Consider the following 144,179-nt stretch of genomic DNA (forward strand, 5'->3'; position numbering starts at 1 on the left):
AAGCATCTCAAATTGAAAGCATAAACGCCGCGAGTTTACCAAATAAAATGAATGAGCTGCGTGAACTCAGTAATACCTATAACACTCATCTGATAGAAATATCTGAAACATGGATATCTTTTCAGTTTACGAACCAGGAGTTAGCAATACTCGGGATGTCTTTGTTTTGCGACGACAGGAAAACAGGAATGGAGAGTGGAGTAACCTTGTGCCTTCAATCTTCCTTGGAAGTGCATAAATTGCACAACCAGTAAATCCGATGAATCCGTATGGCGCTCAGTATGATTGACTACTACCTCGAGGTGTCTACTTGGAGGCATCTACAGAAAGCCCACTGCTGACATCGTGTGCTGGAAGGATTATCCTCGTCTCGGTTCACTCACATCCTGATTCTAGGGGACTTCAGTCTTCCTAAAGTCAGTTTCGTGGAACACGCGTATATTGGAGGTAAAACCCACTGAAGCTCGGTTTGTCAACCTCATTGAAGATCTGGGACTATTCGAAAACTTCAAGTCGGTAACTCGTTGGAGAAACAGTCAGATGCTGTCATGCTTAGACAAACGGAGAATTCCTAAGTGACAAACTCTCAATCTTGTCTCCCCTGGGGAAAAGCCATCATGCTGTTATAGGCTTCATTTTTATCTGCGAAACTGAGCTAAGACATCCTATCGGCAACTGGCGTTGGAATTACAAGCGGTTGGATGTGCCAGCTTTGCAGAACAATCTACAGCAGGTGAACGGGAAGTTCACCTTCAACTTGATGTGGATGCCCATTGGGAAGAAGACAGGCTTCATCACCAGATAGAGCTTATCGATAAATTTATCTCTAATTCCAAAAGCTTATTCCGTCATGCAGCCTCTTTTCGACAAGCCAAAACTGGAGTCTTCCAATGATAAGGTCATAATGGCCCGACCGAAAACGACGGTGATGCGGCTAACCTTCTGGCAGAACAATACTCTCGGACATTTCAACCGACCTACACAAACCTTACTGATGGACGCTTCATCTACAACTATACAGGAAGTGAACCTGACGGCTGACGTGATGTACCGGAAACTGTAGCACCTAAAAAAGGATATAGTTCTTTCTGCAACACTGAGGAAATAAGCTTCGAACTTGGCAACACCATTTAGTGTGATGTTCTCACATTTGCTAAGCTGAGGCATATTATCAGAAAATTAAAACCTGACTCATACAACGCCAATATTCAAAGGAGGTCGACGCAGCGAACCTTCAAGCTACCGGCCGGTAACATTTTACTCCATATACTCAAAAATTATGGAGTATCCGATATGCAAAGGTCTACAGGACTACTTAACATCCATAAATAACATTTCAGCTCTACAGTATAGTCTCGGAAAAAGTGACTCTTGTATATAGAACCTGCTGACTGTGGTGAACAGATGGACAACTATCCTTGATGGCAAGGTGAAGGTCGATGTCATATACCTTGGCTTCTCAAAAGCTTATGATAGGGTCAACCATATATGCTGTATCAGTACGCCTAACTGATTAGATTTCAAATCACCTTCAATCGACATTTAAGGATTAGGGTTAAATTCAGTTTCTCTCTGGCTATGGAATGTCCTGGTGGGGCCCCTCGGGGTTTAATACTAAGACTTCTTTACTTGATTTATATAGGGGGTCTTCCACAACAGGTATCGTGGGATTTTCTACTTTTCGTTGATGAGGTAAAACTCCGGAGAGAAGTTTGCAACGAAGAGGATTTGACTGGTCTTCGAAGTTGTTCAGATAACAACGGATATAAATTTAATATTTCAAAGTGTAGAGTAGTCTACTTGAGACATTTTTCAGACTACAGCTACAACTTAGTTAACTCCCCTCTAGAGGTACCCCAAGTTGAAAAAGCTCTAGGAGTGTTGGTAACCCACGATAACCGTGACAAAAATGCCTTTCGAGCAAGCCTTGCACTGGTAACATTGGAGCGCATTTTTGGCCAGTTCGACGGTAGAACTTTTCATACTATCTTCAACAGTTTTATTCGTCCCTATTTAGAGTACCGGGAACTCGAATTCAAACCTTATGAAGAGCGCCTCGGAGATGACCTTATGATAGCATACAGCATCCCAAATACTTATGAACATTCCCTTAAACACCTACTTATGCTTAGTTCCAACACAAATCTAAAGGGAAAAACCCAAAAACTGGAAACAAAGCACAGCTGTACGGTCTGAAGACACACCTTCTACTCCCCAAAAGCAGTCCAATGCTGGAATTTGCTGCCGGCTGAGCTGGTTCAAGTGACTTCCAGGAGTTCTTTAAGAGAAAACTTGACATATTTCTAAGGTCTATTTATGGTATCTTAATATAATTTCCCAACTTCGTTTCCTATTTCGTCGATAAAATGCCTAGGTTCCTGCGCGAAGTTATCGGTGGTTCACTGTTATCAGATACGGATGCCCATTAGGCGAAAGCTTCTTGTATCCCGTCAAAAACCATTTGAATCACTTGAACGTCAAGACAGATTCAGATTAGTGTAGTAAGGACAGAAGGCCTACGGCTTATGTTATTCCTTTTCTAGTATGCTCCTATGACTATTCAGCCTTCACTTGAATGCGCCAATTGAAGGCAAAGACACCACTACTTCGGGTAACAGGTTCCAAGAATTGATGACTTGATGTGAAAACCTATATGTCACGGGTACTTTGTTCGCTTTGGCTTTTCTACTCACCAATACTTTTTGTTCGAAAAACGCACGTATTTGTTATTAAACTCAACGTTGATTCTTTTAAGTTCTTTGGAAACTCTCTCGCGTTTGAGAACTCTCACTTATTATCCATACATAGATCTCATTGAACAAACAGCTCTCTATTTCAGCCCGTCAAGTTCGAATTGCTGACAGCGGTTGTTTTGACGTCGCGTGCGTTGTTGCTAGATGGACGTTGTTCGTAAATTAGCTAAAGCTCTAGCCTCTAATCAAGATAAAGTGAGGCGAAAGGCACAGAAGCAAGTAAAAGTACTCCTTTCAAAGAAATCATTGAATGGAAAAGGTTGGATTTATTCATTTATCACCATATTGTTCAATAAAGTGCCAAATGATTCTAGACTTATGTAATATTTATAAACTTTGTTCTGACATTACAGAACTGTCAGCAAAGACAATAGACAAAATTATGCATGTCATCGAGTCACTAATTTAATTTGTCGAAGTCCACTTTGTTGATTTATCTAGTCCTTATGGTTAAGGATCTAGTAAGATGCCTCTAATGCGCAAATACATTTTAACCTTGAAAGTTTACTCTGCGAAGTTGCTAATTTTAGCAACTACGATTATTCGTAGTCAGGGATGATCACTGGAAAACTCGGGACTTTCCACAATGAGTGGCGCTGGAGTATGAAACATTTCGGTAGAGGCACTTATCAAACAAGAATTCTGCTGACCTATGTCGTTCTTCGAAGATATTCAGCATCCTGAATATCTTTAATATTTCTTTATCATTTTGTGTTACTCCCCATGTCTTAACACTGCCAGTTTATGATAAGACCATTGCAGTTTCAGGATATATATATATATATATATATATAAAGTTGTTGCTTCATGACTGGCCTGCGTCCACACCTGATTTGATGATAGGGAGTAAAGTTGTTGGACGCGTCGACAACTTCATTTATCTTGGACTTACATCACCTATGACGAAGGCGAGATATCTGTTTGTCAATTAGGGAATGAGTATATTGCTCAACAGTTCGTTCTGTTCTACTTTACGGCTACGAAACTCGGCTATTAAGAGTAGGAGATACTCGTAATTTACTAATATTTGATCACATTAATATTGCTCTCATCTTCTGGGATCACCAGAAAAGTAATAATGAGGTTAGACACAGAGTATTAGAGAACGATGAGGTTGTGAATCTTCGACTGAAATGGTGGGGTCACTTATTATCATGCCCAACCACCGATTACCACGATATCCAATGCTGACTAGTGTTGAAGACGGATGGAAAAAGTCAAACCAAGAAGTGACATCAGTGCTTGAATTCACTAACTTCTGGTCTGAGCCATGTTGGTAGATTCAGACTACTTGGTTAGGGTCAGCACAACTATCTTAACCAATGGTTGGAGACTCTGGGTGACATGTACTATATCCTTTTTGCAATCTTTCTTTTATATATTACCACCTTTGAATTAACTACTTTTATGAATCCGGTGTCCTTGTTGTGTTAATGAGGTATAGCAACTTGGACCGATGCATATATGTGCCTGATCCTACGTTGTAGCTGACTGGGTGACATGGCTCAGAATCGGTCACATTGGGGTAGGTGTATACACTCTTTGTCTTTCCTTAAACCGTGACACTAAAATTACTTTACACCTTTCTCTCTACGAACTAATTATTTCTTCCTGTATCATATCCTCATATGCAATCTTTCTTTTATATATTACTACAATTGAAGTAACTACTTCTATGAATTTGGTGTTTATCTTGTTGTGCTAATGAGGTGTGGCAACTTGGACCGATGCATATATGTGCCTGGTCCTACGTTGTAGATGGCTGACTAACTGAACTCTTGATAAGTTCAATGCTTAGCATTCTACCTTTCAGCCTACATAAGTGACTTGATTCAGACAATCTAGATCCTGCCGAAAACGATAGTGCAATCATCAGTCAAATTGCCAATATGAGTTTATCGAAAACATCTTGCATGAAAATTCGTGGTTCATATGCAGTCAACGTTTAGATAATTCAAGAAACCTGTTAATTTCCATTCACCCTCTGGTCAGATTCTATTAAAAAAAACCAAAGTTTGGCTTTAAAATCGATATCCCATTATTTTTTTCTTACTTTACAGTTCTTGGCATTTTCTCACTTTTAATGTGCCAGCATGTATAGATACGCACTCGTACTACACTGTGCTTAAATGTCGATTTAACCAGTCATATATACCTAACGGGCGTAAAGTTGACGAGTTGGTTCCAATTCGTATTGATTGAAACTTTGCCCAGTTATCTGGAGATGTTATAGCAGTGACTTGCGATGGAAAGTTTTTGATAGGGTTCATCGACACGTGGTCGTGTTTGGAGACGAATAGTCAATACTAATCTATGTTTTCCGTAGTTTAGTTCCACTGTTATACAGCAATGTCCTCGAAACTTAATAGCTGGGTTTTTCAATTCTAATTTGACGAATAAACCTCCTACCCAAAAATAGTCAAAAGTTTTGGCTGGTCAAAAAACAATAAAACTACAAGGATCCCATAACAATCTAACCAAGATTTGGGTTCAATTGTGTTATAACGGGACAAGTATTAGAAAATTCGAACTTTCGGAACTGTTCTAACTGAAGTTATTTATATTTTTGTTCTTCATTAAGTACTTAAATTATTGCATTCCTATGTTCTCCCATCTCTAAGCCTTCGTTTGATCCATAAATCGTTGTGACTCCTTATCATTCCAGACATCATTAATTGATTACTTGCTTATCATTCTGGTCTTGGATCATTTATGATCAAGTTATATACACATTTAAAGTTTTTCTGCTTATGTTGCTGTGTGGTCAAGACATTTCATCTTCAAACCCTAATGTTTCCGATTACTGCTTATACTCTTACCACCTCTACCACTACGGGATTTGAATCGAAAACTGCATCTCTGTGCTAATGTGGTGTGGCAACTCGAACTGATGTACGTACGTACGAAGTTCTACGTTGTTACTGACTGACTGACATTATTTTGTGGTTTTAAGTCAAAATAAAATTGAGTGCAGTAGAAGACTGATCTGCCTTCTACTTTCGTCTTTTTGATTAGTCAGTCAGTCAGGAGCTTGAGGGACCAATAAGGGTCGACATCTTGGTTATTGTTCATTGGTCGATGTGTCAATCGGTAAATAGTTCACTAGTCCTACTGGCAATACAAACGAATTAATCGATAATCGGGTTAGAAACAGGCCATTGCAACTGCTCCCTTGTCGTTACGAACTGACCATACAAAACCCAATGTAATTCAACCCAAAAATCTAACCTACTGTTTTCTTCCTATTTAAATTAACAGAATTTCGGGTAATCTATGTTGTGTAGTCGATGGTTCTAACTGTTGTTGCTACCAAATAACCAATTTATGCAACAGTTTGCCATTGACTTTGGTAGTTGCAATGGGACAGGCTTCCTTTGGTATGTTTCTCAATTTCTTCCCCTAAATTATGATGACCAGAGTCGAGATGTTATCATATACTGTGATTTGGACGTAAAAGTTGGACCATAAAATATGTAGTTAAGGGAAGAAATAGTTCCTTAAGGTTTTATTTTCAGGAAAAATTAAGTGTAGTAACTATTCAGAACCTGACGACTTAGTATTTCTCAAATATTGTAATATCTAAAATTGTTTATGAGAATGCCAAACTTATGTAATTTACCTTTTGTCACGACTGATTGTATGTTATTAGATATATTAATTGTTTTCATACTAGTGGTTGTATAACTTCCTGGTTGTGAAGCTTTGAAAATGAACTTGTTCTTATGTATTACAGTTACATAAATCTACATTATTTTTTTATAACCATTGTCTTCGTTCAATCGACCATTACAGATGATTGGACTTACGAACAGTTGCTAGGCATTTGCAAAGGTCTTCACTACAGTTTATGGATGCAGGACAAGTTGCTGCTGAAGGTACTTACATTCAATTTATATTTTTTACTCAAAGGAACAAACGGTCGTCCGGTTATGTAACATATTACCCAATATTGAGGACAACACGGTCACATTGTATTATTCTTATGCTATGTTTGAAACACTAGCAAGAGAATGGGACAATTTAGATTACTGGAGGGTAGACAAATTTATGCTGGTAAGTTGAAATGCAGTTCATTCGTTGTTATCTAGCTCGGACGAGAATTTTTTACGAGAGGCCTTCAGTTTATTTCTTGCAAAAAACCTGAAATTTTACCTTCATTTGTGGAGGCCATTTTCACCAAGATATTGAACAATGACATAAATCATGCTGTTGGTCTAAAATTGCATTTCTGCACTCTAATAGGTGAAGAACTTCCGAAAAAGGTATGTGTCTTTAAGTTTTTAACTATAGAGGAATGGCAGAACGTAAAAATGTTATCTCTGCAGTTAGTCTTTCAATATCTCCTGGTTTTACTAGCTTCCCTACCGAAGTGAGATCGTTTGAATGATTTTTATTGTTATTTAGACACAACATTTACGCTCACAGTGTCCTATCTCTGATTACTCGGATAACAAAGCTTATTCGAAGACGTCCACAAGTATGCTTGGTTCCTTTATTTTTAAACATAATTTTAATTCAGTGTTGTTTGGATCGTATTATGAAATGTCTTGAGAATATTTTAAGCAAAGATTCCTCCTATAGAAACGCTTTAAAACGAGTCGACACAAAGTAATTTAACTGCCTGATTATCTAGTGGCTTTCTTTAGTCTAAAAAGAATTCTGGCAAATAGAGAAACTACATCAGTAGCAACCGATGGACAGATTCCCACGCTATGTGCAGAGTCGTCACCTGAGGTAAAAGAATGTTCCACTATGTTTACTCCGCATAGACGACAAATCTCGTTCCCAATACTTGTGAGAATATAAATAGTGAAGGTGGTTCATCAGAGCTTAAGGTGAGTATTCCTGATAAATTTGACTTGTTTCAGATCGGAAAGAAAAAAATTCCGAAGGTTTTAAAGAAGAAAAAACGGGTGACTAAAAAACGTTCATATGCTGAGACCGCTAACGTAATTCACTACTTACTTTCCAACTACTTTTAGCCCGTAAATATAGAGTTCAGCAATCAAGCTGATGATTTTGTCGAAGAATCACGTCCGAAGAGAATGAAGTCTGAAATACCCACAAAGGTAACTTATGTAATTACGTCTAATTGTAGTCTGTTGACGAATGCACAGCAGTTCCATGTGTAGTTCCTGATTCTCCATGCCCTTTTTCAGCATGTGATGATGAATCCAAACCAAACGTCGGTCAATTTATATCTCCTAATGTTTCAATAAGTGGCAACTCTGCTTCTGCAGAAAAGTGTACTTCAAACACTCCGCTTTCTTCTGAAAGACGTGTATCCTTCGGTAAGGTATTTCGTAAGAGTAGGTTTACTGCACAGTTCTCCATAATGTAAATTTTAGAATTTAACTCAGCTCGTTGTATCTCCCTAACCCCACCGGTTAGTGTTATTCCAGCCAAGGGAATTTTAAGAAGTAACAGTAAGTAGCATGCTTTTCTTATCTTTTCTGCAGAATCTATAGCTGATGACGCGAAAGCTAACGTTTCGTTCTAATTTAAGTTGTAATTTTGTACATATAAATGAAATAAACACAATGTTTATGTATCAGTCTCTTTGGAAATTATATGTTAGGTAACAGAAAAAAACTTTTTACGCCAATCTTAGTTCTCTGCGAATAGAAATTATCTGATTAAATGAATTTTCACTGATAAAAATGAATCTACGCGTTTAAAGTGGCTAACTAAATATTATTCTCTATCGATACATAAATTAATTCAGTATGTATCGTTGTTGCGAGACCGTTTTTTAAATTCTTTAGAGCAACAATGGAAAACTTTAGATCTCAGGAACATGCCATTTTCCTCTTTGGTAGAATGGTGATTTTATCTAGCGTCTGTATGTTCTGTAACATGGACACCATAAAGAGGTTGTGTGTTAGCCGGTACCTAAAATGAAGACATCAATTCTGTGGATCAACACAGTTCGTAAACGAAATACATGTGTTTGAGCAGACTCGTTGGTTAAGGGTCGAGAAAAGAAGGAGGAATCAACAGGTTATACGCTGAAAGATTCTGATTTTCGCTTTGTGATATCTTTGGGGCCAATACCCCCTTGAGCGCCCACAAATGCACTGGTACGGCCGAGGGTAGGGAGAGTCCGCTCTCTTGAAATGCTCTCACATGGCCACGCGTATACGGCCACTGCCAGGGAAGTCCTCGTGGGGGGACTGTTGTTCACGAAATTGAGAGAACGAAAAGAGAATGTTCGGCGCTTAAACCGGGTTGGTGAATATGGAGGATCCACCTATGGGAGTAGGAAAACCCTGATTCCAAACCAATGGTGCGCATGGGCTTCAGGATCCTAAGGGAAAAAATAGCGTACAAACTAGTTATTGGCCACCGACTACCATGGGACTGCATCTCCTGATGTTTCTCTACTGCCTTGTGAATTAGACTTTTAGGTCGAAGAATTCGGGTATGGCCCTCTAAGAAAACCACTTGCTTTGGTCTGGACAGTATCACACCCACACACAATCAAGTGACTTGTGTAGCGCATATGTATTCGGCGCCTCTTTGTGCTATTATTTGTGCTCAAATAAATACCTACGGCTGATTCGGTATGGCGAGCTAACCCTCAACTAATGGGCTGGTGTTACACACCCGTAGTTTTTTAACAGCAGGCTCTTTTAATCTAAATCGAAGTGAAACCCTCAGTAATTTGAGCTACACAAACAATCTACTCAGATCATGCTACTGAATGACATTTAGGAAAAGGGTGTATTCCCTACATATGAAGACGGTACGTGGAATAAATAGTCGATTTTATTACTCTATGAGGGATCCAAATAATCAACTGTATTTAAGGGGGCGTATGGTCATTTAAAGTACAACGCCTTAGGGCAAATCTTCATAGTTCATCTCATCAATATACCTTTTAATTAAGACCAATCCTATTTACCCAATGGAATTAAAAGAGCAACGAACTTTCAAAATAGATTTTATACACGATAGGCTGCTTATTGTGCAAACCAAAAATATTGGTGTGACAGTACAAAATGTCTTTATACTGTAATTGCAGAAGTGAGACTATACAATTTACGTACTGACCAATTAACATCAGGAAAGCTTAATCACAGTGCAAAAATATTTAAGTTTATGTTCTTTAGTAATCAAGATTCAAAAACAAATCCACGGCCTGTGAGGTCTTGTTTTGCTTCACTGACTAGCTTCATAAGCTCCGTGGACGCCTCTGGACAATCATTAAAACTGTATGTACGATAAAGTATAATCAAAACGGAAACTGTTACAAAAATGAATAATAGGTGAAAAGGCAACCAGTTGAGTATCATGTTTCCGCAGTCAGACTGTACAGTGATAATCCCCATTAATTTAGACATCCATATTGCGGAAATCAAAGATAAAACAAGAAGCCATTCTACTATTTTCTTCATGGTGAACGTGGACAATAAAATCAACTTAGTTACGATAGGGACGAGGTCTTCGGGAATATTTTCAGTTGATTGAAGAGTAGGCAACTTTCGTAGTAACTGAAAAATAGGAGGAATGATGAGTCAATGAAAAGCTTTGTATTTAAAAGTCAGTAGTTTAACAATTGGATTTCTGAGAAGTCTAACTGATCGCACTGTGTTGGCAGCCTTAGGAACTTCAGAACAAATACAAGGTAAAACCCGGCATAATGGACACTCAGTAGCTTACCTTAAATAAATTCGAAAATTATGGGGAAAAGCAACTCGACTATAACTTTTGACATGAAAGCGACGAGGCTAGCAGTGCACATTCACGAACAAATAAGCCGACTAGGTCTAAAAGGCCGATAACTGGTGGAAGTATAGTTGGGGATGAGGTGGTTCGCTGAAAATAAGAGACTGGAACGATGGGGCAGAATCTTTCACGGCTTTGAGTCTTATTATTGTATGTCGCCCCTGTGCAAAAGGAAAATGGAGCAATTTTATCCTCATTTTTATTTACGTACTATCTGGTGATTGCAGTGACTAACAAGTCTAACGCACTCGTCGGTAATGATCAGCAGAAACACTACCTTAACCACTTAAACTAATTTGAATACCAAATTTACTAGGGTTACTACTCATGACTCCAAAACTTTACAATTGTAAATCAAAATACTAACGATCTCTACAAGTGGCGACAGTTAATTGACGAGGACTTAGAATCAATCAGTCAAAGGGAAAGTAGAACCTAACACGCGTATACCAGTGTACGCTGCTATCCTCAAAGGTGAGATGAATTTGTAAGGGCAAATCCCAGAATAGTTAAGGCAGTGAAAACATTAGTGGTAATAGGGAAGATTAGGGATCCATGATACGATTAAAATATAAATCAGCGAGGATTCCATCAACTTAAAGGGGAGATAGACCTGGTGAACACGCGTCATTGTAAACGATGCTGAACTATGGCAGCCCTAAACATCTGTTACGATGACCATGCAGACTCTCAGCTGATAGTCCGCACCTACCTACCTAAAATGCGGCCTACAGACATTCTTTTCGATAGGTGTCACTTAATTTATTGTCTATATTTAACTGCGCTTCATGAAATCTGTGGAGTCATTACCCTTCCGATGACTCATGGGCCTAATAATTTCTACATATTATTGATCTAGAAATTGCTGATCCGAGCTCCCAATTTTGGGGAAATGGCACAAAAACCCGAAAATTTCCCCAAACGTTGGGGACTTAACCAAAATTGGGAGCTCGGGGTGTCATTCAACACACTCTCGTCCCAGGTACAAAAGGGGTTCTTGGTAGTGTCTAGCAAGCCAATATATGCATGCATTTAAAGCGTTTGGTTCTCAAGATTTGATGTTCATCTGTTGCATTCCACTGTGCTAAGCTAACTTTTCTGGCAATGTATATCTAAATATATGGAACAGGTGTTGTAGGTGCATTTATATATCCAGAGTATAAGAAAAGAGCACTCCGCGAGTGATTTTTAGAAAATGTGATGAAATAACCCGAAATCGTTTAGATTCACAGCTGACTGGAGACTAAATAGGCAAATATTCGGGGGAGACTAGTTGTAAAACACGTTGTGCCAAACAGTAGGGACAGTAAATTATGCAAGAATCCGTAGGCAACAGACGTTTTAGGGATCCCAGGATAGTAACACTAAGTGAGACATGTCTCAATGACTTACAACCTACAGCCCGTAGACTTAAGTCGTGGCGTCCATTTGGAAATACCCGCACTGTCGAGTAGTAGCATGTTCAAATGGTTGTGGACGGAATAGAAGAAGCTTTCGCTTAACAGGCTTCCGTTTCTAGTAGCAGAGGATCACCAAATCCTCCAGGCAGGAACCTAGGTATGTTAACAATAAAAGAGGAAAAGAAATTAGTAAATCATAGTGTGATACTATCCTTAGTTCTTAAGAATAGATCAAGCTGTCTCTTAAATGACTCCTGGGAATTTGCTTGAACTAGCTCGCTCGGCAGCGAATTCCAGCTTTTGACAACTCTTAAGGAGTAGAAGTTGTGTCTACAGTCCGTTCTTCTATGTTGTGTTTCAAGTTTTTGGGTGTTACCTCTTAGGTTGGTGTTGGAACTAAGCTTAAGTAGGTGTCTGAGAGGATGTCCAGAAGTGTTAAGGATACTGTAAGCCATTAATAGATCACCTCTAAAACGTCTATATTCTAATGGGTAAAGGTTAAGTGAATGGAGGCGTTCTTCGTAAGGTTTAGATTTGAGTCCTCGAACTGATTTCGTGGCTCGCCGTTGGATACGCTCCAGGGTGATCTTATCCTCTTGGAGTGAGGGGGAAATACTATGTTTCCGTACTCTAAGTGGAGACGAACAAAACTATTGATTATATGGAAAGTTCTTCGATCAAACTGGCCAAAAATGCGCTTCAACCTTACCAGTGCAAGGTTTGCTCGGAAGGCATTTTTGTCACAGTTAGAGTAAGACTAAATCCTAGGGCACCAGGACTCCTAAATCTTTTTCGATTTGGGATACTACTAGAGAGGAGGTACCTAAGTTATAACTGTAGTCTGCGACATGTCGCAGATGGACTACTTTACACTTTGAAGTGTTAAAGGTAAGTCCGTTATCGTCTGGCCAACTTTGAAGTCGAGTCAGATCCTCCTGAAGTGCCTGTATATCGTCTTGGTTGCGTATCTCTCTCCAAAGTTTCACGTCGTCGGCAAAAAGTAATAAGTCTGACGTCACCTGTTGAGGAAGATCATTTATGTAGATCAAGAAGAGAAGAGGCCCTAGTACTGAGCCCTGGTGTACCCCACTAGGACATTCCATAACCTGAGATAAAGTGAAATTAACCCTGACCTTAAAATATTGATTTTTCAGCTATCAAGTGAGCCAATCGATTAGAGGTGGTCTGATACCCAATCGTTTGAGCTTATTGATAAGACACAAATGGTTAACCTTATCAAAAGCTTTTGAGAAATCAAGGTAAATGATATCAACCTTTCCCTTGCGATCGTGGATGCTTGTCCATCTGTCCACCGCAGTCAGCAGGTTGGTAATACAAGAGTAACCCTTCCTGAAACCATGCTGTTGGGGTGAGAAGAAATTTAAGGACAGTAGATAGTCGTTTAAACCGTCTCATATCAGGGACTACATGAGTTTTGAAGGTAATAACAGAAGAGCCACCGGCCGATAACTTGAAGTTTCATTGCGTCGACCACCTTTAAAAATTGGTGTGATGTGAGCCAACTTCCAATTTTCCGGTAATTTGCCTTGGCTTAGCGAGTGTGAAAACATCACGCTAAGCGGCGTTGCCAGGATTGTGGCTGCCTCCCTCAGTATGGCAGGATGAACCATATCCGGGCCAGGAGAAGTATCTAGTCTTAAGTGCTGCAGTTTACGGAACACCAAGTCAGCGCTTAGGTTCACTTCGGAAAGTCCTGTGGAATTGCAAACGAAACTGTCATCAGTAAAGTTAATGTCGGTCGGTTGAAATGTCTGGAAGTAATGTTCAGCCAGAAGGTTAGCGGCGTCGCCATCGTTGTTGGTCGGGCCGTTAAGACCTAGCAGTTGAGAAACTCCTGTTTTGGCTTGACGAAGAGAGGCTGCATAACGGAATAGTCTTCTAGGGTTAGAGGCAAATGTGTCCATAAGCTTTGTCTGGTAATGAAGCCTGTCTTCTCTTATAGCCTTCGTGCACATGTTCCTGATATGTTTATATTGTCTATACGCTCCGTCGTTGTCAGTTCGTTTGTATTCCGCCCAACAAAGCCTTTTGCAGCTTAGCAGGCGAAGGGTACGGTTCTTGATTATTGTAGGTGGCTTGCAGCTTTTGGGAACCGTTTGAGGAACTGAATGGTTTGTAGCACATAAGAGCGTGTGCAGTAAGAAGTCCCGATGACCGTCCACATCGAGTTGAGGGTGAACATCCCAAACCACCTGTTGCAGATAGTCATGTAGAGCTGGCACATTCAGCCGTTTAAAGTTCCAACGCAAATTATTGTTGGGATACCTTAGCTTAGTTTTGATGACAAAACTGAAGGCGATGACGGCATGATCGCTCTTTCCCAGAAGAGCCAGGATTGAGAGGTTGTCGACTAGGAATTCTTCGTTTGTGAATACACAGTCTAAGCGCGATGGTGTCTGACTGTTTCTCCAACGAGTTGCCGACCTCACATTTTCATATGTTCAAGTGATTAAAATACTTAAGCAGGAAATTAAAGTTTCAATTCACCAAGCTCCCTCGTCTAATAGCGATGGATTCCAAATATCTTGAAGTAGTGATCCAGGTACATGGAATGTATAAGTACCTACTGATTTGACAACCGCGCTTTTCGATCGGGAAGTTTAGTCCTAACGTGATTTCCATTTATCAAACTTTTGATGTGTTCTTACGCAACAAAAGTACCATTTCTGTCCAAAAGATTCTATCCTGAGCTAAAAGTTCGGTTGATTACTTTTTTTTGAGTTTCACCCAGTTTAATAGTTAACTGGGGTTTTGCCTCAGCTTACTATTCGGTTTTTTTTCACTTTTTCACGTAAAGACTAGTTCAGCTTATCTCATCCGTTTTATCCATTTTTGTCCGTCTTCAGTGTGTTTTTTAGTGTATTTTTTACGGTCTTAGGCTTTTACTAGCATCTGCAATACAGTTTACGTCAATACAGTCATGAAAAATTCATGCAAACGACCTGGATTCCGTTTTGCTGTTACATCTGGCATGCAGTGCGACAACTGAAAAGGTTGGTTCCACGAAGCGTGCACAGATCTCACAGCAACTGCTTACAACAGACTCAGCAAGTTGGATCATAAGTTGGAATGTTTTACGTGGAGCACGGATGCTGCAGTCTTGCTGAGTAATATCATTGCCCTACTGACAGGTCTGCAGAGTAAGTTGTCTTCAAACTTGGGAAAAGACAGTCAAAAAATGGGTAGACAAACAAGAAAGCGCATTGAAAACGAGAATAGGAATGTCGGCAGGTTTACCAACGGCAGAGCATACAACAGCATTAATAATGACACGCTGGAACTCAGCACCATGATTACGACGACTGTACTTGACTCCATCAGCAAACTTGGGTCTCACAGCTCAAGGTCCTTGAACGCGACAGTGGTTCTCAAAAACTCTGTAGGTGATTGGATCCATGTCAAAAGAGCTAAAAAGGGCCAGGCGTCACAGTCTAAGTTGAACATCCCAGCTGATGAACGGAAGTCAACTGGTTTTTCCGCGGGAGGAATATAATCGTGCAAGCTATACCGGAAAATACGGACCCTACTCAATCAAAGACTGACATCAGGGAATGGAAATACATCAAACAGTCCTTGAGGCTCAAAAACATACTGACTCAGAATGTGACGAGACTAGCCAAGAAGAACGTTGATTCTAGACCCCGTCAAATGAAGATAACCTTCCCATCTTCCCATATGGCGACTGCAACTCTGGACGCATTTCGTGTCAATAGACGTCGACTACCACCTGTGATCCACATGCAGCCGGATAGGCCATACGAAGCTAGGACCAAATACAAAGACAAGCTGCAGCTTATCATTCCACTTGTAGACTGTCTAGACGAATATGTACGTGGTCTATCCAGATAGGATAGAATAACATTTATTTGTTGTGATAGTTAGATCCATTTTGACTACTTTGTGTGTTTGTGAAAATCCCTCCATGTATATACTTGCACTTTGTTCCTATTGATCCTCTTAGTTGTACATTGTTAACTTTTTGGCTACATTTGAACTGTTAATATTTGTATTTTATTATAGTTTTCGTTTTTACTACACCTTCACTAATTCCCCATGTTTCTTCCCGAACTGCACTTATGTTGTTTTACTTTATACTAAGTCTGGGCGGCAGCCATTTGGGTTTATCCCTGCCTTTGATTGCTTGACCTGTGTTGACTGGAATTGTGCATTTTGGTTGTGAATTGAAGCACTCTTCCAGAATTGAAAACACTCTGTGTTATAGAGCGACCAATTATTACCTTTTGAACGAATCTGTACGTGATCTATCCAGACAGGATAGAATAACATTTATTTGTGGTGATTGGTAATTTTCTTGCATCCTGTATCAACTTTCTTATTTATTGTAGTTTAGATTTGATCAATTGAACAATTATTGGTTGGATAGCTGAGTGGTTATATTTGTTTAGGTAATAATGTACACTTAAATTTATGATAAATTATAGAACCGTCATCGTACCCAATTACTTTGTTTTGGTTTCAATCGGGCGAGGGTGCGTATCTAATTCATCCAGACAGCTGTCCTTCACTCCAAACCGTAGTTTGATCTTACAGTTCTCAGTCAGTCAGTCAGTACAATGTAGAATTTCGTACGTACGTACATCAGTTCGATTTGCCACGCCCCCTTAGCACAGAGATGCAGTTGTCGATTCAAATCCCGTAGTGGTAGAGGTAGCAAGATTATAAGCAGTAATCAGGAAGATTAGGGTTTGGGGATGTTATTTAAAGAGTATAATCAAGTGAACTAAATTTGGAAAGAGGAAAAAAGGGGCATGAAAAATTCAGAAGATTGGAATTTGGGAGAACACAAAGAGTGGATGCACCTGTGCCACTGCAAACGATTTTGAGCCATGTCATTCAAGGTCTCTAACCATCGGTTGCTATCATCTCGTGGTCCCCAACCAGGTAGTCTACACCTACCAACATGACTCAGTCCACTTGTCAGTGACTTCATGGACTTGTGCCATGTTTCGGTCTGGCCGCCCCTAGCTTTCTTCCAATCTACTCCTATACCACTAAACATAGCACGTCGAGGTAGTCGGTGGTTGGGCATACGTAACACGTGTCCCAGCCATCTCAACTGATGAAATTTCACTACTTCATCAATTGATTTGCCATCCTTACCTAGTACTCGTTTCCTAACAACTGTGTTACTTACTCGATGGTCCCATGATATACGAGCAATGTTTCGAAGACACCTATGATCAAATACTAGTAACCTACGAATATCCTCTACTCTTACTGGCCATGTTTCACTGCCATAATGTAGGACGGGACGAACTGCTGCGCAGTAAACCCGCCCTTTGTTTGATAGACGGATATCTCGCCTACGCCATAAATGACGCAAGTTGGTAAAAGCTAATCGAGCCTTCTGTATCCGTGCTGAGATTTCGTCACACACCAAACCACAAGGGCTGATGAGACTTCCAAGATAAGTGAAGCGGTCGACACACTCAACTACTTCACTCTCTATCATTAGTTCGGGTGTCGATGCAGCCCAATCTTGAAGCAACATTTTGCATTTCGAGGGAGAGAATCGCATCCCGAACATGCTTGCATTGTTGCTTAGAGTGATCAGAAGACTGCATTTTGTCAGCGTCTTCACCAAATAGAACTATGTCATCGGCATATTCTAGGTCAAAAAGTGAACCTCCCGGTAGAAGTTCAACCCCTGGAACTCTAGACGAGGAAAGTGTTATCTCTAAAAGCACGTCAACGACAAAACTAAACAAGAATGGAGAGAGTGGACAGCCCTGACGAACACCACTTGAGGTAATCAATTTTGATGACAGTTCGCCATAAGCTCTCACTCTACCAGTTGTATTCGAGTAAAGAGCCTTAACAAGGTTAATATGCTTCCTTGGTACTCCTTTCAGTGACAAACACTGCCATAGAACCTTACGATCGACAGAGTCGAATGCCGCCTTAAGGTCGAGAAATACTACGATTGTGGGGCGTCTGAATGTGTGTCTATGTTCTAGGACCTGACGTAGTGTGAATATCTGGTCTATACAACCACGTCCAGGTCGAAAACCAGCCTGGTTTTCTCTAGTCTGTTCTTCATGAGCTTTGATTAGGCGTCGAAGTATTATTGAGGCTAATATTTTTAGACACTATATTAGTCAAACTGACTCCTCTGTGATTGTCACAAGAGGATTTCTGTCCTTTCTTACAGACTGGCACAATCAGTGATTGAGACCAGTCAGATGGGATTACTTCCACTTTCCGAATTCTACCTAAGACCTCAGTTAATCTCACTGCTAATACTGAACCACCATCCTTAAAAATCTCAAGAGTAAACCTGTCAGGGCCTGCTGCTCTCCCTCGTTTCAGATTTCCTATGGCTTTTCAACTTCGTAAAGGGACGGAGGACCTACATTAACTTCCCATTCAGGTTGACTAGAGATCGTGGGAAACCGAAGTGTGGCTGAAGGCCAGTTGAACTGATCCCTAAAGTGTTCTGCCCATCGATCCAATCTCCTGGATTGAGAACGTATAATATGTCCATCTTTCTCTGAGAGTGTTTCGCTAACAGTCGGTTTCCTTAACAAGTCTGAACAATTGTCTGCTAATACCTATTGCCGCTGCCTTTTCCATCTCTCTTGCTTTCGCTACCCACCACTGTTCGCGATCATTGCGTAGGCTTCTTTTCAGCTTGTGCTTAAGCTGACTCCGCTCTTCATTATGTTCAGAGCCAGGTGGAATGAGTTTCCGAGCATCTATCAGTGCGATAGATGCTGCTGAGATCCAGTGTTGCTCCCTAACCTTGTGGTTTGCCATACTAGCAGATATCACTGCTGTTTCCACAGCTTTTCGTATATCATTCCATGCTGCCTCGGGGTGGGCATCACATACACGGCTGCCTAACTGTTTTTCTAGTTGTTCCTGAAATATACTCTTAGCTTGACTATAATTAAGTAGGCCCCTAAGAGGTTTCCTGGCAGCGTCTTTCCTACGTCCAGTAAGACGCAGACAAATACGCGCTCGTACTAGAGCATGATCTGAATCTAAGCATGTGCTGCAGAATGAGCGACAGTCTTCTATCGAGCCCCTCCATCGGTGGCTGATAGCGATGTGATCTATTTGGGTCCAACGTTGGGACGAATTATGGGGTAGCCATGTCAAAAGGTGTTTTTCCTTATGCTTAAAGTTAGTATTTGCAAGGAACAGGCGGTTATCTGAGTATAGCTGCAACAGACGGTCGCCATTATCTGTTCTTTGACCAACGACACCATAAGATCCACCTAGGTGTCTTTCCCCATCGCTTGGTTTACCTACTTGATCATTAAAGTCACCAGCCACTATTACTACATCAGAGCGCCTAGCTTTTCGGAGAAGGTCGGAAAGCTTTCTGTAAAACTCATCTTTTACATCATCTGAGCTGCAGTCAGTGGGAGAATAGGCAGAGACGACGAAGAGGCAACGACGAGTGTCCCTATCTTTCCGGATTCTTACTGTTCCGTTCAGTCGGTCAGCGCACACACGACCGTTTACTGGGATCCAGTCTAAGAGAGCTAGTTCTGCCCTAGGACTCAATGCTATATCTACACCGGCCAGACCACGAGAAGCAGCGTCTAAGCTTCCAGATACATGAAGCTTGAATCGAGTCGGTTCTTTATTTTTGCATGGTGAAGTCAAATGAATGACACAACTCGGATCCTGTATGCGCGTTTCGGAGACGCAGCACACATCGATGGCGCGAGATTCTAAAGTCCTAGCTAAGGAAGCCTGTTTTCCTATTTGGCACAGTGTTCGGACGTTAAAAGCCCCTAAATGCAGTTTGGAGCGCGGTATCAGGAGACCGGGAATAACGTTCCGCATACTCGAATCGTTTGCCCTAGCGTTGCGAGATGATAAAAGGAAGTGAGAAGGGTGAGTCGTCGAGAAAGGAGGCCAAAGAAATTCTAAAACGCTAGATTTGTCAGTTGCTCAGGATCACTGTAATCAACATTTGTACTTTTGAATAAGTCCTCACAAGTTTCCCGAGCGATTACATGCGCCTGTCCGAACAACCGTTTTAGAATTTCTTTGGCCTTCTTCTAACCAGAAGAGGCTTCCAACATAACACAACCCTCAATGGCTGTTTTCGCTTTACCCTTACAATAATGTACCAAATAAAGCAAGCGTTGACCATCATCCTTGACCCTTGATTCTACATAGGTCTCAAACTCCATTAAAAACTTACAATAACCTCTCGGTTGACCGTCGACATAACTTAACTCAACCTTTGGTAACTCTGGACCTACGAAAAGCGCCGTAGGCATCACGCTTCTCGCTTGCTTCACGTCTAAACTAAGGTTTTCTATGCCATCTGCCATTATATCACAACTAGATTCACTATAATTACAATCGTCCCTATTAGAATATGAACCATGACACATAGAAGCATCAAAAGGCACTTGCCTTGATTGAGGGGATCCATCCTTTTGTTCATCTCTTTTAACATCCACGAGCCTTGGACTTAATTTCCTTCGACGATTGTTTGGCATCGCAAGCGAACGACCAAATATTCCCAGAGACAATGATTGGAATCAACGAAACGAAAGCCAAACGAATTCGACCGAAATATTTGTTTAGAACTGTAAGATCCAAACTACGGTTTGGAGTGAAGGACAGCTGTCGGGATGAATTAGATACGCACCCTCGCCCGATTGAAACCAAAACAAAGTAATTGGGTACGATGACGGTTCTATAATTTATCATAAATTTAAGTGTACATTATTACCTAAACAAATATAACCACTCAGCTATCCAACCAATAATTGTTCAATTGAACGAATCTGTACGTGGTCTATCCAGATAGGATAGAATAACATTTATTTGTTGTGATAGTTATATCCATTTTGAATACTTTGTGTGTTTGTGAAAATCCCTCCATGTATATACTTGCACTTTGTTCCTATTGATCCTCTTAGTTGTACATTGTTAACTTTTTGGCTACATTTGAACTGTTAATATTTGTATTTTATTATAGTTTTCGTTTTTACTACACCTTCACTAATTCCCCATGTTTCTTCCCGAACTGCACTTATGTTGTTTTACTTTATACTAAGTCTGGGCGGCAGCCATTTGGGTTTATCCCTGCCTTTGATTGCTTGACCTGTGTTGACTGGAATTGTGCATTTTGGTTGTGAATTGAAGCACTCTTCCAGAATTGAAAACACTCTGTGTTATAGAGCGACCAATTATTACCTTTTGAACGAATCTGTACGTGATCTATCCAGACAGGATAGAATAACATTTATTTGTGGTGATTGGTAATTTTCTTGCATCCTGTATCAACTTTCTTATTTATTGTAGTTTAGATTTGATCAATTGAACAATTATTGGTTGGATAGCTGAGTGGTTATATTTGTTTAGGTAATAATGTACACTTAAATTTATGATAAATTATAGAACCGTCATCGTACCCAATTACTTTGTTTTGGTTTCAATCGGGCGAGGGTGCGTATCTAATTCATCCCGACAGCTGTCCTTCACTCCAAACCGTAGTTTGGATCTTACAGTTCTAAACAAATATTTCGGTCGAATTCGTTTGGCTTTCGTTTCGTTGATTCCAATCATTGTCTCTGGGAATATTTGGTCGTTCGCTTGCGATGCCAAACAATCGTCGAAGGAAATTAAGTCCAAGGCTCGTGGATGTTAAAAGAGATGAACAAAAGGATGGATCCCCTCAATCAAGGCAAGTGCCTTTTGATGCTTCTATGTGTCATGGTTCATATTCTAATAGGGACGATTGTAATTATAGTGAATCTAGTTGTGATATAATGGCAGATGGCATAGAAAACCTTAGTTTAGACGTGAAGCAAGCGAGAAGCGTGATGCCTACGGCGCTTTTCGTAGGTCCAGAGTTACCAAAGGTTGAGTTAAGTTATGTCGACGGTCAACCGAGAGGTTATTGTAAGTTTTTAATGGAGTTTGAGACCTATGTAGAATCAAGGGTCAAGGATGATGGTCAACGCTTGCTTTATTTGGTACATTATTGTAAGGGTAAAGCGAAAACAGCCATTGAGGGTTGTGTTATGTTGGAAGCCTCTTCTGGTTAGAAGAAGGCCAAAGAAATTCTAAAACGGTTGTTCGGACAGGCGCATGTAATCACTCGAGAGACACTAGAAGACTTATTCAGTGCCGTGAATTTTGATTATACTGACGGAGAGCAAGAAACAAAATTGGCTATTAAAATGTAAAACTGTGCTATGATCTTGGAACAGATGAATTATGTCTCTGATCTAAATTCCTTAGTTACCTTGGAAGGAATAGTGAGACTCTTGCCTCAGCCTATGCAAACCCAGTGGGCGGACTTGGTGGACGAATTGACTGAAGATAACAGGGAACCGACCTTTGACGAGCTCACTCAGTTTATCGCATCGCGTGCGAGAGTGGCTTGTAGTAGATTTGGACGGTTAGCAAATCGTTCAAGAAAAGGACATGACGTAAAGACGAACTGTCACGTGCAATCGGAGCAAGGGAATAGTTCGACAACGAAAACTAAGTGCAGTATGTGTTCCTACGACCATGCTGTTGATAAATGTCCACAGCTCTTAGCGCATACAGTTCAAGACCGATGGTCTCACGCTAAAAGCAAGGGTATCTGTTTTGTCTGTCTTAGACAAGGACATAAGGTTAATGAATGTAAGATGACAAGGCTCTGTAACGTTGACTGTTGTGAGAAGAGACATCACGTTCTGCTGCACACTGACTCGACAAGCAACGTCGTAAATGATAAGCCATCATGCCCGGAATATAGGAAAAGAGTTGTTAACCATACCAGTAAGGTACAGACATTAGAGAACGAAATACGTGAGCTTTATGATGTAGAGTTTTCAGATGCTTATTCAAGTGATAAATCATTATTAGTAGACGACAAGGCGGCTATAAAGATTGTGGAAGGGGGCACGCGCTTCGACAACGGTCATTTTGTAGTTTCTATACCGTGGAAAAAGAATCCAAATATGAAAGTGGATAATTATGAAGTAGCAAACCGTAGATTACAAAGTTTGAAGGGTATGTTGTCGAAGGATGTCAGTCTGCACATCAGGTATATCAACAGTATTGAGAGTAAATTTACTAAGACTTATGCGGAGAGGGTCCTTGAAATATATTTGCAGCCTAATTATCGCCCTCGAGGGTATTTACCTCATCATGCAGTGTTAAACATGAAGAAACCAGAAGAATTTAGAGTGGTCCTTGATTGTGCCGCCGAGTTTGCAGGGGTTTCCATGAATGATATGATTTATCAAGAACCCGATACCACTGCTGAGTTAATGTGCATATTATTAAGTTTTTGCAAGGAGACAGTTGCAATCCCTGCAGATGTTGAAGAAATGTTCATGCAAGTGAAGTTCCCTGAGTCTGGTCGAGGAGCTTCAAGATTTCTGTGGTGGCAGGAGGGGGACATGTCGAGGGAACCATCTGAGTTTCAAATGACAACTCATGCATTTGGTGCCACATCATCGCCGTTTCGTACGAACTTTGCCTTCAATAAGACCGCACAAATATTCTCTGACGATAGTGAGTTTAGAAAAACTGCTGTGGTTAACTTGAGTAGTATAAAGTACAACATGTCACCTATTCTCTCTTATTACTCCGAGTGGTTGAAATTAGTCAGGGCCGTAGCCTGGCTTAGAAGGTTCATAGAATTCCTGATGGTACTTCGTTCCCCGAGTCATGAAGGATCCGTTCATCTAGGATGTTTAAAGGTCAAAGAGCTTGACATCGCCAAGCGTAAAATTTTATTGGTGGTTCAGAAAGAAGTGTATGGAGAAATACTTAGTGGATTTAAAAACAATGGTAAAGTAGTTAGTCACAATGATCTGAAGAGCTTATCACCGATAATGCTTGATTGGTTACTCTGCGTTGGAGGTCGACTAAGATACTCAGATTTCCCAAATGCTTTTAAACATCCAGTAATTTTACCCAGTCGACACTTAGTGACGGAAATGATAATCAGACATTGTCCTAAAGAACAAGGACACATAGGAAGATCATTAGAAAAAGGGTATGGATATGTGTTTACTTGTTTGCAAACATGGGCAGTACAGTTTGAAATGATGTGTAGTTTGATTATAATGGCCTTATTACGTTGTATTGGAAGAAGAAGGAGACCTCCGGAGATTTACAGTGACAGTGCGTCAAGCTTCGTGGGGGCATTTTCTGAGTTAAGGAAGTTTGTGCATCAGTCGAATCAGCAGAAGATAAATAGTGAATTGTCAGCGAGGCCCTCATCCAACAGCATGGGTGGGGTTTGGGGAAGAGTGATTAGGTCTATACCACAAGTGTTATTGTTGAACACCAGAGAACAAGTGAAGCAGGTCTCCTTGAAGCTTCGGATTAGTCTTTGTTGTTATTAATGTAGGTAGGTCGAGTAGGCGTACTGTTGTAAGTCCTACTCGTTCCTATAGTGTCATATGCTACATAATGAACCATGACCATAGGCATCAAGGTAGCTTGTGTGATATGGAGGGATTTTGGGGGCTGGTGTAAGATCCATTTTGAATGCTTTGTGTTTGTGAAAATCCCTCCATGTATATACTTGCACTTTGTTCCTATTGATCCTCTTAGTTGTACATTGTTAACTTTTTGGCTACATTTGAACTGTTAATATTTGTATTTTATTATAGTTTTCGTTTTTACTACACCTTCACTAATTCCCCATGTTTCTTCCCGAACTGCACTTATGTTGTTTTACTTTATACTAAGTCTGGGCGGCAGCCATTTGGGTTTATCCCTGCCTTTGATTGCTTGACCTGTGTTGACTGGAATTGTGCATTTTGGTTGTGAATTGAAGCACTCTTCCAGAATTGAAAACACTCTGTGTTATAGAGCGACCAATTATTACCTTTTGAACGAATCTGTACGTGATCTATCCAGACAGGATAGAATAACATTTATTTGTGGTGATTGGTAATTTTCTTGCATCCTGTATCAACTTTCTTATTTATTGTAGTTTAGATTTGATCAATTGAACAATTATTGGTTGGATAGCTGAGTGGTTATATTTGTTTAGGTAATAATGTACACTTAAATTTATGATAAATTATAGAACCGTCATCGTACCCAATTACTTTGTTTTGGTTTCAATCGGGCGAGGGTGCGTATCTAATTCATCCAGACAGCTGTCCTTCACTCCAAACCGTAGTTTGGATCTTACAGTTCTAAACAAATATTTCGGTCGAATTCGTTTGGCTTTCGTTTCGTTGATTCCAATCATTGTCTCTGGGAATATTTGGTTGTTCGCTTGCGATGCCAAACAATCGTCGAAGGAAATTAAGTCCAAGGCTCGTGGATGTTAAAAGAGATGAACAAAAGGATGGATCCCCTCAATCAAGGCAAGTGCCTTTTGATGCTTCTATGTGTCATGGTTCATATTCTAATAGGGACGATTGTAATTATAGTGAATCTAGTTGTGATATAATGGCAGATGGCATAGAAAACCTTAGTTTAGACGTGAAGCAAGCGAGAAGCGTGATGCCTACGGCGCTTTTCGTAGGTCCAGAGTTACCAAAGGTTGAGTTAAGTTATGTCGACGGTCAACCGAGAGGTTATTGTAAGTTTTTAATGGAGTTTGAGACCTATGTAGAATCAAGGGTCAAGGATGATGGTCAACGCTTGCTTTATTTGGTACATTATTGTAAGGGTAAAGCGAAAACAGCCATTGAGGGTTGTGTTATGTTGGAAGCCTCTTCTGGTTAGAAGAAGGCCAAAGAAATTCTAAAACGGTTGTTCGGACAGGCGCATGTAATCACTCGAGAGACACTAGAAGACTTATTCAGTGCCGTGAATTTCGATTATACTGACGGAGAGCAAGAAACAAAATTGGCTATTAAAATGTAAAACTGTGCTATGATCTTGGAACAGATGAATTATGTCTCTGATCTAAATTCCTTAGTTACCTTGGAAGGAATAGTGAGACTCTTGCCTCAGCCTATGCAAACCCAGTGGGCGGACTTGGTGGACGAATTGACTGAAGATAACAGGGAACCGACCTTTGACGAGCTCACTCAGTTTATCGCATCGCGTGCGAGAGTGGCTTGTAGTAGATTTGGACGGTTAGCAAATCGTTCAAGAAAAGGACATGACGTAAAGACGAACTGTCACGTGCAATCGGAGCAAGGGAATAGTTCGACAACGAAAACTAAGTGCAGTATGTGTTCCTACGACCATGCTGTTGATAAATGTCCACAGTTCTTAGCGCATACAGTTCAAGACCGATGGTCTCACGCTAAAAGCAAGGGTATCTGTTTTGTCTGTCTTAGACAAGGACATAAGGTTAATGAATGTAAGATGACAAGGCTCTGTAACGTTGACTGTTGTGAGAAGAGACATCACGTTCTGCTGCACACTGACTCGACAAGCAACGTCGTAAATGATAAGCCATCATGCCCGGAATATAGGAAAAGAGTTGTTAACCATACCAGTAAGGTACAGACATTAGAGAACGAAATACGTGAGCTTTACGATGTAGAGTTTTCAGATGCTTATTCAAGTGATAAATCATTATTAGTAGACGACAAGGCGGCTATAAAGATTGTGGAAGGGGGCACGCGCTTCGACAACGGTCATTTTGTAGTTTCTATACCGTGGAAAAAGAATCCAAATATGAAAGTGGATAATTATGAAGTAGCAAACCGTAGATTACAAAGTTTGAAGGGTATGTTGTCGAAGGATGTCAGTCTGCACATCAGGTATATCAACAGTATTGAGAGTAAATTTACTAAGACTTATGCGGAGAGGGTCCTTGAAATATATTTGCAGCCTAATTATCGCCCTCGAGGGTATTTACCTCATCATGCAGTGTTAAACATGAAGAAACCAGAAGAATTTAGAGTGGTCCTTGATTGTGCCGCCGAGTTTGCAGGGGTTTCCATGAATGATATGATTTATCAAGAACCCGATACCACTGCTGAGTTAATGTGCATATTATTAAGTTTTTGCAAGGAGACAGTTGCAATCCCTGCAGATGTTGAAGAAATGTTCATGCAAGTGAAGTTCCCTGAGTCTGGTCGAGGAGCTTCAAGATTTCTGTGGTGGCAGGAGGGGGACATGTCGAGGGAACCATCTGAGTTTCAAATGACAACTCATGCATTTGGTGCCACATCATCGCCGTTTCGTACGAACTTTGCCTTCAATAAGACCGCACAAATATTCTCTGACGATAGTGAGTTTAGAAAAACTGCTGTGGTTAACTTGAGTAGTATAAAGTACAACATGTCACCTATTCTCTCTTATTACTCCGAGTGGTTGAAATTAGTCAGGGCCGTAGCCTGGCTTAGAAGGTTCATAGAATTCCTGATGGTACTTCGTTCCCCGAGTCATGAAGGATCCGTTCATCTAGGATGTTTAAAGGTCAAAGAGCTTGACATCGCCAAGCGTAAAATTTTATTGGTGGTTCAGAAAGAAGTGTATGGAGAAATACTTAGTGGATTTAAAAACAATGGTAAAGTAGTTAGTCACAATGATCTGAAGAGCTTATCACCGATAATGCTTGATTGGTTACTCTGCGTTGGAGGTCGACTAAGATACTCAGATTTCCCAAATGCTTTTAAACATCCAGTAATTTTACCCAGTCGACACTTAGTGACGGAAATGATAATCAGACATTGTCCTAAAGAACAAGGACACATAGGAAGATCATTAGAAAAAGGGTATGGATATGTGTTTACTTGTTTGCAAACATGGGCAGTACAGTTTGAAATGATGTGTAGTTTGATTATAATGGCCTTATTACGTTGTATTGGAAGAAGAAGGAGACCTCCGGAGATTTACAGTGACAGTGCGTCAAGCTTCGTGGGGGCATTTTCTGAGTTAAGGAAGTTTGTGCATCAGTCGAATCAGCAGAAGATAAATAGTGAATTGTCAGCGAGGCCCTCATCCAACAGCATGGGTGGGGTTTGGGGAAGAGTGATTAGGTCTATACCACAAATGTTATTGTTGAACACCAGAGAACAAGTGAAGCAGGTCTCCTTGAAGCTTCGGATTAGTCTTTGTTGTTATTAATGTAGGTAGGTCGAGTAGGCGTACTGTTGTAAGTCCTACTCGTTCCTATAGTGTCATATGCTACATAATGAACCATGACCATAGGCATCAAGGTAGCTTGTGTGATATGGAGGGATTTTGGGGGCTGGTGTAAGATCCATTTTGAATGCTTTGTGTTTGTGAAAATCCCTCCATGTATATACTTGCACTTTGTTCCTATTGATCCTCTTAGTTGTACATTGTTAACTTTTTGGCTACATTTGAACTGTTAATATTTGTATTTTATTATAGTTTTCGTTTTTACTACACCTTCACTAATTCCCCATGTTTCTTCCCGAACTGCACTTATGTTGTTTTACTTTATACTAAGTCTGGGCGGCAGCCATTTGGGTTTATCCCTGCCTTTGATTGCTTGACCTGTGTTGACTGGAATTGTGCATTTTGGTTGTGAATTGAAGCACTCTTCCAGAATTGAAAACACTCTGTGTTATAGAGCGACCAATTATTACCTTTTGAACGAATCTGTACGTGATCTATCCAGACAGGATAGAATAACATTTATTTGTGGTGATTGGTAATTTTCTTGCATCCTGTATCAACTTTCTTATTTATTGTAGTTTAGATTTGATCAATTGAACAATTATTGGTTGGATAGCTGAGTGGTTATATTTGTTTAGGTAATAATGTACACTTAAATTTATGATAAATTATAGAACCGTCATCGTACCCAATTACTTTGTTTTGGTTTCAATCGGGCGAGGGTGCGTATCTAATTCATCCAGACAGCTGTCCTTCACTCCAAACCGTAGTTTGGATCTTACAGTTCTAAACAAATATTTCGGTCGAATTCGTTTGGCTTTCGTTTCGTTGATTCCAATCATTGTCTCTGGGAATATTTGGTTGTTCGCTTGCGATGCCAAACAATCGTCGAAGGAAATTAAGTCCAAGGCTCGTGGATGTTAAAAGAGATGAACAAAAGGATGGATCCCCTCAATCAAGGCAAGTGCCTTTTGATGCTTCTATGTGTCATGGTTCATATTCTAATAGGGACGATTGTAATTATAGTGAATCTAGTTGTGATATAATGGCAGATGGCATAGAAAACCTTAGTTTAGACGTGAAGCAAGCGAGAAGCGTGATGCCTACGGCGCTTTTCGTAGGTCCAGAGTTACCAAAGGTTGAGTTAAGTTATGTCGACGGTCAACCGAGAGGTTATTGTAAGTTTTTAATGGAGTTTGAGACCTATGTAGAATCAAGGGTCAAGGATGATGGTCAACGCTTGCTTTATTTGGTACATTATTGTAAGGGTAAAGCGAAAACAGCCATTGAGGGTTGTGTTATGTTGGAAGCCTCTTCTGGTTAGAAGAAGGCCAAAGAAATTCTAAAACGGTTGTTCGGACAGGCGCATGTAATCACTCGAGAGACACTAGAAGACTTATTCAGTGCCGTGAATTTCGATTATACTGACGGAGAGCAAGAAACAAAATTGGCTATTAAAATGTAAAACTGTGCTATGATCTTGGAACAGATGAATTATGTCTCTGATCTAAATTCCTTAGTTACCTTGGAAGGAATAGTGAGACTCTTGCCTCAGCCTATGCAAACCCAGTGGGCGGACTTGGTGGACGAATTGACTGAAGATAACAGGGAACCGACCTTTGACGAGCTCACTCAGTTTATCGCATCGCGTGCGAGAGTGGCTTGTAGTAGATTTGGACGGTTAGCAAATCGTTCAAGAAAAGGACATGACGTAAAGACGAACTGTCACGTGCAATCGGAGCAAGGGAATAGTTCGACAACGAAAACTAAGTGCAGTATGTGTTCCTACGACCATGCTGTTGATAAATGTCCACAGTTCTTAGCGCATACAGTTCAAGACCGATGGTCTCACGCTAAAAGCAAGGGTATCTGTTTTGTCTGTCTTAGACAAGGACATAAGGTTAATGAATGTAAGATGACAAGGCTCTGTAACGTTGACTGTTGTGAGAAGAGACATCACGTTCTGCTGCACACTGACTCGACAAGCAACGTCGTAAATGATAAGCCATCATGCCCGGAATATAGGAAAAGAGTTGTTAACCATACCAGTAAGGTACAGACATTAGAGAACGAAATACGTGAGCTTTATGATGTAGAGTTTTCAGATGCTTATTCAAGTGATAAATCATTATTAGTAGACGACAAGGCGGCTATAAAGATTGTGGAAGGGGGCACGCGCTTCGACAACGGTCATTTTGTAGTTTCTATACCGTGGAAAAAGAATCCAAATATGAAAGTGGATAATTATGAAGTAGCAAACCGTAGATTACAAAGTTTGAAGGGTATGTTGTCGAAGGATGTCAGTCTGCACATCAGGTATATCAACAGTATTGAGAGTAAATTTACTAAGACTTATGCGGAGAGGGTCCTTGAAATATATTTGCAGCCTAATTATCGCCCTCGAGGGTATTTACCTCATCATGCAGTGTTAAACATGAAGAAACCAGAAGAATTTAGAGTGGTCCTTGATTGTGCCGCCGAGTTTGCAGGGGTTTCCATGAATGATATGATTTATCAAGAACCCGATACCACTGCTGAGTTAATGTGCATATTATTAAGTTTTTGCAAGGAGACAGTTGCAATCCCTGCAGATGTTGAAGAAATGTTCATGCAAGTGAAGTTCCCTGAGTCTGGTCGAGGAGCTTCAAGATTTCTGTGGTGGCAGGAGGGGGACATGTCGAGGGAACCATCTGAGTTTCAAATGACAACTCATGCATTTGGTGCCACATCATCGCCGTTTCGTACGAACTTTGCCTTCAATAAGACCGCACAAATATTCTCTGACGATAGTGAGTTTAGAAAAACTGCTGTGGTTAACTTGAGTAGTATAAAGTACAACATGTCACCTATTCTCTCTTATTACTCCGAGTGGTTGAAATTAGTCAGGGCCGTAGCCTGGCTTAGAAGGTTCATAGAATTCCTGATGGTACTTCGTTCCCCGAGTCATGAAGGATCCGTTCATCTAGGATGTTTAAAGGTCAAAGAGCTTGACATCGCCAAGCGTAAAATTTTATTGGTGGTTCAGAAAGAAGTGTATGGAGAAATACTTAGTGGATTTAAAAACAATGGTAAAGTAGTTAGTCACAATGATCTGAAGAGCTTATCACCGATAATGCTTGATTGGTTACTCTGCGTTGGAGGTCGACTAAGATACTCAGATTTCCCAAATGCTTTTAAACATCCAGTAATTTTACCCAGTCGACACTTAGTGACGGAAATGATAATCAGACATTGTCCTAAAGAACAAGGACACATAGGAAGATCATTAGAAAAAGGGTATGGATATGTGTTTACTTGTTTGCAAACATGGGCAGTACAGTTTGAAATGATGTGTAGTTTGATTATAATGGCCTTATTACGTTGTATTGGAAGAAGAAGGAGACCTCCGGAGATTTACAGTGACAGTGCGTCAAGCTTCGTGGGGGCATTTTCTGAGTTAAGGAAGTTTGTGCATCAGTCGAATCAGCAGAAGATAAATAGTGAATTGTCAGCGAGGCCCTCATCCAACAGCATGGGTGGGGTTTGGGGAAGAGTGATTAGGTCTATACCACAAATGTTATTGTTGAACACCAGAGAACAAGTGAAGCAGGTCTCCTTGAAGCTTCGGATTAGTCTTTGTTGTTATTAATGTAGGTAGGTCGAGTAGGCGTACTGTTGTAAGTCCTACTCGTTCCTATAGTGTCATATGCTACATAATGAACCATGACCATAGGCATCAAGGTAGCTTGTGTGATATGGAGGGATTTTGGGGCTGGTGTAAGATCCATTTTGAATGCTTTGTGTTTGTGAAAATCCCTCCATGTATATACTTGCACTTTGTTCCTATTGATCCTCTTAGTTGTACATTGTTAACTTTTTGGCTACATTTGAACTGTTAATATTTGTATTTTATTATAGTTTTCGTTTTTACTACACCTTCACTAATTCCCCATGTTTCTTCCCGAACTGCACTTATGTTGTTTTACTTTATACTAAGTCTGGGCGGCAGCCATTTGGGTTTATCCCTGCCTTTGATTGCTTGACCTGTGTTGACTGGAATTGTGCATTTTGGTTGTGAATTGAAGCACTCTTCCAGAATTGAAAACACTCTGTGTTATAGAGCGACCAATTATTACCTTTTGAACGAATCTGTACGTGATCTATCCAGACAGGATAGAATAACATTTATTTGTGGTGATTGGTAATTTTCTTGCATCCTGTATCAACTTTCTTATTTATTGTAGTTTAGATTTGATCAATTGAACAATTATTGGTTGGATAGCTGAGTGGTTATATTTGTTTAGGTAATAATGTACACTTAAATTTATGATAAATTATAGAACCGTCATCGTACCCAATTACTTTGTTTTGGTTTCAATCGGGCGAGGGTGCGTATCTAATTCATCCAGACAGCTGTCCTTCACTCCAAACCGTAGTTTGGATCTTACAGTTCTAAACAAATATTTCGGTCGAATTCGTTTGGCTTTCGTTTCGTTGATTCCAATCATTGTCTCTGGGAATATTTGGTCGTTCGCTTGCGATGCCAAACAATCGTCGAAGGAAATTAAGTCCAAGGCTCATGGATGTTAAAAGAGATGAACAAAAGGATGGATCCCCTCAATCAAGGCAAGTGCCTTTTGATGCTTCTATGTGTCATGGTTCATATTCTAATAGGGACGATTGTAATTATAGTGAATCTAGTTGTGATATAATGGCAGATGGCATAGAAAACCTTAGTTTAGACGTGAAGCAAGCGAGAAGCGTGATGCCTACGGCGCTTTTCGTAGGTCCAGAGTTACCAAAGGTTGAGTTAAGTTATGTCGACGGTCAACCGAGAGGTTATTGTAAGTTTTTAATGGAGTTTGAGACCTATGTAGAATCAAGGGTCAAGGATGATGGTCAACGCTTGCTTTATTTGGTACATTATTGTAAGGGTAAAGCGAAAACAGCCATTGAGGGTTGTGTTATGTTGGAAGCCTCTTCTGGTTAGAAGAAGGCCAAAGAAATTCTAAAACGGTTGTTCGGACAGGCGCATGTAATCACTCGAGAGACACTAGAAGACTTATTCAGTGCCGTGAATTTCGATTATACTGACGGAGAGCAAGAAACAAAATTGGCTATTAAAATGTAAAACTGTGCTATGATCTTGGAACAGATGAATTATGTCTCTGATCTAAATTCCTTAGTTACCTTGGAAGGAATAGTGAGACTCTTGCCTCAGCCTATGCAAACCCAGTGGGCGGACTTGGTGGACGAATTGACTGAAGATAACAGGGAACCGACCTTTGACGAGCTCACTCAGTTTATCGCATCGCGTGCGAGAGTGGCTTGTAGTAGATTTGGACGGTTAGCAAATCGTTCAAGAAAAGGACATGACGTAAAGACGAACTGTCACGTGCAATCGGAGCAAGGGAATAGTTCGACAACGAAAACTAAGTGCAGTATGTGTTCCTACGACCATGCTGTTGATAAATGTCCACAGTTCTTAGCGCATACAGTTCAAGACCGATGGTCTCACGCTAAAAGCAAGGGTATCTGTTTTGTCTGTCTTAGACAAGGACATAAGGTTAATGAATGTAAGATGACAAGGCTCTGTAACGTTGACTGTTGTGAGAAGAGACATCACGTTCTGCTGCACACTGACTCGACAAGCAACGTCGTAAATGATAAGCCATCATGCCCGGAATATAGGAAAAGAGTTGTTAACCATACCAGTAAGGTACAGACATTAGAGAACGAAATACGTGAGCTTTACGATGTAGAGTTTTCAGATGCTTATTCAAGTGATAAATCATTATTAGTAGACGACAAGGCGGCTATAAAGATTGTGGAAGGGGGCACGCGCTTCGACAACGGTCATTTTGTAGTTTCTATACCGTGGAAAAAGAATCCAAATATGAAAGTGGATAATTATGAAGTAGCAAACCGTAGATTACAAAGTTTGAAGGGTATGTTGTCGAAGGATGTCAGTCTGCACATCAGGTATATCAACAGTATTGAGAGTAAATTTACTAAGACTTATGCGGAGAGGGTCCTTGAAATATATTTGCAGCCTAATTATCGCCCTCGAGGGTATTTACCTCATCATGCAGTGTTAAACATGAAGAAACCAGAAGAATTTAGAGTGGTCCTTGATTGTGCCGCCGAGTTTGCAGGGGTTTCCATGAATGATATGATTTATCAAGAACCCGATACCACTGCTGAGTTAATGTGCATATTATTAAGTTTTTGCAAGGAGACAGTTGCAATCCCTGCAGATGTTGAAGAAATGTTCATGCAAGTGAAGTTCCCTGAGTCTGGTCGAGGAGCTTCAAGATTTCTGTGGTGGCAGGAGGGGGACATGTCGAGGGAACCATCTGAGTTTCAAATGACAACTCATGCATTTGGTGCCACATCATCGCCGTTTCGTACGAACTTTGCCTTCAATAAGACCGCACAAATATTCTCTGACGATAGTGAGTTTAGAAAAACTGCTGTGGTTAACTTGAGTAGTATAAAGTACAACATGTCACCTATTCTCTCTTATTACTCCGAGTGGTTGAAATTAGTCAGGGCCGTAGCCTGGCTTAGAAGGTTCATAGAATTCCTGATGGTACTTCGTTCCCCGAGTCATGAAGGATCCGTTCATCTAGGATGTTTAAAGGTCAAAGAGCTTGACATCGCCAAGCGTAAAATTTTATTGGTGGTTCAGAAAGAAGTGTATGGAGAAATACTTAGTGGATTTAAAAACAATGGTAAAGTAGTTAGTCACAATGATCTGAAGAGCTTATCACCGATAATGCTTGATTGGTTACTCTGCGTTGGAGGTCGACTAAGATACTCAGATTTCCCAAATGCTTTTAAACATCCAGTAATTTTACCCAGTCGACACTTAGTGACGGAAATGATAATCAGACATTGTCCTAAAGAACAAGGACACATAGGAAGATCATTAGAAAAAGGGTATGGATATGTGTTTACTTGTTTGCAAACATGGGCAGTACAGTTTGAAATGATGTGTAGTTTGATTATAATGGCCTTATTACGTTGTATTGGAAGAAGAAGGAGACCTCCGGAGATTTACAGTGACAGTGCGTCAAGCTTCGTGGGGGCATTTTCTGAGTTAAGGAAGTTTGTGCATCAGTCGAATCAGCAGAAGATAAATAGTGAATTGTCAGCGAGGCCCTCATCCAACAGCATGGGTGGGGTTTGGGGAAGAGTGATTAGGTCTATACCACAAGTGTTATTGTTGAACACCAGAGAACAAGTGAAGCAGGTCTCCTTGAAGCTTCGGATTAGTCTTTGTTGTTATTAATGTAGGTAGGTCGAGTAGGCGTACTGTTGTAAGTCCTACTCGTTCCTATAGTGTCATATGCTACATAATGAACCATGACCATAGGCATCAAGGTAGCTTGTGTGATATGGAGGGATTTTGGGGGCTGGTGTAAGATCCATTTTGAATGCTTTGTGTTTGTGAAAATCCCTCCATGTATATACTTGCACTTTGTTCCTATTGATCCTCTTAGTTGTACATTGTTAACTTTTTGGCTACATTTGAACTGTTAATATTTGTATTTTATTATAGTTTTCGTTTTTACTACACCTTCACTAATTCCCCATGTTTCTTCCCGAACTGCACTTATGTTGTTTTACTTTATACTAAGTCTGGGCGGCAGCCATTTGGGTTTATCCCTGCCTTTGATTGCTTGACCTGTGTTGACTGGAATTGTGCATTTTGGTTGTGAATTGAAGCACTCTTCCAGAATTGAAAACACTCTGTGTTATAGAGCGACCAATTATTACCTTTTGAACGAATCTGTACGTGATCTATCCAGACAGGATAGAATAACATTTATTTGTGGTGATTGGTAATTTTCTTGCATCCTGTATCAACTTTCTTATTTATTGTAGTTTAGATTTGATCAATTGAACAATTATTGGTTGGATAGCTGAGTGGTTATATTTGTTTAGGTAATAATGTACACTTAAATTTATGATAAATTATAGAACCGTCATCGTACCCAATTACTTTGTTTTGGTTTCAATCGGGCGAGGGTGCGTATCTAATTCATCCAGACAGCTGTCCTTCACTCCAAACCGTAGTTTGGATCTTACAGTTCTAAACAAATATTTCGGTCGAATTCGTTTGGCTTTCGTTTCGTTGATTCCAATCATTGTCTCTGGGAATATTTGGTTGTTCGCTTGCGATGCCAAACAATCGTCGAAGGAAATTAAGTCCAAGGCTCGTGGATGTTAAAAGAGATGAACAAAAGGATGGATCCCCTCAATCAAGGCAAGTGCCTTTTGATGCTTCTATGTGTCATGGTTCATATTCTAATAGGGACGATTGTAATTATAGTGAATCTAGTTGTGATATAATGGCAGATGGCATAGAAAACCTTAGTTTAGACGTGAAGCAAGCGAGAAGCGTGATGCCTACGGCGCTTTTCGTAGGTCCAGAGTTACCAAAGGTTGAGTTAAGTTATGTCGACGGTCAACCGAGAGGTTATTGTAAGTTTTTAATGGAGTTTGAGACCTATGTAGAATCAAGGGTCAAGGATGATGGTCAACGCTTGCTTTATTTGGTACATTATTGTAAGGGTAAAGCGAAAACAGCCATTGAGGGTTGTGTTATGTTGGAAGCCTCTTCTGGTTAGAAGAAGGCCAAAGAAATTCTAAAACGGTTGTTCGGACAGGCGCATGTAATCACTCGAGAGACACTAGAAGACTTATTCAGTGCCGTGAATTTTGATTATACTGACGGAGAGCAAGAAACAAAATTGGCTATTAAAATGTAAAACTGTGCTATGATCTTGGAACAGATGAATTATGTCTCTGATCTAAATTCCTTAGTTACCTTGGAAGGAATAGTGAGACTCTTGCCTCAGCCTATGCAAACCCAGTGGGCGGACTTGGTGGACGAATTGACTGAAGATAACAGGGAACCGACCTTTGACGAGCTCACTCAGTTTATCGCATCGCGTGCGAGAGTGGCTTGTAGTAGATTTGGACGGTTAGCAAATCGTTCAAGAAAAGGACATGACGTAAAGACGAACTGTCACGTGCAATCGGAGCAAGGGAATAGTTCGACAACGAAAACTAAGTGCAGTATGTGTTCCTACGACCATGCTGTTGATAAATGTCCACAGTTCTTAGCGCATACAGTTCAAGACCGATGGTCTCACGCTAAAAGCAAGGGTATCTGTTTTGTCTGTCTTAGACAAGGACATAAGGTTAATGAATGTAAGATGACAAGGCTCTGTAACGTTGACTGTTGTGAGAAGAGACATCACGTTCTGCTGCACACTGACTCGACAAGCAACGTCGTAAATGATAAGCCATCATGCCCGGAATATAGGAAAAGAGTTGTTAACCATACCAGTAAGGTACAGACATTAGAGAACGAAATACGTGAGCTTTACGATGTAGAGTTTTCAGATGCTTATTCAAGTGATAAATCATTATTAGTAGACGACAAGGCGGCTATAAAGATTGTGGAAGGGGGCACGCGCTTCGACAACGGTCATTTTGTAGTTTCTATACCGTGGAAAAAGAATCCAAATATGAAAGTGGATAATTATGAAGTAGCAAACCGTAGATTACAAAGTTTGAAGGGTATGTTGTCGAAGGATGTCAGTCTGCACATCAGGTATATCAACAGTATTGAGAGTAAATTTACTAAGACTTATGCGGAGAGGGTCCTTGAAATATATTTGCAGCCTAATTATCGCCCTCGAGGGTATTTACCTCATCATGCAGTGTTAAACATGAAGAAACCAGAAGAATTTAGAGTGGTCCTTGATTGTGCCGCCGAGTTTGCAGGGGTTTCCATGAATGATATGATTTATCAAGAACCCGATACCACTGCTGAGTTAATGTGCATATTATTAAGTTTTTGCAAGGAGACAGTTGCAATCCCTGCAGATGTTGAAGAAATGTTCATGCAAGTGAAGTTCCCTGAGTCTGGTCGAGGAGCTTCAAGATTTCTGTGGTGGCAGGAGGGGGACATGTCGAGGGAACCATCTGAGTTTCAAATGACAACTCATGCATTTGGTGCCACATCATCGCCGTTTCGTACGAACTTTGCCTTCAATAAGACCGCACAAATATTCTCTGACGATAGTGAGTTTAGAAAAACTGCTGTGGTTAACTTGAGTAGTATAAAGTACAACATGTCACCTATTCTCTCTTATTACTCCGAGTGGTTGAAATTAGTCAGGGCCGTAGCCTGGCTTAGAAGGTTCATAGAATTCCTGATGGTACTTCGTTCCCCGAGTCATGAAGGATCCGTTCATCTAGGATGTTTAAAGGTCAAAGAGCTTGACATCGCCAAGCGTAAAATTTTATTGGTGGTTCAGAAAGAAGTGTATGGAGAAATACTTAGTGGATTTAAAAACAATGGTAAAGTAGTTAGTCACAATGATCTGAAGAGCTTATCACCGATAATGCTTGATTGGTTACTCTGCGTTGGAGGTCGACTAAGATACTCCGATTTCCCAAATGCTTTTAAACATCCAGTAATTTTACCCAGTCGACACTTAGTGACGGAAATGATAATCAGACATTGTCCTAAAGAACAAGGACACATAGGAAGATCATTAGAAAAAGGGTATGGATATGTGTTTACTTGTTTGCAAACATGGGCAGTACAGTTTGAAATGATGTGTAGTTTGATTATAATGGCCTTATTACGTTGTATTGGAAGAAGAAGGAGACCTCCGGAGATTTACAGTGACAGTGCGTCAAGCTTCGTGGGGGCATTTTCTGAGTTAAGGAAGTTTGTGCATCAGTCGAATCAGCAGAAGATAAATAGTGAATTGTCAGCGAGGCCCTCATCCAACAGCATGGGTGGGGTTTGGGGAAGAGTGATTAGGTCTATACCACAAGTGTTATTGTTGAACACCAGAGAACAAGTGAAGCAGGTCTCCTTGAAGCTTCGGATTAGTCTTTGTTGTTATTAATGTAGGTAGGTCGAGTAGGCGTACTGTTGTAAGTCCTACTCGTTCCTATAGTGTCATATGCTACATAATGAACCATGACCATAGGCATCAAGGTAGCTTGTGTGATATGGAGGGATTTTGGGGGCTGGTGTAAGATCCATTTTGAATGCTTTGTGTTTGTGAAAATCCCTCCATGTATATACTTGCACTTTGTTCCTATTGATCCTCTTAGTTGTACATTGTTAACTTTTTGGCTACATTTGAACTGTTAATATTTGTATTTTATTATAGTTTTCGTTTTTACTACACCTTCACTAATTCCCCATGTTTCTTCCCGAACTGCACTTATGTTGTTTTACTTTATACTAAGTCTGGGCGGCAGCCATTTGGGTTTATCCCTGCCTTTGATTGCTTGACCTGTGTTGACTGGAATTGTGCATTTTGGTTGTGAATTGAAGCACTCTTCCAGAATTGAAAACACTCTGTGTTATAGAGCGACCAATTATTACCTTTTGAACGAATCTGTACGTGATCTATCCAGACAGGATAGAATAACATTTATTTGTGGTGATTGGTAATTTTCTTGCATCCTGTATCAACTTTCTTATTTATTGTAGTTTAGATTTGATCAATTGAACAATTATTGGTTGGATAGCTGAGTGGTTATATTTGTTTAGGTAATAATGTACACTTAAATTTATGATAAATTATAGAACCGTCATCGTACCCAATTACTTTGTTTTGGTTTCAATCGGGCGAGGGTGCGTATCTAATTCATCCAGACAGCTGTCCTTCACTCCAAACCGTAGTTTGGATCTTACAGTTCTAAACAAATATTTCGGTCGAATTCGTTTGGCTTTCGTTTCGTTGATTCCAATCATTGTCTCTGGGAATATTTGGTTGTTCGCTTGCGATGCCAAACAATCGTCGAAGGAAATTAAGTCCAAGGCTCGTGGATGTTAAAAGAGATGAACAAAAGGATGGATCCCCTCAATCAAGGCAAGTGCCTTTTGATGCTTCTATGTGTCATGGTTCATATTCTAATAGGGACGATTGTAATTATAGTGAATCTAGTTGTGATATAATGGCAGATGGCATAGAAAACCTTAGTTTAGACGTGAAGCAAGCGAGAAGCGTGATGCCTACGGCGCTTTTCGTAGGTCCAGAGTTACCAAAGGTTGAGTTAAGTTATGTCGACGGTCAACCGAGAGGTTATTGTAAGTTTTTAATGGAGTTTGAGACCTATGTAGAATCAAGGGTCAAGGATGATGGTCAACGCTTGCTTTATTTGGTACATTATTGTAAGGGTAAAGCGAAAACAGCCATTGAGGGTTGTGTTATGTTGGAAGCCTCTTCTGGTTAGAAGAAGGCCAAAGAAATTCTAAAACGGTTGTTCGGACAGGCGCATGTAATCACTCGAGAGACACTAGAAGACTTATTCAGTGCCGTGAATTTTGATTATACTGACGGAGAGCAAGAAACAAAATTGGCTATTAAAATGTAAAACTGTGCTATGATCTTGGAACAGATGAATTATGTCTCTGATCTAAATTCCTTAGTTACCTTGGAAGGAATAGTGAGACTCTTGCCTCAGCCTATGCAAACCCAGTGGGCGGACTTGGTGGACGAATTGACTGAAGATAACAGGGAACCGACCTTTGACGAGCTCACTCAGTTTATCGCATCGCGTGCGAGAGTGGCTTGTAGTAGATTTGGACGGTTAGCAAATCGTTCAAGAAAAGGACATGACGTAAAGACGAACTGTCACGTGCAATCGGAGCAAGGGAATAGTTCGACAACGAAAACTAAGTGCAGTATGTGTTCCTACGACCATGCTGTTGATAAATGTCCACAGTTCTTAGCGCATACAGTTCAAGACCGATGGTCTCACGCTAAAAGCAAGGGTATCTGTTTTGTCTGTCTTAGACAAGGACATAAGGTTAATGAATGTAAGATGACAAGGCTCTGTAACGTTGACTGTTGTGAGAAGAGACATCACGTTCTGCTGCACACTGACTCGACAAGCAACGTCGTAAATGATAAGCCATCATGCCCGGAATATAGGAAAAGAGTTGTTAACCATACCAGTAAGGTACAGACATTAGAGAACGAAATACGTGAGCTTTACGATGTAGAGTTTTCAGATGCTTATTCAAGTGATAAATCATTATTAGTAGACGACAAGGCGGCTATAAAGATTGTGGAAGGGGGCACGCGCTTCGACAACGGTCATTTTGTAGTTTCTATACCGTGGAAAAAGAATCCAAATATGAAAGTGGATAATTATGAAGTAGCAAACCGTAGATTACAAAGTTTGAAGGGTATGTTGTCGAAGGATGTCAGTCTGCACATCAGGTATATCAACAGTATTGAGAGTAAATTTACTAAGACTTATGCGGAGAGGGTCCTTGAAATATATTTGCAGCCTAATTATCGCCCTCGAGGGTATTTACCTCATCATGCAGTGTTAAACATGAAGAAACCAGAAGAATTTAGAGTGGTCCTTGATTGTGCCGCCGAGTTTGCAGGGGTTTCCATGAATGATATGATTTATCAAGAACCCGATACCACTGCTGAGTTAATGTGCATATTATTAAGTTTTTGCAAGGAGACAGTTGCAATCCCTGCAGATGTTGAAGAAATGTTCATGCAAGTGAAGTTCCCTGAGTCTGGTCGAGGAGCTTCAAGATTTCTGTGGTGGCAGGAGGGGGACATGTCGAGGGAACCATCTGAGTTTCAAATGACAACTCATGCATTTGGTGCCACATCATCGCCGTTTCGTACGAACTTTGCCTTCAATAAGACCGCACAAATATTCTCTGACGATAGTGAGTTTAGAAAAACTGCTGTGGTTAACTTGAGTAGTATAAAGTACAACATGTCACCTATTCTCTCTTATTACTCCGAGTGGTTGAAATTAGTCAGGGCCGTAGCCTGGCTTAGAAGGTTCATAGAATTCCTGATGGTACTTCGTTCCCCGAGTCATGAAGGATCCGTTCATCTAGGATGTTTAAAGGTCAAAGAGCTTGACATCGCCAAGCGTAAAATTTTATTGGTGGTTCAGAAAGAAGTGTATGGAGAAATACTTAGTGGATTTAAAAACAATGGTAAAGTAGTTAGTCACAATGATCTGAAGAGCTTATCACCGATAATGCTTGATTGGTTACTCTGCGTTGGAGGTCGACTAAGATACTCAGATTTCCCAAATGCTTTTAAACATCCAGTAATTTTACCCAGTCGACACTTAGTGACGGAAATGATAATCAGACATTGTCCTAAAGAACAAGGACACATAGGAAGATCATTAGAAAAAGGGTATGGATATGTGTTTACTTGTTTGCAAACATGGGCAGTACAGTTTGAAATGATGTGTAGTTTGATTATAATGGCCTTATTACGTTGTATTGGAAGAAGAAGGAGACCTCCGGAGATTTACAGTGACAGTGCGTCAAGCTTCGTGGGGGCATTTTCTGAGTTAAGGAAGTTTGTGCATCAGTCGAATCAGCAGAAGATAAATAGTGAATTGTCAGCGAGGCCCTCATCCAACAGCATGGGTGGGGTTTGGGGAAGAGTGATTAGGTCTATACCACAAGTGTTATTGTTGAACACCAGAGAACAAGTGAAGCAGGTCTCCTTGAAGCTTCGGATTAGTCTTTGTTGTTATTAATGTAGGTAGGTCGAGTAGGCGTACTGTTGTAAGTCCTACTCGTTCCTATAGTGTCATATGCTACATAATGAACCATGACCATAGGCATCAAGGTAGCTTGTGTGATATGGAGGGATTTTGGGGGCTGGTGTAAGATCCATTTTGAATGCTTTGTGTTTGTGAAAATCCCTCCATGTATATACTTGCACTTTGTTCCTATTGATCCTCTTAGTTGTACATTGTTAACTTTTTGGCTACATTTGAACTGTTAATATTTGTATTTTATTATAGTTTTCGTTTTTACTACACCTTCACTAATTCCCCATGTTTCTTCCCGAACTGCACTTATGTTGTTTTACTTTATACTAAGTCTGGGCGGCAGCCATTTGGGTTTATCCCTGCCTTTGATTGCTTGACCTGTGTTGACTGGAATTGTGCATTTTGGTTGTGAATTGAAGCACTCTTCCAGAATTGAAAACACTCTGTGTTATAGAGCGACCAATTATTACCTTTTGAACGAATCTGTACGTGATCTATCCAGACAGGATAGAATAACATTTATTTGTGGTGATTGGTAATTTTCTTGCATCCTGTATCAACTTTCTTATTTATTGTAGTTTAGATTTGATCAATTGAACAATTATTGGTTGGATAGCTGAGTGGTTATATTTGTTTAGGTAATAATGTACACTTAAATTTATGATAAATTATAGAACCGTCATCGTACCCAATTACTTTGTTTTGGTTTCAATCGGGCGAGGGTGCGTATCTAATTCATCCAGACAGCTGTCCTTCACTCCAAACCGTAGTTTGGATCTTACAGTTCTAAACAAATATTTCGGTCGAATTCGTTTGGCTTTCGTTTCGTTGATTCCAATCATTGTCTCTGGGAATATTTGGTTGTTCGCTTGCGATGCCAAACAATCGTCGAAGGAAATTAAGTCCAAGGCTCGTGGATGTTAAAAGAGATGAACAAAAGGATGGATCCCCTCAATCAAGGCAAGTGCCTTTTGATGCTTCTATGTGTCATGGTTCATATTCTAATAGGGACGATTGTAATTATAGTGAATCTAGTTGTGATATAATGGCAGATGGCATAGAAAACCTTAGTTTAGACGTGAAGCAAGCGAGAAGCGTGATGCCTACGGCGCTTTTCGTAGGTCCAGAGTTACCAAAGGTTGAGTTAAGTTATGTCGACGGTCAACCGAGAGGTTATTGTAAGTTTTTAATGGAGTTTGAGACCTATGTAGAATCAAGGGTCAAGGATGATGGTCAACGCTTGCTTTATTTGGTACATTATTGTAAGGGTAAAGCGAAAACAGCCATTGAGGGTTGTGTTATGTTGGAAGCCTCTTCTGGTTAGAAGAAGGCCAAAGAAATTCTAAAACGGTTGTTCGGACAGGCGCATGTAATCACTCGAGAGACACTAGAAGACTTATTCAGTGCCGTGAATTTTGATTATACTGACGGAGAGCAAGAAACAAAATTGGCTATTAAAATGTAAAACTGTGCTATGATCTTGGAACAGATGAATTATGTCTCTGATCTAAATTCCTTAGTTACCTTGGAAGGAATAGTGAGACTCTTGCCTCAGCCTATGCAAACCCAGTGGGCGGACTTGGTGGACGAATTGACTGAAGATAACAGGGAACCGACCTTTGACGAGCTCACTCAGTTTATCGCATCGCGTGCGAGAGTGGCTTGTAGTAGATTTGGACGGTTAGCAAATCGTTCAAGAAAAGGACATGACGTAAAGACGAACTGTCACGTGCAATCGGAGCAAGGGAATAGTTCGACAACGAAAACTAAGTGCAGTATGTGTTCCTACGACCATGCTGTTGATAAATGTCCACAGTTCTTAGCGCATACAGTTCAAGACCGATGGTCTCACGCTAAAAGCAAGGGTATCTGTTTTGTCTGTCTTAGACAAGGACATAAGGTTAATGAATGTAAGATGACAAGGCTCTGTAACGTTGACTGTTGTGAGAAGAGACATCACGTTCTGCTGCACACTGACTCGACAAGCAACGTCGTAAATGATAAGCCATCATGCCCGGAATATAGGAAAAGAGTTGTTAACCATACCAGTAAGGTACAGACATTAGAGAACGAAATACGTGAGCTTTACGATGTAGAGTTTTCAGATGCTTATTCAAGTGATAAATCATTATTAGTAGACGACAAGGCGGCTATAAAGATTGTGGAAGGGGGCACGCGCTTCGACAACGGTCATTTTGTAGTTTCTATACCGTGGAAAAAGAATCCAAATATGAAAGTGGATAATTATGAAGTAGCAAACCGTAGATTACAAAGTTTGAAGGGTATGTTGTCGAAGGATGTCAGTCTGCACATCAGGTATATCAACAGTATTGAGAGTAAATTTACTAAGACTTATGCGGAGAGGGTCCTTGAAATATATTTGCAGCCTAATTATCGCCCTCGAGGGTATTTACCTCATCATGCAGTGTTAAACATGAAGAAACCAGAAGAATTTAGAGTGGTCCTTGATTGTGCCGCCGAGTTTGCAGGGGTTTCCATGAATGATATGATTTATCAAGAACCCGATACCACTGCTGAGTTAATGTGCATATTATTAAGTTTTTGCAAGGAGACAGTTGCAATCCCTGCAGATGTTGAAGAAATGTTCATGCAAGTGAAGTTCCCTGAGTCTGGTCGAGGAGCTTCAAGATTTCTGTGGTGGCAGGAGGGGGACATGTCGAGGGAACCATCTGAGTTTCAAATGACAACTCATGCATTTGGTGCCACATCATCGCCGTTTCGTACGAACTTTGCCTTCAATAAGACCGCACAAATATTCTCTGACGATAGTGAGTTTAGAAAAACTGCTGTGGTTAACTTGAGTAGTATAAAGTACAACATGTCACCTATTCTCTCTTATTACTCCGAGTGGTTGAAATTAGTCAGGGCCGTAGCCTGGCTTAGAAGGTTCATAGAATTCCTGATGGTACTTCGTTCCCCGAGTCATGAAGGATCCGTTCATCTAGGATGTTTAAAGGTCAAAGAGCTTGACATCGCCAAGCGTAAAATTTTATTGGTGGTTCAGAAAGAAGTGTATGGAGAAATACTTAGTGGATTTAAAAACAATGGTAAAGTAGTTAGTCACAATGATCTGAAGAGCTTATCACCGATAATGCTTGATTGGTTACTCTGCGTTGGAGGTCGACTAAGATACTCAGATTTCCCAAATGCTTTTAAACATCCAGTAATTTTACCCAGTCGACACTTAGTGACGGAAATGATAATCAGACATTGTCCTAAAGAACAAGGACACATAGGAAGATCATTAGAAAAAGGGTATGGATATGTGTTTACTTGTTTGCAAACATGGGCAGTACAGTTTGAAATGATGTGTAGTTTGATTATAATGGCCTTATTACGTTGTATTGGAAGAAGAAGGAGACCTCCGGAGATTTACAGTGACAGTGCGTCAAGCTTCGTGGGGGCATTTTCTGAGTTAAGGAAGTTTGTGCATCAGTCGAATCAGCAGAAGATAAATAGTGAATTGTCAGCGAGGCCCTCATCCAACAGCATGGGTGGGGTTTGGGGAAGAGTGATTAGGTCTATACCACAAGTGTTATTGTTGAACACCAGAGAACAAGTGAAGCAGGTCTCCTTGAAGCTTCGGATTAGTCTTTGTTGTTATTAATGTAGGTAGGTCGAGTAGGCGTACTGTTGTAAGTCCTACTCGTTCCTATAGTGTCATATGCTACATAATGAACCATGACCATAGGCATCAAGGTAGCTTGTGTGATATGGAGGGATTTTGGGGGCTGGTGTAAGATCCATTTTGAATGCTTTGTGTTTGTGAAAATCCCTCCATGTATATACTTGCACTTTGTTCCTATTGATCCTCTTAGTTGTACATTGTTAACTTTTTGGCTACATTTGAACTGTTAATATTTGTATTTTATTATAGTTTTCGTTTTTACTACACCTTCACTAATTCCCCATGTTTCTTCCCGAACTGCACTTATGTTGTTTTACTTTATACTAAGTCTGGGCGGCAGCCATTTGGGTTTATCCCTGCCTTTGATTGCTTGACCTGTGTTGACTGGAATTGTGCATTTTGGTTGTGAATTGAAGCACTCTTCCAGAATTGAAAACACTCTGTGTTATAGAGCGACCAATTATTACCTTTTGAACGAATCTGTACGTGATCTATCCAGACAGGATAGAATAACATTTATTTGTGGTGATTGGTAATTTTCTTGCATCCTGTATCAACTTTCTTATTTATTGTAGTTTAGATTTGATCAATTGAACAATTATTGGTTGGATAGCTGAGTGGTTATATTTGTTTAGGTAATAATGTACACTTAAATTTATGATAAATTATAGAACCGTCATCGTACCCAATTACTTTGTTTTGGTTTCAATCGGGCGAGGGTGCGTATCTAATTCATCCAGACAGCTGTCCTTCACTCCAAACCGTAGTTTGGATCTTACAGTTCTAAACAAATATTTCGGTCGAATTCGTTTGGCTTTCGTTTCGTTGATTCCAATCATTGTCTCTGGGAATATTTGGTTGTTCGCTTGCGATGCCAAACAATCGTCGAAGGAAATTAAGTCCAAGGCTCGTGGATGTTAAAAGAGATGAACAAAAGGATGGATCCCCTCAATCAAGGCAAGTGCCTTTTGATGCTTCTATGTGTCATGGTTCATATTCTAATAGGGACGATTGTAATTATAGTGAATCTAGTTGTGATATAATGGCAGATGGCATAGAAAACCTTAGTTTAGACGTGAAGCAAGCGAGAAGCGTGATGCCTACGGCGCTTTTCGTAGGTCCAGAGTTACCAAAGGTTGAGTTAAGTTATGTCGACGGTCAACCGAGAGGTTATTGTAAGTTTTTAATGGAGTTTGAGACCTATGTAGAATCAAGGGTCAAGGATGATGGTCAACGCTTGCTTTATTTGGTACATTATTGTAAGGGTAAAGCGAAAACAGCCATTGAGGGTTGTGTTATGTTGGAAGCCTCTTCTGGTTAGAAGAAGGCCAAAGAAATTCTAAAACGGTTGTTCGGACAGGCGCATGTAATCACTCGAGAGACACTAGAAGACTTATTCAGTGCCGTGAATTTTGATTATACTGACGGAGAGCAAGAAACAAAATTGGCTATTAAAATGTAAAACTGTGCTATGATCTTGGAACAGATGAATTATGTCTCTGATCTAAATTCCTTAGTTACCTTGGAAGGAATAGTGAGACTCTTGCCTCAGCCTATGCAAACCCAGTGGGCGGACTTGGTGGACGAATTGACTGAAGATAACAGGGAACCGACCTTTGACGAGCTCACTCAGTTTATCGCATCGCGTGCGAGAGTGGCTTGTAGTAGATTTGGACGGTTAGCAAATCGTTCAAGAAAAGGACATGACGTAAAGACGAACTGTCACGTGCAATCGGAGCAAGGGAATAGTTCGACAACGAAAACTAAGTGCAGTATGTGTTCCTACGACCATGCTGTTGATAAATGTCCACAGTTCTTAGCGCATACAGTTCAAGACCGATGGTCTCACGCTAAAAGCAAGGGTATCTGTTTTGTCTGTCTTAGACAAGGACATAAGGTTAATGAATGTAAGATGACAAGGCTCTGTAACGTTGACTGTTGTGAGAAGAGACATCACGTTCTGCTGCACACTGACTCGACAAGCAACGTCGTAAATGATAAGCCATCATGCCCGGAATATAGGAAAAGAGTTGTTAACCATACCAGTAAGGTACAGACATTAGAGAACGAAATACGTGAGCTTTACGATGTAGAGTTTTCAGATGCTTATTCAAGTGATAAATCATTATTAGTAGACGACAAGGCGGCTATAAAGATTGTGGAAGGGGGCACGCGCTTCGACAACGGTCATTTTGTAGTTTCTATACCGTGGAAAAAGAATCCAAATATGAAAGTGGATAATTATGAAGTAGCAAACCGTAGATTACAAAGTTTGAAGGGTATGTTGTCGAAGGATGTCAGTCTGCACATCAGGTATATCAACAGTATTGAGAGTAAATTTACTAAGACTTATGCGGAGAGGGTCCTTGAAATATATTTGCAGCCTAATTATCGCCCTCGAGGGTATTTACCTCATCATGCAGTGTTAAACATGAAGAAACCAGAAGAATTTAGAGTGGTCCTTGATTGTGCCGCCGAGTTTGCAGGGGTTTCCATGAATGATATGATTTATCAAGAACCCGATACCACTGCTGAGTTAATGTGCATATTATTAAGTTTTTGCAAGGAGACAGTTGCAATCCCTGCAGATGTTGAAGAAATGTTCATGCAAGTGAAGTTCCCTGAGTCTGGTCGAGGAGCTTCAAGATTTCTGTGGTGGCAGGAGGGGGACATGTCGAGGGAACCATCTGAGTTTCAAATGACAACTCATGCATTTGGTGCCACATCATCGCCGTTTCGTACGAACTTTGCCTTCAATAAGACCGCACAAATATTCTCTGACGATAGTGAGTTTAGAAAAACTGCTGTGGTTAACTTGAGTAGTATAAAGTACAACATGTCACCTATTCTCTCTTATTACTCCGAGTGGTTGAAATTAGTCAGGGCCGTAGCCTGGCTTAGAAGGTTCATAGAATTCCTGATGGTACTTCGTTCCCCGAGTCATGAAGGATCCGTTCATCTAGGATGTTTAAAGGTCAAAGAGCTTGACATCGCCAAGCGTAAAATTTTATTGGTGGTTCAGAAAGAAGTGTATGGAGAAATACTTAGTGGATTTAAAAACAATGGTAAAGTAGTTAGTCACAATGATCTGAAGAGCTTATCACCGATAATGCTTGATTGATTACTCTGCGTTGGAGGTCGACTAAGATACTCAGATTTCCCAAATGCTTTTAAACATCCAGTAATTTTACCCAGTCGACACTTAGTGACGGAAATGATAATCAGACATTGTCCTAAAGAACAAGGACACATAGGAAGATCATTAGAAAAAGGGTATGGATATGTGTTTACTTGTTTGCAAACATGGGCAGTACAGTTTGAAATGATGTGTAGTTTGATTATAATGGCCTTATTACGTTGTATTGGAAGAAGAAGGAGACCTCCGGAGATTTACAGTGACAGTGCGTCAAGCTTCGTGGGGGCATTTTCTGAGTTAAGGAAGTTTGTGCATCAGTCGAATCAGCAGAAGATAAATAGTGAATTGTCAGCGAGGCCCTCATCCAACAGCATGGGTGGGGTTTGGGGAAGAGTGATTAGGTCTATACCACAAGTGTTATTGTTGAACACCAGAGAACAAGTGAAGCAGGTCTCCTTGAAGCTTCGGATTAGTCTTTGTTGTTATTAATGTAGGTAGGTCGAGTAGGCGTACTGTTGTAAGTCCTACTCGTTCCTATAGTGTCATATGCTACATAATGAACCATGACCATAGGCATCAAGGTAGCTTGTGTGATATGGAGGGATTTTGGGGGCTGGTGTAAGATCCATTTTGAATGCTTTGTGTTTGTGAAAATCCCTCCATGTATATACTTGCACTTTGTTCCTATTGATCCTCTTAGTTGTACATTGTTAACTTTTTGGCTACATTTGAACTGTTAATATTTGTATTTTATTATAGTTTTCGTTTTTACTACACCTTCACTAATTCCCCATGTTTCTTCCCGAACTGCACTTATGTTGTTTTACTTTATACTAAGTCTGGGCGGCAGCCATTTGGGTTTATCCCTGCCTTTGATTGCTTGACCTGTGTTGACTGGAATTGTGCATTTTGGTTGTGAATTGAAGCACTCTTCCAGAATTGAAAACACTCTGTGTTATAGAGCGACCAATTATTACCTTTTGAACGAATCTGTACGTGATCTATCCAGACAGGATAGAATAACATTTATTTGTGGTGATTGGTAATTTTCTTGCATCCTGTATCAACTTTCTTATTTATTGTAGTTTAGATTTGATCAATTGAACAATTATTGGTTGGATAGCTGAGTGGTTATATTTGTTTAGGTAATAATGTACACTTAAATTTATGATAAATTATAGAACCGTCATCGTACCCAATTACTTTGTTTTGGTTTCAATCGGGCGAGGGTGCGTATCTAATTCATCCAGACAGCTGTCCTTCACTCCAAACCGTAGTTTGGATCTTACGTTGCGGAATCTATATGGTGCTCTGTAAGATTGTCCAGTACTTCGAGGCGTCTAGTCGAAGTCATTTACAGGAAGCGAACTGGTGATATCGAGTACGATAGTCGTATTCTGGATGGACTATCGCGCTCTAGTCGTCTCGGTTTAACACACATCCGGATGCTTGGGGACTTTAATCTCCTTAGAGTCAACTTCGCGGAGCACATGTATACTGGAGGCGACAACTCAATTAAAGCTCGGTTCTTCAACTTCATTGATGACTTGCGATTGTTCGAAAATGGGAGGTCGGCAACTCGATCATACCGTCATAGCCTTCAGTTTTGTCAGCAAAACTAAGCTAAGATACCCCACCAATGACTTGCGTTGGTATTTTAAACGGTTAAATGTGCCAGCGTTACACGACTATCTACAACAGGTGGTTTGGGATGTTCACCCCCAACTCGACGTGGACGGTCATCGGGACTTCTTACTGCACACGCTCTTATGTGCTACAAACCATTCAGTTCCTCAAACGGTTCCCAAAAGCTGCAAGCCACCTACAATAATCAAGAACCGTACCCTTCGCCTGCTAAGCTGCAAAAGGCTTTGTTGGGCGGAATACAAACGAACTGACAACGACGGAGCGTATAGACAATATAAACATATCAGGAACATGTGCACGAAGGCTATAAGAGAAGACAGGCTTCATTACCAGACAAAGCTTATGGACACATTTGCCTCTAACCCTAGAAGACTATTCCGTTATGCAGCCTCTCTTCGTCAAGCCAAAACAGGAGTTTCTCAACTGCTAGGTCTTAACGGCCCGACCAACAACGATGGCGACGCCGCTAACCTTCTGGCTGAACATTACTTCCAGACATTTCAACCGACCGACATTAACTTTACTGATGACAGTTTCGTTTGCAATTCCACAGGACTTTCCGAAGTGAACCTAAGCGCTGACTTGGTGTTCCGTAAACTGCAGCACTTAAGACTAGATACTTCTCCTGGCCCGGATATGGTTCATCCTGCCATACTGAGGGAGGCAGCCACAATCCTGGCAACGCCGCTTAGCGTGATGTTTTCACACTCGCTAAGCCAAGGCAAATTACCGGAAAATTGGAAGTTGGCTCACATCACACCAATTTTTAAAGGTGGTCGACGCAATGAAACTTCAAGTTATCGGCCGGTGGCTCTTCTGTTATTACCTTCAAAACTCATGTAGTCCCTGATATGCGACGGTTTAAACGACTATCTACTGTCCTTAAATTTCTTCTCACCCCAACAGCATGGTTTCAGGAAGGGTTACTCTTGTATTACCAACCTGCTGACTGCGGTGGACAGATGGACAAGCATCCACGATCGCAAGGGAAAGGTTGATATCATTTACCTTGATTTCTCAAAAGCTTTTGATAAGGTTAACCATTTGTGTCTTATCAATAAGCTCAAACGATTGGGTATCAGACCACCTCTAATCGATTGGCTCACTTGATAGCTGAAAAATCAATATTTTAAGGTCAGGGTTAATTTCACTTTATCTCAGGTTATGGAATGTCCTAGTGGGGTACACCAGGGCTCAGTACTAGGGCCTCTTCTCTTCTTGATCTACATAAATGATCTTCCTCAACAGGTGACGTCAGACTTATTACTTTTTGCCGACGACGTGAAACTTTGGAGAGAGATACGCAACCAAGACGATATACAGGCACTTCAGGAGGATCTGACTCGACTTCAAAGTTGGCCAGACGATAACGGACTTACCTTTAACACTTCAAAGTGTAAAGTAGTCCATCTGCGACATGTCGCAGACTACAGTTATAACTTAGGTACCTCCTCTCTAGTAGTATCCCAAATCGAAAAAGATTTAGGAGTCCTGGTGCCCTAGGATTTAGTCTTACTCTAACTGTGACAAAAATGCCTTCCGAGCAAACCTTGCACTGGTAAGGTTGAAGCGCATTTTTGGCCAGTTTGATCGAAGAACTTTCCATATAATCAATAGTTTTGTTCGTCTCCACTTAGAGTACGGAAACATAGTATTTCCCCCTCACTCCAAGAGGATAAGATCACCCTGGAGCGTATCCAACGGCGAGCCACGAAATCAGTTCGAGGACTCAAATCTAAACCTTACGAAGAACGCCTCCATTCACTTAACCTTTACCCATTAGAATATAGACGTTTTAGAGGTGATCTATTAATGGCTTACAGTATCCTTAACACTTCTGGACATCCTCTCAGACACCTACTTAAGCTTAGTTCCAACACCAACCTAAGAGGTAACACCCAAAAACTTGAAACACAACATAGAAGAACGGACTGTAGACACAACTTCTACTCCTTAAGAGTTGTCAAAAGCTGGAATTCGCTGCCGAGCGAGCTAGTTCAAGCAAATTCCCAGGAGTCATTTAAGAGACAGCTTGATCTATTCTTAAGAACTAAGGATAGTATCACACTATGATTTACTAATTTCTTTTCCTCTTTTATTGTTAACATACCTAGGTTCCTGCCTGGAGGATTTGGTGATCCTCTGCTACTAGAAACGGAAGCCTGTTAAGCGAAAGCTTCTTCTATTCCGTCCACAACCATTTGAACCATTTATTACGATGCATGGTTCCGAATCATTTAAAGTAAATAATACCGCCTGTTGAAAAACTCCGGAGTTGTTTCTCCGAGCACACTACTCGCTAACGAACTTCAGTACTTTATTGTTTACGACAAATAGGTATGCCTTCAGAGTTGTAAGTCTTCATTAATAATAGTACTCAGAGTTTGAAATCGCCTTTACACGTAACACCTTTAAAATCAAAAAATGCCAACTCAGTCAAATTTAAGTCAGAAATGAATAGGTCTGAAGATACACTTAGAAAGTTATCGATACGTCGAGAACTGTTTATTCTAAGCTGGTTAGTATTCGCAAGAGGTGCGTAGCACACATGAATTTAATAGGGGTCCTACCGAATCTAGATGAATATAGTCGAAACGAGCGTCTAGAGTTGTGAAATAGCACAAGGGAATTTGTTGTGTATGAACACTTTGGATTTCTGGCATCTTATATGGGAATGTGTCTACTCCCTCACGTCTTTATTCATACCAGATCAACAAAGTTGTTTTGCTATGAGCTGGACGGTTGCTCGAGCACCTGGTTGAAAAAGTTTATGCAATGTATTAAAGACGTTGTAGTGGTTGGTACTTAATATAATCCCTTAGCTTCATATACTGTTAGTCCTGATAACTGCACCAGATAACGCCTGAACGGTGTGTTAATCAGAAGGCGAATACGAAGTGTCGATTAAGTTTATTATTGCACCACTCGCAGATCACCAAATGTACAGGCACGCTAAGCAAGCATGCAAGTGTAGTGCCGGAAAGCAAGTGAGTGAGCATGCGAGTCAAATGAGTGAGAGTGTACAGGATTAAAATGTACACATGTATATACATAGTGAAATGAATGAATCATCGAATCAATTAAGCGACTAATAGGGTAGCAGGATGAATTTATGCATAGGTAGTAAACACTGCTCAAGCATACATATTCATACAAGTGAAACAATAATAAAGGTACAATGATATAGATAAGTTGTTATTGTACGAATGACTGTCCGTCCAATAAGTTAACAAAAGAGCCTAACCAAATTAACTGTGAACAAACTTACTTGCACGTGAGCTGCTATAACGTTTAGTGGACAATGTTTCATCACGGTTATGCGATCCCTAACTGCAGGTATGTCACACTGGGAAGTTCCCATATCTGTTTCCATTCGTTTAGTCTGTAGTTTCAGAGGTGTCAAAGATAACTCATTTTGGAGGTTAATGCCTTCATTTTGAAGCTAGGAGAGTTGAAGAAGTTCGATTCACTCGAAAATGTTCAATGTATTTTAATGTAAAATTGCAGAATCTCTTGGTAAAATATATGGACTATACATGAGATAATCTCTTTTACTATCATTTTTCCTTCACATTATGTATGATTCTTCCAATTCACAATTCTTTTCAAATTGCATTTCTGCTTTTTTTTCAAATCGACCTTCATAACCTTCTACTTCCAAAGTTTCCACTTATAATTGATGTTACATACTACTTATATCGACAGATATATATATATATATATATATATATATATATATATATATATATAGTCGTTGTTGTCCAACTTGCGTCCAACGTGTTTCACTGATCCTATGCACCTCTAGGTTGTATCTTCTCATTTCTGTAGCGATTTGGAAGGCTCTCCCGGTGTCCCACATTGTACGGACACTCAATGTACCTAAATAAATGGTCGCTCTGGTTGTCAGAAGGGGCATCGGCCTCGTAACTTCCGAAGGAATTCGGCTGTCATCATGAGGCGTCATAGTTCTTCTAAATGAAGACCTTCTGACTCCCAGGGCAGAGTTTAGAAGGTTTGAATAATTTTTTCTGGTCAGCGTCTTTTTTAGCTAGTTAGTTTTCTACGGGATGGGGACGCTAACCCCATGCCCAACCCTCCTCCTTTATCCGGGCTTGGGACCGGCAGTAGCCCCCGGAAGGACTCCAGGCGGAGTTAAAATGTAAACTAAATCAATGAAATATCAATTTCGTATTTTGTTTCATTCACTCATTCATCACTGAATTCAGTCTTTCTTCTTCCTTTTTTTTTACAAAATCAAGAAGAAAAGTGAGCTCAAACCCATTTTTCATTTCTTATTACAACTAATTGAATCAATCTAAGGTATATTTATTCATTCAGATTTCTTTTATATTTTCGATTAGATAACAACAAGTTAATTATTGTTACTATCCTTGTGTTGGATCCGTTCTTTGTTGTTGCTGTTTTTGATCTTCCCTGTGATCTGATTTATGGGAGCGTTATAAATAAGATCTGTGAGATTATGGGAAATTATTATAAAAATGGTTTTCTTTCTTCACTTATCTATATTGATAATATAAAATCGATTAACTATTTACTTACCATAATAATAAAATTTGTTTTTAATTGAGCAGAAAATACGGCAATTAGAAACTAGTTTCGGTCAAGTAAATATATATATATATATATATATATATATATATATATTTACGCGGTAAATTTAGTGATTTTTAAGCTCAGATTTAAATCATAAGTAACATCCGGTTTTTTCGAATGTTTTTTAATCCTGGAATAAATGACATATTTTTTCTAGGTTGTATTTATTACGTAACTTGATTGTTATCAGTCAGTCAGCTACAACGTAGGACCAGGCATATATGTGCATCGGTCCAGGTTGCCATACCGCGTCAGCACAACAAGATGAACACCGGATTCATAGCAGTGGTTAGGTCAAAGGTAGTAATATGTAAGAGAAAGATTGCATATAGATATATAGTACAAGAAGAAAAAATTGGTTCGTAGAAAGAAAGATATGAAGCGATTTTAATCTCTTAGTTTAAGGGAAAACAGAGAGTGTATACACCGACGCCATTGTGATCGATTCTGAGCCATGTCACCAAGAGTCTCCAACCATTGGTTACGATAGTCACGCGGACCCCAACCAAGTAGTCTGCATCTCCCAACATGGCTCAGACTAGAGGTTAGTGTCTTCAAGCACTGATGCCACGTTTTGGTTTGGCCGCCCCTAACTTTCTTCCAACCATTTCCAATACCGGATAGCATTGCACGACGTGGTAATCGGTGTTCAGGCATACGTAACACGTGGCCCAACCATCTCAGTCGATGAAGATTCATAACCTCATGAACTGATTTACGATCATTCCCTAATGCCCTGCGTCTAACCTCACTATTACTTACCCGGTGATCCCAACAGACGCCAGCAATATTTCTAAGGCATCTGTGGTCAAATACTAGTAGCTTACGAGTGTCTTCTACTCTTAATGGCCATATTTCGCTGCCGTAAATTAGAACAGAACGAACTGCTGCGCAGTATACTCGTCCTTTTATTGATAGACGGATATCTCGCCTTCGCCATAGGTGACGTAAGTTGGCAAAAGCCAATCGAACTTTTCGAATCCGTGCTGAGATTTCGTCCGATACCAACCCATTAGGGCTGATCAGACTTCCAAGATAAGTGAAGTTGTCAACGCGTTCGACTACTTCACTCCCTATCCTTAGTTCAGGTGTTAACGCAGACCAGTCCTGAAGCAACAACTTGCATTTAGAGGGAGATAAGCGCATTCCAAACATCCTGGCATTGTTGTTATACATAAACATCACAAGAATCGAGATTCACGAAAGTTGTTGATTATGTTGAATTACATTCAAATAAGCATGCATGTTGAATACGTATTGTTGCTACTTACTTTCTTTCTTACTTTCTTGCGCGTGTTATCCATCGTGGAGGAGCATAAGCCGCCCTCTAGCATTCTCTATCGGACTCTGTCCCGGGTAATTCTTTTCAGTTGTTTCCAGTTACTATTCATTCTTTTGATGTCTGCTTCCAATTCTCAATGTAGTGTGTTCTTTGGTCTTCCTATTTCTCTTTATTTTTTAGAATTTCAAGTTAGCGCTTGTCTCGTGATACAGTTTAGTGATTTTCGCATTGTATGTCATATCCACCTCCAAAGTCTCTTTTTAGTTTCTTCTTCAGATGGAAGCTAGTTTATTCTTCCCCACAGTAGACTGTTACTGATGGACGTTGAGTATCTTGCGTAAACAATTGTTTTTAGTTACTTGTAATTTTGTGATGATAGTTATAATAATCCTTCAAGTTTCAACTCCGTACAGTAGAACTGTCTTAATGTTCATATTGAAGATTTTGACTTTTATGTTCGTAGACAGTTTTTTTCAAGTTCTCTGTTTTTCAATTGTAGGAATGCTGCGTTTACTTTGCAAATCCTTGTCTTTACACCTGTATCGGATCCTCCTTGTTCATCGATTAAGCTGCCCAGGAAAGTGAATGTTTCCAACTCTTTATCAAGTATGAGTGGGTTGGTTATGTATTGTTACACGTAAATAAATAAATGAGAGGTAGTTTTCTACTTGTAGCCAAGTATTATTTTTTTTCAAAGCAATAAAACGTTCTTGGTTTAATAATAAATATAACTTTTATGATATCACAATGAGTAGAAATTTATATATCTGACATTTCGTGATGCGTTTTTTACGACTCACTTGCGTCTGTTACTCCCAACGGAGCATAGGGCGCTGACCAGCATTCTCCAACCCACACTGTCTTAAGCCATCCTTTTTAGTTCTATCCAATTGTTCTTCATTCTTCACACACCTTTCTCCATTTCTCAACGTAATGTGTTCGTTGGTCTTGTTCTTTTCCTTTGGCCTTGAGGATTCCGATTGAGGGCTTGCCTTGTGACGCAGTTAGGTGCTTTCCTCAATATGTGTCCTGTCCACTTCCGGAGCTTCTTCTTGACTTCCTATTCCGCTGGAATCTGGTTTATTCTTCAGTTATAAATAAGAACTTTCGTCTAAATTTGATCGAATAGTTTTACAGTATTTGGGCGTCGAGTTGATGTGAGAAATTAAAGAGGAAGAATGTATTTGTACAATCTCAGCCAATGAATCGGAAGTAAATCCAACGTTTCACCTGGCAATCTGGTCCAATCTCTTCCAAGGAAATATAATCAAACATCATAATTATCGAATATAAATAGGTACATGCTGACATTTTTGATTCATATCATTTATAAAAATTATATGTTTTCTTAAAATTCACCGAGCAGAGACAATATATAATGAAATAAATTTCTTCTTCTCACTAACGTATACACACAATCTGTTATCTTAACACTTTTCGTTCTACACCACATGTCTCTTACACACTAATGTAAATACCCACTTTAAACAGTATTCACGTTGATTGGATGACGTATTCAGTATACAATGAACCGGAGAACCATGTACCTATTTATATTTGATAATTTTGATGATTGTTTATATTTCCTTGAAAAAAGCTTAAACCAAATGGCTAGGCGAAACCTAAGATTTACTTCAAATTCATTGGCTGAGATTTTACAAATACATCCTCATTCTTTAATTCTTGAGTTATGTTGCTTCAATTCGTTTTTAATTCCTGATAAGAAAAATTAAAATATAAAATGCAAAATATATTTAACCGGTTGAATAATTCATGCATAGGTCAAATGATTTAGTTGAATATCATCCAAAAATTGGTTGAAATTAAAAGTTACTTTCATCAGTTTTTGTTAGTAATTGAAAATTCAAAAATAATAATAACCTATTTGATCTATTTCAGTACTGCTTAGTCTTAATGTAAAGGATGACAATGTTCAGTTATTGATATAGAATTTGATTTTTCGAAGAGAATTTCTGATCCACAGGAATAACCGACTTGTGAATGTGAATAGATGCATATCAATGACTTTAATTGTTATATATAGAGAATTAAAACAAACAGGATAATGGGAGTTATTACTCTACAGACCGATTGATTAAGTAGGATCAAACCCATCTTGGACTTTATTATAATGCTTATAGTTACTTAAGTAGTTTAATGTGCAAAAAGGTAGAAAGTTGAGATGGGGGAGAAAATTTGTAGCTCAGGTGGATGATTTTGGTGGAGTTTTGTTTTCTGAGCCTGAGCTTCTATTGTTCTTCTAAACAACATCATCAGCACAAACTTCTGGTAGAAGTGAAGTGTTTGAATTTCTTGACATATGACCAACAGCTTGTCATGTTGACCTTGATCTTGATTGGTTATAGTTGACCTTTAACCCATCTTTATCGTCCTGATTACTTTGATTTAATCTCTCTCCGATCTGATGTTTGATTCTATATTAGTTCATGATTTTTTCCGACGGTTGATAAATTAGATAGATTTTGATGTAATTATTGATCGTTGAGTGACATGAGTGTCAAGCCACTGAAGATTCTCTGATGTTCTTAAAATTCTCTCTACACAATACTTCAACACTTTTTCAGTCGAATGTGTGTCCACTTTGTCCGATGTAATGTTTTTCGCTTTTGGAGCAGTTTATTTTGTAGATGATTTTCAGTTATTTTCCCTTGTCATTTTGTCCTTTAGTATACTCAAAATTGATTGAAATGATTTTATGATCTACACCTATTACAGATCGTTTCAATACCCCCCCTTGTAAGTACTGATTTGTCTTTTATATATAGTAGGATGATTCGTTTTTCTTGGTTTCTACACTTGAGTTCGATGACAAGTTATAGTTTAATACAAAATAGTTGGTCGATACTTAGCTATCTTATTAGTTCATTGGTTGATATTCGTGTGTCGTAAAATTAGTCTCCATAATTATACTCTTTCTAGAAAAGTTCAAAGAGGGTTTAATCTGATTCGGATATGTTTTAAATTATTTTGTCATGTAAATGGAATACAGTGTAGTATTTCATAGAGTTAAGTGATACAGCGAACGACTTAGGAAAAGTAGTTCAACGACGATTTTTAATCATTTTACAAAAGTTAAAGCCTATTGTGTTTATAGGTGAATATATACAGTTAATCAGCATACATTGACTAACTGCTTCTTCATTATATATAAATTGATGCAACCAAAATTCAACTATTAAATCGCTACCTGGTTTTTGTTTTGCAAAAAAAATGTGAAACTAATGAGTTTAGTCCTTCGAAACCCGTTTGTATTAGTTTATACAAAATGTAACGAGAAGACGGACAAGAAATGTATACATAACATTAGTTGTATTCAAATGTTTCATCAGGATTTATGATCTATACACTACCCTTCTCGTTATCACAGACGTTTGGAAGAAAGAGCGAATCTTCATGCAGAAGGATTAATTATGACTTTGAAGTTAGGATCGTTAAACATATACTAAAATGGTTATAAAAATAAATAAAGTGGTGAGACTATAATTTATGGACGACCTTTCAGCGACGCTAGACTAACCTTGAGAGCGTCCACTTACTCACTAGGGCTAAATGAGGTTTATAAAGCAGTTTGAAGAATAAGAAACATGATATACAGTTGAAGTTATGATTAGGAATTAGATTTAGAGTTTTCATCACGAACTGACATCAGCTATAATGTCAAAACTCTATTTGGCCAGATAGGTGAATGAATTTCGAGCCAAAATCTAAGATATGTTATCGTGAACCTGATTGGTTCGTCCGTAAATTATAGTCTCGCTAATAAAGTCAAATAACGCAATAAGAGCAGATGACAAATAACTATTCACCTCTGTTACTAACCACATAACTAAAACAGAACATTAGATCGATCTTAACACAGTATTTGTGTTTTGGTTTAAAGGTTATTTACGCTGGTTACTTAGATATGTTTGAGGCTCGACCATTTCCTCCCCCACACTCTATATATTCAAAAACAATTTGCGCTTATATTAAATCGAACCTTGATAAAATTGATTCAACATCTAAAGTGATGGGACTTATACTGTTTTTCAGTAAACGGTATATACCTATTGTGACATAAGATTGGTTCAATAAAGGGTTCTCTTTTCGGTGAATTTATTTTCAAATCTGTACAATTACAAATATATATACTTATTTTTCAGGATGATAATAGTCACAATAACTACAATACTAGTGATAATAAACTTCTGTTAAACATGGTTTTTTATCCAAAAGAATTGAAGAACATTACCCGGCTTGGCTAAAAGGGGGCGGAAACGGCTCGATAAGAAGCTCAATAATTGAACATCTTGTGAACATAGGTCACTCAATTAAGTTAGACTCTGCGTTCTCAGTCATATACAAGGTAATTAGAAGTTTATCAAAGGCAGTTATGATGCATCTACTTAAGATTGCCGAAGCAACAGCCTGACATCTAGGAAAGCCAGAATTAAGTGTTCAAAAGAAATTGGTACAACTTCTACCATGGTCTTAATGCCTCGTAATTTTTTTCTTTTTCCTTTTTAGTCATACTTTTCTTTCTTTACAGCCACATAATTCCCCTTCTATCTTCTCTATAGACCCTCTACCCCCAAATGGTTTATTTATGTTTTTTATGATCCTCCGGATTATATTTTATCTAAATTTCAACATTTTATCTTATCATGCGGAGCCATCCATCCTCAATTATAATTTCCCTATTTATCTTCACAATGAATATTTAAGTCCCTAACAATAAAACTATTATTAGTTTCCCTGACTAAAAATTTTTTTAAAATACCTTTGTTTGTTCTATCTCACCGTTACCATGTTTAACAGAGGTTTATTACCACAATTATTGCAATTATTGTAATTACCATCATCCTCATTTTATATTATTTTCCCAATTATTGTCGTTAGTCACATCCTTCAACTTGTCAAGTTGACTATGATTATCATATATAAATATCTTTAGAAGTAAATGTTTGATAAGATTGTTTCAAAATGTAGTTCTCTAATACATCGCATGATTAAGCAAAGATGGATAGTGGCTAGCAGTGGAATTTAGGACGCGCGTTTCGTTCTATTTGGGACTTGTCAGCTGGATGTTCCTGCATCTCAGAGTTGATGTTCACTCTAGGACACGAACCCAGTATCGTTCGCTTCAAACGTCATCGCGTTATCCATCTACTTACTGAACCCTGATAGCCACTTCCTTGTACAATGGAGGTGAATTTTAAATTCACTTGATGTTGTTTACTTGAATCTTCCCATTGTTGCTTAGGACTGGCTAGCAATGAAAGCCACTATACATCTTTGCTAATGATGCATGCGACTTAAGGCAATATCGAGGCAATACACACATTATCCTCATATGCCAATAAGAGATTGAGCAACAATGGGGAGATTCAAGTAAAAAACACCAAGTGAATATCGCATGATTCTTACAAACTTAACTGTCTGATTGCATGAATTATATATTTTAAACGTTGACATACTGAATATAAGTGTTATTTCGTTATTTTCACTTTTAAATAGAGTAACTTAAAATTGAAATTTTAGAAGTCCTTTTCATTAGGTCATATTATAATAGGATCAATGAGTTGACAAAATTCAATATATAAACACAAGACATACGATCGAATATTCAAAATAAGCCATAGTATGGTATGTGTTACTTATGTTAATATAAATAGTGTATAATACCAATCAGAAATAGAATGCCTAGCAGTAGAAAGTTGAGAAGATCGAAGAGGGATGAACAGGAATAGAGACTAATTGATCTGGTAATGAAAGAACAATAAAGTCTGAGACAATTAATGAACATTTTACAAATGAAGTATTGGAAGTATGACTTTTTAAAAAGAAACCCAGCTACTTTAGTGAATTTTAATTCAATTTTATTATTATCAATATGAGGTGTATTTTTCACTGTATTATTTATTTTCTACGGTGAGTAAAGCGAATAAATTACTATATTAGTGTTAATTTCTGAATTGATAAATTTCTAATCTAAATAAATTTGTTCTTTATCTATTAATCTAAGGTCCAATTAAATCTGAATGAAAAAGCTTAATTTATTTTTCAGAGAAGGGTTTTTGTGGATATTATAGTAATTTAATAGTTGAATTCATGAGTCGATTGAAGCTAGACTACCATGGAAAACCTGGAAGCACTGGACGGCCGTTCCATTCTATTGTGAGACTCCTCAGCAGTGCACATACACGAACCCGCCTAGCAAGATTCGAACCAATGACCTATCAGTCTCGCGCGAGAGCGTTTAACCACTAGACCACTGAACTGGCTAGCATCCAACGGCGTTAATATTTAACTTCATGGATGTGCACTTTTGAAGAGCCCCATACTAGGACGAAACAGCCGTCCAGTGCTTCCAGGTTTTCCTTGGTTATCTAGCTTCGGTTGACTCGTGAATCCAACTATTAATTTAATTTATATTTATCTCAAAAGATTACTTCACTAGTAAACGGAAAATATATGACTGACAGTTGGAGTAAAATTTAGTGATTTTGATTTTCAAAATATTTACTCTTTGTATCGGTTTTGTAATTCGCATAGTTAATGAATTAAGTGCTTAGTTCTGAATATTAGACGGTTAAGAAATTTGAACAATCGAGATAGATTCATTCATGAAGAATTAAATTTGAGAAAATTAATAAAACTCAATGACAAATTTATTTAGTTAGAGAATAGTAATAATACAAATGATACTATAGTGTTATTTATTAAATGGTTGTAAATCGTTATTTCATTGTACCTTATATTCTTTTGCTTACAAACGTCGTAATCATAGATTAAATGCTTATAATGTAAGCATTTTTAGATGAAATCGGTAGTTTAATTAATGTTTAATGAAATCAGTTAAATATTACTCTCAGTAAGGAGCTTTGGAGAATGCTGAATTTCATTGAAATCAGGAAGTGATCTGAGCTAGACAACCAATGAAAACGTGGAAGCACTAGATGATGGTTTTGTTCTGGTGTGGGACTCCTCAGCAGTGCGCCTCCACGACCCCGGACGCGGGAGTCGAACCCAGGCATTTTGGTTTCGTAAGCGAACTCTTAACCTCTAGATCACTGAGTTGCCATCCAACTGTGTTGATGTCTAACCTCAATCAATCCATGAAATCGCTTGACCATCTTTCATTGTACTGAGGTAGATACCCGTCTTTACCTGACATGGATTAGCTCCACTGGTCATGGCTTCAAACCAGAACTCCGAGAATTCCCTTATGAAGCTAGTCATTAGTAAGCAGATGGTAATTACCATGGGTTCGAACCCCGCGAGCAGGATCGTGGATGCGCATTGCTGAGGAGCTTTATAATAGGAGGAAAGGGCAGTCCAGTGCTTCCAGGATTTCAGTGGTGTTCTAACACCAATCGGTTCATGATCTCAATCAAAAACCAGAAAAAAGTTTGAAATCAATCAATTTCAACATTGAAATAGAGATGAAGTATAACCACTTTATAATAATAAAAAAATTTCATCATACGATGGAACTGTATATAGTCAGTCAACATATTTACAAAGCGTAAACTCCGAAACTAAAGTTTAGCTTGTTATTTGCTTTCAGTGATGTATATATATATTATCAGTGTACACGGTAGAACTACGTTGTAAGTTTATGTGACATACATAATTTCACTTCAAAGATTATGTAATGTTTTTGATTCACTTTATTTAAGTGTTGGGGATGTCACATCCCCAGAGCTCACTTGGTAAATACCTTATTTTTGTAAATTTATTTTAACAATTCGAATTTCTCGTTTTCGCGCCAAAAGCGCTCATTTTCACCTTCATGTCGTATTTCCCATTTGGGAGAATCTTAAAAGCTATTCGTTCGTTGTATCTTTTAGCATGCTATTTTGTAACGCTTCCCAAGGACAATTTTATGCTGTATATATATATATATATATATATATATATATATATATATATATATATATATATATATATATGATTTGTGCCTGTTGTAATCGCTCGTGCTTCTGGCTGCTTGAGGAATATTTTTCTCCATTTCGAACTTAGGCTTCTCTCTCTAGTTAGCTGGGCTAGGACGCATCTGAATAGCTAGCTTATTGATCTTTGGTCACAGAGTCTGTTCCGTTCGCAGACCAGGTGAACTCGTAATCGCTTCAAACATAGCGTTAAATCAATCCTTTTCCGTAGCATAGTTTTTTCATATAGCTATATACAAAATATGAATTATGAATTTATCTATTTCAAGCTTATTGATATTTACTATCGCCTGAAGTTTTTCTTAGTCCCATGTGTCATGTTACGTTCAAACTTATTTAGTTTGAATACCTTATAACCTCCAGTCAAATATTGGATAATCGTTTTTACCCTCAGGTAAATTCAGATCACAATGCTTGTATTGAGTGTAGCTCTACTTAAGAGGATTATAAATATGAATTATACAAATATACTTAAACGAATGGTATTATTAGTCTAAGCAGCTCACAGAGTTGTTTGGATAGATTTGTACAATTAAGTCTTCAGTGCACCAATTAATCAAATTGACATAGAGCTCAAAAGTAGTAAATTGTTAAGAAAGAATAATGTCCCTGACAGCCTAGGGACGTAATTCTGTCGAATAACAGTTGAACAATTCAATCTTTGAATTGTAAGCAGATAAAAAAATATCCAGTAATTAAGATTAAAAGGAAATATAAACTAGTTTTCTGGCATAATAGGGACATCTTGAAAAACTATGAGAAGGTAGTAAACCTTTCAGTGGTAGATCAGTTAAAGAACAATAATCCAAAATCAAAGAGACAATATAGAAACCACTCAAATTAGAAGACGATTCAAACAAAATTAAAAGAGTCCATTAACAAAACCTGAAAATAAGGTGATACACTAAGAAAACCAAAATTCCGAGTTAAATTAATATTTAAAACAATTAGTCCCTTAAATAAATTTCGATAATAGAATGAAAAGTCGAAGGTTATCAGAATTATCTGATCATACACATACTTGATAAGATATTCTAATATGAAAACTAACAGGTCAACTATACAGGAAAAATAAAATACACAAAAAATGTGATAACCACTCTGGATAATAAATTAGTATTGCTAGGGTAGGTTTAGGGTAAGGACAAATTGTTTTCGAACTTGGACCGATGTGCCTGGTCCTACTTGTAGCTAACTGACTGACTGACTGACCGACTTTCGAACACATAAAGGAGGTTTCACTTTCCGTATAGCCAAGGCTTCAATAAACCTTAGTATACGCCGTTGCAGGCTTTTGTACCACACTACAAATGTTGACTTGATATCAACATTATGATCAGTCTCAACCAAATGTTTCGCAATCGAGGATGATATCTGTTTATCCTATGATCTTATTTGATCACTGGAATTCATTTGTTTCTGCAGCCATTTGGGTATGTGTTCCGCCACCCTTTCTTGTAGATCACGATTACTTTTCCTTATGTACGTTTTCCCACACATACATGTAAATTGATAGACACAATGGGATGTTACACAATCTCTTGCGTGCTGTTTCGGTTTTTGGTGAAACATAGACCTTGTCTTTCCAATAATGACAAGTAGGGCTGCATAAAATGTCCGGTTGATGGCTAATTTAAGCCTCCGTTTCAACATGAGACTATTTGAGTCGCCTCTAAATGATAACATAACCTTCAATCTGTCTAGTTTACCCTTTAGTTTTCATATAATAATGTCTTAACAAGTATATGTCTGATCAGATTGTTCTAAAAGTTTTAAGCAAATATATCACATAACTTTGATAACCTTTGTCTTCTCGTTAAATTAATATTAACAATCCCATAATGATTGGATTCATGGATCAATTTAAACTAGACCACCATGGAAAGCATGGAAGCACTGAACGGTCGTTTCGTCTTAGTGTGAGACTCTTCGGCAGAGAGCATCCACCATCCCGCTCTCAGGGTTCGAACCCAGGACATATCTGTTTCATGCGCGAGCACTTAACCACTAGACCACTGAGCTGGCCGGCATCCTACGGTGTTAGTGTCTAACTTCAACCAATGCACGAAATTGCGCCACCATCCACCATTGTCTTCAATAAGTTACTATTTCACAACAGACCTGGTTAAACTTCACTGGTCACTGCTTCTCACTAGAACTCCAGGATCTACCCCTTGAAGACCATCACTAGTGAGTATATGATGATTATAATCAGAGAGGTTTTGTGAGTATTATAGCAATTAAATAGTTGAATTCATGAGTCAATTGAAACTAGATCACCATGGAAAATCTGAAAGCACTGGACGGCTGGATCGTGGATATGCACTGATGAGCAGTCCCATACTAAGACGAAATGGCCGTCTAGTGCATCCAGGTTTTCCATGATGGTCTAGCTTTAATTGACTCATAAATTCAACTATTAAGTTACTATAATATTACTAGTAATACAGTAGTAATAATAATAATAATTTTAGTCGTAAGATTATTCAGTGAACGAATTCAATTAGAATAATAATTGACTATTTCATTTTTGAATCACAACTATAAATGAAATATTATGTAATAATAATTATGAAATTAAGATAATTCCTATTCAATTGTCTAAATGATTGTTATTTTATGTTAAATTATTTAACGGAAGTAATTAATTTTCATACTTGATATTATTATTATTTGTCTAATGCATAAAACACCAGAAGTGAATATACATTTTAGAATGTAAAGTTTTATCTATTTTTCCTAAATTTCACTTAAAAATGTTACTTGTTCAAAAACTAAATCAACCTACTTCTCCTACATTCATAGAACATTATGAATAATCAAAGTAGTGTTGTTTTAAGAAAAAAATGTTTTGAAAGACAAGTGGTTAAAGCTTTTCATATATTACTAAAATCTGCCATCTATTCCTCGGATGAGCGATGTTTTATGGTGTAGGAGTAAGTTGGAAGAAAGCTAGGGGCGGTCAGACCAAAAAAACTTGGCAAAAATCCATGAAGTCACTAACAAGTGGACTAAGCCATGTTGGTAGGTTTAGGCTACCTGGTTGAGATCAGTGAGACGATAACAACCGATGTTTAGAGACCTTAAATGAGATGGTTCAAAATCGTTTGCAATGGTGCAGGTGCATCCACTCTTTGTGTTCTCCCAAATTCTAATCTTCTGAATTATTTATGTCCTTTTTTTTCTTTTTCCAAATTTATTTCACTGGATTATAATGCTGGAATAACATCTTCAAACACTAATCTTTCCGATTACTGCTTATATGTTTACTACCTCTACCACGAGGAGATTTGAATCGACAATTGTATCTCTGTGTTAATTTGGTATGGGAACTTGAACTGATGTACATACGTACAAAGTTCTATGTTGTTGCTGATTGACTGGCTGAATGACTATGCTGAGTTGAGAAAAAAGTTTAACTATCCATCCAACCTTAATCGTTCACATCTTACATCAAAAATACACACAGATTAACGGTAAATATTTTTCTCTAAACTTATATACACTTTGAAGTTATATATTTGGTCAAGGACATTAAAATCTGTTTAGATGCTTACTGATAATCTATGCAGCAAGAATATTTTCTGTAATTTATGAGCCATATTATCAAATTCAGAAAACGAAAAATACACAATTAACTATTCATTTTTATGTTACACAAGTGGTTTGAATAATTTTTTCTGGTTAGCGTTTTTTTAGCGAGTTAGTTTTCTGTGGGATGGGGTCGCTAACCCCATGCCCAACCCTCCCTCTTTATCCTGGCTTTGGACCGGTAGTAGCCCTAGAGGGGCTCCAGGCGGAGTTATGAATCGTTTACCGTTTAAATGTGTTATAATAAGATTCCAATACATTTTTTTCTCTAATTATTATTCAGTAGAACTGTTTACATTTATGGAAAATAGGGAGCTTTAGTGTATGTCATTAAAGAATATAAATATTGTTGAGGATATTAATGATCCATGTAACATTCGAATCTATATCATTCAGTATGATAGTTGGAGATGTTTTATAATTGAACTATTGTCATTATGAACACTTAGTTCAATTTTAAGAGAAACACTAAATAAATTACAAAATTTTAAACTTAATTTATTCTATTATGTGATATTCAAAGGAATTAGTTTTTGGTGGAGTTTTGTTCTCTGAGCTGGATGGTTTGGTCGTGGAGCTTTCATCGTTCTTCTGAGCTACAAATCTTCTCCACCATCTCAAAGGAAGTAGTATTTAGTTACATGATATTGGAGACGAATTAATCCAACACTTTCAGTGATCTAGAGGTTAAGGGGTTGCGCACGAGATTGAAGGTCCTGGGTTCGAATCCCGCAAGGCGGGATCGCGGATGCGCGCCGCTGGGGGGTCCCAAACTAGAACAAAACAGCCGTCCAATACTTCCAGGTTTTCCATGGTGATCTATCTTCAATTGATTCATGAAATCAACTACAAAATTACTAAACTCTACACAAAACCCCCTTATGATAATGAATAAATTAAAAATATAATCCCACTTAAGAGAGCATTCTGTTATTTTGATGAGTATGTGTGTTTTAATTTGAGTGGTTTAATCGTGAAGCGTTAGTCATTCATTTAGATAACATCTTTAGTATATACTTCAAAATGAAGTGAGCTATTCTAATTTCTTCACATATGATTGGTAGTTTGTTTTGTGAACTAGTTGCTATTGACAATTTTTCTATTACTGTTTGGATATTTTTATGGTGTCACCCATCTTTAATTGACTTTTACCTCATAGTCAAACGTTTGATTGAAGAATACTGAAAAGACCAGAGAGCTTTTGGAAACTTACCACTCAGGTCAATCAGCAGTCAGTAAATATATTGACATCTATCCAACTTATCAAACAAATGGAAAAGTCATGGACAACTCATGATGTCAAAAACTAACTCAAAGGGGATCGGAGTCAAAGTTAATATTCAAATGGTGGTGGGACAAGTGTCAATAATAACCAATCAAAATTAAGTTCAAAATAACAGGCTATCAGCTATGTGCAGAGAACTTTGAATAGATAACCTCTATCTACAGTTTGTGTTGATGGTTTCCTCTAGGAGTAATATGAAGGCTTCTCGATTAAACCATCGAACACAGAGATTACATTTCCACCAAAATAATCTACCTCAGCTATAAGTCTCCTCCACTATGTTAACGTTCTTTAGATAAATGAATATCAAATATTTCATTTAAGTAGACATTTAAATAAAGATAGATAAATGAAACATCATTATGTCTAGCATTAATCCTGTTTTGCTAAACTCTCATTTAGCACTACTTAAATGTCTAAAGCTATTTCAATTAATTTTTGATCAGTCTAGACTGAGTTATTTTGTTAAGTAACAAACGATTTTAATGACAAGTTAGTTGTTAATACAACAAAAGGTAATCATTAAATGAGAGTGGCTAGCATTGAACTTGTCAGCTGGCTATACCTGCATCTCAGACTTATATTCACTCGGGGACTCGAACCCAATGCCGTTTGCTCCCACTGTTATCCACCAACATTTCAGCTTACAATGCTTTTAACTGAAAGTAATATCGAGGCATTTCGTGTAGGATGCATATATTGCTAATAAGAGACTGATCGATTACAGTCCTAAACATCAATGGGAAGATTCAAGTAACCAATATAAAAATGAATTTAAAAATGATGATGGTTTATTGAGATTAAAAAAAACTAATTTAGGTGGTATTGCTTTTATTAAGTTTTATTCATTAAGAAGGTTGAATTTTACTTTAAAATCATGATAATTATATAGTTGAACTAAATAATTAGTTAAGTTAAAGCTAAACTAATGAGGATAGATGATCAACTAAATAAATAAATGCAAAACACAAAATACTGTCGATTTCAACTGCTACTTGCTCTTATATGTTTAATTGTAAACGTTTCTAACGATGTATAGTGAATAAGTATGTGGAATTCTTTTTGTTTTAGGTGGAGAGTTACAACTTTTGATAGATCAAATGTCGCTGTTACTAACATTTATTTTATCCAATATGTGATGTTGACAAATTTTCGATGTACGCTTGGAATACTTTTGTTTCTTTATTTAAATAATTTAGTTAAACTTATCTTTAATCATAAAGGTGATAAACGAGTTTCAACAACACTAGTTGATTATAATAGATATCAGAATGTGCTTATTAATTTGAAGGCGAAGGAGGTAAAATGATTTTAGCAGAATACGATGAACATTTTATTTCATTCTTCTACATAGTTATATATAATTCTAGTGACTCTTTTTGACAGAGTTTTTTATTCTGAGCTGGATGATGTGGTCACGGAGCTTTCATCGTTCTTCTGAACGATATCATCAGCACAAACTTCTATCTGAAGTTTGTGCTGTGCAGAGAACAAAACTCCATCAAAATCATCCACCAAAGCTACAAATCTTCTCTGCCGTCTAGTACCCTTTTATCTGACTTCAATTGGATAGTATATACTTATCGACGTAATCCGCGTTAGAGAATAAAAGAATAAAATAAGTCAAATACGAGAATGAAGTTTGAATATGTATATTTTGTACACTCATTGATCTGTACAAACAATCGGGGAAACAAAGCGAAGGAAGCGAATAGGAGAGAGTGATGCGAAACAGAATGACTCGTAATGGAGAAAGTGAATGAACCAATTTGATTTAATCAAGCGTGACTTAATATTTGTAGTCAGACAAAAATGAATTACAGAAACATAATGAATAGGTTAAGTAATTAAAACACATACGATCATATAAAAACAGAGTTAATAAGAGAATAAGTGACAAGGTCAAAATATGACTTGAGAAGGATGAATAAATTGGTCTGTCCAGATGCTAGAAGAACCTATTTGGAATTGACATAGTACCAGCCACTAACAGTACCATTTATATCGAAGATTTGATAAACATTAACACTTTCATTAACTAAAAGGTTCAATTAACCTATATATACACACAAATAAACAGTAGGTTGTTTGAATAAATGAAACTATAATAAAGTTAACGTAAATATTGTACATTGGCAATGGGGAATTTGTTTGTTTTATGAAAATAGATCGTTAAAGGCAAGTAAATCGAAGTGCATTTGTTGAGTTATGTGTATAATCAAGAGAAACAAGTACAAGAAATTATTCATAGAGTCAATTTTGTTACTAAGGCAACTAAAGATTAATCACTTACTTTTCTGAATGAAAATAAAAATCAAATTTAAGCCTTTTCTGCTGGATATGTAGACAAAATTATACGTTTTATTGAATATATTTTGTCAATAAATTATGACTATCGCGTAGACTTCTATGAAGTAAACGTTTTCGAATTAAACTTATTAACATACATAAATGTCAACTGCTCTCTATATTCAATATGTTTGTTTTTCTTTTTTACATTGAAATGGACACGTTCATTAATAAAAGGAAAATAAATGTCACTTTTTAAAACGTACTGAAAGCAAATATCTTATCGTTGCTGAATATACATCAGGTATTTACTGTATTAAACCAGTATGTACAACTTTTGAATAAATTACAAGACAAATACAAATCAAACTCATTGAGCCTTCAACCTAGTCTAACCACTTTAAGCACTACCATGTTATCCACTAAGTTATTCAGTCTAAATATTGGGTAAACTAATAGTGTTAAATTACATTCGGGTCAATCAGCAAAATAACGAATATTTTTATCTAATTATAAAGTTGAACGTTACTGATCGTAGTTAACAACTATGAATTGAATAATATTCTAAAGTCAAGGTACAGATGTGTAGTGAACAAGAAAATCAGTAGGTACAATCAAATGTATGTGGACACAAAATTACAAAATCTCTTAGTAAAATCTGAGAACTATACAGGAAATACTTCATTTGCAAAATATCAATGAATCGTCTCGGATTTGAATGTTACTTCATTTCCACACCAATCAATCTCTATTCTCGTTCTTTTTTATTCGATCTTCTTAACCTTCTTCCGTCAGATATTTCACTTTCTATTGATGATCCGTACTACTTATATCTATTGACATCAGTAGCACACATCACATTATCATTACTGTTTTCTCCATTAAAATAATTATTTGACTATCGATTTTTATAATTATTAATTTTATGATATTGTCTAACATGTTGATAAAATTCAGACATATTGCTGGTGATCGGTTGCGTGATAATCTTTTGTTTATTCTATTCATTTACAAAATTTTCTTGATAAACTGAATTACTGAACCAGATTTATAAAACACAACCGTATGTAGAAAACGTTATCGCCTATTTGAAAAATTTAAGGTACACACAAATTACAATGAATTCAGTTCAGCCAGGAAAGTTTTTTACAATTTAAATCATTAATCATTGATCATGTTAGTCATACGAACACTGAGAATCTGAAAGTACTGGAAGGCCGTTTCGACCTGGTATAGTACTCTTTATCAGTGTAAAGTCACTATCCTGAGTCCAGGAATCGAACCCAGGGTCTTCAACCTGGCGTGAGGACACTTAACCTCTGAACTCTTGAGTCGGCATCCTACTGTGTTAATGACTAACTTCAATCAATCCACAATATTACTTGACCCTCATCCATTGCCTGCGGTGGTTAATTGTCTTGTACATGATACGAACTGGACTCCATTGACCACGGTTTCTAACGGAAAGCCCATGTATCATATCTTAAGACTAGTCACCAGTAAGTATATGATAGAAACTTTGTGTGGGTTGTAGTATTTACACAATTTAAGTCACAAATTGATCTCAGACATCCAGCGATTACAAGTTTTCCAATGGTGGTTTTGCTAAAAATCAATTCGTGATTTAAACTGTGGAAATACTATAATCGCCACAGTTCTCTTATAATAATCGAAAATATTTATTGTCCTTAATTTAAGACATTTTGAATCATGTTATGCTTTGATATTATTAAACTGTAAAATAACACACTGATTGTCTTCCAGCGTAGTAACCATTTTATTTCATATTTAAATGATGTAATAAACAAACATGTGATATATTTGTGAAGTAAATTCCGAATAATCTGATTAATTATTTGTTTGCCAAGGTATTTGTATATGAAAAAGCTTCAAGTTAAACAAAACAATGATGATAATTGTGAGAATAATAAGAATTATACCATTCTAGATAATAAATCTATTTAGCCTGGGTTGATTCAAAGAGAGAGGACAGTGTTTCTGGATGCATAAAATTGTTTGAATTTTCTTATGATTAAGGGTTCAGCAAAATCTTAGTACACACCCCTGAGTACTTTTATACAACACCACAAAGATCGATTGATGTTAATATTATACTCTGTCTCAATTAAACTTTTAGCAGTGGATGAAATTGTGGGGCCCTTTATTTTGTCGTCATTTAGATCGGACGATGTTTTCGAAGGGCTCTCCACTTTAGTGGCCCGAGTTCTGACTCCAAGTAGATAGCACGAATGATTGTTATTTAAATATATATGTCGCCTATCCTCGTATATAATCATCGACTTAAATCGCGTTAGTCAGTAACGGAATTAAATAAGTCAAATAACGGAAATGGACTTTTGAATACATATATTTTATATATGAAGCGGATGGAACAGAGTGAATCGAAACCACACGTAGTGGAGATGGCGGGTAAGACAACTCCCATTTAACCAAGCGTTAATCAATATTTATAGTTACACCAAAATAAGTTACAGACATGTGATGAGTAATGGGATAAGAAGTGTACACACACCTATGCTCATATAAAAATAGTCAAAGTTGATAAGCGAATAATTAACAAGGTCAGAATGGGACTCAATTAGAATGAATAGATTGTCGTGTCCGACAGCTAGAATAAGGTATATGGGATTAGCATAATAACCGACACTACAAAGTTCATCATGTGTCCTTACTAGGGCAATAAGGTCTTATTCATTTTTGCAGACATTATATTACATGTTCAGTAACACTAACCCGTCCCTATGTACATATGTTTCCATACATATATGGGAAGTGATAAACACGGTGAGAAGCAACACACTTGTTTACATGTTGTATGGTTTTTTGGTTCAGTATAGACCATGATTCTTTGATAACGAAAAGCTGTATAAAAAGTCTTACTGATCACTGATTCAAATTTCCATCACAACACAAGACTAATTTAGTTAGCTCTGCCTGTTAGGGTAGAATAAACACATTTCATAGGTGCTGACAGAGTAGCAAATCTCAATAAACATCTTCATCCATAATCGGAGATTTAGGCGAGACATAATAAAATATCAAACAAAAAAATTATTCGGTTCATAAAACAGACTATATTTTTCGGAATTCCATGTAGTTCATCTGCTTAGAGAATTGTTAAATATTATTACTCTTTAGTCATTGAATGAATTTTGTAACAAGACACTCTGAATTATGTTGTAACACCGGTAATTGCAAGCTAAAGACATTTATATCGGTAGTTGTTGATCAATTGGATCAGTATGTCGAATTGAGGTATTTATGATGGTTAAACACTTCATCAAATGATCTACTATTGTAATTCCAGCTTCCTTCTTGAGCTATATATGGTATAAACTGGAATTATAGGTGATGCATCATATGGCATCTAAAAATATGGCTTTTTATCTGTATTTTATTTTGTTAGATATTACACATAGTTTTAAGTATTAAAGTTAACTGAATGATCGAACGGTAAGTAATAATCTGAAAACTGTTCATAAAATGTACCTTCATCGAACTTACTATTGACCAATGTGGATAACGGTAAAATTTCCCACCAACGGTAGTTTCTGAGTGGGTCGAAGTTACAATTTTACATGTCAACATAAAAATCAGTATTGCTGGTATTAAGATTTTCAAAATAAAACGTGTTGTAAAATATAATTAACACCGTTAGATGCCGGCTCAGTGGTCTAGAGGTTAAGCGTTCGCGCGCCAGACCGGTAGATCCTGGGTTTGAACCTCACGAGGCGTGATCGTGGATGCGCACTGCTGAGGAGTCCCATACGATAACGAAACGGCCGTCCAGTGCTTTCAGGTTTTCCATGGTTGTCTAGCTTTATTTGACTCATGAATTTGACTATTAAACTACTAAAATATAATTGCTTATTAGTAATTTCTTCTATATTTTTCGATAAATTATGAATACCTAAGGAAAATATTAAATAAGTGTTTTATTCATCAGAATGGTCAAATCAAGATCCAGTAAATATTATAAGTTATACGTCATGATTTTCCATATATATATATATATATATATATATATATATATATATATATATATATATATATCACCGATCTCATATTCAATAAAAAAGTACAATAGATGGATGACTGTTGTAACGATATTTGAAAACATTCTCATAAAGCTATGCTATTTACTTTGCTGACTAGACAGTGTCAAGCCAGACTCACAGCAATACCAAACTATTTAAGTATTGTTGGAAACTGTCATTGAATTTCTGCTAAATTTCAATTATAAATTCATTCTAGTCAGAATTATGAAAAAGGATTGTCGTATTTTAATAAAAGAAAGTCTCATTTTTAGGTTGAACTAAGGATGACCATTTTAAAGATACTTATCCATCACTCGTGACCAAACTTATATCATCATCGACCTAAAGGTCTGAACCACAAGGCGGTGGAGCAACGTAACGAGATGCAGTCCCGTGGTATCCAGTGACCAACTGTTGATTCATACGCCATTTGTTCACTCCGAATCCTGGAGACCATGTGAACTATTAGTTTGGAATCAGGGTTTTCCAACTCCCTTAGGTGGATCCTCCGTGTCCACCGACCCGCTTAAGACGCTGGATATTCTCTTTTCGTCCTCTCAATTTCGTAAACGACAGTAATGCAGCGAGAAAGCAGTTTGAAGGACTTCCCTGGCAGTTGTTGTATACTCGTGGCCGTGTGAGAGCATTTTTAGAGGGAGAGCTAGCTCTCCCCACCCTCGGCCGTACCAGGGCATTCATAGGCTTTCTTTTTCTTATGAACTAAGTGAAAATGTTCAGTTTGTGGCATTTATCTTAAGTTACGTATATGCATATATATATGCTTATAATGAATTGTTTATATGAAAATATGAATGTGAATTAATCATGAAAAATAAAATAATTTCAATGTTTTCATGATGTATGGATGATCTAAATCTCTTTTAATTTTTCTGTCCTCTTTTTAATAATTGTTTATTGTTCTGTACATTCACTTTGAATCCCATGTGCGGGATCGTGCATTCGCATTGCTAAGGAGTCCCATACTAGGACGAAACGACCCTTCAGTGCATCCAGGTTTTCCATGGTGGTCTATCTTTAATCGACTCATGAACTCAACTATTAAAAATAAGTACTCTGAATGATTTCCATTTCTAGAAACTTGAAAAAGATGCTTCTATAAACAGAATGAAATAAACAAGTAAGAATTGGGTTCTCATTCTGGAAAACAGCAGAGTAATAAGGAATGCTAGATAGCCACTGTGAATCGTTTACCGTGTCATTTATCGTTAACTATTGATCTATTTTTGAATTAACCAAATTACGATCTTGGAATGTATAGTAATTTTATGAATTAAAGAGCAAACCAAAACACGAAATGATTAGTACTAATTGGTTGTTTTCCTTTTTTCCTTATTGAAGTAATACTTAATTATAGTAGAAACGTGAGATTTCATTGAAAATATATCTGATCCAAACGATAACTGTGAAGTAACAAATCAGATAAACATAATATGATCATCCTAAAGTACACATGTCTAAGATGATTAGTTTCATGCTGATGAAATGCCATTTATCAAAACGTTTCACGGATTTTCAGTTTATAACTTCTAATCAAAGATAAGGTCTACCTGGATTGTTTGCACATTTTGATCTTTCTTTGATATTAACAAAACATTTTGAAATGAATAATTGGGAATCATGATTATGATAAAAGCTATTATATGATGCATGATATCATTATTATCAATCAAAAGATGATTTATTTTGTTAATCAGACGAAAATGAGAATTATAGCCTTTACTAAAAAGTAGTTTCAAACACTAATTTTACCAAGTTACATAGATATTTACACTGATTATGTTTGTCAAGTCTTTAATGTTGACCAGATTTTATCAAGCTGTAACGTAGCCATAGACATAAGCAACTCGACATTGTATACAATATGTTTCGTTATTAGGTAACTGTAGGGAAGCCTTATATTTATAATTCGTTATAGTTAGAATTTTTTCAACCATTTAGAGGAGAATTTTACTTTGTTGTGAACAAACACATAAGTGGAGGAAAGTCAATATATTGTTACTTAGCAAAATATAAAAATCATAGATTAAGTACATCATTTGCACATCTTCTCGTTGTCCTTTATCTACCTCATTATTCCTCTAATTCCGTTGTCATTTTGATTGCCCTCTGTTTACCTTTCTACTCTCTTCAATTTTCTGATGGCAAACATTCAAATCCCGATTGCGGTTACATACTGTGGTGTGTGCTACTGATGTCGACAGATATAAGTAGTATGCAGCATCAATAGAAAGTGAAATGGCTGGCGGTAGAAGGTTAGGAAGATCAAAGAAGAGAGGACAAGAACAAATAACGATTGGTGTTGAAGAGAAGGAACAATGAAGTCTGAGACGACTGATTGTCATTTTGTAAATGAACTATTTACTGTATGGTTCTCATTTTTTTTGTTACTTGTCTACTAATTAGTTAGAGATAATTCAACTAAAAAGAAAAGATATAAATATATATATACTACTTGTATTTACTAAATAAAATGTTATTTTTGATAGGATTAAGTTTTAGCTGCTAGATCAAGTTGTAATGCTCATGAATATTAGGGTTTTTAGTTTATATCAATGATAAATGTATAAAGTTTTAGCTCTATTTTTGATGAATCAATTCAGTTGTCTTCCGTCCTATTTGTTCTTTTTTTATTAACCATGGTCTTTGAAGTTTATTTTCAACAGTGAACATTTCATTTCAACAGACAAACCATCCTTGTCGAAGAAGTTTACGTTATTCCGTTTCTTTTGCTTTAAATAAATGATAATCAGAGTTAAAAAAAACATTAGCAATGCTTCTAATAAACTGATATTCAAAAGATTATGTTCACTGATACTGTAATGCGTGCTACTTATGCCTGTCAACATAATTAGTATATAAAACTAATCAAAAGTTGAATAGCTGGCAGCGGCAGGCTAAGAAGATTGAATTGAATTAAACGGAAACGGAAATAGAAAGGAATTGTAAATTGGATAAAGCAGACAAAATGCGAAGGAAAATTGATGGAAGATTTACAAAGGAAGCATTTAATTTATAGGTTCTCATATTTCACCAAGATATTCTGTCATTTTTGTATGAAATAATAAATTGGTTGTCACCATTTGAGATCTCGTTCATTACAATACTCAGCACATTAACTATATAATGCTAGACATTTGATGTCTTATAGATGGCATCGTTAAAAATTATTTCGATCTATGGAGTAGTTATTAACAGGCATACAAAATCTTTTTTATAAAGTGTATCTTTTATCATTTAACTAGACCATGTGGTGTGAATTTGTTTTTTGACAGTTTACAGGACTATTTACAGGAAATTTACTGATATTTTAATGTTGTCAGTGTTACATCATTTATACCAACTGTGTTTACTCACTCTAAAATATGATAGGTATCCATCTTATGATGGTACGAATTTTCTAAATGTATGACGAAAACGTTGTTAATGCTTAAATATGTTGGTGAGAAGAAAGTTGTTTTGAAAGAGTTACGTATTTTCTTTACAAGACGTCTAGAGATTTTCAATCAATGAAATCGATGTTTATTTCCTAGATTTTCTTTGGTTGGGAAGCTATTGAATATCTAAGTTTCTATCCCCGTCAATAAATCTCGGCGGATATTCATTTCGAATAAGCATTTCCTATAGGAGGTTTAACTCTACTTTCGTGAGATTCGAACTAGAAGTTCATAGAGTTCTTGTAATGTGAGATATAATTAAACTCCTCTTTCTACTCATAAGGAATCAGTTATTGAAGTTTGATACTTGGTTGTTTCTTAAGAGTTTTCTGTAAAGCAAACTTATAAAGGTTCTTTCTTCAGCTTTGCTACCATTTCAGTATTGAAAAAGTGGATAACTAGTTTATATTTAATTTCGAGTATAGATTGTATTATCGAGTAGCATTTGCTGAATATCTGTAAATTAAATTCAAGTCCAATAAATTTGCACACGTCTACTATAACATTATGTAAATCAAGGCAGATCGGAAGGTTTTTATGCTCAGAATTCAAAAACAATTGTATAACAGACAAAAAAGACATTTTAGTCTCTAGAATACAGCCACAATTGGGTTGACAAGGATGTAAGTTGTCGTTTATATGATTCCACCTGATATTATGTACATATATAGAGCGACAATAGTCTCATACAGTAATTCTTACTGTAAATACAAATTATGAATTTTACAGCTGTTATATTTTTTTCCTGAGAAGTAATAACCTTATTGTTTCATCATAAATAATAGGAAGGAGCAACGGATTGTACGATTCTGGTTAGTCGAATTTGAGAGCAAACTAACATAGCTTCTATAAAAAAAACATCTTATAACTGAATTAGATTTTAAGGGAGAATTTTTATTGTACTTGTTATTACTTTCAGTGTTATTAAATGAAGGGAAATGCAATAATCTTTACTCGACTCATTCATCCGGTTACACTACTTATGAGTAACTTTTTTTATTGCAGATTTTTTTCTCACTTGTTTGGTTCATTACTCAGATTTTTGATCATTCATGCTTCCCCCTTTTTTTTGTCGCCTAGTTTATTATTAATGTTTAGTAGTTATAAATGGTTACCTGATATGTAATGAAATATTTTCGCTCGTAAAAATTTTTATTGCTAATAGAAATATACGATCATAACTATTTGTCAAATGAAATGTAAACTATCTTTTATATAAAGTGAATGGTAAATTTATTTATTTCAATGTGAAATAGTAAGTTGTCTACTTAGATAACATAACTATTCATCCTGAACATTTATAATTGTAGTATTGAAGTTCAGTACCTTGATTTTAGAAAACAGAATACTAAATGTTGAAACAGCTGAGAACAGTTTGATAGATTAATATTTTGAGGTATATCTTATCCATGGACTATACATCAAGGTTTTCTATCGTCTAATTCAAAATCATTTTTCTGGTAAGCGTTTTTTTAGCGAGTTAGTTTTCTACGGGATGGGGACGCTAACCCCATGCCCAATCCTCCTCCTTTACCCGGCTTGGGACCGGCAGTAACCCTATAAGAGCTACAGGCGAGAATCTTCAATACGAACGTCAAGGCAGTTCTACTGTACGGAGCTGAAACTTGGAGAACTACAACAACCACCATCAAGAAAGTACAAGTATTTATAAATAGCTGTCTACGCAAGATACTCAACATCCATTGGTCGGATACCATCAGCAATAGCCTTCTGTGGGAGAGAACAAACCAGCTTCCAGCTGAAGAGGAAATTCGGAAAAGACGATGGAAATGGATAGGACATACATTACGCAAATCGTCAAACTGCATCACGAGGCAAGCCCTAACTTGGAATCCTGAAGGGAAGCGAAAAAGAGGAAGGCCAAAGAACACATTGCGTCGGATAATAGAAGCAGATATGAAAACGATGGATTACAACTGGAAGGAGCTAGAAAGGATTGCCCAGGACATGGTTGGATGGAGAATGCTGGTGAGTGGCCTATGCTCCTTCACGAGGAGTAACAGGCATAAGTAAGTAAGTAATTCAAAATAAAAGTTTTCAATGAAGTCAAAATAAACAAATTTGAATGAGCTTCTCACGGATAATTTGTTATGGGGGAGAGTTTAGTTCTGCGGACGCCGACGTGGGGCTTTGAGAGGCACCAGTTGGGGCGGTCTGGTAAAGGGAGGTGACATCAAGTGGAGTGTTTTGACGGGTTGACGTCGGCTGTAGCAGTTAATATCGACGGAGAGGAGCAGTGGGACGTGCAGCTGCTGAGCGAAAACTGTGTGTAGATAGTTTGGCAAGTCACTGGACCTCAGGCGTTGAATGTGGACATCGGATTTCAATGACTCGGTAGGTTGACGGAGTTATAAAGCTCAGAGCACCACAGACTGGAAAGTTCGACGGGAGGTGTGGCGCAGACTTCAGCAAACGTGTAATGGCAAGCAGAACAATCGCAAGAGCAGTCGTTTAAAGTGGGGACGAGTGTGATGTGTTCTAATTATGTCGACAGACAAAAGTATTGTGTAAGACAGATCAGAAGCAGTGTATAGCAGCATAAGGCTATGAAGCTCGACTTGAAGAAAACAGAATGTGAATTTTACCTCCCATCTATATTTTACAGTTAACTTTTTTGGTTAGCCCAATTTTTCTTAACATTATCCATTAAGGCGTTTGATTCAAATAAAATAATTGAGCTTTCCAGATTGTTTTCCTAACTATTCCTATTGTAATAAACGATAACATCAGTGGGTACAACCAATGGTATTTGACACAAGACTACAGAATATCCAAGTAAAATCTGAGAACGGTCAAGTAAATACTTCATTTACAAAATGTCAATCAATCGTCTCAGACTTGACTGTTACTTCGTTTCCACACCAATCACTCTCTACTCTGGTTCTTTATTCTTTGATCTTCTTAACCTTCTGTCACCAGACATTTCGCTTCCGATGAATGATACATACTACTTATATCTATCGATATCAGTAGCACACAACAGAATATCATTTATTTTCAACTTTATAAACTTATAGATTAGAAGCACTTTCATGTCTATACCAAATGAATTAGTTGAATACATGTCAACTATGTAACCAAAAATCGTTTGTTCTGTTTATCCTTTTTATGAATTATAAGTTTTAGTTGTGTTTTTTAAAATATTAATTCGGTAATCTACTCTCATAACAAATAGTTATTTTTATCAACATTAATACTTCCTTAATTTGTAATCTGACTTTTCTTTGTCGATTGTCCATGTGACATTTAACTATGAAAACGTAAAATGAAACCAAATTTACATTAAACAATTGGTTTTGCAATTCAAAATATGCGAAATAAGATTACTAAATGATTATTATTACTATTATCATTGTTATCATTGTTATTATTACTATAGTAACATAAAACGTAATAAAGTCACAAGTGTACAATATGTATTAAATGTCGCGTAATCTAAATTTAGAAAATAAATAATCGGTTTATTGAAATCTGAACAAGAGAGGTGAGGACAATGATTTAGATAAAATTCCTTTTTTTCTTTTCTTTTTGTTAAAGTATGAATTAATAAAGTAATATTTATGTCAGAATGGGGATTTGTAATAGTTGTATTCATGAGTCGACTCATGAATCCCCTACTGCCATAATAATCATGTGCTCATTAGTGTTTAGTATCAAGATGAAGTTCTAGTAAGAAACCGTGAAAAGTGCTGTCTAATCCATTTTGGGTGTGAGACAGTTATCCAACATAAACAATGAGTGTAGGGTTGCGCAAGATCATAGATTGATTGAAGTTAGACATTAACATCCTTGGATGTTGACTCAGTGGTCTATAGGTTAAGCATTGATGCGCGTGATCGAAGGTCCTGGGTTTGAGTCCCACATGTAGAGTTGTGAATGAGCAATGATGATTAGTCTCATACTATGACGAAAAGTTTGTTCATTGCTTTACAGTTTTCAATTGTGATGTAGCTAAGATCGATTCATGAATTTAATTATTAGTGTATATATGTATAATTTTAGAGAAACTAATGATTGTCAGAAAGCTAATATTTTTTTAATTGGTCTTGCCAAGTTTTTTAAAAGTATTGAAATATCTAATTACAGATTTAAAAATAGCTTCTTATTACTTCATAACTATGTCAACTTTGGGTGTGAATACCTTTTTAATGAGTTACCATTTGATTAGTTATGGCGGCCTGCTTGAATGTCTGGGCAACCTGTTCCACCGATCTAGATATTTCATCAAGTTATCTGTTTTCTTGTTTGTTTTAGGACATCATTATGTCTATTATGCTCACAATCAATTCAGGCGCGTTTATGAAAAGTTTACAACCTTTCGCTATACGCGTTACAAAAAGGTACAATCAGCGACATCATGGTGGCTGGCAATATGCATTGAAGCGAATGAACATTAATCAAATGTGGATTACCGAACTCCTGACATGTAACTGGTCATTATTCAAAATTTATCGTCACAATCGATCGAGATATAAGAAAAGGAAACTTGTTGAAATACTTTATGCTGAGAATTCTATATTGTACCAAAAATATAATGTTGAATAAAACTTCTAATAATAATAATAATAAATGAAATAATTTTACTTACTAAAGTTTCAACTATCGGCTCCATGTTTAGTCCATTATTTAAATTCACCGATGATACTCTAGGTATATATTCACATACGACGCTTCATAACATTTTTAATCTTATACTAACAGAAAATTGCCCTTTAGTTCTAACTTAATGTGAAGTAATTATTCACTAAAGAAATTTGATAGAGACATTCACTTGTAATGCACAAGTGGTAACAGTTTAAATAAATGACATAATTAATAATCTAAACTGTCACGAAAAGACTTAATTATTTACCAGTGATATGTAAATTGTATGGCGCATTATTTGTTAACAATCAAAAAAGCATAATTGCATCACGAGAATAGTGATAATAATTAAGAGAATATTTTGGTATTTCAATCGACCTATACAAACAAATTTTTTAGTCACATTACACGTATTACAAAATAACTTCAAAGAAACTTGGCATTTTACTGACGTAAGTTCAAACAAATAAAATACTCTTTTATAGAGATCACGAGCATGAAATAATCACAATAAACGGAATTGTATTGATAGTCAATCTGTTGTTACTAAGGGTTAATTTCGGGAGGTAATTCCTTGAGTTTTGTTATGAAGCTATGATCAGTGCAATTTAAAAGTGTCTGATAAGAATCAAATACTCACCGAATAACATAGAGGATGGTTTTGAAATATTAGGAATCCATTGAAGGTCAACATTTTAAAGGTTATATGCCCTTCCCACGGGACTTAAAGATCTAGTATTCTACCACCTATGGAGGAGTTATGAACATACGCTTATTAAAAGCCAGATTCCTAAACGAAACAACCGTCCAATTCAATATTTGTCTAAGTAAGATAGGTTTATTATCTCAATTGCGTTCAACAATTTTCACAAACTTTATTTTAAACTAAGACTTACCATTCAAATTTGGTTTAATGTTACTATCTCACAACAGACCCAGTTGAACTCCACTGTTCCCTGTTTCTCACTAAGAACTCTATAAAATACCTCTTGAAGCCAGTCACTAGTAAGCATATATTAATTAATAACAGAACAGGTTTAGTTGTTAATATTACAATAATTTCAACAGTTGAGATCATGAGTTGATCGAATTTAGACCATCATAGAAAACCTGGAAAAATCGGATGACCATTTCATACTGATATAAAACTCCTTAGCAAATCTTCCGTGATAAACTATCCTCGATTGACTCATGATCTTTACTATAAATAATTCACTCAATTTGCTTAAAAAAAATAAACAATTCATGTTACATCAAGTATAATATATTTAATCAATACTTTAATAAATATCATTCATTCTGTTTCTTGTTTCATGTCATAACTTGTGAACCTGTGTGCCCTGGTTATTGTATAACGCAACGATACCACCTATTGGAGAGCAGCGAATAACCGATCGAACTAGTGACGCATAAAACACTAGCCAGCAGCCTAGAGTCCTGATGGGTCCTGCTTCCTGTCTAACCCAGTCAGTTAAGTCCAGAACACCAATCTCAGACTCCACAATATGAATCATTTATTTCAAACATACTCGGTTTATATACCAATCAAACAGACCACAACGTACCAGAAAATATGAAACAACGTTTGTACAATATTTAGCCAAAAGTGACTGTGAATGAGAGAGGTAGAGTGATTAACAGACAGGGAATAATTCAAGAATAGTTACTCGTATAATAATAGTTCATAAGTCAAAATAAAACTCATAATAAGAGGGACGTGAATAATGAACAGTTTAGTTACATAACAATCATACAATAAAAATATACTCATGGTATTGGTTCATAAATAGATCCCAAAACTTACCATTCATTATTCTTATCGGGATATAACATTTCCATTCAATTCTTATTGGTTCATTCAATGAACGACCAATCAGATTTCAATTAGATATAAAAAAAACAAAAAAAATTATTCAAATAAATAAAGATAATATTTCTGTATCCTTAACTAAATAATTCAAAATTTAATAAAAAAACATCATTTCTAATAAATTATTATCAAATTAATAATTAAATATAATAAATGAATTAAATTATTTTATAATTATGAAATAATTAAATAATTAATTAATTAATTAAATTCAGTCGTATTATAAAAAACAAAAAATATTCAATGAACAATAGTATTGAATTGAATTTAACTTTTATTGAATTCATCAATAATCAAACATGTTTATTATTTATAAAAACATTTTATGATTTACCATCAACATATCAAATGAATTCAAATATTTATTCCATTATAAAATCATTACATTATTATGATCATTATTATGATTTATTACAATGGAATATTATTATACCAATTATTATTGTAATATTAACAATTATTGGTAATTCATTAGCATGTTTTATAGCATTTAATGATAGACATTTAAGGCATAAATCAAATATATTTTTATATCATTATCTATTACAAATATTATATATTCTAGTATAATTATGTTATTTAATATCATTTATAATCTTATTCATCCATTATATTTTAATGATTTAATTATTAAATTATTTTTTTCATTAGATAAATTATTTTGCACAGTCACTATATTACATTTAGTGATTATGGCATTTGATCGTTTTATTTATATTAAATCACCATTAAATTATTCACGTTGTATTAAATTAAAATATTTATTAATTATATTAATAAGTTTATGGTTTTTAGCCTTTTTAATCACAATTATCCCAATTCAATTAAATTGGAATCATATTAATGATAAACAATCTATAACAATCAATAATAATAATAATAATAATGTAATCAATACATATGATACAAATCAAAATTATACAATTGAATCATCAATTCATGAAATTCCATTCAAACAAATCAATTTATTATCGATTTATAAAATACAAAAAAATTTTATATGTATTCATAAAGTTAATCTATTTTATACAATAACCAATACAATATTTAGTTTTATTATCCCATTATTGATTATGATAATAATATATACATATTTATTTTTAGTAACAAAACAACATATTAATCGATTAAATATATTTTCAAATTTTAAAAAAAATTATTCAAATCATTTAAATTTGAATCATCATCATCATCATAAACAATTTATTGATTTATTACATAATTCATCAAATTTTTTAAAAAAATGTAAAACATTTTTAAATTTAAATTCTATTGATTTAAATGATCATATTATCAATAAATCAATAACAATCTCAATGAATCCATTAAAAATTTCAACACAATTAAATAATAATAAACAATTCAATGATTCATTAAATTATATGAATATAACAAATAAAAATGATTTAATAATAAATACAATCAATAAATCAATACAATTTACAAATCATCATTCATATATAACTATAGATCAATCAATGAATACAAGACGTAAACATAGTTTACCATTATATAATATATCAAGAAATTCATCATGGAATACCTATAATAATAATAATAATAATAATAATAATAATAATGGGAATGATATAACACGTCAACAAATAATAATAAATTATCCAGAAAAACAAATATGTAATGCACATAAAGCAGCAATTACATTAGGTGTAATATTAGGTTCATTTACAATATGTTGGTTACCATATTTTACAATTAATTGTATAGCATCATTTTGTGATTGTATACCAAGTAAGTATAGTTAGATATTCGTAATTATTATTTTTATTATTGTTGTTGTGACAATGAATTATATAATTTATTTTGATTCATGATCTCAACTATTGAAATAAACTCTTTCTGATATTAATTAATATATGCTTACTAGTGACTGGCTTCAAGAGGTATTTTATAGAGTTCTTAGTGAGATACAGTGAACAGTGGAGTTCAACCGGGTCTGTTGTGAGGTAGTAACTCACTAATGACAATGGTGAATTTGTGGCTAAATTTCGTGGATTAGTTGAGATTAGACATTAACAACGTTGAATGTCGGACAGCTCAGTGGTCTAGTGGTAGGTCCTTGGTTCGAATCTGGTGAGTCGCAATGGTGAATGCGCACTTCTGTGAATTCCTATACTAAGACGAAACGGCCGTCCAGTACATGCAGGTTTTCCATTGTGATCTATCTTCAATTGACTCATGATCTCAACTATTAAACTATAATATCAACAAAAACAGCCCTTCTGAGATTAATTTATAAGTTATATTGATATGATTTATGTGAATATATTAGATGACATAATCATTAGAAGATGATGATAAAAGTGGAGGAGTACACTAAACCAAGTTTAAATGATAAGTCTTAGTTTAAAATAAACAGTTCCACAAAACTCCTTCTGATAACAATTTGTTTTCCATTATTTATTGAAATATTTTCATTGATGTTTAGGACTACAATTTGTATATGGACATCCTTTGAGGATAGCGTTGATATTGTTTTAAGTTACAAGCATTTTAAGCAAAGCGACTGATTGCAGTTTTAAATATCAATGGAAATTTTCAAACGAATAATCTTATTGACATATGTGCAAACTGTGCGTATTGTCTTGATATTGTCTTAATTCACAAGCATTGTAAGTAAAGAGAGATGGTGGCTCGTAATGGAATCCAGGACTCATCAGTTTGATGTACCGATATCTCAAACTGACCAATTACATTTTTAAGCAATACCAACTGAATTTAAACTTCAATCCATTGTACAGGCTAGTGACTATCAGGACTCAATAGCTAAGTGAATAACGTAATGATGTTTGAAGCGAATGTTATTGGGTTTAAGTTTCAGAGTCAACATCAAATCTGAAATGCAGCTATATTCAGCTGACCAGTCTTGAGAAGGTCGAAACATGCGTCCTGGATATCACTGCTAGTCATCATTCATTTTTGCTTATAATTACATGATTATTGTATACTTCATTCTTGTAACCATTAAATACTAATTTCGCGCTAATAACTTAATTATGAACTCTATGTCATTAGATGCAAATTGTATTGCAAAAAAAATAATTCACCAATTTTAAATTGTTGAGTAGTGTACCGAAAATAAGAAAAGAAAACTTTCAAATGATTTGGTTTACTATTAGTAACTATAAGCATGATGGTTTCAAGCCAAATAAGCAGGAGAAAACTTGAAATATTTCATATTGGTCGCCATATATTCCTTTTGCATACTCCTAACATGACTTTGTAAAAACGTTCGGATTAGTATAAATTATGCGATCAGTAACCTTTAACTATTAATTTGTTTGAAAAGGTGTAGAAAAATTAAATTGATTTAGTGATTATAATATTTCAATTTCACTCTGTCAATAAAAGAACTCCGCCTGGAGTCCCTATGGGGGCTACTGCCGGTCTCAAGCCCGGACAAAGGAGGAGGGTTGGGCATGGGGTTAGCGACCCCATCTCGTAGAAAACTAACTCGCTAAAAAACGCTAACTAAAAGTAAAGACAGCAAATAAAGAGATACGCTATATATATTTCTTTGATGATTTTCATCTTGATTATTACCCTAAAGCTCCGATAAGTTAACTGGACGAAACGTTCAAATTATTTAAATTTTAATCACTAAGATTATTTCAGAACACAATTTTCACTTTTCTATAATCGATGCCCAATTTTTGTCAAATTATTCTTTCTAATATTGACGAATATTCATATAAATAGATATAGAATTGTGAAGTAAACTTAGGATACACTTTGTTATTACTAAACATACCAAGTTTGACAAAATATTTAAACATAATGAAACTTTAACAAAAAGAAATGACAATCTAATTTCAATGAACCTGTCACCTATTATATTGAGCTAGTATATTCTTATGTTTGTTAATAATTATACTGTAATTCGAATGAATTTGATAGATCATAATCTAATGTGATGAACTTCTCCGTTTACCAATTATTTTTTAACAAATACTAATAATTAGTTACTTTGTAATTAAATGATGGGTCATACTTATTATGGATGAAAAGCTTAGGTGGAGATAACCAATTTATTTTTTAATGTGAAATTATACAGCGTTTTCGCAAAATATGGAAAGCATACACTAAATATGTCATTTGCATACCTTTCATCAGTTGTCTCTTGGATACTCCGTTGTTCCTCCATTATTATTACAATTACTCTCTGTTTACATTCCTTTTATCTTCAATTCGATCTTCTCAATCTTCTGCTGTCAGGCATTCTACTTCTGATTAGTGTTACATACTACTTGTATCTGTGAACATACGAAGCATGCATCATATATATAATGACTTTGGTAATTAGTTAGTTAATAATTTAATTCGCAAGCTTTTTTCATCATAGACTGATACGAATTTAAGAACCATTGTAAACTTGCTGGAATTAAATAACTTATTAGTTCTGCATTTGTTCTAGAATCTAATGTTCCAACGGTTAGACAAGAGCATCAATTTTCTTGAAATTACGGGTTTACTTCACTAACGAGTGATAAGTAGCACGAAAACTCTGTCCAAAGTTTCCTGTCAATAACTTATTGGTTTAATATCAATTTAATGAAAAAAGTAAATCAAGCTTCTTTGAATTAGTCACTTCAACTTTCTTTATGAATAGATATAGAATGGATTGTTTGATATAACACAATAGTTTGATTTTATGTATACTATCAATAAACTGAAAAATGATAGGGGCTTATAAATAAAGAATGAATTTTCCATAGGAAATTTTATAATAACTCCTTAAATATATGTTTGTTAAATATATGTTTTTGATTGAGATCATGGACCATTGAAAACCAGAATCCTGTGAGTAGGATCGTGGATGCGCACTGTTGACAACTTCTACAATAAAATGAAATAACCATTCAGCACTTTTAGATGTTCAATAATGATCGAACATCAATCGGTTCGTGATGTTAATCCAAAAAAACTTTATAATCTCTATAACTCAATACTGATAATCATGTTTATTTGATTTTTTTAAATCGTTAATTTCAATTATAAATATTCATTATCAGTTTAGGGGTTGTGAAGATTGTTAAGTTTTTTGATTGAGATCATGAACCGATTGATGTTAAGTTAAGCGTTTGCGCGCAAGACTGAAGGTCCTGGATTCGAATTTTGCCAGGCACGATCGTGGATACGCACTGCTGAGGAGTCCCACAATATGACGAAACGGCCATCCAGTGCTTCCAGGTTTTCAATGGTGGTCTAACATCGATCGGTTCATGATTTCAATCAAAAAAATTAATATTCATTCTTTATTTATTCATGATAAATTCAAAAATAAGTTTATTGGTATTTATTTACTTTTCACTTTATATGATTCGATAAATATTTACTTCTGTTTACTGTTTATATGATAAATGATAGTAGTAAGAAAAGACAAACAAACAATAAATCGATATGAAATGAAAGTTATGAAGAAGAAGAAGAAAAAAAAAGATAAGTGAATTGAACACTCTGTTGAATCGAGTGAACAAAATAATTGATCTTATTCTAAATGGTTATGTAATAAAAATTAATCAATATTGAATGAAGATCTATTTAATTTAATGTTTAAGATTGTTTATTCATCTGTTATAATTAGGGAGTAAAAGATGAATTAGATTAGAATTTTTCATACTATTAATAAGAATCAAATGTAGGAATAATGGTTTTACTTGTTGTTTTCTGAACAGTTTATTGAGATTACGTTTACATGAGTAGATAACTGTTATAAATTTATGTGACAGTCGGTCAGTTAGTCAGCAACAACATAGAACTTTGTACGTACGTACATCAGTTCAAGTTGCCATTATGAAAGAGATGAAGTTGTCGATTCAAATCCCATGGTGGTAGAGGTAGTAGAAGTATAAGCAGTAATCAGAAAGATTAGTGTTTGAAGATGTTATTCCAGCATTATAATCCAGTGAAATAAATTTGGAAAGAGGAAAAAAAGGGATATGAATAATTCAGAAGATTAGAATTTGGGAGAACACAAAGAGTGGATGCACCTGTACCGCTGCAAACGATTTTGAGCCATCTCATTCAAGGTCTCTAACCATCTTTTTCTATAGTTTCGCGTGACAGACCTTCTAAGATTTAAGGTGGAGTGAAACACAATTGTTTGTACTTCACAGATGTTACACTAATTACTTGGACTCACAAGAAATAATTTTTTTACATTTAATATGCAAACAATGATTCATATTAGTTACAGATTGTACTGGAATAAAATGAGATCTAATAAACTATTGTATCTTATTAATTACTAGAAATATCCAAGTATTTATTACGTCTGTAGAGTTTTGTGAATTGTCATTTAGCCACTTCTTTGTTATTATATTATATTGTATTTACATATCACATATTGAAAAAAAACAAGTACTTATATCACACTTTTTAAATGGTGTTAACTTATAGACAGAGATGAATAAGAGCTAGCAATAAAATACGAAAGGCATGTTTCGTCCTATTTCAGACTCATCAGTTAGACTAACTTGAATCCGAGAGTTGGTGTGTACAATCCGGTACTTAAACCTAGTATAGCTTGCTTCAAACGTTTGTTTATTTTGCTGTAACTGGTTTAATATTCGGTTTTTAACAAAATATTTTAAAGATTTTTATTCATTGAAATTTTATTATATTTTCCGTTAAAATTTAGTTGTCATTCAATAGTTTTATTTGTACCTATGTAATACTCTAGTTTGTCTCAATAAAGAGGAATTGTACTGAGAAAAAATGATTCATTCAGTTGAAAAGTTGAGCGTCATATCATGACAGAAATAATCCTTTCTCTCTCTCTCACACTTGGTTTAATCCTCATCTGTATTCTTGCATATACCATTCTCATTGTTACAGTTTACCTTGATTTATTGATGAATACAGCATAGTAAATTTTGGTAACAGCTGTTGTTTTTTTGTAAAATGTATCATATAATATCTATAATAATATGACTAACCAACGAATAGACACAATTCTTCTTTGTACACAAGTATAAAACTACAATTGTGAAGTACTATTATCTGTATTACTACTTTTTACAATGAAAAATGTATAAACGTTTAGTTCACCGAATAGTTTTAAGATAGTTATACTTGAAGACTAAGATTATTGGCTAAGAAAAAAAGCAACGAGACTTGAAGTGATGTCTAGTCTCAAAGCGAAACATTTTACCGATTAAAACCGTGATTGAGATTACAAATAATACTGAATAATTACCACACTGTTTTAAATCAAAGCTAGAAGTATAGACTGATGAATTTTATGTCATTGATTTCAAAATTATGTTCCTGTAGCTAGTCCTTGAGACTTATACTTTTATTCTTTGTAAAATAGTATTTAAGTAGACCGTTTAGTGCTTCCAGGTTTTTAATAGTGGTGTTAGCTTACATTGACTCATAAATTCAACTGTTAGTATTGAGTTATCATCCGATAGAGTCATAGATTATGCCATTAGAAAAAAGAAACTGTGACAGAAATATGCAAACTGAGAGAAATAAATGAAATATTCCTTTTTCTGTCAAATTTTATCAAATAATATACAGTGAAAACGGAAGTTGTTTTAATCAAAATACTTATTTTGAATTTTTGATATTAAGATTTCTATATATTCTATAGTTTTACACAATAGTCATGGTGTTTCACTGAATGGTTAACTAGAAACTATTTTGTTGTTAACTTGTATTCCAGAGGAAAAAAACGAAAAAATAATTTTGATACTGGTCAAAAATTGCACACTTTTTTCTTTTAAGAATTTCTAGTTCAGATTTTACATCTTTTTTTAAAACTCCCATCATCAAACATTCAAATCATTCAAATAAAGATTGATTTGTATTGATGAGTAATTTTTTCTGGTTAGAGTTTTTGTAGCGAGTCGCTAACCACATGACCAACCCTCTTCCTTTATCCAGGCTTGAGACCGGCGATAGCCCCAGAAGGGCTCTAAGCGGAGTTGTGTTGATGAAAGTTTAATTAAATGTTGTTTAGACATAGAAATATATTTCTATATTTGAAAGGTTAACTGTTTTTCATTTGTTGATAGTATATATCGATCAATGTAAACATCAATTATTAGGACTGAGATTGTTTGTTATGCATATTAATTTGATGATCTCGTTTTCATTCTTCTTTTGGTATTGGATTCAGGTATTTGCTAATCAACTAGATTATAATTTCTATGATTTAGACCAAAATAAAAGAATTTAGAAACAAACCTTCAATGATTTACATAATTAACTGACGAAAATCTTGAGATCGTGGAGATTTGTAGCTCAGGTGGATGATTTTGATGGAGTTTTGTTCTCTGAGCTGAATGGTTTGATCGTGTTTTTAGACTTTGACTTTGAAGCTTCTCGTACTTTGTGAGATTTTTGTCGTTGATTAGTAGCAGGGATAGAGTTTCCTTTGCTAACCTTGGTTCAGTTGAGGTGAATAACACTGTTACCTCGAAGAATATCATCACCTCTTCGTTTTTGATATGAATGTTCTTAATCTGATCCAGGAATTATGAGGTTGGATGAATCTACTAAATGTTTCAATATTCGTGAACTTTCTCTTGACAAATTGTATGTTGGTGTTCCGAGGAGTGCTACAATTGAACGTAGTGGGATGTTTGGTTTGTGTATTTTCGGTCTGCCGTAGAATCGGGGGAGTAATGGTCTATTGGATTTCATTCTCCATTTGTCTTGCTTTGCTACTTTTCCTGCTTTGACGGTTGTCTAACTTTTTGACTGGATTTATGTCTATCAGTTTGTATATGCTCTTACCACCCAGCTCAGCGAAAAAAACTCCATGAAAACTATAAAAAACTGTATTTCATGAAATGTACACATAATAATTAAATGTGTTTCTATTCAGTAGTCTACTTTCTAGTTTGAAAAACGATAGTTTCGTATAACAAATTCATTATTATTTTGGTGAGATTATAATTTATAGACGACTTTCGAGCGACGCTAAACTGAACTTGAGAGTGTCCATCTAATAACTAGGACCAAATGAGGATTATAAACTTGTGTGAGGAATTATAATTATGATTTACAGTTGATGGTTAAGGTTTGGAATTAGATTTAGGGTTTTCATCACGAACTGACATCAGCTATAATACAAAAACTCTATTTATCCAAATGGATGAATGAATTTCGTGCCAACATCCGATACTTGTTATCTTATACATAATTGGTTCGTCCATAAATTATAGTCTCACCATTATTTTATTTAAACAAAATAAAAACGATAATATTTCTAGAATATTAACAATTCATTTTATTCTGTTACTTTCTCATCAGCCAATAAGCTCCAATTTGAATTGTGAAATAGTAATATATCATATGAAAGGAACTAAGTGTTAAGGCTTTTTTTCAAAGGGGTTTCTTTTGTTTCTATTGAGATGATAGTTTCAGAATATGAAGAGAATTTTATTATGTACCATAAAACAACTTTAGAAATTTTATAAAGGAGCGAAATACAGTTGAGTTTAATTCATCAAATGGTTATTACAGTTAAATGAAAAAAAAGAAAGATTAGTATATTTGGCTTGATTATGTTACCAAATAAGTTGAAGGTGAACTATTAACTTTTATCGAATATAAAGATTAGGTTAAAGCTTTCTAATTGCTATGGCTTCTATACATTTTAATGAGATGAAATTAGATTTATTTATTGATAGTTTTAATTGAATTCATTTAATTTTCGTTTTATATCTTGTCTATCAGATGACGCTTTATCGAACTATCACTAGATTTTTTTATTCACTTTTGTTTTATGAAAATGATTGTTAAGTTTAATTGAAGCCCATCTCTGTACCCTTATTGTTATATCCCGATAAGAATAATGAATGGTAAGTTTTGGGATCTATTTATGAACCAATACCATGAGTATATTTTTATTGTATGATTGTTATGTAACTAAACTGTTCATTATTCACGTCCCTCTTATTATGAGTTTTATTTTGACTTATGAACTATTATTATACGAGTAACTATTCTTGAATTATTCCCTGTCTGTTAATCACTCTACCTCTCTCATTCACAGTCACTTTTGGCTAAATATTGTACAAACGTTGTTTCATATTTTCTGGTACGTTGTGGTCTGTTTGATTGGTATATAAACCGAGTATGTTTGAAATAAATGATTCATATTGTGGAGTCTGAGATTGGTGTTCTGGACTTAACTGACTGGGTTAGACAGGAAGCAGGACCCATCAGGACTCTAGGCTGCTGGCTAGTGTTTTATGCGTCACTAGTTCGATCGGTTATTCGCTGCTCTCCAATAGGTGGTATCGTTGCGTTATACAATAACCAGGGCACACAGGATCACAATTTATAACACTTATAAACTGTTATTTTCTTACTTCTTGTACAGTTAAGTTGTATATTCTTTAAAAGTGGATAAGATTTCTTGTTGTTTTGCAAATACTGTAAAAAAACAACATCTTTAGAACCAAATGATTATGTTTTTTCTTTAGTACTTACAAAATAGTATGAAAAACCATATTAAAGAAATTATAATTAACTAAACTACCTTCTATTATCGATTTTGTACTTAGGTTTTTCCATTCTCCCAAATTAATATCAACAGTCAATTATGTTTAATATAAACAAATGAATAATTGACATAAACATCGAAAAATAACACAAAAACAAACATAATATTAATAATAAGGCGGTAAAAGTCTAGAAAAAGAAATGGAAGTAAAATATCAACTTGTGTTCACAGTTAGTGTATATTTTATCTTCCTTTAAATTTAAACCCAAAATAATAAGGTATTATTATATGTGAAAATTATATTTGAAATATTCTCAGCGATTGAAATATCACTAATTCCAACGTTTCGTCCAACTGACTTGTTTGGACTTCTTCAGGGTAATAATCAAAATCAAAATTATCAAATCCTGATTGTTAAAAAGCTATATATTTCTTTGATAATTTTGATTTTGATTATTACCCTGAAGAAGTCCAAACAAGTTAGTTGGACGAAACGTTGGAATTAGTTATGTTTCAATCGCTGAGAATGTTTCAAATATAATTTTCACATATAATGACTTCTCTATACTCGGCGCTCAATTACTGTCAAACTATTTGTTCTAATCTTGACGAATATTCGTATAATAAGGTATTAGTTTCTGTTTTTCTCCCTTCCCTATATGCGGGTTTATAAAAAAATGTGAATATGTTTATACATAATATCTATATATGTTACATATAATTGAATTGACTATTGAATAACTTTATATAAGTTCAGTAATAATAAGTAGGTATTAATATTTAGTTAATAGACAGATATTAGGTTATTTTGATTAAATATAAAGATTTTATAAAGCTTTTAGTTATTCTGAAAGTTAATAAGGAAAACAAAGCATTCTAAAACAAATAATAAATTGATATTTTTAGTTAATGTATACATTGACTGATTTTCACTACACATATATATCATATGTATAGTATACCAAGTGAATTTAAATTCACCCTATTGCACAAGCAAGTGGCTATCAGGACTCAGTAGCTAAGTAGATAATGCGATGACGTTTGAAGCGAATGGTACTGGGTTCGAGTCCCAGAGTGAACATTAGCTCTGAGATGCAGATACATCCAGCTGACGAGCCCCGAATAGGACGAAACGCGCGTCCTGCATTCCACTGCTAGCCACTATCCATCATTGCTTACAAAAATGTTTCTAATTGTTTGTTTTCATCTAAACTTATTTGTTTTGATAACTGATCATACTAAAAAATGTTAATTTTAAAAGATGGTAAGAAAGATCAATGCTTAGAATTTATACACTAGTCATTTTGTCATAATTGTAATTAAGGCATTATTCTAGTTTACTTCAGTCAACTAATTAATGACTTATTGAAATCTAACACATACTATTTGTTATATAAATGAATGTTAAGGAAATGGATACATTTCATTTTCAAAGTTCACAGTAAGACATAATATTGAACGTTATTAACTAGATGAAACTAATTCGTTGTTCCTTTCCTGTTATCGATTTATTTAAACACATAAACAGTGGTACAAGAAGGTACCAAATAGATATACACCATATAAATCATTCGATCTATGTGAGGATTAGGATACTGCCCGGGTAACCAAACTGAAGCAGGTGGTTTTAACAGAGGATGCACATGTTTAAACTTTTGTTACTTACTGAAACAAACAAATTAACGTTTTTCTAAATAAATTAATACATTTGTAATGTCACAGTGAGTAAAAATAATTAGATTTTTTAACGTTTTGTGACTCAGTGCAACCAACTTCTTCAGAAAATAAATAACCAAATTAAAATTAATCCAAGTTTAAATAATACAAAGTAACAACTTAAACCTTGATAATAACGATTTTCTAGTCCCTATTGCTGTTAATATGTTATTGTTTACTAAAATCCCATAGGTTTCACTCTATATTTACTTATATTTTAAACATAAATGAAATAATTAGAGCAGAATGAATTATATCAATGCTTTAAATTAATCAGTATGATACCTTAGTCAATATTTAATCTAATAGTAATAAAAATATTGAGTTGTTATTACAGCTGTACTTAATTTTCAATAGAAAGGTATACATTGAACTTGAATTTACAACTCTGTCTATATTAAAACTTGATTCGTACTGCATTGAAGTTGTTTTTCTCATTTGTGTATATTGATTTTAAAGATAAACATAAAATCAGAAGTTTTCCGATTGAGATAACAAACTAGGAGCACACATTCTAATATACAATTTATTTATATCATAAATTACATTTGTTGGTTATAATACATTTTGTTTTTGATAAATTAAGCAAGTAAATATCTAAATCATTTTGTATTGATTGTTTACGTCATTATACAAGCTAGTAACTATAAGGACTCAGTAGCTAAGTGGATGATGCAATGGTGTTTGAAACGAATGGTAATGGATAGGAGTTCTGCGATGAACATAATATCTGGAACGCAGGTGCATCCAGATGATTGATCTTGAATAGGAAGAAACGCGAGTCCTAGATTCCACTGCTTGTCACCATTGATCTTTGCTTATAAGTAAATATCTAATTTTTGATAAAATCCAAAACTTTTATTTTGAATAAACACTGGATAATTAATGGATACACTGGTCTCGCTTTTAATATTACGAAAATACAATAACCTAATTGATATATTCACTTATGCAGCTGTATACATAACTCCTGCAATTACCAGTATATCAAATTTTGCAGTTTCTTTAAAACATAAATGTTTTTGGTTTTTTAGTTTTTTAAAGTTTCATTATAATAAACACCATTTTCCTAAATTTTCAACCATTTTACACATCCCTTTTATTCAAAGTATGAGTTTTGATTTAATGAAAAAAGGCGAAATTTTAGTCATCAGAAATATTAATTCGTGCTCTACTAACAGTGTTAAATGGCACCGATAGTCAGTCAGTCACAATATAGGACCATGCAGATATAAACATCGGTCCAAGTTACCACACCTCATTAGCACAACAAGATAAACACCAAATTCATAGAAGTAGTTACTTCAATGGAAGTAATATATAAAAGAAAGATTGCATATAAGGATATGATACAGGGAGAAATAACTGGTTCGTAGAGAGAAAGGTATAAAGTAATTTTAATCTCACGGTTTAAAGAAAGACAGAGAGTGTATACACCTACGCCAATGTGACTGATTCTGATCCATGTTACCCAGAGTCTCTAACCATTCAATATGATAGTCATGCGGAACCCAAACAAGTAGTCTGAATCTACCAACATGGCTCAGACCAGTAGTTAGTGACTGCAAGCACTGATGCCACGTTTTGGTTTAGCCGCACCTAACTTTCAGCACCGATAGTAGTCACTATAGATGAAACAATCAGAAACATTCTAACTTCTGACATTATTTACACAAATATGTGATGCCTTATATTTACATAATCATCATTTGTTTTTGGTAAAACTTTGAAAAATAAATTTAGCCCATTTTTCATCTGATTTCAGGCATAGATTCACACAACTAAAAACAATGGTTTCTAGCTTATGAGGATTAAATTATTACTTACTTACTTACGTCTATTACCCCTCGTCAAGGAGCACAGGCCGATTACAACATTTTCCATCCAATCCTTTCCTGGACAATCCTTTCCAGTTCTTTTTAGTTGTTATTCATCCTTTTCATATCTGTTTCTATTTCCCGGCGTTATGTGTCCTTCGACCTTCCTCTTTTCCCCTTCTCTTCAACATTCCAAGTTAGCGCTTGCCTCCTGATGCAGTTTGATGATTTCCTCAATCTATATCCTATCCAATTCCAATGTCGTTTCCTAGTTTCCTCTCCAGATGAAAGCTGGTTTGTCCTCTCACACAGAAGGCTGTTGCTGATGGTATCCAACCAACGGACACTGAGTATCTTATGTAAACAATTGTTTATAAATGCCTGTACCTTTTGGATGATGGATGTGGTAGTTCTCCAAGTTTCAACTCCGTATAGTAGGACTGCCTTGACGTTCGTATTAAGTATTCTGACTTCGATATTGGTTGAGAGTTGTTTTGAGTTCCATATGTTCTTCAATTGTAGGAATGTTGTCCTCGCCTTGCCAATCCAATTCATGTGTATGGGGTAGAAGTGTTAGGTCATCTTCGAAGTCCAAATCTTTTAATTGATTCCGAGCTGTCTATTATATTTCATACTTTCGCTCAGATGTCGAGGTTTTCATAATCTAGTCAACCACCAGAAGAACGAAGAAAGGGAAGAGTAGGCAGCCTTGTCTGACTCCAGTCGATTTAATTATTAGGAACATAAAAATGAGGAACTGACTTAACGTAAAGTCCAAGTAGAGTTTCTTATCCAATAACAGTTTTCAACAATTGGATTTTAATCAACTAATTCAGGGTGCCACTAGTGTTTACAGATTATATTTGCTGTATATTATTAACATATTTTATGATTACTAAATTTCCAGATATTAATTGTGTATTATCATACGTACTGTCAGACCTAATTGTCTTTTACTCTATCACGTATAAAATTGTGAATATTCACTAATGACAAGCCCCAACAGAGGTCATAGACGCCTTTGAATAATCCATAACACTTCAATATTCTATGATTCGTTATCAACATTAAGTTACCTTTTAGTTGTATAAAATCTCTACAAACCTAATATTTTAATGTCAGATTCTTATCATATTTATAAAAAGCTAATAGACTTTTATTCTGTCTTCCTATAGACTGTTCATTTTTAGTAACTAATAACTAATTTTAATAGTTGAGATCATACGTCAATTGAAGCTAGACCATCATCATGAGAAACCTCTAATCTCGTGGATTCGCATTGTTAAGGTGTCCCATAATATAATGAAATGACCGTCCAGGTTTTCCATGGTGATCTATCGTCAATTGACTGATGATTTCAACTATTAAAATGACTAAAATATCCAGAAAAAACCCCTTCTGATATTAATAATTAATTATCAGAAAGAAAGAAAAATCAATATTCATATTTATCATTCTTAAAATTCAACCTAACCTTAAGTTCATTAATTATGTAACATTTATATTTGTTCACTTTATATAAGTTTCTTTCATCCCTGTTAAAATAATAAACAAATATATATTTATAACTCATTCAATCATAAGTAGATTATATTTACAAAAAAACTAAACAAAATGGATGGATCACAAAATGAATCTATTTCAATTCTTTCATATTTTATTTCTAATCATGACTCTATACTAAAATACAGGTAAAATATACTACTTAATTGGTGATATATTAGATAACCTTTTAAAATTTAGATGTTTATGTAAATTTAATTATATCTGAAAATCAACTTGTGAAAATAGCTCACGAGTGAACTAGAGAAAGATCTAAGAAACTCAAAAACAGTAGAAGATATTCAATCCAATCATCTTTTGGAAGAATATTTCAAAATCCCTACGTGTAGCTTATCTATTGGACAAACGCTAAAACCCCTTATATTCGGATTAAATGACTATGATATTGATTTCGGTTTTACTAAAATTTATAAATACCTGACAGTTTTTTACCATAATTGATACTGTTTGTAATGGCATTCCTTTCACTTGTTTTATTTCTTCTCATTTGGGACTTGGTGGGTCCTAGCGTTCGAGTGCTCAAGTTATGCGCGTTATATTAGGAATCTAAGCTCTAGATATAGCACAACTACATTAATAATAATTCCGGTCTTACCAGTGACTGATTTTTATTTACATTCCTAGTAAATAGTCTTGACTGGTGTGCTACAATCATATGAAGTATGAGACCAATGAACAATGGTCATGTAATATCAAGAATCGATAGAAGTTAAACTTGTAAAATATTGGATCTATTAAGGTTTAGTTAACCTAAACCATGTGATATATTTGGTGGGATTCGTTGGACGATTTTAAATTTATCGGTTATATCTACTTAATATTTTTTATCAATTAGGTGAAAGAATATAGCACTCTCAATTCTTTTACTGATCTTTTACTTAACCAGGCATAATGATGTTTAAAAATACAGTGACAGAATCGTCTAATTGTAATTTTGATGCAACTGGATGCAACAAGAGTAGCTGAACTGATAAATATACATATATGAGGTGAATTTGCGGTTTTTTATTTCTAGTCAGAATAATGGGTCGGTTATAAAACGGGATGCACGTTTTCGCGGTAAGGTATGTGTTTTCAGCTTTCCTTACTCGTTATGTTTTTAATTCACTTAAAATGTTGTTCAAAAAAAACCTGGATTTCAGGAATATCAGCTTCTTAGGAACAGAAATTATCACTCCCTTTTTCCGAACCTAAGTAACATGTTCATTGATAAATTTTGCTGCATATGCTTTCATATCGATAAAGTTTCAGATAGTACCTAAAACGGCTTCAATGGCATTGTCGGAGAAAATACGTTTTGGACAATGTATTAAACCTTTCACTAGGTTTTGTTTATACCTGAGAAGTACAGAGCTTTAAAAATGAGTGTATTGACCAACTGATGTTAACTTACGATATATCCTTCTTAACGTTTTATTCAATCTTCTCGTTAATAAGACGTTGAAGAAAAGAGATATTGCCATTACGTTCTTTTTTAATGATTAAGATGATAAATAGATAGATGAAATTAAACCTTTAAAGTAAACTGAACTTGGTCATTACATTTGTAACTACTATAAACCTGTTGATTGTGTAGGGGCTTTGAAAAGTTGGCCGATTTTTCCATTCCTAAATGAGCAACTCTCTAGTTTTGTCAGAAGAAACTTTGGGTCTGTAAAATTGATTGTTAAATTCAAAATATACTTTCATTATGAACCTGAAAATTGGTTATTTAACTGTATCAAATAAGTAGGTTAATTACATATAAAAACCATTGTTTTTAGTAAGGAAATGTTAGTGAGCAAAGAAGATATGTCTAAAGAAATCATGAGTTTGGTTTTGACTGACAGATTTCCTATTTAGTTGATGAGACCGAAAGAGACCTTAACATTATGTTTGACAATTTATTAATGCAATCGATTTAGAATTTGTACAAGCTGAAGAAATCTCCAAAGCATAATAAACAGAACTATACACATCTAAAACCGATTGTAAAAGCAAGATATTCTTGAATATTTTTGGTAGACCCCATATTTTTTTAGTTTTCTTGTTACTTTTAGATCTAAGTATTTCAAATAAACTATTTGAGAGCAAATTTAATCTGTTACTTATTTAATGTTATTTGACATGGCGTTAACAATCAGCTTCATATATACATATGATAGTAAATGAAAGTGATAAGAATTAAGATTTTATTTAATATTATGTTAGTTTTTATCAAGAATTTTGGGGAATTGGAGAAGTATTCTAAAGCTCATAGCACTGAAAAACTATATATATATTCAGTTATACTATTAATGAGCATGCAATTATGATTGATATAATGGCTTTCATAGATTACACTTCAGCATAATCTTAGCTAAATAACCACTGAAAATTAGTAAGTACCAGAAAGCTATTTGGTTCTATAATTGAACTTCTCAACAGATCCCACTCATAAATTTTTATTTATTTATTTAAACACATAAACATTGGTACAAGGAGGTATCAAATAGATATGCACCACATAAATCATTCGATTTTTGTGAAAGCTAGGATACTGTCTTGGTGTCCAAACCGAGACGGGTGATTTTCTTAGGGAGCCATACCCGAAGCCTTTGAACTAAAGGTCTAATCTACAAGACAGTGGAGCAACGTCAGGAGATGTAGTCCCATGGTAGCCAGTGACCAACAATTGGTTCATACACCATTTGTTCTCTCAGGATCCTGGAGACCATATGCACCATTGGTTTGAAATCATGGTTTCTAGACTCCCCTAGGTGAACTCTCAGTGTCCACCAACGCGGTTAAAGCGCCGGATATTGGCTTTCCGTCCTCTCAATTTCGTAAACAACAGTAATGCTGCGAGAAGACATTGAGTAGGATTTCCTTGGCAGTGGTTGTATGCACTTGGCCATGTGAGAGCATTTCGTGAAGGAGGGCTGATTCTTCCCACTTTCGGCCGTACCAGGGAATTTGGGAACACCCATGACCTAGATATCACTAATATAATCCAGGAATTTGGATGGGGATTGATAACTGTCAGTTAGTTTTTTCTTGGTATAAAACTATGCTGTCGGCCTAAAAAGTAAATATGAAATAATGAAATCTCCGCAACAACTTCGCGTTATCAAATATAAATGATTTTCTAACTGACAGGATTTACTTACCAATCCGACTAGCAGCTTGTGATTTCAAATTATTCAAGTAGATGAATAAAAAAAATGGCTGGAATTAAATATTTATACCATATCCAAACATCTGATCAAAATAATATATAAAAATTTGGATACAATCCGATCCAGTACATTTAACAGTACCAAATATCATTTATTATTAATGGAGTTATAATTTTAAAAAACTTATTAATAAATATATTTTTAATAGTTGAAGTCATGACTCAATTGAAGCTAGACCATCATGCAAAACCTGGAAGCACTGGACGGCCGTTTCGTCCCAGTATGGGACTCCTAAGTATTGCGCATCCACGATCTTGCCCCAGTTAATTTATTAACTATTTCCTGTACATAACACTGTTTTTTATAGGTACCACAACTAAAGTTAGGCTTTTACAGTTTCAAATAAGTTGGTCTTTGAGGAGAGTCAATAATAAATATATTTTTATTATATCGCAATGAGTAGAAATATTGAATTTTTGACGTTTCGTGACTTAATGTAAGTCTACTTCTTTGGATCGTTCGCATCATTTCCTTTTTATTATTTAAACTTGTGTCAAATTAACTTCAATTATTTATTCTGAAGAAGTAGCTTACATTATATCGCGAAACGTCAGAAATCGTTTTGTTTCAGTACTGTGCTGCACATTTCCTTCTTCCAGGACAAATAAATTAAACTACATTTTAGACCATGAAAATGTTTGTCAATCCTTTTGGTGTAATACTTACTGAATATAGTATTCGCTTCCTAAATACTCAAATTGTTTATTATCAATTTTCACGAATCTTTAGAGCATATAGTGAAGTTTGTGAGTTTAGATTTCCATGGATAGTACCGTAGGTACTGTAGATAGGGTGGATGTAAATTACTTCAACTTTGAGAACTGATGTCTTGTACAATAGAATGTCTAGATAATTTAAAAACTATACTCTTTCTCTATATTCTACTGATCTTACAAAACTTTAGTGTAACTAAATAATATAAAACTATTTTGAACTATAGTCTGTAACTAAATTTAATCAAATGTTTCAAAACATATGGTAAATTAATAATAGCTCACGTGTATTTACAGGCTTTTGCATATATTTATCATAGGTTTGTGATACTTTCAATACAATTTTTTCGAACCATTAGGTAATTCTCTTAGTAATTTAAACATTGGAAAGTGTTGATTTGTAACGGTTAATGTTGGGAACTTGATAGTTATAAATGATCATGGTAAGTACTTTTAATCAAAAATAGTGAAACGTCAAATTGGTTGATAGAATATTAATAACATGAGTATTTTTATGTCCTGTAGCCCTTTAAATATTACGTGACTAAATAACCAACAGAATACTGACTTATACGACCTTGGCACCGTGCCAAACTGATGACGCATTAACCGGTACGAGCAGTTTACAGTTAACTCTGAGTCTTTATTGATTCTTCCTACCTTGTCCTGCCCGTTGAGTTCAGAACTCAACAGAGCTTCCATTGTATAAATAACATCTTTCAGACATAATTGATTTATGTACAAACAACCAAAGCACATAATACCATAAAATAAAAAATAACAATTATACAAGATCGAACCAAAAGTGGCTGTGAGTGTAAGATACTGTAACTAAGACAATTGGGGATAACCTCGAAATAGTAAATCATATAATAATAGTCACTAGGTCAAATGAAATCTTATGATAAAAGGATTATGAATATACAAATAAAATATGTACTTAATAGTTGTCCAATAGGAATATATACAATAATAGTCCATTAAATAGTTTCTAGCAATTGCTGTGCATTCATTCTCCGCTAGGATATAACAAGTATTTTTTTATTTATACATTTGAATTTAATATTTAGAAATTTTTGTGACATAAACTTTCTTTTGAATACTAGATTACCTCACAAAAATGATATTATTATTAAGAATTTTTGATTGAGATCATGAACCGAATGATGTTGGACCATTATTGAAAACTTGGAAGCACTAGATGGCCGTCTCGTCCTATTGTGGGAGTCCTCGGAAGTGCGCATCCACGATCCCGCTCTCGAAATTCAAACCACGGGTCTTCATTCTCGCGCGCGAACGCCTAACGTTTAGACCACTGAGCTGGTTGGCATCCAATGGTGTTAATGTCTAATATCAACCAATCAAAGAAATCACGCAACCATCTTCCATTGTACTGAGGTTGATACCTGTCCCTACCCGATAGGGTTTAGCTTCACTGATCACGGTTCATGATCTCAATCAAAACTTTAATAATCTTCACAACTCTATACTGGTAAATATAAAAATTTGATGAAGTAATTAACTGACAAAGTCATTCGAAATAATAATTTTTTCTAATACTCTTTGTTCTTCAATGTTCAATAGAAATTTTAAATAACCGATTAATAGGCATTAATAGGCAAGAAAACATAGAGATTAAAATAATGTACACAATTGCTCTACAGACGAATATTACTTAAATAATAAAATTATGAATACAGAAAAGGATTTAGATTAAAATGAAGGAAAAAACATCCCATAACTGAGTATATCCTAGACTGATTCAAATTAATTCCCTTCAAGTTACTTTGTCGATTTGGGAATTAATGATGAAATATTAATACAGGTTTATAGTAATATTTGTATGTATGCATGATTATATATATATATATATATATATATATATATATATATATATAGCATTCGCGAGCGAGACCAAAAGTCCTGGGTTCGAATCATGTGAGGCGGGATCGTGGACTGCTTGGGTGTTCTATATTAGGATATAGTGATATAGTCCCAAATAATTTCAAGTTTTGTGAAATGATTTTCTTGTATTTTAAATTAGTGTCTAGTTTTCAATAGAAACTTTGATCGAAGTCTCATTCAACAAACTCCTGATTATCACAGTTGAAATTACAATTTGATCTTAGCTAGACTATTATTAAAAGACTGGAAGCACTGGACGGTCGTTTCATCCTTGTACGGGACTCCTTATCAGTTTGAATCTACAATTCAGCACACCGGAGTTTAACCGAGAACCACCTGTCTTTCTCGCGGATGCTGAACATCTAGATCATTGAGCTGACATCAAATAGTGTTAATGTTTGACATCAATCATTCCATGATCTTCCACAGCCCTTTATTCATTGTTTGATTAATATTCTTTCCAGCTTATTAAGGGTACTTAACCTAAAAGTCCAATGTGGCACTTTTGTGACGAAGGGTAATTATTAGTTACAGACAGCATATTTAATAAAGACACTATATCTACGTCTTGATGTAATTAGGACTTCAATATGAGGCGTATCCACGATAGTGAATGACCTGATGATTTCCGTATGAGCTTAATCAGTGTTATTTGATGTCAGTTCGTAGGCTACATCATCTATACGAACATAGTTAATTTATTGTATTGCATGGATGCCGAATTTATCATACTGCTTCTATCTTTATAAGTATAAATACGAAAGAAAGCTTTCTTGCCAACTCATAATCTTTCGAAGATCAACTTCAGACAAATTGTAGGGAATTATGATTAAACTAATAAAAAAATATCAGTTCACTTTTTAAATAATTTTACAGATATATTTCGAAGGTTGGCTTACGAACACACATCTTTTTTGCTCACATACGGACGTAATCTACAGCATCAGCGCCACACTGAGTTTAAGTCTCATACGAAAGTTACAAAGTTACTCAAACCTGATAAATATTTAAAAAAAAAACAGTTTTCAAACTAGGAAACAAGTGGATTTTTAAACTAGAAGCTTCCTCTAATTCTAAGGTCTCTTGAACTAGAATCGAACACTAACTAGCATTCTTGTGGAAACTAGAAATTACTGACTGTTTAATCCCTAGGCTCATCATTCAATTCAGAAAATGATCTAATCCAAAAAATTAACAAATCTCCACTATGATCAAACCGTACAACCGGGGTGAATCGTAATCCGTATATTCTTATTCCCGAAGTCAATTGATTTATAACAATGTGGTTTATTATTGGCTATATTTAGCAGATATCTACTGTGTAATTGAAGTTAGCCACTAAAATTCATTAAAATTTCTTTAGTATCTTTATTAAATCTATTTTTATTTTTGGATAGAAAACATGTAGTTGATTCGATGTTAGAAAATGAAAACTATTTTTTGGTATTAAATAAATTATATGCTGTCTGTAATTCATGTTAAAAAGGCGCCATGCAACAGATTTTCTCACCATGGACACATTCTGCCTATAATTAATTAAATGTTCGACTAAATATAAAGTTTTTTACTCACGTTTGATTCAAAATAGTTTTTTCCCAGTTATGGTTAATTTCTAAACTTAAGTAAGTAACATTTAATCAACTCGATTGATAAAAATATACATATATTGTAACTAACATGTACATATATATGTCCAAGATGAGCATTGTATATTTAGATGTAATTTAATAGTTGGATTCATGAGTCATTTGAAGCTAGAACACTATGAAAAACCTGGAAGCACTGGACGGCCGTTTCGTCCTATTATGGAACTCCTCAGTAGTACGCATCCACCATCCCAGCTCGCGAGATTTGAACCTAGGATCTAACGGTTATCTAGAGGTTGAGCGTTCGCGCGCTAAATCGATAGGTCCTTGGTTCGAATCTCATGAAGCGAGATAAGTCTGTTTTTCTCAATAAGATTTTACCGAACAAAATATAGTTGAATACAGTGAATGACGTTTATGCTACAATTTAATTCGAAATAAACTAAGTTAAGATAATCTTTTAAAATTATTTAATAATTTCTAAATCAAATTGCTATTCATTGGTTTCCATGATAATGAAAAAAAGTTTTTATTTTTGTCTATATCTATCTTGGATTTTAGGATTGTATTACCTTTTTCTTTTGTTTACTATGTATCATGATGGTTTGAATGTTAAGTATTTAAGTATCAAATTGAAATTTCTATGTTCAATCCTCTAGAAAGTATTGAGTACACATTGATGAATAGTAACATTACAAAATATTGAATAATTGTCTTGTGTAAGCTGATTTTTTAATGATTGTTTAAATGAAGTAAATATTTGTTGTTTTTCTATGAACATTTTATTTATTCAATAATATCTAATGAAGTTTAATAAAATATTAAAATGAAGAATAATTTTTTCCCAGAAGTTTATACTTTTTGATGATTTTTTTCTCTTTTCATAACATTAATTTACTTACTTACTTACGCCTGTTACTCCTAATAAAGCATAGGCCACCGACCAGCACTCTTCAACCCACAGTGTAATGGGCTTTCCTTTCTAATTCTATACAATTGTTGTTCACTCATAGCTGTCTCCATTTATCAATGTAATGTGTTATTCGATTTTCCGACTCTCTTTTGTTTAGCCTTGAGGATCCAATGTGAGGGATTGCCTTGTGACGCAGTTTGGGTGCTTTCCTCAATGTGTGTCCTATCCACATCCAGCGCTTCTTCCTGATTTCTTTCTCTACTGGAATCTGGTTTGTTCTCTCACACAATAGGCTGTTGCTGATAGTGTCTGGCCAAAGTATCCGAAGTATTTTGCGTAGACGGTCGTTAATAAACACTTGTATCTTCTGAATGATGGCTTTCATAGTTCATAACATAGAAAGGATTAATCAAAAGATAAATATCATATCATCAATAAATTTACTTTAACCATCGCAGTTTTTTTAAAAGTCGTATCAGATTATTATTTTTAGAGTTAATAATGGTTAAATAAGTTTAGGTAAATGAAAAGGATTTCGATAGCGACTAAAGTGTTTGTTGCTGAATATGTGTAAACAGACTTTATCTACCTCGGTACAATGGAAGATGGTCGCGCAATTTCGTGGATTGGTTGATGTTAGACACTAACACGATTGGATTCTGGCTCAATGGTTTAGTAGGTTAAGCGTTCGCGCGCGAGACTGAAGGCCCTTGGTTCGGATCTCGATAGCGGGATCGTGGATGCGCACTGCTGAGGAGTCCTGTACTAGGACGAGACGGCATCCAGTGCTTCCATGGTTCCAGCGGTGGTCTAACATCAATCGGTTCATGATCCCAATCAAAAACTTAATAATCTCCACAGCCACCATACTGATTATTTTGTTTGTTTGTTAGATGACAACTTTTACAATATTTTGAATGAGAAAAAAGTGTTTTCTGGTTTGGTTTAACTCTCATAAGTTTATATTAAAGAGTGATGACAATAATACTGTTAAGTCAGTAACAGGAATTACAAAACAAAGTTGTCTTTTTTTGCTTGTTTGTTGTCTTAAATGTAAAGTATTGACAAACAAAAAGAATTAATAAATAAATCTTGTTTCAATAACGCACTCATAGAAAGCAGTGAATACTTATATAGTAGCTCACATGCGATTGTGTTTGTTCACATTTAATTTGCATAAGGCTTTTTGTTAACTGATTTAACGGATAGAGTCAGTCGTACAATAACAACTTATTATTGCTGCACTTGTTTGAATATGTATGCTTGAGGATTGTTTACTGTCTATGCACATATTCATTTTGTTAGCTTTAATGTTAGTCGTTTAATTGATTCGATGATTTCCTCATTTCCCTATATATATATATAAGTACATTTTAATACTATTCATTTTGACTCGCGGACTGGCACGTTCGCGGTTATGAGGATGAACTGTATACGAAGATTAAGGATTATATCGAATACCGATCACTACACTTACATACCTTATTATATTGGTATTGACGAGTACCGTGTGTTTAAAAAGCGCTGCAATTTCAATTAGGCAGGTATACTACAAAAATCATACATTTGGTTTATTCAGTAAAACGATGTACCTTAGGCTTATTGTAGAGTTCCATTGTGTTTATTCAACTATAGACTGATTTTGTTCTTAATTACTGAGAACAATCAACTCATTAATTTATGTATTATATAATCATATAAATAAATTATATAGTTGTATTATATTTTGATGGAATATATTTGAACATAAAACTACAATGAATTATTATTTAAGAATTGAAGTCATGGGTCAATTTAAGCTAGACCACAATGGAAAACCTGGAGCATTGGACGGCTGTTTCGTCCTAGTATGAAACTCTTTAGCAGTTCACATCCATGATCACCCCCAAGAGATTCGAACCAAAGACTTATCAGTCGCTAGCGAGAACGCCTGACATTTTGACCACTGAGCCGGTCGGTATCCAACAGTGTCAATGTCTAACTTCAACCAACCCATAAAATTGCGCCACTGTCCACCATTGTCTTGAGTGAGTTACTGATAGGTCCTCGGTTCGAATCTCGCGGGGCGGGGTCATGAATGGACAATGCTCAGGAGTCTCATACTAGGATGAGACGGTCGTCCAATGCTCTCAGATTTTTCATGATGGTCTAGCTTCAAATCAATAATGAATTCACTTATTAAATTACTACAATCTCCACAAAACCCTATCCGATTTATTGTTTATTTAATTGATTTACCTGTGGTGAAATAGTTACAACTAATGATGGTTTTTATATCCATAACTTTATTATTATCATGGACAGCTGTTAAAACTAAGTTTGTTATTTATCTTAAAAAGAACAGAATAATTAGATGTTATCTGACTGATGTCATTAATTTTATACTGTGATTCAAATTTGTTTTAAATTATTCATCAATCAAACTTAATATTACTATTGTTTCAGTAGTAGTGGTAATCTAATCCAACAGAATAATTACAGTGATAGAAGGTATTTATCAACTTTTAATGATATGTTACAGTCAGTGTGGTGACGGCTCACGGGTGAACTAGAGAAAGATCTAAGAAACTCAAAAACAGTAGAAGATATTCAATCCAATCATCTTTTGGAAGAATATTTCAAAATCCCTACGTGTAGCTTATCTATTGGACAAACGCTAAAACCCCTTATATTCGGATTAAATGACTATGATATTGATTTCGGTTTTACTAAAATTTATAAATACCTGACAGTTTTTTACCATAATTGATACTGTTTGTAATGGCATTCCTTTCACTTGTTTTATTTCTTCTCATTTGGGACTTGGTGGGTCCTAGCGTTCGAGTGCTCAAGTTATGCGCGTTATATTAGGAATCTAAGCTCTAGATATAACAGTCAGTTTCCTTAGAAACCAAGAAAATTATCACAGAAATGATAGTCAAACGAAACCCAAGATCATAGGGTCCGAATCTATTTATCAACGTAAACACTAGTGTCTAATAAAATCTAGCTGATGAGTCCCATAAGGAAGTAAACGAGCATCTTAAATTCAACTTTTTAGCTACTATCAAAATCTGTCTAAATAACACGTATAACCTGAAAGCAATGTTTAAACAATCTACCCTTAAAAGAGACGGGTCTATTAAATTCTTAAGCATCAACGACGACCAGAATCAAACTCAAACAAATGTAATCAGTCTTAGAGAAGTTCCAAAATATCCATTAGATTATGTATAACAATAAAAGATTATAAGTTTTTAGTTTACATCAAAGAGTTTTATGGTAGATGATCATTCATGCCTATTGAAAGCTTTCTCGGTAAAACGTAACTTCAAAGTTAATAAAAACATAAGAATTCGTTTCATAAATTTATACCTAGTCATTATTTATATCAAAATGACAAGTGAATGACGTACACTTTCTTACGAGTATTATGTTCAAGATAGTAACAAAAGCTAAATGGTTACTAGATAGATTTAATAATGTACCAATAATAAATAAAACTCTGAAAGACATTAAATATTATTACATTAACATAATCTGTTACGTCATATGAATGATTAATGGCTATATTTCGAGTTTATAACTTGTTTACGAACTCCCTTGAATTTAATAAAAATTCACACTATGTGTTTTTATAATTTGGAAAGATATATCAAGAAAATTACTACAAAAAAGATAGATGAAATTCAAATTCATGGGTTTCGAGTCTAGATGTAAACGTGAACATTATGGTCTAAGTAAATTAAACTGAATCTAATATTATATGCAAAGATGGATATTAGCTATCAGTGGAATCCTGGAAACGTGCGTCCTGTATTCCATTGCAAGCCATCATCCATCTCTGTATTATAATACCTGTAATTTAAGGGACTATTGAAGCAATCCACACAGGATGCACATATTACAATAAGAGATTGATCGATTACAGCTCCTAAAAATCAATGGGAACATTCAAACAACCGATACAAAATCGAATTATAACTACACTTTTGTATCAATATAAACATAGATCAGTCCGAAATTACATAAGTCAATGACTTTTACAAGACATTGATAAGCTTTAATATTGAGTTTTATGATGATTCTAACCTCTAACAAAAATCAACCAAAAGTTATCACTTAATTTTATGCATTTTTTCCAATATTTTAAATGAGATCGAACGTTACCCATTAAATTCTTAAATATTTCATTCTATTTTTTGTTTTATTTATACAGAAGAAGCTATTTTCGCTGCAACATGGCTTGGTTATTTCAATGCTTGTCTTAATTCACTGGTATATTCATTATTAAATAATAATTTTCGTATGTCCTGTGCAAAACTATTATGTGCTTGGCATTACAATCGTGAAAGACGTCAACAATATGGATTAAATCAATTGAAATATTTCGGTGATACTCCTATTCAATTAGCAATTGGTCGTGTTCCATGGAATAAATTATGAATATATTTGTACTGTAGTAATATAATCTTCTTAGTATACAGTTATGATGAAATATATACTTATTATCTCGCATTATATAATTTCACTAGTTTTATGTTTTAATAATAAACTGTTAATGAAAAAACTTCTATCATGAATATATATTTCTAAACATATACAACAGTATGAGTTCATATTTTGTTCTTTTTCTTCGTTACTGTACATATCAAACTCTTAAAAGCAATAATAGAAGTTCTTTTCATCTAACCAGTGTTTTCTGTTTTGAAAAACTAGGTAATTTTTAACAGACGACTTTCAATGCTGCCATATTATTAAATGATTATTAAATGAAACGTTTACATAAAACAATAATTTTAATCTAGAGATCTAGAGGTTAAGTATTTACACGCAAGACTGACGGTTTTGGATTCGCATTCATTTTCATGTTTTCAAACGTTTGTCACGCATTTTTACGATATTTGAATTGTTTGTTAAAATCAGTTAGTTAAAAGATAATAAGCGATGTAATAACAAACTGTTTTTTTTTAGAGTTAGAAACTTATATCGATTCCAACTTCATTGATAATAGTGTTTTACTTTCAATAAGAATGTATCACAGAAATATGAGATAATATAATTGGATTACTTTAAATTAATGTAATTATATTAATTTGAACCCTGATTGTAAAACGTCTTAAATATTATCCTGTATAAGAGGGGAATATCTTTATTTGGTTTGTGTTATTAATAGCTTAAAGTATAATTTATTATAAATACGCAACAAGTGGTTAAACGACCAGCTGTTATGAATTTCTCAAAGAGATTACTTAGTTACTTACTTACTTACTCCGATTAGCCCTCGTGGAGGTGCATAGATCGCCAACCAACAATCTTTATCCAACTCTGTCCTGGGTAATCCTTTCTAGTTCTTTCCAGTTCCGATTCAAACTTTTGATGTCTGCTTCCAATTCCCAACGTAGTGTATACTTTGGCCTTCCACTTTTACGTTTTCCTTCAGGACTTCAAGTTAGAGTTTGCCTCAAGATGCAGTTTGGTGATTTCCTCAATGTATATCCTATCTATTCCCAATGTATTTTCTTGATTTCCTCCTCAACTGGAAGCTCGTTTTTCCTCTCAAACAGTAGGCTGTTGCTGATGGTATCCGGCCAATGGATGTTGAGTATCTTGCGTAGACAATTATTTATAAATACTTGTACCTTCTTGGAGATGGATGTGGTAGTTCTCCACGTTTCAACTCTGTATAGTAAAACTGTCTTGACGTTCGTATAAGGTATTTTGAATTCGATATTGGTTCAGAGTTGTTTTTAGTTTCATATAATCTTCAGTTGCAGGAATGCTGTCTTTGCTTTGCCAATCCTCGCCTTTGCATCTGCATTGTCTACATCGAATCCTCCTTGGTTGTCGATGATATTGTCTCGGTACTTAAAAGTTTCAACCTCTTCCAGCGTTTCTCCATCAAGTGTGTTTATGTTTATGTTCAGCGTGTTGTATCTACACATTTTCCTCTTTCTCTTGTATTTGTTCAGGCCTACTGATGCGAAAGCTTCCTTCTAGATAGATTTCATAATGTATTTTTTTCAGTATATAAATATTATTTATTAAATTTTAATATAATTTGATCATTCTTTTACGTTATGAATGATTTATATCTTATGACTAATTATCTATTATCAAAACGGGTTTTGTGGAGATTTTATTAATTTCAGTAGTTGAAATCATGAGTCAGTTGAAGCTAGACCACCATGAAAAACCTGGAAGCACTAGACGGCCCTTTCGTCCCAGTAGGGGCTCCTCAGCAGCGCGCATCCATATTCCCCCTCGAGGTGATAATACTCATCTGCTCACAAGTGACTGACTTAAGAGGCATTTCCTGGAGTTCTAGTAAGAAGCCTTTGCCAGTGGAAGTCAACCAAGTCTGTTGTGAGATATCAGCTCACTGAAGACAATGATGTACGGTGGCTTAATATCGTGTATTGGTTGAAGTTAGACATTAACACCGTTGGATGCCGGCTCAGTGGTCCAATAATTATCTATTATCAAATTAAGAATTAAAAGATGAAATTAGTTCAAAAGAAATAAGAGTCAGATCAAATGGAACTTCATTGATAGACTTTGTATTAATTAGATATTCATTGAAACATTATTAACTTATAATATGTAATTGAATCTATTTTCAGAAGTATAACTTTATACCAATGTAGTAGTTCTCTTTTATAAGATATGGGTATTTTAGTGTTACTTTGGTTAAACTGAGTTTATATATATATATATATATATATATATATATATATATATATATATATATATATATATATATAGCAGATGGTTTATGAATAATTTTTTTATTTTGTTTTACAATATTTACTTTAGCATTGAATGCATCAAATATCTTAGTTATTTTAACACCTACGCAGAAGTTAGACTTAAAAAATAGTAATTTAATCAAACAATAGCTGGGTCAAATTTATGGTCATAAAACAAATAAGAATATTTTTAAGCAGAGATGAATAGTGGCTAGCAGTGGAATCCAGGACGCGCGTTTCGTCCTATTAGGGACTGGTCAGTTGGATGTACCTGCATCTCATGGTTGATGTTCACTCCGAGACTCGAACCAGCTGACAGAAATCTCAAACTTATAATGATACACAGTAAATTTTAATCCCTAATCAACTAGTTACAAATACAGTAAGCTTAAGATATAAGAGTAAAGATGTTCTCTTAAAAAATTAATGAATAGTGAGTTAAAGTTGTAGTGAATGAGAACACACAAGTAGGTACAATCAAATGTATTTCAACACAAAATTACAGAATCTCTTAGTAAAATCTGAGAACTATACAGTAAATAATTCATTTGTAAAATGTCAATCAATCATCTCAAACTTGAATGTTCCTTCGTTTCCACACAAATCACTCTCTATTCTCATTCTTTTTTCTTCAATCTTCTTCATTTTCTACCACCAGACAGTTCACTTTCGATTGATCATACATACTACTTATATCTGTCTACATCAGTAACACACAATATAGAATTATTTGTATTATACTATAAATATCCCAGTTATAAATCAATTTGATTATAGACTTAACCAAGTAGTTGTTTATAATAAATAAGAAAAGCAAACGGTTTCTTACAAACCAGAAATTACTTAATTATGAATTAAATATATACCCTGAGATGCAGTACATCCAGCCGACGAATCCCCAATAGGACGAAACGCGCATCATGGATTCAAATATATAACGAATTCATTCAACCACATCCATCTAACAACTAAAATAGTGAGTTTTCAGTAGTTTTTTCCTATTGAAATTTAATCCTGATCTGTAGTTTGATTTATGATATTTTGAATATTTGATCATGAAATGTTTTCCACATTTCATTTTGTTGATATTTATGATAATACCTATTTGCTTAGTTGACATTTCAAAATAACAACAACAAAAAAACCCAGAAACAATAAATTATAATCAGAAGGGGTTTTGTGGAGATGTTAGAAATTTCACTGGTTGAAATGATAAAGCTTGGAGAGAAAAAAGAAAGAAACAACTGTTATAGAATTTCAAATATTAGCAATAATATTCATTACACTAAGCAAGCCATATATATTGTTGATTAAACGCTCATTAAACTGAATTCCACTGCTAGCCACTATCCATCTCTGCTTAAAAAGCTTATGACTCAAGGCTGTATCGACACAATTCGCACAGGGTGCACATATGCCAACAGGAGACTGATCAATTGCAGTCTTAAATAACAATGGGAAGATACAAGTAAAACAACACCTAGTGAATCTATATATTGCTATATTTGAAGCGATTACAAGTTCAGCTAATTTGAGAACGAAACAAAGATTCTGTGACAAAATGACAGAAAGCCAATTATTCTAACGTGTCCCAGCCTGCTAACTAGAGAGAGAGCGAGAAGTTCAAGGTCGTAAATTGTAAATATATATGCCATAAACAGCCAGAAGTACGAGCAACTATGACAAGTCTAGTCGAAATACACTCATTTGTATACTGATTCATATACCCATTTTTGATTAATAAACAGAATAAAATCACATATATGAAAAATACAAATCATATGCTGAGTATAGTTCATGTTAACTTAATACAAGGATATCGTATGTTATACAGAATAAAATATCAAAAGGGATTTTGTGAAGATTGTAGTAATTCCAATAGTTGAAATCATGAGTCTATTGAAGCTAGACCACCATGAGAAAACTTGAATGTACTGGACGGCTGTTTCGTCCTATTTTGGGACTCTTCAGCAGTGCACATCCACGACTAAAAATATCATACGGAAAATAAAACAAATACTATACTGAATAATCATCACACATTCAATTAGGACGGAATTAATATCGAACAAAAATCATAATGAGTAAATCAATCTAATCTATGCCAGTAGTTACAAAGGGTTTTGGATTAATACATTTACTTGTATGGCATTTTTGGGATTAAGTTGTAACTGCAAACTTTTATTATCATTGTAAATAGAATCACTATAACCTGTTATACGTGAATGCCTTCATATGGTTTCAGTGTTTATTAAATTATTACAATGATGTATATCTTGATTGGTTTATAGAATTGACTGAGATGCTTACCGAATAAAGTTCAAAGAAAACACCAAGTTTCTGGAAATGATCTGATTTTACTTAAGTTTCCTCGGTCGTATATTTTGACACTTCCTCAATCACATTTTTATCTACATTATACTACACATTTTTCTATATCAAGAGTTGAAATCATGAGTCAGTTGAAAGTAAACAACTATGGTAAACCTGGAAGCACTGGACGGCCGTTTCGTCCTATTGTGGGACTCCTCAGCAGTACGCATCCACGATCCCGAGATTCGAACCCAGGACCCATCAGTATCGCGCGCGAGCGCTTAACCATTAAACCACTATATATCATGACTAATATTCTTGGTTATGAATAAACATGTAAAGTATTTTATTTGAATAAAAACAAGTATTCTAGGAAAGACAGTTTACAATTGACTCTCATTAAACTACTCTCTATTTAAAAAGAGCTTTATTTTTCACGTTTCTGGTCAAACATTTCCACTGTTTACTGACTATGGAATATCTTAAGAATTTTAAAGGGTGTTAATTCATCAGTTAATGGAGTGAAAGATAAGTTAATGTGAATATTATATCCTTCCATTATAAACACAGGATAACGTAGAGTATTGAAAAGGTATTAACATTTTGAATAAGTAATCCTATGAAATATTCAGTGACAACAATTGTATTCTTTCTTTTGATATAGTTTAATATAAAAAATAATGTCTGTGAGATTACTATCTATTAGCGTTATTCTCATAGTATCATGTTCGGAATATTAAATATGGGTGAGACTATAATTTATGGAGGACGATTGAACGATGCTAGACTGACTTTGAAAGTGTTCACCTAATAACTAAGACCAAATGAGGATTATAAACCAGTGTGAGGAATTAGAATTATGATGTACAGTTGATGATTAAGGTTTGGAATTAGATTTAGGGTTTTCATCCCGAACTGTCGGCTGATGTACTCTAACCCTCTGAACATAAGAACAGGTAGTATTTTATTCAGATAAATATAACTTAAATTCTGGTCGTTAGTTTGGACTTACATAATGAAAGCACAATGATTTTATCGGATAAATTATTAGTTAAAACATTATTTACTGACAGTAATCTACATTTTATTTGATTATTTAAACATTTTGAAGTAAATATTAGATCTGACTCAACTCCAGTATTTTTTTGTTGAAATTCTTTTGTCCTGGACACTGAGATAACAGTAAGATATGATGCATTTCAAAAAGAAAAAGATTATGTCACTTTCATGCAATATACACAGAAAATAAGTGGGTGAGACTATAATTTATGGATGACCATTGTGGACCACTAAAATGACCTTGAAAATGTCCACCTAATAACTAGGACTAAAGGAAGGTGATAAAGTAATGTGAGGAGTTATACGTATGATTTACAGTTGATAGTTAAGGTTAGGAATTAAATTTGAGGTTTTCATCATGAAATGACACCAGCTATATTCCCAAAACTTCATTTAACCAAGTGAATGAACGAATTTCGCACCAAAATCCAAGACTTGTTATCTTAAATCTGATTGCTTCGTTCATAAATTCTAGTCTCGCCGAATGAATATTGAATTTTTTACTAGTTGGATATAAGTTTCATTTGACAGTTTTTTAAACAGAAATTGTTAATTTCCACATACATACTACTTGTACTGTCAAAAAATATTTGTCATTAACTTAATAATCATAGTGTAGTGTTGGTTACTATGTTAAACCTATATAACTTATATTCACTTGGTATTGTTAGGCTTGTATCTTCCCATTGAGGTTTAAGGCTGCAATTGATCAGTCTTTTTATTAGCAAATGTGCATACTGTGTGTAGGCCTCGATATTGCCTTAATTCACAAGCTTTATTGTAAGCAATGATGAATAGTAGCTAGCAGTAGACAGGCTCATTTATTCATTCTTCTTTTATCACGTTTTGACCTTGTTAATTATTCACTTATCAACAATGACTATTTTTATATGAGTGTATATATGTGTCGGCCTATGCTCCATTGGGAGTAACAGGCGTAAGTAAGTATATATGTGTACATTTCTGATCCTATTCATCAAATGCCTGTAAGTTATTTTTGTTCGGCTATAAATATTAATTAACGCATGGTTAAATCAAGTTGGCTCACATACCATCTCCACTTCATATTATTGCGCTTCACTCTCTTCGCATCATTCCTCTGATTAACTGTTCAAATTAATGATTGTACAAAATATACTCGTTCAAAAGTCTATTCTCGTATTAAACTAATTTAATTCTTTTATACACTAACACGAGTTAAGTCGATGATTATATGTGAGAATAGGCAACATATGTATTTCAATAACATTCATACGATCCAATTGAAGTCAGATATACGTTGACCAAAATAGTTTTAAATAATTATCATCTTCTGTTAACCTCTATTTTATTTTGTCCAAGACATAAACATTCAATGTTACAATCAGATTATCAGTCAACAATCGATTTCAGGATTGCTAATTCATTACTTGAAATTCATTTCACCAAATGTTTATTGAAGTTTCAAATGTTTTCATAATACCAAACGATGAGATGAAGAAGATACAATGTTACGAACAAAAACGTTTACATAACAGTTCAAAGATATACTCAAGTTATATAATTTTCATGACAAGAAAACATTTTAGTTTAAACCTAAAAAAAACAAAATCTGTACTGATTTATTAAGATTTGATAGTAACACTTTTATGTAGTTGTTTATTTAAATAGTCTCATAGTTGTAGTTCGAATTATGTTTCGAATCGGATCGGCAAAGTAAGAGCAGCATACTTACAACTGAAGAACATCTGGAACTCAAAACAACTGTCTGTTAACCAACACCAATGTCAGAATTTTCAATACAAATATTAAGGAAGTTCTACTGTTTGAGGCGGAATCTTGGAAAACTACGAAAGCCATCATCCAGAAGATAAAAGTGTTTATTAACAGTTGTCTATGGAAAATACTTCGGATACGTTGGCCAGACACTATTTGCAACAACCTATTGTGAGAGAGAATAAACCAGATTACAGCAGAGGTAGAAATCAGGAAGAAGTGCTGGATGGGGATAGAACACACATTGAAGAAATCATCAAACTGCATCAAAAGGCAATCCCTCACATGGGATTCTCAAGTCTAAACAAAGGAGAGTCAGAAGATCGAATAACACATTACACCGAAAAATGGAGACAGATATGAGAAGAATGAACAACAATTGGATAGAATTAGAAAGGTAGGCTCATTACAGAGTGGGTTGGAGAATGCTGGTCGGTGGCCTATGGTCCATCGGGAGTAGCAGGCGTAGGTAAGTAAGTATGTATAGTTGTAGTTCAGTTTCTTATGGAATCTGGGTTCGGCAAAACATTCCTGTCTAGAAATAATGCTTTGTTTTGAACAAATAACTTAGTTATTTTATATTTAGAAAAATTATGATACCAGTTGAAACTAAAGAAGGTGTTCATTTTAATAAATTTATATCATAAGAAATCAAGTGAATCTACTATTCATATGAAGGTAGGGTTGATAGATTTTTTATTAAACAAACAACAGTTTTAATCCATCTCTATTGATTATTTGAAACTTCCCATTGATGGTTAGGTTTGTAATTGATTATACTCTTCTCAGTGAATGTACATTCTATAAAGATTACTTAGGTATTACTTTAAGTCACAAGCATTGTAAGAGGAGATGGATGATAGATGATGAACGTATTGAACAAATCTGAGTAATTTTTTAAACTTAAATGTTCAGATATCTATAAACTTAAATATAATTAATGAAATCCATTATTTTCAATCTTTTTTTTACCAAAAACTATTTGAATATACATAATGGTTGTTTTATTTTTCCCAAACATTTTATTAATTAGTTAATTCATCAACCCTTATTCGTCAGTATATCAGTAGTGGTAGTAGAAGAACAAGATTATCAACATCATCCGGAACTCATACGACGGACTACATTGCGAAGTCGTGCATGAAAGACAGCTGACGGATGCATTCCAAGGAAGGACCGAAGACAAACAAGGCTGTCTACTTTCCCCCTTCAACCTTCTTCCAGTGCTCGACTGCATTATCAAAAACTCGACATCTCACGGGAACCACACAATAAAATGGACAGCTCAGAATCAATTAGAAGATTTGAAATTCGAAAATGACCTAGCTCTCCTATCCTATGCAGCTAAAGACAACGAGTGTAACAGCAGCCTCCGCATCAGTAGGCCTCAATATACACAAACGAAAAAACAAGATACTCAAATACAACACAGAGAACACCAACACAACCACACTTGATGGAGAAACGCTGGAACAAGTGGAATGTTTCACTCACCTGAGAAACATCATCCATGAACAACGAGAATCAGATGCAGATGTAAAGACGAGGATTGGAAAAGCAAGGACAACATTCCTGCAATTGAAAAACATATGGAACTCAAAACAACTCTCAACCAATATCAATCTCAGAATCATCAATGAGAATGTCAAGACAGTCCTATTATACGGGTCTGAAACGTGGAGAACTACCACATCCATCACCAAGAAGGTACATCCTTTTGTGGGAGAGAACAAACCAGCTTCCATCTAAAGAGGATATTCGGAAAACACGTTAGAAGTGGATTGGATGTAGATTGAGGAAATCATCAAACTGCATCACGAGTCAAATGCTAACTTGAATGGATCTTGAATGGAAGTGGAAAAGACGATCAACAAAAGACGATATGAAAAGGATGAATCGTAACTGTAAATTACTAGAAAGTATTGTGTTGGACAAGGTTGTATGGAGAGTGTTGGTTGGCGGTCTATGCTCCTCCACGAGGTGTAACATGCGTAAGGAAGTAAGTAAGTATTCATTAGTATAAAAGAATGATGCTAAAGAAAATCAGGAAAAGAGAAAGATCTTATCTTAATAGTAGACTATAATCATTACTGAATGTTTCCCCCCAAAACTACTTTTTTTTTAATGTGTTTACCTTAATCTTATTAGTTCATTTTAAGAAAAAAAAAATGGTTTTCCCATCTTTCATTTTTAATTAATCATGTAACTATGTAACATTACAATTACTTGTGTATGTGTATTAGTTTTCTAAAAAACAAAAACAAAAAAAAATATTTTTTTCAAACTGTAATCTTATTTATAAGGTAGAAGTTGATTAAATAAAACCCTTTCTGATATAAATAATAAGGAGTTTCAATAAGACACATATGTATGTATGTATGTATGTATGTATGTATGTATGTATGTATGTATGTATGTATGTATGTATGTATGTATGTATGTATGTATGTAGGTATGTTGCATTCATTCCCACCATTCAAAAAATCTTTGTAATATGATACGATCTATCTATCCATCTATCTGTCTAGTTGGAAACCACGTGCACTTAATAGAAATAAACATTTATGTTTGTCTAATAAACTAAAAACAAAAAAAAATTTACAATTTTTTTTGTATTTTATTTTTCTGTTGTTTACGAAATTTGAAAAAAAATTGCTGATTTAGAAATATCAACTGTTTATGATTTTAGATGGTAATAAAGTCGAAGATGAACATTTTGAATTAAATAGGACTCGTTAACTAGATGCATCTCTATTCAAGCTTAAATTATTCATCATAGAGACGCTTGAAATCAGTATGTTTTATTTTAAACATTTATATGTTATTCTTCAAAATTCAGGAATTCAGTTAGTGGCCTACTTATTTTTTTTTTGAGGTTCATAACATCAGTAACTATAAATTCTCAGTAACTTGGATAATGTGTTGTTTATTCAAGGCGAACAGCATATTTTTCAGCCCCGGAGTGAATATCAAAACTGGGATGCATGTACAACTTAACCATGACTAGTCTTAAATAAGATTAAATGTGAGTTCAGTATTTCGTTAATAGCCACAATCCATTCATTATATAGAATCTTAAACAGATAGTAATTTTACGTTTCACGAAGTTTAGATCAATAATTCTGTTTACTTGTCGCTTCAATCAATTCAATCTATAAACTTTGTGACAATATGGCTATATCGAAACAATCCATATAGGATATTTGCATATGTCAACAAATATAATGATCAACATCTAGTCTTTAGAACTAACAATATGATATTTCAGTTTTTACTACTAATAATGTTTATGATTTTGTATGGAATCAGAATATGCTTTTGTAGTCAATATACTATTTGTTTTAGCTGAAATTTAGAAAAGCTATGAAATAAATACATTACAATATATGTTTTCCTAATGCTTTATATTGAAATGACATTTCAAAAAGACCCAGTAACTTAAAAGTGAACATGTCAGTATATTTACCAAAAGATCATAAAATACATCAGGTAACCAATGTTAGTGTGGATTCGTCTTTTGATAAATGATGCAAAGTTGTTAAATAATTGAACTGAATACATTATCACAGAACTCTTACACAATTTAAAATAATAGATGACTGAAATAAGGGAATTTTAATAACATATTGTAGGGGCTGGTACTATGTCAAGCCCATATAGGTTATTCTAGCCTCTGGACAGACTAATATATTCATTCTTCTTAAGTTATATTTTGACCTTGACAATTATTCGCTTATTAACTTTGGCTGTTTTTTTATATGATCGTATGTATGTTAACTACTTAATCTGTTCGTCATGTGTCTGTAACGTATTTTTGTCTGACTATAAATATCGATTCACGCCTGATTAAATCAAGTTGGCTCATTCACCTTCGTTTCGCTTCACTTAGTCCTATTCCTTTTTTCCGCTTCGTTTCTCTGATTGTCTGTCTTCATCAACAATTGTATGAAATATACGTTTTCGAAACCCATCCTCGTATTTGACTTATTTTATTCCGTTATTCACGAACGTGAGTGAAATCGATGATTATATACGAGGGTAGCTGGGATACACATTTCGATGACATTCATTCTTACGATCATCACACTATCAAACTGGAGTCAGATACACGGATGCCACTAAAAGTGGCGATCCTATCGATAACATTATTATTCAATCTGATTGGCGTCAAAATGAAAGGGCACCAAAATGTAACTCCACTCATTTATAACCAGTTGTTATAGGATTTTTCAGAAACCTCAAGTTAGGAAGTTATGTCACTGCATCCTATCAAGTTAACTGTGTACATTTCTCAAAGTGAAATACATGTATTAAATAATGTTCAGTAAATAAAGCAATTTAGCTTTGGATCACCTTTTTTTATTCTGATCTAAAAGTTCTAGACAGGATGTTGATATTTTCGTTTCTTCAAATTTTTAAGGGTTTTTATTTGAAATCTTAATTCAATCAAGACTGTTTATTAAAATTTGATATTATTTTAATGAACACTGAAAACAAAAGAAAACGTACTGTAGTTTTGAACTAACTTCAGATTATACTCTTTATGTACTTAAAAAATTTCAACCCAGAATGACCTACAACTGAATAGATATGTACATGAATGAAGGATTTTGAAAAGGTATTCCAAAATTTGAGCTACAATTTAAAATAGTATAAAACGAGAACAACTGTAAGAAATACAAGCAATATGAAGGTTATAATCAAAAATCTATAGTGGTAGCAGTAGAATTCTGGACTCTCGTTTTATCCTAGTTGGGACTCGTCAGCTGGATATACCTGCATCTCAGAGTTGATGTTTACTATGGGATTGGAACTCAGTACCGTTTGCCTCAAACTCCATCGTATTATCCATCTTTGCTTATAATGCTTTCCAATTAAGGCAATATCAAGGCAATACTCACAGTGTGCACATATGCCACTAAGAGACTGATCAATTACAGTCGTAAACATCAGTGGGAAAGTTTAAATAAACAGTACCAAGTGAATCTCAACATGAAGGTCATTAATAAACAGTTAAATATAAATCATTAATTATAAGAACTTCTAGATGTAGAAAATAATAAAGAATGAATACGTAATAGTTGTTATAACAGAGTTTGAACTAACGCACCTAAACTCCTTAGCCTATGATTCTAATCAATCGTAATATGTTATTCAAATCTGTACCTTAATATAGATATCGAACCAGATGTTAGTAACTTCATGAACTATTATCACGTCTTCATTTTTCAATTGGCTCTGTTCTCAACAAGCGCCATATATTAAAGCTGAATAATAACTATGTTTGAATACTTCATGACAAAATTACTTAAATGAGTAATGGACGATGGTGCAATTTCGTGAATTGGTTGAAATTAAACATTAACACCGTTGGATGCTATTTCAATGTTTCAGAGGTGTTGCATTCTCTTTCTAATTGTTTACTTTTATATTAAATATTTTAATGATTAGTTATAAAATTTGTCTTATTTGATTTCAATGGTTAGACTACCAGATGGTACATGAATTCCATTAATTTTATCACATGATAAAAGTGAAGTTCTTCAAGTTTATTTTCTTTTCCTTTTTATTTTTCTCCTCCTCGTTATTTACTCAGATTTACCATGTGATAAGGTCAAATTTATGTTTCTATATAGAAATTATAGATTGATTTTTTCTGAAGCGTGTTCCCTAAAAAAAAAAACACTTTAGAAATCATCAAAATCTTATCATATTTATCAGTTTTGTCTTTTTTTTTAATATCCATAAGCATTAGATTAGAATTTCTGTTTCTAGTTGACTCATAAACAAATTGCTTTTTTTGTATAATCTATCGAAATAATTCACTTTACAATTCATTTATCCATTAAATGTATTACCAATGATCAGTGTAATGCGTTTATATTATTCTCTATTTATTATTGTTATCATCATTATCATTATCATTCATTATATGGACAATATGTATAGTTTTTTTTCTTAATTATTAATCATAATGTAAGGAATATTATCTAACTGAGTAAGCTTATTATTATTATTATTATTATTATTATTATTATAATTCATAAAAGCAGATAATTATTGCCCTATCTCAATGAATTGTAGTAAATTCATATCTTAAAGAGAATTTATATTGAGAATCATTCATTCTTAGTACTTGTAAAGTTAACTTATTTACTTACATCCTTACGCATGTTACACCTCGTGGAGGAGCATAGACCGCCAACCAACACTCTCCATACAACCTTGTCCAACACAATACTTTCTAGTAATTTACAGTTACGATTCATCCTTTTCATATCGTCTTTTGTTGATCGTCTTTTCCACTTCCATTCAAGATCCATTCAAGTTAGCATTTGACTCGTGATGCAGTTTGATGATTTCCTCAATCTACATCCAATCCACTTCTAACGTGTTTTCCGAATATCCTCTTTAGATGGAAGCTGGTTTGTTCTCTCCCACAAAAGGATGTACCTTCTTGGTGATGGATGTGGTAGTTCTCCACGTTTCAGACCCGTATAATAGGACTGTCTTGACATTCTCATTGATGATTCTGAGATTGATATTGGTTGAGAGTTGTTTTGAGTTCCATATGTTTTTCAATTGCAGGAATGTTGTCCTTGCTTTTCCAATCCTCGTCTTTACATCTGCATCTGATTCTCGTTGTTCATGGATGATGTTTCTCAGGTGAGTGAAACATTCCACTTGTTCCAGCGTTTCTCCATCAAGTGTGGTTGTGTTGGTGTTCTCTGTGTTGTATTTGAGTATCTTGTTTTTTCGTTTGTGTATATTGAGGCCTACTGATGCGGAGGCTGCTGTTACACTCGTTGTCTTTAGCTGCATAGGATAGGAGAGCTAGGTCATTTTCGAATTTCAAATCTTCTAATTGATTCTGAGCTGTCCATTTTATTGTGTGGTTCCCGTGAGATGTCGAGTTTTTGATAATGCAGTCGAGCACTGGAAGAAGGTTGAAGGGGGAAAGTAGACAGCCTTGTCTGACTCCAGTCCTGTAATGTTAACACAGAATAGAAAAATGTGGCAATAAGTCACTTTGATTTGAGAACTTATATCATTTACATGCACAAAATATCTGATATTAGTTCAGTTATAGTTAAAAGAAAAAAAATCATTTAAAATTCCGTACTCTATTAATTAATGGAACAAATATATTGAAGTTAGCAGTTGAAGGTAGAATGTATGTTTCAGCTTATTCAAGACTCATCAGATGAACATGACCTCATCTTAGATACAATGTATTTATCTGAACTTGGACTTAGTATCTTTCCATTGAAATCCAAGCGTATTAACCACTGAACTATTGAGTCAAGGATAACTATCAGCTTGTTTAATAAATATGATGTTTACATCGTTATTATTAAGGGTTTTAATTTTACCATAATTAGTATTATTGAATGAATTTTGACCAATCTTCCTTGGTGTATGTGAACTATGTACAAATTATCTTAGCATTGGCATCTTAAAATACTATTAATCTACCACTAACTTCAACACAACTATATCTGTACTAAGAATTGATTTTTTTGCCTTATTAGTATGAATTAAAGTACCGTTTAATGGAAGAACAAATTAAATAACAGGTGGGTAAAGATAGAAATTATGTGTACTAGATTCAATAAATATAAGAAAGAAATAAACAACAGATAGTAAATGAACATAGTAGAATAATAAAACTAGCAATTTATTTCGATAAAGACAAATTACAATCAGTAATTGTTAGAGTAAAACAAACTAGTAGTTTTTATGGTTTAGATCATCAACTGATTTTATTTAAACAAGCAATGAATATCGGTTTGATTCTAGTATGGAACTCTTTAGAGATGTCCATGCATAACCACATTAATGATGAAAACTAGGGTCATACATCTTGTGATAAGCACTTAACCATGCCGGGGATGTGAAAGTTATCTACTATGAGCAAAAGAGGATAGTTATGCGATATTAAAGATTTATTTAAAATTATACATATACATCATTGGTGGTTAGCCCAGTGGTTTAAGGGTTAAGCCCTCTCAGACAAACCGAAGGTCCTATATTCAAACTAGGGTAGGTTTGGGGCTTCACACTGCTAAATAGTCTCACACTAAAATGACACAGCTATTCTGTTCGTCCTGGTTTACAGTAACTTCATATTTACCATCTTGTATTATTAATGACTTTGTAGAAGTTAATACCAAGGTTGGGGTATTGATTATTTTTAAGTAGGGCTATACATTTAATACAGAAATGATGATTAAGACTGTAGCAGACAGTGGTTTAATATAAAATTTCTATTTGGATCAATGTTCAATTTACAGGATAATATGTACTAGTAGTATATTTGAAGCAAATTTACTGAAGATACATTTAGAATTTATCTTCACCATCTTTATTCGAATATTCTTTATATCTCAACATTCTACACAAAACAGCTAGTTTATTTATCCGAATCAACTAATCAACAAAGCCTGGATATGTTGGATAGAGACAGGTATCGACCTCAGACATTCATGGACCGATGGAAGTTAGACATTAACACTGTTGTATGCCGGCTCAGTGGTCTAGAAGTTAAGCGTTCACGCGCGAGACCAGGGTCCTGGGCTCGAGTCCTACTTGCAGGGTCGTTAATGAGCATTTCTGACGAGTCCCATACGAGGACGAAACGACCGTCCAATGCTTCTAGTTGTTCCATGGTGGTCTAGTTTTAATCGAATCATGAATTCAACTATTAAAATTAATCTGACTTTTGAATGCATGAACGATATGTTACTATCATTCTTCGAGTAATTAAAAAAGGTCTAATAATGTAATTCTTTTCTCAGCAAGATAAATAGGTAGGGACTGGTACTATGCCAAGTCCACGTAGATCATTCTAGCCTATGGACAGACTAGTTTATTCATTCTTCTGAAGCTACATTTTCACCCTGTCACTTATTCACTTATCAGCTTTGACTGTTTTTTATATTAGCGTATGTGTGTACATTTCCTATCTACTCATCACATGTCTGTAACTTCCATTTGTCTGACTATAAATATCGATTCACGCTTGACTAAATCAAGTTGGCTTAAATGTCTTCTCGTTTCGTTTCGCTTCTCTCTTTCCTCTTCACATCCTTTGCTTCGTTTCCCTGATTGTCTGTTCAGATCAACAACTGTATTAAATATACATTTCCCAAATCCATTCACGTGTTTGACTTATTTTATTCCTTTATTCACAAATGCGGGTGAAGTCGATAATTAAATACGATAATTGACGTCATGTTTAGGTCGATAACGATAATCACACGATCCAATTGGAGTCAGATAAAAAGTAACTAAAAATATATGAGTCGACTAAAATTTAAATTAACGGAAGTTAGGAAAAATAGGAAGTTGTAAAATTGTAATTAAGGCAAACAAACGTAAATTGATCACTTATAAATTGCATGACATTATGAAAATCGAATGTAAATAACGTATATTTTCTACATAATAAACTACCTTGGTGTTTGGACCAAAAGTTACTGGGTTCAAGACCAAGTAAGAACATAGAAAATGGAATCCCGATATGCCCAGCTGACAAGTTGTAAGTAACATGAAGCGTCGTTCTAAATTCCACTGCTAACCATTAATTAGCTTTACTAAAATATTCGTAACAAAAAGGCAATATTAAGACAATGCGGTGAAAATCCTTGTATATCAATGATGACCGATCTTTTTTAATTCTTAAAAACAGTAACGGAAGAGTTTAGACACTTATAAACAGATATGAGATTTGTCTGACCAGTTACATGTCCATCGTTGTTATCCTAATTGTGGTAGTTTAGTATGAATGTTTGAGTGATTTAAAGATTTTTATCCACCCATTCCAAACAAACATAGTTGGTGAAGCCAGTAGGCCTCCTGGATAAGAAGTATAAATGGAGGCAAGGCATAACTACCAAGGAACAATAGTCCTTTCTGCGATAGATTTTTTAGTTCTTGGCTTTACTTTCATGGGATTTCTGACAAACGGTATACCAAATGTCAGTGACTAAGTATCCTTCAGGCTGTTGTTATGATCTTTTGTTATATGCATTGTCTAATGCATGATTTTGTGAGTTTTGTTGGTTATTGGTATGAATTATGGATTATTTGTTGAATGTGCTCTGTGTATATTGAGTGTAACATAACTGGATATAACTCAAGTTATATCCAGTTGAAGATCTTCAGTCAATCAGCATTGAAAATAATTGTAACAGTTCTTATGTTAGTCAAATTATGTTAATATATAGATCATTGAATAGATCACAATGGAATATAATTAAAACATTCTTAACTTATATCATGAAATGACGAAAAATATTTCCAAGTTCAGATAAATACATTTTGAGGTATTTGAATTTTGTGCGAAGAGTGGTTCGGTTCAATTAGAACAAAGTCAGCGGACATAAGAGTATCCATTTGAAGGTGAGACTATAATTTATGAACGACCTTTTAGGGACGCCACAGTGACCTTGAGAGTGTCTACCTACTTAATAAGACTAAATGAAGGGTGTAAAGCAGTTTGAAGAATGAAGACAATGGTTTACAGTTGATGATAAGGGTAATGATTTAGATTTATGGTTTTCATCATCAACTGACATCAACTATAATACCAAGACGCTATTTGGACGAATGGGTGTGTGAATTTTGCACCAAAATCCAGAACCTGTTATCGTAAATCGGATTGATACATCCATAAATTATAGTCTCTACTATTTGAATCTAATACGTATGATGTCTTGTAACATGCATTTTAATCAATCATTTCGTTTGAAAGATGTAATTCACTATATGTACAACACAGAGGCAATTATATACTCATATATTACAATTAGAGCTATATAATATTAATACTAATACCGATACTAATACTAATACTAATAATAATAGGAATTAATAGTAGTCATGGTAATACCTAGATTTTAAGAAAATTATGAAATGGAACTGAATTGGATATTCTTATTCCTATTCATTTATGTTAATGTCAAGCAATATAGATATTATCGTCGTATTATTTTTAAACCTAATTGATTATAATCTCCACTAAAGTAAGTGATGAATGTGAATAGAATGACAATGATGATTTAGCTAGCAAGTAAACAAAACTTAATTTACTCTTATCTGATAAAGCAGTTTTTTTTCATTATTATCTCATAATTTCTAAAAATCTATACAGAAGTTCTTTGTTTAATTGATTTAGTATTCCATTGCTTTTACTCATTTTCCAGTCACAAACATAATTATTATCTGTTATGTAAGATAGAAGTAAATGTTATCTGTTTATGAACTGTTATAATTTGTGTATGTTGGTATAAATTTTTGGTAGCTAGCACTGTCAGATGCTTACACCTGAACCCCAGTGTGTATGTTAATGTGAAGATAAGAGAACTGGATGATTCAAACTCATCCAAATAGTTGTACCTAGTGAATAAATTAGTGATCAATTGAACACTTTCGTTCAGTGAACAACACATTAAAAAGGTGTTGTCTCCGAGCCCGAAAGGAAATGTTAACACCAAGTTACAGATGCACTCATTTGGTGAGTTCTAAATAAAACTAAACAGATGTCCGAGATCCCATTATTAAACATAATCCATGTATTCTGTGTAGTTTGACCCATACTGTTGTTGTAGGGAAGGAGAACACCGGTGAGGACAACCGAATAATGTCTAGCACAAAATTACGGAGTTACTTCGTAAAATAGAAAAACCATACTATAATACTTAATTTGCCAAATGTTCAATAATTGTCTCGAACTTCATTGTTCTTGCATTTCCATACTAATCGCTTTCCATTCCCGCTCTTCATTTCGTGATCTTCCCCATCTTCTGCCGCCAGACATTACATTGCTGACTCGCGTCATATACTACTTATATCAATATAAGTAGCACGCACCACATTATTATTATTCTTAATTTTGTTATTATATTTTTGCTCATATGATTTATTAATTATTTATTCATTTCATTAATTATATGAAACTCTTCCCATACATCACACTTGTAGACAAGTTCTCAACAAACTACACGTATGCGTAACCTTATCATAAATTTAATTACCTAATTCTTAAACATGTACTCTTATTCTAAGTAAAATCTATCGATCACAGGTTAGTGATCAATGCCATTTAAGTCTAGTCGTTCTTACTTATGACGGAATTCTATCAAATAGGTTGCCACTGGTCTAAGTGATTTAATATCGCATTTACTGTGTTATAGTTTGCGGTCGTTCAAGGTAGTTGTCAGAAAAACGTGGACATATGTTTTATGCCATTAAAGTTGGGTTATCGTCTAGAGAATGATACCCATTAGATAATGAATATGATACTGAAGTAATGTAAACATCTTACTTTGGTAATGATCACTTTATTCAGAATTTTCTTTCTGAGATTGTAGTAACTAAGATACTGTTTACAGTTGAACAATTGTCATACTTTCCGTGACATATTACTTTTTCTTAATTAGGAATATACACAACATCTTTAATCAATTACTTTTTTACTTTTCTGTTTTAAACTAACCTTATCTCTGTTAATCTTACATCAGATATTTGAGCTTATTCTTGAGTGATACAAGCTTGTTATCTTCAATACTTTATTGCAATAATAGTTTATTCATATGTTAATTCATCTGAGAATTGAAAAAAATTTCACCAATTTTCATAAACCTCCACACAACCATGACACTAATTCCAAGTTTGAAAGTCTTAATTTTTCAAAATTTCTTGTCACTCATTTCAGCTTTTATTATTTATGTTATGAAAGATTAATGAAGTTCAATTGTTTGTTTCTCTTGTGTTTCAACTAGTTACATAATCTAAAGATGATACCCTATTTTTGTGGTTTAAGTAAAACGGAAATAATCAGTATAGGGTTGGGGAGATTATTACGTTTTTGATTGAGATCATGAACTGATTGATGTTAGACCACCATTGGAAACTTGGAAGCACTGGACGGCCGTCACTTCCTATTGTGGGAATCCTCAGCAGTGCGCATCCATGATCACACTTCGCGGGATTCAAACCCTTCAATCTCGAGCGCGGTCGCGCAGTTTCGTGGATTGGTTGAGGTTAGACATTAACACTGTTAGATGCCAACTCAATCTAAAACGGTAATCTTATAAATGTTTAGTATTGCTGTAACAATAACTGTTATTTTACCCTTCGATATCGTAATGTTATTATGATGTTTGTAATATTGGAAGTGGATAGGAAACACATTGAGGAAAGCACCCAACTGCATCACAAGACAAGCCCTCACATGGAATCCTGAAGGCGAAAGGAAAAGAAGAAGACCGACGAACACTTTACGCCGGGAAATGGAAATAGACATGAGAAAAATGAACAAGAATTGGATGGAACTAGAAGAGAAGGCTCAGGACAGAGTGGGTTGGAGAATGCTGGTCTGCGGCCTATGCTCAATTGGGAGTAACAGGCGTAAGTAAGTAAGTAAGTAAGTAGGTAAGTAAGTAAGTAAGTAAGTAAGTAAGTAAGTAAGTAAGTAAGTAAGTAAGTAAGTAAGTAAGTGAAGTAAGTAAGTGAGTAAGTAAGTAAGTGAAGTAAGTAAGTAAGTAAGTAGTGAGGTAAGTGAGTGAGTGAGTGAGTGAGTGAGTGAGTGAGTGAGGTGAGTGAGTGAGTGAGTGAGTGAGTGAGTGAGTGAGTGAGTGAGTGAGTGAGTGAAGTGAGTGAGTGAGTGAGTGAGTGAGTGAGTGAGTGAGTGAGTGAGTGAGTGAGTGAGTGAGTGAGTGAGTGAGTGAGTGAGTGAGTGAGTGGTGAGTGAGTGAGTGAGTAGGTGAAGTGAGTGAGTGAGTGAGTGAGTGAAGTGGTGAGTGAGTGAGTGAGTGAGGTGAGTGAGTGAGTGAGGTGAGTGAGTGGGTGAGTGAGTGATGGTGAGTGAGTGAGTGAGTGAGTGAGTGAGTGAGTGAGTGAGTGAGTGGTGAGTGAGTGAGTGAGTGAGTGAGTGAGTGAGTGAGTAGGTAAGTGAGTGAGTAAGTGAGTGAGTGAGTGAGTGAGTGAGTGGTGAGTGAGTAGGTGAGTGAGTGAGTGAGTGAGTGAGTGAGTGAGGTGAGTGAGTGAGTGAGGTGAAGTGAGTGAGTGAGTGAGTGAGTGAGTGAGTGAGTGAGTGAGTGAGTGAGTGAGTGAGTGAGTGAGTGAGTGAGTGAGTGAGTGAGTGAGTGAGTGAGTGAGTGGTGAGTGAGTGAGTGAGTGAGGTGAGTGAGTGAGTGAGTGAGTGAGGTGAGTGAGTGAGTGAGTGAGTAGAGTGAGTGAGTGAGTGAGTGAGTGAGTGAGTGAGTGAGTGAGTGAGTGAGTGAGTGGTGAGTGAGTGAGTGGTGAGTGAGTGAGTGAGTGAGGTGAGTAAGTGAGTGAGTGAGTGAGTGAGTGAGTGAGTGGGTGAGTGAGTGAGTGAGTGAGTGAGTGAGTGAGTGAGTGAGTGAGTGAGTGAGTGAGTGAGTGAGTGAGTGAGTGAGTGAGTGAGTGAGTGGGGGTGAGTGAGTGAGTGAGTGAGTGAGTGAGTGAGTGAGTAGTGAGTGAGTGAGTGAGTGAGTGAGTGAGTGAGTGAGTGAGTGAGTGAGTGAGTGAGTGAGTGGTAAGTGAGTGAGTGAGTGAGTGAGTGAGTAGTGAGTGAGTGAGTGAGTGAGTGAGTGAGTGAGTGAGTGAGTGAGTGAGTGAGTGAGTGAGTGAAGTGAGTGAGTGAGTGAGTGAGTGAGTGAGTGAGTGAGTGAGTGAGTGAGTGAGTGAGTGAGTGAGTGAGTGAGTGAGTGAGTGAGTGAGTGAGTGAGTGAGTGAGTGAGTGGGTGAGTGAGTGGTGAGTGAGTGAGTGAGTGAGTGAGTGTGAGTGAGTGAGTGAGTGAGTGAGTGAGTGAGTGAGTGAGTAAGTGAGTGAGTGAGTGAGTGAGTGAGTGAGTGAGTGAGTGAGTGAGTGAGTGAGTGAGTGAGTAGTGAGTGAGTGAGTGGTGAGTGAGTGAGTGAGTGAGTGGTGAGTGAGTGAGAGTGAGGTGAGTGAGTGAGTGAGTGAGTAAGTGAGTAGTGAGTGAGTGAGTGAGTGAGTGAGTGAGTGAGTGAGTGAGTGAGTGAGTGAGGTGAGTGAGTAAGTAAGTAAGTAAGTAAGTAAGTAAGTAAGTAAGTAAGTAAGTAAGTAAGTAAGTAAGTAAGTAAGTAAGTAAGTAAGTAAGTAAGTAAGTAAGTAAGTAAGTAAGTAAGTAAGTAAGTAAGTAAGTAAGATGTTTGTAATATGATCATGATACTCAGTTTATACTTATTTCTGTTGATTACTATGGATCGTGAAATGCTATATATACTGTTGTGATTAATTATTCCTTTTATTTTCTTATGAAATAAGGAGTCCATTGGAAGTGTTGTCTTCTCTCTATTCTTACTAGAGTTTATATTACACTGTTTAGATGTCTTTTTTTAAGCTATTTCTAATTATAATTAGAAATACATATTAAAGGTGTATCTCATTAGTCTTCATTCTGGAACACAATTAAATTATACAAACCATAGCATATTTAAATTGTACAACATCTCAAAAGATCAGCTTTGTATATTTCTGCTCTAACCACTTGATGTAACCAACGTTTGTTAAACTAATTATCGTAATAAGAAACTTTGATTAATCGTAAAATTGTTTAATAATTTTGGTGAGACTATAGTTCATGGACGACCTTTCAGCGACTCTATACTGAACTTGCGAGTGTCCAACTAACAACTAGGACCAAATGAAGATTATAAACTTGTGTGAGGAATTAGATTTAGGGTTTTCATCACGAACTGACACCAACTATAATGCCAAAACTCTATTCAGCCAAATGGATAAGTGAATTTTTCTCCAAAATCCATGACTTGTTATCTTAAATTTGATTAGTTCGTCGATAAATTATAGTTTCACCAATAATTTCCATATGTTCTTTAATCTAGAAGATAAACCTGATAATGTGTTTAGAAGAAGCGATTTCCACTCCATCAACACTTATAAATTATGATTATTCTTTATTAAATTATAATTAACGTTCCATAAGTAAAGAGTTCTCATTAAATATTATCTTAATTGAGATGAATTCTTTAAGTGGATAGAGGGATATTAAGAAATGAGAGAAACCATTTCTATATTAACGAAGTCGTAAGTCTTAGATTTGGAGCAATGATATTTTACTGAGTTACAATTGAACTTTATAATGAAGTATAACAGTTAAAAAAAGATTGTATAGATGTTTAAAAGTAAAAACAAAAATATTGTAGCAAACAAATGTTTTCGACAACATATTGACAAACCTGGAGTATTCAAGAGAGATCTTGACACTGGGTTCCATGCTTACTCGCAGAAAAGGAAACTTCTGAAGAGACAACTAAAAAAGGATTAAAGAAGCAATAAATTCAACATATCAGGAAGTTCTTGGTCGCACAAGCATTATCATTAGGAATGAATCACTGACGAAACTCTAGACAGGGTTCAAGAAAGAATGAACAAGAAGGCAGCATTTAACAACGGCCGAACAAGAGTGGAAAATGTGATTGCACAAGTTGAATACACAGAAGCAAAAAAGCAAGTAATGGAGAGCATTATGGCTGTTAAGTAGAAATACGTGGACGAGCTAGCAACGACAGCGGAAAAGCTGAGAGAGGAAGAAATATGAAACAACTATATGACATGACGAAGAAACTGACAAAGAAATATAGTAAACCAGGGGGACCAGTCAAGGACAAACAAAACAAGCCAGCCACTGACATTCAAGAACAGAGGATCAAATGGGTAGAACAACTTGGGGAAATCATGAATGGGCCAGCATCATTGAATCCATAGTACATCGAAGGAGTACCTACAGACCTCTCTATAGATGTTACTCCACCAGCGATCGAAGAAATCAGAATGGCCAACGGATAAATCAAGAGTGGGAAAGCAGTGGGACCTCAAAATGTACCACATGAAGCACTAATGTCAGATATAGGAGCAACTGCAAACACGATACACATTCCATTCAGGAAGAATTACAAGTGCCTACAAACTGGGATAACGGATACCTCATCAAGATACCAAAGATGGGAGATTTGAGCAAATGTGAGAACTACAGAGGCATCATGCTACTATCAGTACCCGGAAAGGTTCTCAGTAGCGTTGCTGAACCAGATGAAAGATTCATCAGACGTCCAACCTTGAGGTCAACGGACTGGATTTCTTGAGGGTCGGTCGTGCACAGACCAAATCTCTACACTGAGGATCATCATTGAACAATTATTTGGATTGGTTGAAGTTAGATATGAACACTGTCGGATTCCGACTCAATGGTCTACAGGTTAGGCGTTCAAGCGAAATCGAATGTCTTTTGTTAACATCCCATGTGTGGTATGGTGGATTTGCACTGATGAGGATTCCTATACTATAACGAAACTGGCGTCTAGTGCTATCATGTTTCCAGTCGTGTTTCAACATTAGTCGGTTCACGATTACAATGAAGTTCAACAATCTCCACAAGCTCAAGCTGAAAATTAGAATTTTAGAGCTATTTTATAATGAAATATTTTACATGCCTCTTTCTAACACTGAGTTTATATTTAAACGACTAAACCATAAAAAAATTTCCGCGAAACAATTTTTAAATTTGCACTGCTTTTAGGCTCTGAATCTGAAAGGTAAAACTGGTGGAGTAGAATGACTAAAAAATGGGCATTTTTGTGAACATTCTAGGAGAAAGAAACATCAATCAACTTTGTCTTAAATTATTTTTACTGTAAGTTTGTCATGGAAAGTGGTATTTCATCATAAGGATATTCATAAATTAGCTATGGGAATAATATAGAAAATACCGGAATTCAGGATAATAACGATTTGAACAGGATGATGGATCTCTCGTGTCATTAAACCAAATTATCTACTTAGAACCTTTGATGTTTAGATACAAAAACCTTAGATAAGATCTAACTTATTCCGAAGTTACATGTCGATTAGCCTTTAAAAAGTGTCGGTATTGCATAGAAATAATTAAAGGTACTAAGATACAGGTTAAAAAGATTCGGTTAGAATATAAAAGTTCCGAAAAATTGGTAAGATATCTATCTTGAAGTACGTGGGTTTTTTTATTGTGCAGAAAAACAGTAATAGAAATGTAGATCAGCAAAATAGAACCATTGTCTTATCACATTCGATTAGTCTCATAAATATTCTTGATTTGCATCAATATTATTGTACGTTTTCTCTTAATTTTAGAATACTGTGGTGGACCAAAAATTATATTATATATATATATATATATATATATATATATATATATATATATATATTCAGATGGAGTATATAATGGAAATATAGCTGTGGTCTATAATAATATTTTAGAGTTCACTTATCGTAACAACAGACGATTAAGAACGAGAGAAGTGTGTGTGTGTATGTGTGTGCATCAGTGTATTTATGAACGGTTATCAGTGTATCGTGTTATGAAGAATTCAAAACGGAAAGGGAAGTACTCAAGATCATGCAATGTTAAACAACTTTTCCAGTTATTTGTAGTAAATGTACAAATTATGAGAATTAATAAGAAGTAAAGGAAATAGTATGAAAAACTAATTGCAAAATAAGTTTGTCGTGGTTGTCTCCTCAATACTCACCTTGTAATGCCTTATTAAACTGACTAAGAATATTCATGAACATGAGTTAAAAAATGTTGCTCTAGTCTTTAGTGTTTAACTTTAGTTTCATTCATTTGAATTGTTTATGTTTCGCGTTATTCAAAACCAACAGTTAAAATATAATCTTAATTTCGTTATAATCAATGATGGATCGTGGCTACCATTGGAATTCAGGACGCGCGTTTCATCCTGTTTGGGACTCGTCAGCTGGATGCACCTCAACCCAGAGCTAATGTTTACTCCGGGACTCGAATCCAGTACCGTATGCTTGTGACTTAAGGCAATATCCAGGCAATCCGCATAGGATATTCATATGCCAACAAGAAACTGATAAATTGAAGCCTTAAACAACATTAATAGTAAGATACAAGCAAACAACACTAAATGTATTTATACTTCACTCCATTGCCCAAGCGTGTGGCTATGAGGACTTAGTAGCCTAGTGGATAAAGCGATGGCGTTTGACGCGAACGGCACTGGGTTCGAGTCTCAGAGTGAACGTCAATCCTGAGATGTAGGTACATCCAGCTGACGAGTCCTAAATAGAACGAAACACGCATCCTAGATTCTACTGCTACCCACTGCCCATCTTTGTTTATAAAGCTTATGACTTAAGTCAATATCGATGCAATCCGCACAGGATTCACATATGCCAACAAGAAACTGATCATTTGCAGACCTAAATAACAACAGTGGGATAATATATACAAACAACACCAATTGATTTCCATAATGTAATAAGAAGACGATTGTCAGAACTATGTGATATATTAGCGCAATATATTTCGAACAATCTGATCATACATATACTTGTTATGAACATTTATATATAAAAATAAAAAGTCAACTTGACTGAAAATGGGGTAAGAGGAGACAAGGATAATCCTGCTGGGTGCGGGATCGTGGATGCGCACTGTTGAGGAGTCCCATACTAGGACGAAACGGCCGTCCAGTGCTTCCAGGTTTTCCATGGTCGTCTGACTTCAATTGACTCATGATTTCAACTTGTGAAATTTATAATAATAAGAGTAATAATAATAATAATAATAATGTGAACACAATTTGAAACCTAATCACTCTGGATAATAAGTCAATATTACCAGGGTAGGTTTAAGGTGAGAACAAACTGGTTTTTTTTTAATACACAAAGGGGGTTTGAATTTTCGTATAGATAAGGCTTCAATAAACTTTAGTATACGCCCTTTTACACTTTTATACAACACCACAAAAGCCAAGTTAAAAGATCAATCTTATGGGATTTGAATTGAATTTTGTTATTATTATTATTATTGTATTGTTTTGTCTAGTATGTAGTAACAGTACAAACCTCAATTGTTAATATATAATATATTTCAATCAAATGATATTCTGTATTTACAAAATGTTTTAAATTTTTGGCCAGATGTTTGTTTTACTGAAAAACATTCATTATTTCATTAAATTCAATTATCTGTTATGCTTCTTCTAGACTTAATGTTTATGTGAAATATTCGTTGCATATTTTATTTTATAAATCTTTGACTAATTGGTTATATTTGATTTAATAATACCAAGTAACAAATGGTGCATGGTAATTAAAATTGTTTTTCATACGATATCTTAATTATGAATTCTTATATTTATGAATAATAAGGTGAATTTCATGAATGATTGATATATCACTTTGTATTGTAATATCGGTTACTATGTTAAGCTTATCTAACTTATTGTAACTTTTGGATAGGCCAATTTATTCATTCTTCTTTAGTCACATTTTGACCTTGTTAATTATTTACTTATCAACAATGACTATTTTTATATGAGTGTATATATGTGTACATTCCTGATCCTATTCATCACATGTCTGTAAGTTATTTTTGTTCGGCTATAAATATTGATTAACGCATGGTTAAATCAAGTTGGCTTACACTCCTTCTCCACTGTATGTCATTTCGCTTTTTTCCTCCGATTATCTTTCCAGATCAATGAATGTACAAAATATACATATTCAAAAATTCATTCACGTATTTGACTTATTTAATTCCAATAGTTTAGTCAATTAAAGCTAGACCACCATGGAAAACCTGGAAGCACTGAACCGGGTCAGTTGTGAGATAGTAACTCACTGATGACGATGGTGGATGTGTCGCTCAATTTCGTGGATTAATTGAACTTAGACATTAACGCCGTTGGATGGCCGCTGAGTGGTCTAGCGGTTAAGTGCTCGCGCACGAGACCAGTAGGTCGTGGGTTCGAATCCCGCGAGGCGGTGTCGTGAATGCGCGTTGCTGAGGCGTCCCACAATGGGACGAAACGGTCGTCTAGTGCTTCCAGGTTCTCCATATTGGTCTAGCTTTAATCGACTCATGATTTTAACTATTGGACTTAATAAAATCTCCGCAAAACCCCTTTAACATAAATGTAATTGACTTTTATTGCGATCATGAGCTGATCAATGTTAGACCACGACTGCGAACATGGTAGGACTGGACGCCAGTTTCGTTATAGTATAGGAATCCTCATCAGTGCAAATCCACCATACCACACATGGGATGTTAACAAAAGACATCTGATTTCTCGTGAATGCCTCACCTGTAGACCATTGAGTTGGAATCCGACAGTGTTCGTATCTAACTTCAACCAATCCATGATATTATGTAACGATTTTGTATTGTGTTCGGTGTGTGACTGTCTCAAATTTTACATTGTTGAGTTGTACTATTTACGACTTCTCATCAGAACTCCGAAAAATACCTCTCGATGCTAGTCACTAGTGAGCACATGATAATGAATACTAAGTAATCTCTACAACCATACATTGCTATTTACTGGTATTTTCGATCGGTCGTGATTAGATGATGACTGTTTTCTGATCAAATTCCATAATACCATTTTAAAGATAAGGCTCAGTGTGAAAATGCCGATTATTGTTTAGGAACTTTACGTTGTAAGAATCTACTAATTATCATTTATGGTAAGTCGATAAAAGTCATTTCAGTGATAGTAAGCGATGTTAATTTATTATTCTGTTTATTCTGCTTGGAGAATTATTTCTATTATTCTCTGGATTCTTTTCAGAATTACTGGTACTTTTCTTTTTAATAGTAAGAACCTAAGCAAGAATAAGTTCTTTGATGTTATGTACATTCTCATGAATATATTAAAAACTTTTCTTTTTTGTTTATTTAGGAAATAGAAGTGTTTCCAAAGTTTTTCACTAATTATTTGATACTATAATGATGCCAATGAACAACTGAAAGTCGATAGTGATATCAATTAAAATTTTTCCCTAACCTTGATCACTGTACAATAAAATTTATAAAGTGTAGCGTCTATTAATATGAATTAACAATTCATATTGTAGTGATTTTGCTTTGTTAATCAATCACCTTTGTAACCGTTATTATATAAACTTCAGCGATGTTTGAAATCAGAAGGCAATGAGATGCAGCAACTACAGTTTATTAGTGAATAGCACAGATCATAAATCTGTAAGCACATAAAGCGTATTTGAATCAGAGAGGCCAGTATGTATGTGCGAACAATTACATAGGCAAATTTATAGTCGAATTGCATAAGAATGCAGCAAGGCAAAGCAAGTACTAATAATAAGATTTGAGTACATATATACATGGGGAGGAGAATGAATCACTGAGTGATATTTAAGCGATCAACATTTCAGGTAAAGTCTGCCATGTGATCTAGTGATCGTAACTGTACAAAGAAATGGACAAATTGTCACTGTTTTAATAACATTATCCGTTAAGTTAATAAAAGGCCTTAACCAAAACTAACCATAATCGAAATGGATTGCAGGATAGTTACTATAACATATTGTTGCTATATAAATATGAATAATTAAATAATTAATGGTCTAATTGGTAAAAATATTTGTTTCACTGAATTAATTCAATCAGAGAATTATA

At 35.3% G+C, this 144,179-nt stretch overlaps 4 protein-coding genes across 5 annotated transcripts; all 4 read left to right on the forward strand.

Moving 5' to 3' along the window:
• The first annotated feature begins 2,833 nt into the window (after window positions 1-2,833).
• Window positions 2,834-8,755, forward strand: RRP1B (Ribosomal RNA processing protein 1 B). Of its 2 annotated transcripts, XM_051213815.1 has the most exons (14): window positions 2,834-3,012; window positions 6,546-6,628; window positions 6,663-6,806; window positions 6,842-7,015; window positions 7,055-7,122; window positions 7,158-7,230; window positions 7,273-7,361; window positions 7,400-7,487; window positions 7,523-7,588; window positions 7,622-7,702; window positions 7,736-7,822; window positions 7,852-8,062; window positions 8,102-8,179; window positions 8,213-8,755. In XM_051213815.1, the coding sequence occupies exons 1-14, from the start codon at window positions 2,898-2,900 to the stop codon at window positions 8,251-8,253; spliced, it is 1,398 nt and encodes a 465-aa protein (XP_051069827.1). In that variant the 5' UTR covers window positions 2,834-2,897; the 3' UTR covers window positions 8,254-8,755. The 2 variants fall into 2 exon arrangements, with proteins under 2 accessions (XP_051069827.1, XP_051069826.1); XM_051213814.1 differs by having other exon boundaries at window positions 2,834-6,628; window positions 6,663-7,015; window positions 7,400-7,588; window positions 7,749-7,822; window positions 8,102-8,755.
• A 12,035-nt stretch (window positions 8,756-20,790) lies between these two features.
• MS3_00005726 (uncharacterized protein) lies at window positions 20,791-33,134 on the forward strand. The gene is made up of 4 exons (XM_051213816.1): window positions 20,791-21,156; window positions 21,200-21,259; window positions 21,296-28,551; window positions 32,197-33,134. The coding sequence occupies exon 3, from the start codon at window positions 22,096-22,098 to the stop codon at window positions 24,247-24,249; it is 2,154 nt and encodes a 717-aa protein (XP_051069828.1). The 5' UTR covers window positions 20,791-21,156; window positions 21,200-21,259; window positions 21,296-22,095; the 3' UTR covers window positions 24,250-28,551; window positions 32,197-33,134.
• Window positions 33,135-43,073: 9,939 nt separating this feature from the next.
• MS3_00010666 (uncharacterized protein) lies at window positions 43,074-84,019 on the forward strand. The gene is made up of 3 exons (XM_051219061.1): window positions 43,074-43,456; window positions 57,324-57,430; window positions 83,733-84,019. Exons 1-3 carry the CDS (start codon window positions 43,371-43,373, stop codon window positions 83,873-83,875), a joined length of 336 nt encoding a protein of 111 aa, XP_051069829.1. The 5' UTR covers window positions 43,074-43,370; the 3' UTR covers window positions 83,876-84,019.
• A 2,156-nt stretch (window positions 84,020-86,175) lies between these two features.
• Window positions 86,176-114,493, forward strand: HRH2 (Histamine H2 receptor). Its single transcript, XM_035730236.2, has 2 exons — window positions 86,176-87,681; window positions 114,021-114,493. The coding sequence occupies exons 1-2, from the start codon at window positions 86,505-86,507 to the stop codon at window positions 114,245-114,247; spliced, it is 1,404 nt and encodes a 467-aa protein (XP_035586727.2). The 5' UTR covers window positions 86,176-86,504; the 3' UTR covers window positions 114,248-114,493.
• The last annotated feature ends 29,686 nt before the right edge of the window (window positions 114,494-144,179 follow it).

This window comes from Schistosoma haematobium, chromosome 3 (assembly GCF_000699445.3).
Source record: "Schistosoma haematobium chromosome 3, whole genome shotgun sequence".
Taxonomy (NCBI): domain Eukaryota; kingdom Metazoa; phylum Platyhelminthes; class Trematoda; order Strigeidida; family Schistosomatidae; genus Schistosoma; species Schistosoma haematobium.

Bases quoted from the DNA above. Each gene is read 5' to 3' on its own strand.
- RRP1B (XM_051213815.1), top strand. From the start codon at position 2,898: ATGGACGTTGTTCGTAAATTAGCTAAAGCTCTAGCCTCTAATCAAGAT. The intron at 6,807-6,841 runs GTAAGTTGAAAT...GTTGTTATCTAG, and splicing joins GGGTAGACAAATTTATGCTG to CTCGGACGAGAATTTTTTAC. The intron at 7,823-7,851 runs GTAACTTATGTA...GTCTAATTGTAG, and splicing joins AGTCTGAAATACCCACAAAG to TCTGTTGACGAATGCACAGC.
- MS3_00005726 (XM_051213816.1), top strand. From the start codon at position 22,096: ATGATCTTGGAACAGATGAATTATGTCTCTGATCTAAATTCCTTAGTT.
- HRH2 (XM_035730236.2), top strand. From the start codon at position 86,505: ATGTTATTTAATATCATTTATAATCTTATTCATCCATTATATTTTAAT. The intron at 87,682-114,020 runs GTAAGTATAGTT...TTATTTATACAG, and splicing joins ATTTTGTGATTGTATACCAA to AAGAAGCTATTTTCGCTGCA.
- MS3_00010666 (XM_051219061.1), top strand. From the start codon at position 43,371: ATGCCAAACAATCGTCGAAGGAAATTAAGTCCAAGGCTCGTGGATGTT. The intron at 43,457-57,323 runs GCAAGTGCCTTT...TTTCAATTGTAG, and splicing joins GATGGATCCCCTCAATCAAG to GAATGCTGCGTTTACTTTGC. The intron at 57,431-83,732 runs GTATGAGTGGGT...TGTTTGTTTTAG, and splicing joins TGTTTCCAACTCTTTATCAA to GACATCATTATGTCTATTAT.